General features: G+C 36.4%; 8 protein-coding genes and 1 pseudogene across 11 annotated transcripts; 7 read left to right on the forward strand and 2 right to left on the reverse strand.

Annotated features, from left to right (window-relative positions):
- Nucleotides 1-1,258: 1,258 nt before the first annotated feature.
- Nucleotides 1,259-23,407, forward strand: kcng4a (potassium voltage-gated channel, subfamily G, member 4a). The gene is made up of 3 exons (XM_026287289.1): nt 1,259-1,705; nt 3,212-4,131; nt 22,029-23,407. The coding sequence occupies exons 2-3, from the start codon at nt 3,382-3,384 to the stop codon at nt 22,893-22,895; spliced, it is 1,617 nt and encodes a 538-aa protein (XP_026143074.1). The 5' UTR covers nt 1,259-1,705; nt 3,212-3,381; the 3' UTR covers nt 22,896-23,407.
- Nucleotides 23,408-30,540: 7,133 nt separating this feature from the next.
- On the forward strand, nt 30,541-45,166 carry si:dkey-246g23.4 (monocarboxylate transporter 13). 2 transcript variants are annotated; one of them, XM_026287291.1, is made up of 6 exons: nt 30,541-30,633; nt 35,418-35,507; nt 36,453-36,714; nt 38,030-38,173; nt 39,172-40,002; nt 44,279-45,166. In XM_026287291.1, the coding sequence occupies exons 3-6, from the start codon at nt 36,492-36,494 to the stop codon at nt 44,476-44,478; spliced, it is 1,398 nt and encodes a 465-aa protein (XP_026143076.1). In that variant the 5' UTR covers nt 30,541-30,633; nt 35,418-35,507; nt 36,453-36,491; the 3' UTR covers nt 44,479-45,166. The 2 variants fall into 2 exon arrangements, with proteins under 2 accessions (XP_026143076.1, XP_026143075.1); XM_026287290.1 differs by lacking the exon at nt 30,541-30,633 and adding an exon at nt 35,072-35,177.
- A 5,788-nt stretch (nt 45,167-50,954) lies between these two features.
- Nucleotides 50,955-65,655, forward strand: LOC113118249 (WAP four-disulfide core domain protein 1-like). 2 transcript variants are annotated; one of them, XM_026287292.1, is made up of 7 exons: nt 50,956-51,564; nt 61,895-62,090; nt 62,293-62,376; nt 64,248-64,388; nt 64,597-64,647; nt 64,753-64,816; nt 64,895-65,655. In XM_026287292.1, exons 1-6 carry the CDS (start codon nt 51,445-51,447, stop codon nt 64,809-64,811), a joined length of 651 nt encoding a protein of 216 aa, XP_026143077.1. In that variant the 5' UTR covers nt 50,956-51,444; the 3' UTR covers nt 64,812-64,816; nt 64,895-65,655. The 2 variants fall into 2 exon arrangements, with proteins under 2 accessions (XP_026143078.1, XP_026143077.1); XM_026287293.1 differs by lacking the exon at nt 64,597-64,647 and having other exon boundaries at nt 50,955-51,564.
- A 978-nt stretch (nt 65,656-66,633) lies between these two features.
- utp4 (UTP4 small subunit processome component) lies at nt 66,634-72,421 on the forward strand. The gene is made up of 17 exons (XM_026287294.1): nt 66,634-66,743; nt 67,122-67,294; nt 67,440-67,628; nt 67,869-67,953; nt 68,043-68,132; nt 68,238-68,449; nt 68,946-69,117; nt 69,221-69,312; nt 69,397-69,493; nt 70,340-70,404; nt 70,556-70,678; nt 70,845-71,001; nt 71,232-71,338; nt 71,431-71,526; nt 71,628-71,813; nt 72,056-72,166; nt 72,254-72,421. Exons 2-17 carry the CDS (start codon nt 67,136-67,138, stop codon nt 72,368-72,370), a joined length of 2,058 nt encoding a protein of 685 aa, XP_026143079.1. The 5' UTR covers nt 66,634-66,743; nt 67,122-67,135; the 3' UTR covers nt 72,371-72,421.
- A 1,110-nt stretch (nt 72,422-73,531) lies between these two features.
- LOC113118251 (VPS9 domain-containing protein 1-like) lies at nt 73,532-90,456 on the forward strand. 2 transcript variants are annotated; one of them, XM_026287296.1, is made up of 16 exons: nt 73,532-73,681; nt 74,183-74,255; nt 74,722-74,913; nt 75,510-75,669; nt 76,481-76,592; nt 77,833-77,895; nt 78,454-78,506; nt 78,727-78,814; nt 79,210-79,295; nt 79,384-79,901; nt 80,141-80,270; nt 80,886-81,091; nt 82,726-82,810; nt 85,501-85,605; nt 88,435-88,548; nt 89,333-90,456. In XM_026287296.1, the coding sequence occupies exons 1-16, from the start codon at nt 73,583-73,585 to the stop codon at nt 89,343-89,345; spliced, it is 2,097 nt and encodes a 698-aa protein (XP_026143081.1). In that variant the 5' UTR covers nt 73,532-73,582; the 3' UTR covers nt 89,346-90,456. The 2 variants fall into 2 exon arrangements, with proteins under 2 accessions (XP_026143081.1, XP_026143082.1); XM_026287297.1 differs by having other exon boundaries at nt 73,583-73,681; nt 88,435-88,552.
- A 1,437-nt stretch (nt 90,457-91,893) lies between these two features.
- Nucleotides 91,894-95,229, reverse strand: LOC113118252 (uncharacterized; annotated as a pseudogene).
- Nucleotides 95,230-95,901: 672 nt separating this feature from the next.
- Nucleotides 95,902-99,406, forward strand: LOC113118253 (spermatogenesis-associated protein 2-like protein). The gene is made up of 3 exons (XM_026287298.1): nt 95,902-95,984; nt 96,621-96,957; nt 97,061-99,406. The coding sequence occupies exons 2-3, from the start codon at nt 96,622-96,624 to the stop codon at nt 98,405-98,407; spliced, it is 1,683 nt and encodes a 560-aa protein (XP_026143083.1). The 5' UTR covers nt 95,902-95,984; nt 96,621; the 3' UTR covers nt 98,408-99,406.
- Nucleotides 99,407-99,445: 39 nt separating this feature from the next.
- Nucleotides 99,446-100,774, reverse strand: LOC113118254 (peptide deformylase, mitochondrial-like). Its single transcript, XM_026287299.1, has 3 exons — nt 100,626-100,774; nt 99,708-100,320; nt 99,446-99,619 (listed from the first exon to the last, which is right to left on the reverse strand). The coding sequence occupies exons 2-3, from the start codon at nt 100,291-100,293 to the stop codon at nt 99,462-99,464; spliced, it is 744 nt and encodes a 247-aa protein (XP_026143084.1). The 5' UTR covers nt 100,294-100,320; nt 100,626-100,774; the 3' UTR covers nt 99,446-99,461.
- Nucleotides 100,775-101,039: 265 nt separating this feature from the next.
- Nucleotides 101,040-111,702, forward strand: LOC113118255 (unconventional prefoldin RPB5 interactor 1-like). Its single transcript, XM_026287300.1, has 11 exons — nt 101,040-101,708; nt 103,017-103,051; nt 103,395-103,473; nt 103,985-104,120; nt 104,207-104,298; nt 104,394-104,454; nt 104,541-104,727; nt 108,039-108,294; nt 108,717-108,868; nt 108,969-109,212; nt 110,426-111,702. The coding sequence occupies exons 1-11, from the start codon at nt 101,610-101,612 to the stop codon at nt 110,606-110,608; spliced, it is 1,524 nt and encodes a 507-aa protein (XP_026143085.1). The 5' UTR covers nt 101,040-101,609; the 3' UTR covers nt 110,609-111,702.
- Nucleotides 111,703-119,070: the final 7,368 nt, after the last annotated feature.

The raw sequence follows: 119,070 nt of genomic DNA on the forward strand, positions 1-119,070 counted from the left end.
AGTCTGACCCCATCTTGCTGTCCCCGGGGATTACAGTTTAATCCTCCAACTGATTTCTGTGCTTTTTCGCCTAAATCTCACTCTCAAAACAGTCTCTTTCTCTCTGAAATGTTGTAGGTCCATTGCTTCAACCACTATATCCTTGATAAAGCCACCTTTTGTGTGTATGAAGAGGGAAAACACCACAAAAGGGTGTCTGTCATCTGGGAAACATCCAGGAACTTTGTCCTATGCCCTTTAACAAGGGGAGTCCAATAAGGAATGATGGGTCTTCAGGACTGTGAATTTTACTAAATTCATAAATCAGCTATTTTATGTTACACTTCATTGATTGAAGGAAATTAGATGGAAGAAACATTTAACAATTTATTTTCAAACACACTATATATTTTTTTAAGTAAACAAAGATTATTTGAGTATGCTTTACAAGAAAATAGTATTTAAAAAATTTCAATAACAGTTTAATCTTTCTACTTTAAAATGGCATGCTTAATTCAGTGTTACTCGCTATTTCTTTTTAATTATTTATAAAATGTATTAGCAACTTCTGAGTGAAAATTGTGAAAATCCTACTTTTTTTACAGTATCTATAGAGAATAAAAAAAAATGAAAAAATATGTGGGCAAATAAATTTGTATAATTGAAGGGGTACAAATAAAATATGAGACAGTGAGGAGGGGGTTGCATTGCATATTTGTGCAATCATTCATGGGTTTTATGTCTGTGGATCTTTGGCATCCAGTGATGAAGAATGTGGGTGCACAATGCCAGCTGTCTCACTTTCCATTCACATTCCACTAGGACCAGTGCAAACTGTTTAGTTATTTTAGCATTTCCCTAGGCATGTGCAACCTTATAAGTACAGTTTGCATACTTTGTACGCGTCTGTTTGTAAGCTTTGGACACAATAATAGTGCTGCCATGTGAACAGCATGTTTGCAAATACTGAATCAAACTAATTGGGCTGTCCCGAAGTTTTTGCACTGTGTGCAATGCATAAATACGGCATTATGAATTCTGCAGTTTGTGCAGCAAACACAGATTCTAGATGCACTTACCTGTAGATGTATGAATTGTCGTAATGGAACTATTGCGGTTGAAACAACCTCACGAGACAAATTTCCTGTTGGGAATGCTGTTTTGCCTTATGCTCTTCATATTCACTTAATACATTCTTGAAAACGCTATTGTGACCACAAAAAGGTTTCAAATGGAAATGCAAGTGTCCATTGCGAGTGTAATAATTAATCACGCCTCAGTAGCGTTGACGCACAATGACGTGCACATCTCAAACTCGTTTAAAACACGAGCAGGTAATAAAATAATCTGCTGTTTATACGGTTTATTGTCGAGGTGCGAACGGTACGTGACCAGGATTCGCATGCAGAACATTCCTACTATGATTTAGACTTCGCTTTAAACTTACAGTGCCTCTCTCAATACGCGAGAGGGGCGCGCAACCGACCGGCGTTCACACACACATTCGCTCGGATCTATGCAGTGATAGTGACTCTGAGCGCGCGGGACAGTGATGACACATCAGCGGAGAATATTCGACTTCTGATCATTTTACCGCTCCTGGCGCAGGCATTCCAGCAAAAACCTTTAATGAAATCCTAAAGTGAGTTCGTTTAACCGGTTATGGAGCATTGTGGAGGGAACATGTCTCTGCTGAAGAAAGTGAGGACCGGAGTCGAATCGAGGGGTGAGTTGGGAGTTTCTACTTTGATGCTCTTGTAGATTTCATTTAATAACTTATATAATTATTAACGTATTGTTATATTTATTGCGTGTTTATCAACTTTTAGACTGTCAGTTTCGCTTAGTTCTTTCGTGGATTGACTGTACACAGTGTAATAAATGTATTCAGAGTTGCTTAATGTTATTTGTACAGTTTTGTATATCCTATTGTAGCCTACAGTAGCCTATATGTATGTTATTTGAATCTATTAGTTAAATTCAGCAGTATTCTAACCAATTCTTATTATATTTTACAGTTTTATGTTACGGTCTGTGAATGAGCCAGTTATTTTAATAAATGTTTAAGTAGCCTACATATTTGTGATACATCATGAAAGTGATTGGATAGGAATAAGGAATATAATGCTTCATTTAGTCGATTCTGATTCTTCTTAAACGATTCCGATTCATTAACGGATCCACGAACTTTTTAGCAGTGGCATAAATAATCTACAATCGTATAACATTTTTATTAATGTATTGAATAAAAATACTTGCATAACTCAATTCCTGAATGTCAATAGTTAGGTAAATTTATTAACTGCCCTGACGGAAGCGTTTCTGACTCACCAAAATGAACTGGCTCAAATGAACAGGAATAATATACTGTATAATATAATGAAACATTTGTGATTTAAAAGTTGCTTGCAAAAGGATTTTCGAAATAAACATTTTAAATGGTTGTCAGTGCTCTAAGCAATCAGATGACAGACATGAACCGAGCAGAAATGCTTTTGAACATAGTTTATTTATTTATTTATTGGAAACCCCTTTGAGTTAAAGTTACAATACAATGATCTTTTTAATTTACTTAAGTCGTTAAATTACTCAGACATGCAGCCCATTTTAAATAAGCTTTTTAAAGGCAAGAGAAGTGGCCCCTGACAGCTGTCTGTTGTTCGTAAAAGTATGCCCATTATTTCACCATTGTTTTGACACATTTGCAATTATCATGCATTGTCTACTTGGTTCACTTCCTTCCTAATTTCCACTCTATTTTAACACCTGCTTATGTGTGATTATGAAGAATCTTGCTCCCCTCACTTTCTGCTCATCAGCCTGTACTGGAGAGAATGTTCTTGATAGAGTCACTGCCACTGGGCTGCTCAACACACTTCCCTCAATTAACTTTCCACACAGTAAAGCAAGCCTCTCTCCCGACGGGAATATGCTTCTATTAATAAATAGTTTATTACTCTAGCTCCCAGCCCTAGCATAATGGAACACCTTGACAACAGTAAATTATTCAATCTCTATCAGAAGTTGTGGCATGTCTAGAGGTCTCTGCTAATACACCCAGCCACCAGAGAATGTGTCAAAAGACAGTGTCCATCTTTATTGAAATACTAAGAGCACATTATATAAATTCCATGTAATTTTAACAAAGTTGTAGTACTATTGCAAACTTTGTGGTTTTATTAAAACAACTGTTTAACCTCTTTGTCTTTTGTTGTCTTTTTGTCTCCAACAGTGTTCAAATGATGTGGGATGTTTGGGTCTTCACTGAACTGTGCATGAGATCCTATGGGATCTACCTTCGATTAAACGCCTCAATGCCCTAAACCCAAGGTATCAGGCTAACGCTGAGACGACCTGAGCTTCACCCAACCCTTATGATTAACTTTCTTCTTCAATGCCATCATGCCAATCATCAGCAATGCCAATCATGACTTCAGCAACCTCTCGGTCAGTGATGACAGCAGTTTGGACCACATTTTTACAGAGATCCCGGAAACTGAGACCATCAAGGGAGTGTATTATCAGCGTGCTCAGTTCATTCACCGTCCGGAAGATCTGCTTTCGGTGGACCACGGCCTGCACGCCCTCATCAATGTGGGGGGCAACCGCTACACCTTCCCTTGGAGTACGTTGGAGCAGTTCCCCCTGACGCGTTTAGGGCGTCTCAAACCCTGCAGCAGTCCCGAGGAGATCGCTTGTGTTTGTGACGATTACGATGAGATACACCGTGAATTTTTTTTCGATCGTAGCCCCAGTGCGTTCCGTGTAATTCTTAACTTCCTGGCAGCAGGAAAGCTACGTCTGTTACGGGAAATGTGTGCACTCTCGCTGCATGAGGAGCTCAACTATTGGGGCGTAGAGATGGCCTACATGGAACGCTGTTGCAAGCGCAAGATGTACACTCGCATTGAGGAGGTCGCTGAGCTCGAGCGGCGGGAGGAGGAGCGCCGTCAACACAGTATGCAGCTGCGCCCTCCTGCAGAAGAGACAGGTTACCGAAAGTTCATGAACAGTTTGAGGGACATGGTGGAGAACCCTCAGTCAGGTTTGCCGGGAAAGATGTTCGCCTGTTTTTCTGTGTTGATGGTGGCGTTGACCGTTATCAGCCTGTGCATCAGTACCATGCCGGACCTCAGAGAGGAGGAGAATAGGGTGAGTGCATACAAAATGTCTCAGCCTAATCAAGCGTATGGTTCACCAAAAAAATGGAAAGTCATTTTGTCATTCCAAACGAGTATGACTTTTTTATTCCACCGTAGAAGGTAAGTTATACAGCTTTGGAACAACATGAGGATGAGTAATTGGATTTTAAAGGGAAGTGTGAAGTGACGTGTGGCATCCCATAATCAGAATTTGGGCTCTGCATTTAACCTATCCAAGTGCATACAAACAGTAGTGAAGACACACAGAGAGCAGTGGGCAGCAGTTGGGGGTTAGGTGCCTTGCTCAAGGGTCTTGTGGTTTTGAAAGTGGAGAGAGTGCTGGTTATTCAATCCTCCCCACCTACAATCCCTTTTGGACCTGAGACTCGAACCCGCAACCTTCGGGTTACAAGTCCAACCCTCTATCCATTAGGCCACGACTCCCTCTTGAAGGGATAGTTCACGCCAGAACAGAAAATTATTATATAGTCTACTCACACTCATGTCATTTCAAACTCATAAGACTTCAGTTAAGCTTTAAAATGCAAACTAAGATGTTTTAATGAAAAAGAAAATCAAGATCAAAGAACCAAAACTTAAAAGAACATGCCATAATGTCATGATAAAATGAATCCTTATAAATGTTGTGGTTTAAATTTTGTGAGGAGATATGATCCTCTGTATCCCTGTTGAAAAAAAAGCCCCCAGCATATGCTGGTTAGGTATGTTTTGAAGCAAGGCTGCTGGTTTGAGATGGTTTAAGCTGGTTCTTAGCAGGGCTGTGCGATTAATCGGAATCATCATAAAATCATGTTTTTAATGTTTGCGATTTTGATCGCTTTATAGCACAATTTTCTGCGGCCCGACCTCCCGCAGTATGCTATCCGAACCAATCAGAATGCAGCTTAATGGAGCATGAGAACAGAACAGATCAGGCATACAGACGCCAAGTTCACACACTCCATCTGCGGTGTGTATTTGTTTCACTCCCATGTTAACGGATCAGAGTGTTCACACTGCACACATTGTACTCCAGGAGTGATGCGTATACGGCAGTCATGCAGCGATTGTTTCCGCACAGAGTTTATTTCTGCTGTGCTGCACATGCTGAATTAAAGTGACAGCGATTGTTTTGCAGTAAAAATTAACGTGGATTGACACGGAAATGTAGTAGTTACACAATAAATGCATATAATTAATGTCTACTGTTTATACAGTCAACACATGGCTTTTTGGCTAGATTTAAAACAAGGACAAGTGTACTTTTAGATAAACAAGACAATAACCGATGGCACTCGTAGAGTTACACAATGCTGAAAAAGCATTTTTGAAATCAAAATAATGGATAAATGTTGTGTTTGTGGTAAACAGGCAAGGATCAGGAGCGAACTGCAAATGCCTCCTATGCGAAAGCAAAATGAGCTGCTTCTGCACTGTATACACATACTATATACACACTGCAGACAGGGTATGTGTGAGACCTGAAGCACCGCTACAATGCGCTCTATGACCAATGCAAGACAAAAAAAATAATAATAATAAATGAGCTGTTCGTGGAGTTAGTTGCTTAGGACCAGCTTAGGACCAGCACATGACCAGGACCAGCTTTAACCAGCAGTCATGCTTCAAAACATACCTAACCAGCATATGCAGTTTTTATTTTATTTTTTATTTCTTTAATCTTTTCCTAATCTTAAAGGGTTAAGGCGGGCGTACACGGTGCGAATTCGGATGGTCGGAAGGTCGTATGTCAACGCACACGGCACGAGTGAGTTTATCTGAAAATCATACGGACGACATGATATACGACACGATTTTACAACCTGCGAATTCCAGGAGCAATCGCACGAAGTTGATAGACGCGTTCGACTTGAAGCAGCGCTGCACGCACAGAAGGATCACTGTATGACATTACCACGAGAGCGATATGAGAGCACACATATCCAATGCATTCGAATCGCTCTCGCGGTACTTTGATGTCATACAGGTGATCATTCTGTGCGTGCAGCGGTGCCTCAAGTGGAACGCGCCTAATATAACTGCTCTCCCTCTCTCATAACTGCAAATAAAATATTGATACGAGCCTTGACTGTTTCCTACACGTACAGGTTATTTTTCAGCAATAGGAAACCGGGACGTTTGGTTACCCTGTGTGTGTGTTCTTGTAGGCCTATATGGTTTATAAATATCTGAAATGGGTATTAAAATGTAAACATGATTTATGAGGACAATTACTGTGCTCTCGTAAACCAAATGGCTTTAAAAATACTATACGGTGTTTAATAGAAATTTTAAACATGCATTTTTCGTGATGGATATAGGTAGTGTATGGGGATATACAGTATAGAATACCGTTACGTCTATGGAGAGTCCCTGTAAACTACATATGCGTGTGTGAGCGAGAGAGGGAGAGAGAGAGAGAACTAAAAAGGCATTGGAATACGTTGCTAGAAACATCACACAGCGCTCGCTGTTCCTGTCAGACTTCAGCTGCCGTCTTCGTCTTTCTTCTTCTGTGGTTTTCCTAGTTCGTGATTGGTCAACTTCAGATAAATCAACAAATCGGCTCGTTCCACAGCACAAATGGCACGAATTCAAACCGATAGCTCACGAACTTTTTAGACATGTTTAAAAATTATCGGGAGGTCGGGACGTGCTCGTAAGCTACTCTGCTCGGCTCGTAATTCATCGCAAATGATACGAGCCGCGACCATACGAGAATACGCGATTTCCACACGATTGAAAAAAATCGCATGCAAACTCGTACGACAGCAAAAATCGCACCGTGTACGCCCGCCTTTAGTTCATCTTTCATCATACAGGGGGCCTTTTTTCACCCCCGTAGGGCTGTGTGAGGGACGTTTTATTACAGATGCATGCACTTTATTTAAAGTCTTCTGAACTGTTGACAACAAACACCCACTAACCCCATCGAAAGGTTTGGAAGAGCAAGAACAATTTGTAATATAACTCTGATTGAATTATTCTGAAAGAGGAAAGTTACATACACCTAGGATGCTTCGAGGGTGAGTAGAAGATGGACAAATTTTCATTCTTGGGTGAACTAACCCTTTAAAGATTTCTATGCTCTCAAATGCATTGAACCTCTCACATCGAGCCAGCACACTGAAAATCGAGGGATTCGTATGTAAATTCATGAGTGACAATTCTCTCTTTGTTACATTCTGACTTCTGTTCATCTTTACCTTTGAGTTCATATAAGATGTAAGCCAAAAAAGCCCAGCACGTTCAACTGTTAACATAGACCCCTTTCTCCGGTACTGTAGAATGTGATCATGTCACTTGAGGTGTGTTTCCGGTCTTCAAGCAGACCTGTGCGTGCTGTTCCTAGTGAGAAATAATGAATGCACCTCAGCAGGGCTCCCCAATGTCAGTAAATACCCAGAGAGTAATGAACTGGACCAGCAATGCCTCCACAGTTTCAGCAAACACACACACCGAGAATAATGAACCAGCTCCATAGAGACCTCTGGAATGTCAGCAGGCACACAAGGGGGTCCGCTTGAGAAGACTAGACCTTTTTGCTGTTAAATGACTATGCATTTTAATCACCCTTAGGCAGATACCTCACACCGCCCAAAGTGGAAGTGGTAGACCACTGGCTATAGCTTCATTTGCCTGAAGTTTCACTCCACAACTTTGTATTGGAATACTGTGTGTGTGCAATTGGATGTGCTTGTGTTTATGTCAAGGTAAGACTCTGGCGGTGTCTAGGCAGTTACGCCAGCATGTACCGTCCAACAGGCAGAGTCCCGCTGGAAGCAGCAGGACTGTCATATTTAATTCACACTGCCGGGCTGTTTGTCAATGTCAGCCACACGGTAGAAAAGGAATGGCCTGAGCATGGAGTCATTCATCTCTGCTCATAAATGTGTGTGTGTGTGTGTGTGTGCACAGATAAGTGTGTGTGCATGTGTACATTGAGTGATAACAAGATGACCTCCTCTATCTTTTGCAACACTTTCAATTCTTTGTGCGTAGTCGAATGTGAAGATGTACAGATTGATGTTCCACAGTTTTCTATGTTTACAAGCATAAAACTTTTCTGTGAAGTTTTATGTCGCTATAAATTATATACAACACGATTTTAGCTTAGAGCTCAATATCAGATGCGGAAAGACAAGGCTGCAAATTTCTAGTAAACAGGAAACGCTAACAAAAGTGAGAAAGACGCTGTGAGAAAACTTGCAATGAGCTGAAAAGCAGTGAATAAATTCAACAACCCACAGGCTTATCTCAACGCTTGACATCAATGTGACCTAAACAGATCCCTGTAGCGTTTTAGTTCTAAAGGAATCTATATGAAAATACGGAGGCCTCAGAAAGTGTATGGACACTTGAGCAACCCATATATATGTATGAATGGTATTCCATTAGATGACAACATATCAAACCAAGTGACAACTATTTTACAGAAAAACTTCAGAGAAGTACACTTTTCTGAATGTTTACCCCAAAAATGTTTATATACTGTATAAAATAAAGACAAAATAGGTTTAAACACTTTCTAGTAGACAAAGGTTAGCGGAAAATTGCCCAGATTTAATGTGATGAACTACACCTGTGTGAACATGAGGTGAACTGACTTCATCCATACACTAAAAATCACATTAAGGTTTAAAAATCATTGGCAAAGTAAATCAAAATTAGTTTTATATCAAGGTCTAGCCTAATTTATACAATGCCATTCAAGCATTATGTATGATTCCTTAACTCCCCGGTTTGGCATTTTAAGTCTGTTATGAATAGATATGATATAAGAAACATTTATGGAGCCCAATCTGAACTCGTCAACCTTGGGAATCAATCCAGAGAGGTTAACTATCTTGTGTGTTTGAGAGCAGGCTGTATCATCGTAATCCCAAGCAGCACCTTTTTATTTATTGTTTAGATAACAATAAATACATTCTCATGAGATGATGAGATGATTTTTATCTGGATTCATATGCCCTAATGCACGTTATCTTTGCGGAAGCTAGATAAGTTGGAAGCAGTTCTTCTAGAATAGTATTATGGTTTCGCGTTGGTGTACCTTCTGCCATTTTGTAACAATTAATTATATATTGTATATAAAAACATTTATACTAACCTTTATTCTACTGGTTCTATGGATAAAGCATCAGCCAGTCAAGATGATCTAAGCATCCATGGGATATGTCCAATGGATCTGTGTTTCACTCCTTCCTATGGATCTTTTCCTTTTTTCTCCTCTCGTCCTTCAGTAGATTCACTCCAGCCCTGCTTTCTTAAATATTAATTTCCACCTTTGCTTTTCTTCTTTTGGTTTTCTTTTTCTCTCTGCCCTCTTATCCTTTCTCTGCTTTTTCTCACCTTTACTCTTGTTTACCACTCTCTGCCCCTTCCTTCCCCCATGCTGTCTTCTGTGCTCTCTCCTTTTTTCCTCCCCTGGGCTGCAGGTGTAAATTTTGCTTTGTTTGAACTACAGCAGCAAGGGCTCTGGGTTGAAGGTGTTTGTATGCCATGAGCATCCTGCAATCTCTCACTCAAGTGCTGGTGACATACATACTAGGGCTGCACGATGTGTCATTTAAGCATCGATATCGCGATATCGCGAAATCCACGATAGTCACATCGCAGGATGTGCGATGTAGGCTGTTGTAGTTGATCTGTTATTCATTAACTGTATGGGCCAGCTGCTCCCCGGCCCTTGACGAATGTGATTTGCAGATTAATTGCCCAGCTTAACCATCATAGAGTGAAAGTTTATAATTTGCATGTGTTTTTAAGTCCTGTCAGTTTAACATGGCAGAGACAGAGAGAGAGAGAGAGAGAGCGCGAGAGAGAGATAGAGAGAGCGAGCGAGAGAGCGTGAGAGAGAGAGAGACGGAGAGAGAGAGGCCGCACGCTCACCGTCTTCAAACTACACGAGCACTGTCTTGCTCTCTCTCCCTCACGCATATTAATCAATTGACACAATGGTGTCGATGTTTAAATAATTTAAAATGAGAATGGAAGTGTGCTCACTTCCATTTTTGTTTTTAAGAAAAAATGTGATTAGATTTCATATCGCAATATATATAGCAGAAAAATTAAATATCGCAATGTCATTTTTTCCCAATATCGTGCAGCCCTAATACATACTTAGTCACAGAATCCTGTAAAAGTGAAGCTCTATCACTGATCATATTAAGGATAAAACTACACTTTTTCAAAAATGTACATAAATTAAAATTTTGGGGTAAATTCACTCAACCTCATGTCAAACCAGATGGCATAACTTTGCTTTCTTTTTTCTGTGGAATAAAAAATAAGATATATAAGTCAGTCTTTGGACCAAATTAACTTCCATTCAAAAGTATTTCAATGAAAGAAGAAATTCAAACCGGTTTGAAATGACAGGAAGGAAAGGAAATAATGATAATCTGCATTTTGGGTGAACTACCCATTTAATAAATCCCTGAATATTTAGGTTTGGTTTTGAGTTTACCTGATGTGCATTTAAATAATGTTTGTTCTTGCACTAAAAATATTCATGTTTAAATAAATACATAATGAAAATATCTAATGAACTTTTTGTAGTTGTAAGATTAACTATTGAGATGACTAGTCCATATGACTGATCTGCAAATAGGTGGTGTTGGACTCCAGAAAAGCAATGGGCCTGTTCTGCCAAGACAATTATACCATAATGCACGTTTGAATTGGCCTCAATTGAAAAATGTAGAGGAGAATAAGCGATGTCATGGATGTCATTTCATGTTTTTTTAATTTGGCTAAAAGTCTCAAACCAATCCATCATGCAAGAGTAGATTTGTGTTTGCTACAGAAAAGACAACATAATCAGTTTGATTTGATGGAACCTTCTAAAAGTACTTATCTCTACAGCAATCAAAATCTTTTATATTGCAGGTGTATTCACTTGGTTACATGCATTAAGACATAATGAACAGCTTTGATTCTAAGCCACAAATTTGAGCACATTATCTACATTTGCTAGATGAAAGTGCTGAACAAATGAACAGGTAAATTAATCAACGGTCCTGACTGAGCTCAAGCACACAGAGAGAATGAGAGAATATTTAAAGCCATTGTACAGCTCTGCATCACTTTCACGTCTGTGACATTCATGAAAAATGAAGCTGGTCTTTGAACATTTAAAAAAATTCCTGCAGTTCAAACCAAAGCTAGTTTCATTTTCCTCTTGACCGATCATAGTCTCCACACACCCATCAATGACAGACTAGCTAATGCTCTACATGTCCTGATCTGTCCTGTTCATGCTATGTTGGACAGAGTATTACAGAGGGCCAGATGGTGTTGGTACAGGTGCAGGACATGAGTGGTTTTGGTGTTGTGTTGCAGTTTTGCATTTTGGCTCTATTATTTGCCAGAAGGGGAGTTCCTGGAACAGGTGCTGATGCAGGGTTAGCAGTGATCTCAGCTACTATTCCTTGGCCTGGGTTCTTACAATAAGGCAGAAGAAGGTGAACAATCCACAGTGCAATCTGGACAATGTTCTGCCGGTTTCCTCTTGAGTGGGATGATAGCGACAAAAACCAGCATGATGAGGTCAAAGTGACAAAGTGAGAGAATGGAAAGGAAACACTAGATGAAGATTAGGTGCACTTGTTGTATTTTCCATTAATGCCATGTTTTTGAACCCATTTAAATTAAGTAATAAAGTTTACAAAAAAGCAGTTTCACCAACTAATTGGATCATATATGTTTTTTTATTGATTTTTTATTAACTTTAGATTTATTTGAAAGTTCTAATACAGACCTGCATTATTAACATTGGTTTCCAAATGTGCACAGTAGACGGTGATGATTTATTTCAGTTTTTTTTGGACTTCATGGTCCCCACCCTGTTCACAACTATATTAAAAGGCCCAATTACTTTTCCAGTTGTGATTTTTCTGGATTTTAATAAATATTTTTTACTCAAAATTATAACCCGATAAATATTTTAGAGCTTGACTTTACAAGATATATATATAAATATATAAAAATTCCAACAGATTTTTCACACTGCAAGTTTACGTTTCAGGTAAAAGGTCAATTTGTTTTGCCATTGGGCAGGAAATTCAGCAGTGGTATAATGGTTAAATGGGTTGGAGGGTCGATTACTAATTCCATAGCTTTGAGAGAGTTGTGTTTTAGTTGTTCAATTTTACAAGACTGCAGGTTGCCTTTCTCCTGCAAATGGACTGACTTTTTTGTAGTTTTCTTTTTGGTGTTCCATATTGATGCAAGAGTAACTGGGAGGTGATTGCCCTCACATGCAAGTAACAGAATAGGTTTTTATATAACACTCAACAGCAGGAGTTTCCAAGTCACAAAGTGCCAGTGTAGGTCAAAAGTGTTATTGCACCAGAATCACCTTTGTTAAAGTTGGACCTGAGGTCCTGAATGAAATGACTTGCTTGAACTCCTGAATTGAGCAGCCTGGTTTGAAAGAAAATGTTCTTATGCCTGCCTGCTGTTTCCATTTCCGAGCACCAACACCTTTTCAGTTCCAATGTTACAGAGTTCACAAAAAGATACTCTGGAGTGTCTCAAATGTGTACGTATAAATAAACACACGTGGCTGGTTGTATACAGTGTTTGTCTTTGTTGGTGATATAGTGACATGTTTACAAGCTCAGGGTAACCAGAAGGTTCCTGGTTTTAATCACATGAGTCAGATTGGCAAGTCACTCAAAAACCCAGATGTTATCATAACACAAAAAAACTTTCATTTAGAAAATGTAGTGTTTCATTTTGCTTTTCTTTTAAATAATTTAATGGACTTTAAATGTAATACAATAGAAGAGAAGCCGCAGGAAATAACAGTGAGAAGATGCATGGGATGCATGGTGTGGTGCTGTAAGCCCATTAATGTTTGTGGGCACGTCTGATCATTTTTCCTCTTGTGCTGCATACTCATTTTTGATTCAGCAGATGCAGAAATAGCAAATGGTGTAAGTACTGCCATCCATCACAAGATTTGTTCCACAAGTAGCTTCATCCCAGAGTTAAAGATGCATTTTTAATGCCCACCCGCTTGTTATCTTCCCCTATAATTTTCTTGAATTAAATTTGCAAGATGTACACAACTCATCTTGTGCAGGTCACACTTTGTTGGTTCTTCTCTCTCTCTCTTACTAGATTATTGTGCATAGAAATACAATACACACCTTTATTTTATTTTTATTTTTTTAGGCAAAACGTTTGTTATGCTTTAAATATATATATATATATATATATATATATATATATATATATATATATATATATATATATATATATATATATATATATATTGTAGAAATACTTAAATGAATTAGCAGGCCTATTTGACTTCCTTTTTTTAGAATTAATATTTAGTGGGGTCACATTTGACAACAGTTGCTGTGTCTATGAACATGAAACTGATGCCTCGGCTTCATTAAGTTTAGCCGGAACTGTAAACTGCAGTGTTTTCCTCTTAACTGGCTGATGCTTTATCCATAGAACCAGTAGAATAAAGGTTAGTATACAATTTTTATATAAAATATATAATTAATTGTTACAAAACGGCAGAAGGTACACCCACACGAAACCATAATACTATTCTAAAAGCACTGCTTCCAACTTATCTAGCTTCCGCAAAGATAACGGTTATTAGGGCATATGAATCCAACCATTTCACAGATGCTTAATTATACTGACTGGAACTCTCCAGGACATCACTGTTTTAAGTGTGTATTTTGCTGTATGCTTCAGGTATCTGTCATGTTTGAAGATGAATGACCCTTGAAGTCTCAGGGCTGTGGACGAATGTAACATGTTTTGTCCTAGGCTTTCTTGTTTTAGTTTTATCCATTGTTCTTTGTGTCTCTCTGAGTTTTCTCCCCTGCTGTGGAGAAGTATGGCATTATGCAGCCATCACTATGCTTTACTCAAAGGCCTGAATCATAGCCCATGTAAGTCTTGTAGACTTGTGCAAGTCCATGAATGCAGACTCTTCTAGCTATGTATGCACAATTTTGTGTTGATGTATATAAATGCATTCACAGAGTTGCCACAATGGGCAATATAGCAACATTAGCATGTAACTTTTTTCATTTACTGTCAGTTTTCTCTTTCAGGTCATTGCCCCATAATGTACATTTAAATTGCAAGAGGTGGTGAAATCCACCCATTTCCATTGTTGGAAAGCAGCATTTAAGCTACTTGGCAACTATAGTGCTCCAGTGAAATAACTACAACGTGGATTCGTCATTGTTTATTAGGGTTACAGCGATTGATTTTTTTAGAGACATTCAAGAGTTTTAAGGGTCTAATATTGCGGTAGCATTGGTTTCCGATTTGCATGTTCATAATCGACATCTGGGGCTGGTAAATCTGATGGTGGTTGGTAATTTTACAATTCAAATTTCCTCTCTGAATAGGTTAACTACAAATGATTTAATATTCAGTTTTTATTTCAGATTAATTCACTTAAATGTCTTGACTATTTCTCACCTTGACATTAGAAAATACTTTTTCTCTAATTCAAACAAATTCTCAGTTATATACCCAATGTAACTAAATTAAATGAGAATACAAATGAAGATATGTTGAAGAATATTGGTAATAAAACCATGCTGATGCCAACTGACTGCCATTTAATGGACAAAAACACAGACATTTTTCATGAAATATCCCTTTTAGCATTGATCATTTCCAACAAGCGCCCATTTCCATCTTGTTTCTCTTTACAGACTAGCAGGATGAATAAATCTATCCATTGACCACTGGGTTGTTTTTCCACTGAGATGTTTATCGGCTGGCTGTTAGGTATCCATGTCTGTTCAATGTCTCCTGAGTCCTGACTAAAAGCTAGAGATGCTGCTCTGAAAGGGATGGGGAGGTTGTTACATACTTGAATGCGTGGCCAACAGCGGAAGCAGACTGTCCTGTTGTAGGTACTTTCCATGCATGTTGCTGTAATAGTAACAATACATACCTCCAATAGGTAGCTAGCAATAAACATGTCACTTTGTTGTGAAAGTCAGTGTTTTATATGTTGCCAGCTGCAGTTTTTTTTTCTGCAGTCAAGCAAATTAATTGACTATCTTGAGCGCGGGAACAAGCTAAGACATTAATAACTACTAGGTCACTACACCTTTGATTTCTGTAGTCTGATGCAGAGAAGCTCTGGCAGATGGGGACCACAAAACTGCTGATGCAGGACTACAGTAGTAAACCTTGCTTGACAGGATTTCCAGTAACCTGCCATAAAGGACAGATCAAATGGACCGAGTGCAGCATCCATGTCTGGGAATGGGGGAAGGAGGACACTGAAGAGATTGAACAGAATGAGAGCAATGCAGTTATATGAAAGGTGTGGGTGGGTGAACAGTGCCTCCAAAGGTCATGTGGGTTCAGTCGTAGATAGTTGCAAGCGGATCTGTTTTTGTGTCAGATATATGTGGGTGAGGTGTTCTCTGATCTCTTTCAGCCAACCACTCTTCGCACCCTTTTTCAGGACACACAGCTTATCACAATCAAGTTAAGTGGGAACTGAGACACACTGAGTGTGATAGACACTCAAAAATCTCTCTTCCAATGCAGAATCACAGACTCCAATCATAAAAATGTAGTTTACAGTGTAATGCGGAATGTCACAGAATTTAGTAAATTTGGATGAATAAATTAAAAAAAAAGCACTGTACACTTTTTATAACAAATTGTGATATGGACTAGTGACTGGAAATATTAAATTGCAAAAAAAGTTATTATATACAAAATATCTACATTGTTCACCACAGTTTTATCTACCACACATGCTCAAGCATGCATGACTGTCATGATGTTTTCACTACACATGACCATGATGTCACAAGCATGTCACCATTACATTTGATAAAAACTTTAATATGATACACACAGAAACGGAATGGTTTTCACTGCTACTCGCTAAAATAAAAGTTTGTTTTTATTCGAAGAAATTATGATTCAAATATATGTGGTGTATTACAACTTCTCAAAGAATTAATAATAATATGTATACAGTTTGAGTTTATTAGAGCATAGTTTTTAATGAATATCACATTAAACCTCCATTGTGCAGCAATTTGTTTGCCAAAAATTATGTTAAAATATTATTACATTGTAAAATATTAATTAAATTTTTTAATTAAAAATTATATTTTGTTTATATTTTATTAAAGTATAACACAGAATCCAGAAAAATGGAAACAGTAGACAATTAACCTTCATATGACACTATTATAAAAATTTTTTTTTAAAAGTTATTATTATTATTATTATTATTATTATTAAATTAATTGATTAGACATAATTCTTCATTATTAAAGCTATTAAAACGGAATCCAGAAAAAATGTAAAATGAAAAACACAGAATTTGGGGAAAATATAACAGATTTCACAGTGCATTCCAACTCGCTCTCTCTTCTTCCATCCCTTCATTACTCTACATTATAGGAGCTTAAGGTGAGGAGAAGAGAACGAGTGTGTCTAGGTTAAAAATACGGAGTGCTTAGCAAGAGGGAGATGGAGAGGCAGGTGTTTAAGATTCTGAGACCGTCTCGCTGTGTACTTTAGCTAGTGCAGAGCTGAGGTGTACCATCCCATTCAGCACTTTATATTTCAGGTTTCTGGGCTGAGATGGATAGAGACAGAGAAAGCGGGAGAAATGTCTTGCTGTTTGACAAATTATTTTTCAAGAGGAAAAATTGAGTGGAGTGCATTTTGGAGGATTACAGAGATTAAAGCATCAGGCTAAAACTTGATGTGCTTGCGCTATTAGAAAGACTTGAGATAAAGAAAGACGTTAAAAAATTAGTTAAGATGGCGTAAGCTGGAATGCGAAGTCGTTTCAGACACAGAGCAAGCTTTGTGTTTTGATTAAAGATTATGAAGACAAACATTTTTCTTTGAAATAACATGTACTTATGCACAATAAGATCATAACAATGTATTAAGAAAATATGTCTATTTTTTATCTTCATATTGACTTCCTTATCTCAGCCTTTTCTCCCAGACACCAGTGTGATTAAATGAAGAGAAAACATTTTTTTTTATATTTGAGTATTATTTGATTATTAATTTTCTGTAGTATTACTTTTTGATTTCTACTGTTAGATATGCTGTACTTGAAAACCTTTTATTTTTCAGCTGAGCACTGTTTATTACATTGTTTGTTTTTGTATCTTTGTTCCCGTTTTTAATAAAGATTAAATAATGAATATATATGACTATCACAATATTTATTGAACATTTTTGTGTAATATCATATCGCACATAACCAAGAACTCTGTTCTGGGTTCCCACTGTCCTTCCTAGAAATAACAAGAAATTTCAAAAAGCATGAAATCTTGAAAGGTCACTGAAAAGTCATAGACATTTCTCCGGTGACTTTATTTTTTCCTAGTTACGAACTCACAAAAGACTGAGCTAGGAGAAAGTATTTTCAATCTCAAACTTGAAAAAAATCTCTTGACCTATAATTTTATTTTCTTTAGGAGTGTATATGTGTGTGTGTGTGTGTATGTGTGTTTGTATTTTCCAGGGAGTAAAATAGAGGTTGGTTGCCAGAAAGACCCAGACGCGAGTATATCTGATCATCTGTCATGTTCCTGTCTGTCTCTGCTCTGTGACTGTATTAGTGCGCAGCAGACGGGTAAGGGTTTGTGGTGCTACCGCGATGTAGCTCAAGAGTTCTTCCAATGTCCCAATCACTCCATCTCTGTCTATGCATCTCTCTCAATCCCTGGCAATGACCTCAAGGTCATTTTGACATACGCCTTCATCAGCACACACAACCTGATAAATACCCAACATGACAGATTGAGCACGCTGTTACAGATATTTTGCTTACTTTATCCTTTATGTCTTTGAAACAACGTTCAATCAGAATATTGAATAGAGAGCAGCCGGGGGATGGGAGAGTACAGCGATTTAAATAAAAGCAATATGCTGACCTCAACAATTTCCTGCCTGTGGTCTTTTTCAAGGGGCACAGATTGACGTGGCATTATTGACTCAGCGCCAGGAAATGTTTGACAACAAATATTTTGGCAAGAGAAAGTGAGAAAGAGTGAGACAGGATGAATAATGGACTTAGATGATGGAAGAGAGGTTTGGAAAGAGAGACTGGTCTGCTCTCATGTCTGATGAGTTAGAGCAGGAAGAAGCGATGAGCAGCAGCGCATAAATAACTCATACATATCAAACAATCTGTAAGAAGAGACAAAGCAATAGTGAACACATAATAAAAACAGTTACTCATACTTGTGTTGCGACATTACTGTCCGATCTAATATAGTCGGGCACAGCATCATCTTTTTGAAAATCCTGTGTCGAATTGTGCCTCCGTGGTAAAATGAAGTGAACAATGGTCCGAATTCTTAGTAACGCGGTCTGGATCTTCGTTAAAAATAAAGTTAATTCACTCTTTCTTTTCTATCTTTGGGATCTGAAGGCAATGCAAACACTGCTTTTCCAAAACTTGGCAGCAAACAGCATCTTGTTGTCTTCAGAGCCATCTTTATCGTTTGGTTTCTGCGTAAACCTGTGTGTTCACCTCTCTCAATAACACTACATGGGCAAATTGGTGGGCGTGGCTAAACAGGCAGTGACGTCCAAGCTGGCGTTGTTCTACTACAGAGGCGGCGCTTATCTACACTATTACATCATAGAGTAGAACATTCCAAAAGCTGTGGTTTTGGCAGACTGCCTTCAATAAAAGCTGTTTTTAGACAAAGTTTTGAGTTTTGAAACTTGAGTTTTTATAGTAAAAATGACGTATTAAATAACGTTTTTTGTTTTGTTAGAATAAAAAGTGGACAAATACTGTAAAGACATTTGGAAAAGAATCCCATGATGCATGTCATGGTTTGAAATTTGACGACTTTGATAAATGTGGAAGATGAGATTTGATTTAGCCAATTCGATTTTAAAAACATAACATATTCTGACAATCCGTTTTCAGTCCCTTCTCTATACCATATTCAGTCGTTCAGTTGCCCTGAGTAATACAGGACTTTGCCCAAGGCCCATTAGGGCTCTAAAATCTGAAAGTGTAGTAACCTAGTTGCAAGTGTTTTCCACAACTTAATTTGAGGCTTTCTATATAAGCTAGAATATTAGATGTTGAATGTAATATACTTTGTGGTTTTTCAGTATGCCTTCTGCTATATGGTGCTAGTTTCCTGCTGCAGTTTCATTCCTCATGAATAACATTTTTTGATAAATATCTGATGCATTTCCATGAAAATATAAAATGTCAAAATGTTTGGAGGACCGAGATCAAATTGGAATTTTAGAAAACAGATGACCCCATGGATTTGTTTACTGTGCGTTTAGCAGGATGCGCACTATTATAAGCTTTGAGTTCTGTACATGCCTGTAATCTATTTGGTGTTGTTTATCAGATCCTCTAGTAGTGTACAGTCAGATGAAAGAATCTGTGTGTGTAGCACTTTCAATTATTCAACTCTCTGTCCAACCCCTCGTCTCTTCATGACATCCCCTTTCCTGGGACCCAATATTTCATTCACTAAGCAGCTCACAGATCGGATTATCCCAACTGCATTTCATTTTCAATACATCCATTTATGCATTCTCGGACCATCCCTCTAGATTTAAACAGCCAGCCAGACCACCTAACATTCAATCAGAGACTCATACCGAAAAGATGACTGTCAGTTTGTATAACCTGTTTAGTTCTAACAAAGACTGCGATGACCTGGCAAGACTAGGACAGTAGTTCTGTGTTTGGTTGTTTTATGTCTCTGTTTTGCTCTGGGACTGTGGCAATTGAGTTGAGCCAAACCTATTCCAACCATCCTATTGATTTTAATTTGTCATTATACTCTGCTATTCACACAGAATGCATCTAAATCCCCTATGTAATTGCTGCTATTCAAGGCTGAATGGTTTGGTCACAAAATCATGCTCTGATTGTGCTTTGAATTGGTAAGGCAAGTCACTTTAGTTGAATACTTAAAAAAAACTTCACAAAACGTTCCCCTAAATATTTAACTTATCATCCTTCTCTTGCTTAGATTTTTATTTGGATTATTTGTGCAGTCCTATTGCTATGTATGCTGATCTCAGAAGCTCGGGTGGAAGTTTTCATGGTAAGCTGCTCATCAGCTCTGCAGGTGATTTCTAAATGTTTACAGGCTGTATTGATGCTGGGGCTATGGTTGATTGGTTTTGGGCACAAAGGAAAGGGGGGGTGTCATTGACATTTCTAGTGGCAGTGCAGAGATAAGGTCACCCTAAGTGCATTAGCACTTAGAAATTGACAATCAGCCTGACGAGTTGCAAATTTTTATCCTTCTTTAACATGCATAATTTCTGCAGCTGCAGTCACAAGCACTTCACCCCGCCGCAGGGAGATGAGGAGCAAAAGTCAGAGAAATGAGATGAAAAAAGGTGTTGGAGTAGAAGTAGAGAATGAGAATGACTGAGAACTGGGGAGAGTGACAGAAAGGGAGTGAGAGGGAATGGGGACAGTGTACGTGCTGAACGGAGAAGGACAAATTGTGTGCTGAGCATTTAAAATTGCTGAATTTACAGCAATGAATCACCTCAGAGCTGCTGCAGTTTGATAATAGGTCCTCTCTAACTGCAAGTCTGTTGCTCCTGTGAAAGCTTGAGAATTTACAAAGGCTTATCAAACTTTTTAGGCAAGAAAAAGCATGAATGAGTTTTGAAAGTTTTTTGAAAAATGTAAGTGTGGCAGAGCCTTCTTATGGGAAGGCAGGGTGTTTGTAGAGTGACTGTGTGCACTATTTGCTACTTACTACTTGATTTTGATTGTTTCAAGGTAACAAGTTTCTACTGCATTGCTATGTAGTAGTTCTAAATTTGCACTTGTTACTTTTACAGTAAGATAAAGACATAGATAGTACATGTGCTACACACAAAGTCCACCTTTAATTATTCCTTACATTTGTTCTCTGAGGCTGTTTCATAGATCATAGATCGTACCATACTGTTCCGAGCATTTGCTGAAATGAAATATTTTTTCTTTGACTGCTCACATTTGTGTTTATAAATGTGTTTACCTGCATCACTGTGAACAGACAGCTCACCTTAAAATACCTCTGTGTGAGCATGTACAGAAACAATAACGTCACATGTTTTACCAGCATATATGCACATAACAACAAAACCATTGTTGAACCTTCAAGTAGCTGCAAATTGAACAGCTAATTTGCTTACATGGAATGACTGTGATACAGTCCCTCGAGTTTCTTGAATAATGCATCTCACCAAATATTAATTAAATCTGCTATCTCAGCATCTTTCCACGGATTCTGCTTGCTCCTCCTTTGGTTTGCAAGATCTTAGCAAGGCACTTACTGACGCTGAATGATAACGACATTACAAAACAGTGTGACGATACTGTATGCACATGTTAACTGAATGTGTGATTTCATATCTGGATGCATCAGACGTTTGTAGTTTCAAGGATCACATCTACAGGCATGCCACATGAAGAGGAAATCTAATTTGGGTCACTTCCAGCATGATGCTTGTATAGGGGGGTTTAATTCAGACATTTCAAGGTCAAAGTGGTCTGGTTTGTCTTTTCTGTTAGCCCTCCTTTCACCACCGCCTCAATTTGACCTCTGACTCTGGCTAATTAACTGATAAAGCTTGACGTATTGGTTAGTGTGACTGGAATACTAAAAGTATTCTGGAATTTTTCTGGAAAATCTGCTCTCTCCTTAACTTATTTATTTTCCTTCCCCTTTTTGTGTATTACTGACCAACCTTTTTCTCTCTGACGTATTTTAACCCTCCCCTACACAAACATTTTTCTACTTTAACTTCTAATATGCCAAGCCTAATGCATTGATTTTAAATTTAGATGCAAAGCGTTTTACTGAAAATAATTGAATTGAGAATTAAATTAGTTTCTCACTCTTTCTCCCTCCGCAGGGTGTGTGCTCCCAGAAATGTTACCACATGTTCATCGTCGAGACGGTTTGTGTGGCCTGGTTCTCACTGGAGTTTCTGCTACGGTTCGTGCAGGCGCGCAGCAAACTGGAGTTCCTCCGTGGACCCTTGAACATCATCGATGCCTTGGCCATCCTTCCCTACTACGTGTCTCTGGTAGTGGATGAGAGCCCTGCCAATGAACATGAGCGACCCTCTGGAGGTAAGGGCTACCTGGACAAGCTCGGGTTGGTACTGCGGATCCTGCGTGCCCTTCGGATCCTGTATGTAATGCGGCTGGCCCGCCACTCTCTGGGCTTGCAGACGCTGGGGATGACAGTGCGGCGGAGCACGCGTGAGTTCGGCCTGCTGCTGCTCTTTCTTTGCGTAGCCGTGACGCTCTTTTCGCCTCTGGTGCACCTGGCGGAAAGCGAGCTGACTGGAGTGCAGGATTTCAGCAGCATTCCTGCCTCTTACTGGTGGGCGATTATCTCCATGACTACAGTGGGTTATGGGGATATGGTCCCTAGAAGCATACCTGGTCAGGTGGTGGCACTCAGCAGCATCCTGAGTGGGATCCTAATCATGGCCTTCCCAGCCACTTCCATCTTCCACATGTTTTCCCGCTCCTACCAAGAGTTGAAACAGGAGCACGACAGGCTCTTTAAAGAGGAGTGTGCGGCAGCCGCAGCGGCTACCGCAGGACCCGATGGTGAGCAGGATGGAGGATGGGTGGCCTTTCCTCCTCCCAGACTAGTTCTTACTCCAGACACAGAGACACCTTGCTCCCTTGAAGACCTTTCTCTTCTCGGGAACGGTGGGGAAACCTCCAGGAATAACAAACACCAATTACCAGCTGGAGCCTTTTAAGCGATGCACACGCATTGTACTCTTCTCTAGATCAAACCTGTTCTTCCATGGCCTCATAATGAACCCTCTTGCTGTAGACATGGTGAAGTTTCAAGGGCCTTGAAGCTATTTTGTCTTCCATCAGCCACAAGCTGATCATGTCTCATTAAAGTATTAATTCCTTCATATTAACACTGTGGACATTTAAGATTTAGCACTCCTTGAAAAACCATGCAAAAGAAGTAAAAAAATATATAAAGCTAGATAGTTTAACTCTAAAGCCTTGTTCCACACAGTTAGACATACAGCAGAGAAATGTTGGTTCCTCAAATAAACTGTCTAAATATTTGTAATAAATCCAAAGATGTGCTTTTTTCTTTCTTTTTTTTTTTTTCTTTTTTTTTTTCTTTTTTTTTTGATTGTTTTAGGTTCAAGAATTGCTCTTCCAGAGAACGTGCACTTGAAATGTCCTGCACCGGTTTGGGACAGACATACTCTTGTACAGCTCCAAATAAAAACAGCAGTAATCTCAATGTCCTGTCCTGTCCTGTTTTTTAGTGCTCATAGAAGGATTTTCTAATCCTCTTCTTTGATCTATTATTGTTTTAGTTTTTATTGGTAAAGTTAGATTCAGCCATGCTGTGACCTCAACAAGGTCAACATAGTTTTTGTCGTCATCTTGCTGATTTCCCCATAGGAGAGTCTGTTGCCCCCAGGTGAAGAGCTTCTCTGTATAAGGTCAAAAAATTGTCCCACTGCCCAATACTTGCAGGGTCCAGCTGGTCGGGGGAGAATCGTGATTAGGCTGGGGATTAACATGCAATAAGTTCATAGTGATATAAAGTCCTTCCAGAGTCAGAATCTGTGACGGACTTTGCTTTGTCAACAAATCACAAATTTGCACCTCTAATACAATTATTCAGTCATGTTGCATTGGATGTTCCATAAATGGCCTTGATGCTGCACTGAAAGTCCCAGAAGACTGAGTCATGGATCGGGAAAAGGTACAGATGAAACCAAGAGGCTTTGATGGACCAATCAAATTACATGTGTAGCTTTCACAGGATTAGCCAGCTGGTTGAATCATTAAATGGACATCAGCTTGTTCTTGATGTAAAGGTTAAACCTGTTTATCACTTGTTTTTCTTTCATGATAGACACAAGCAGTACCAGGTCGAGGTCTCAGATGGTCCAGGGGTGTCTCATTCCACTAGTAAGTAACCAGATAGTCAACAATTTCTATCAGAATTTCTATATTAGACTAGAAATGTCATCATACTCAAAAAAGGTGGATAAGAGTATACTTCATAAAGCCAACAAATGACACCATGCAATTTTCTACGGCGATGTTGTTGATAAATGCCAGCTATATTTAATGCACAACTGAAATTGTGGGTGCAGTTCATTGAGTCCTTGGCATCTTAATGTTTAGTGCTTATATTCATGTTCACTTTAAACTAATCCTAAACTGTTATGTAACATAACCGGGAAGAGAAAACCATATTCTTATCCGTTTTGATAGAACATATTCTATTGCAGTAACAATTCCTATGAACTTAATAACCATCTGCACCATTTAACAGCATTAAACGGGGATGAAGCTTCATGAGATATGCCATCAGCTCAGCTATAAAGATGCTTTTAGCCACAGTGCTTATTGAAAAATCTTGCTGGCTTGATGGATGGCTTGACTGATGTATCCTATGCCATTATTTATCAAGGAAGGCCATTTCTAGATGGCAAATGTCTTCTGCTGGAATCAGTGATTGATGTAGAAAGCATCCAGAAGGGTTTAAGAGACAATCTATCAGATCTTCTTGATGGAGAGATTGATTCCTATTCGGTAGGTAAGTTGCTTTTTAGATTTCAAAGTGTAGTAAACCTAATATTTAGTTCTCTGTTCAAGTCAACCCTTTTACAGTTCAATCTAAACAACAGGTCAGTGATGCATGTGTGTGTTTTAACATTTCAGGGTGTATAATGGTGATTGAATGCGATGGCTGTGTGTTTGTGACAAGTTCAAAGCAGTCCATGGATGGATGGATGGCCGGCCATTGCAGTCTCTCTCATTCACCCATGATTTTTAAAGCTGATCATGGTCTTCATTTATCATCCAGGCCTCAGAAGGCCAACAATCACATATTGCACAAAAAAAAGAGTCATAGTTTAGTTTTCCAGTACCATTTCCCAACCTTTTTCTGACCCTTAGAGTTAAACAGGCTTGTTTTTTGCCACGGCCCCTTTAAGATATCCATTTATATATGCCCTTTTCACGTGAAACCAGTAAAAGCACATATGCTTATCTTTCAATAACTTGGCAAAGCCTGCTTTACATTGTAACATTTTAAAAAATCACTGAAATAAAATGCATAAACTGTGAAGGTCAGGCTAGAATGATCAAAAAATCTACTTGTTTTTAATGGTAGGATATTAATTTGATCGATATTAGATGTTAGTTCGAAAGTTATCTTTTATGTTTCTTACTTTATTACTTGATCATGACTGAGCAGCCCTGTTTATGAATACTGAATTTACGTTATTGATGTGTAAATGTTGGTGGTGTCAGACATCAAGATGTTTTTTGCAGCGTTGGTGCATTAAATGGCATTTTTAACGCTTTTTGCTTCTTAAAAGATTGAGGAAAACTGTATTTCCTATTACATTAATCTTTAAACTCTCTATGATTGGCACGAGTTCTGCAGTGATGTCTGGATGCTTCTGTTAGCATATTCGTGATGTTGTCATCATACCACATCTCAGGCTCAAATGTAACTTTTTATCACTGCATTAAGCTTCCTCTTGGCAGAGATACTAGAAGTGAACAGATGTTTGAGTTCTCTATATTCAGTTCAGTTTTGATCTGATATGTCTGTCATAATTAGGCACAGGCTTGTCAGTCGGTCTGTTTCTTTGTAAATGGATTTGATCTTGTGAACTTTGGCTGGCATTATATTGATCTAGATATACAGCATAGAATACATGAAATTACCCAGAATGCACTGCCTAATCTCATCCCTTCTTGAGCTGTTTTTCTGCATTTTTTTCAAATACACAGTTGGTTGTATAGATTATAGGAAGAGTATCTTGTGATGTAACAGTCCTAACCAGGCATGATGAGATTAGGTGAAAACTTGCTATATATCATGTATTAAATATGTTTTGACTTGTCACATCCTGCAGCTTTTTTGCTTTCACTGTGGAACGACAAATAGCTTGACGTTGTAAACGTATTGCATTGCTTCTAGCTACGACACAGTGTCATTCTTTCTCTCTTCTGTCTGTCGTGATGATAAGAGCCTCAATGGGCAGTAAGCCTCCCATTAATCTTAGCTGACAGCTTGACCATCCATGTACCGCAGTGTGGCGAAATTCTGGAAAGGGTCTCGCTTGGAAAGTTAAAGCGTTCCTCTTCTCTGTATCACATGAGCATCATCATTGCAGTAGTTCTGGGTGTAGCTTTTATTGAACATTAGAGACCTTAGAGTCTTTGACAGACAGCTGTGATTGGAGCCATTCCTAGTATTCCTTTAAAGGCAAAGTTTTAAAAAATGAATCAAAGGCTGTAGGAGGAGGCGTTTTCAGCATTTTTTTTTCCAGGCTTACTTCACAGTGAGTATCCATGTATTATTTATACACCACAGAAAGCTGAGTGAAAGAGTAGGAGGGTCAGTTCAAGCACTCATTCATATGCAGAATCAGTCAGGTTCATTTAAAGAGTGCCATATGATGTGCTATCAGCTAATAAACTCAGATTAGACATTTTATCTGTTCATTTGCAGCATCTGGCTCATAAACATCTCCTCTTTCCCAGAATAAGTCGCATTCTATGTTCAAAAAAGAAAAGTACTGTAAACGTGTTTAGTTGGAACATTGTTCTATATCCCTGAGAACATAAAAGGTGGTGGAGTAAAACAATAAATATAAAAATGAGTTTTGATTACATATGCTCGATTTTTCAAAAATTAATGATTATAATACTGCAATTACAGTGGAAGTCTATGGGCCTTCAACTTTTTACTGTACACAAATAAAAAGGCTACCTGCAATGTGCTGTTTATATGCTGTTTATATAGAGGCTAATGATGCTTTTTACATTTTCTTTCTTAGTCAGGTTTCTCAGGCTCTAAGCAGGTGTTTGTGCATGATGGCTTTTATTCATGCCGTCAAATGAGCCACTTGTGTGTTCTGCTGATGTCAGCATGATGTTCTGCTCAGGTACAAAGTGTCTTTTTGTGTCCCTCAGAAACCACCAACAAACTGTGTCAGATTTGGAACTGTAACAAGCCTTCCATCTTATAGACAAACTAATATAATGTAGTTGACGTTTTTAGGATCTTGTGGTGAAAAATTTGGTTTTATCTCTAACTGTAATGAAAATGACTGCTTATACTGTGAAATGTCTGCTATTAGGTGATGGCAACCAACATCTGTTCTTCTACATTTCTCCAAAGTGGCGTAGTTTGACATTTGAGACAAACAGATTGAGAGAGTCGGTGAATAATGCTAGTAAATACTAATTTGATAAGGTAAATGAAACAAAAAGAGAATTACTGCAAAGTCATAATTTGACTGCATTGCAACATCATTAGCATGCTTTGCATTTCATCTCTGGTGCTTGAAATGCCTAAAATGGGTGTTGAATTTCTGTATATCATCCCTTTAACAGATCTGATGTCAAAGGCTATGTTCAGAGTGAAATAATAGCTTACTGCAAACTGTGCAATACCTACTCAAAGCTTTTTGTAAATATGTGAAATGTATTTTAAAATGTGAAACATTTTTTTTAAACAGTAGTACACTATTGTCACAGTTTTTCTTTCAGGATAGTTCTTAACTAGTTATTTTGTGGTTTTTAACCTAACTTTTGTGTAAAAATATAATAATTTTCTGACATCCAATTAAATAATGAGAAAGATGTTAAAAATCGTATTAATTGTACTTCTAGGTCATTTGTTAATTTGGAAATGGAGGGATAGGTGGAATCCATTGTGTTGTGTGATATATTACATTGTATTCCATGCACATATCCCTTGCATTGTGTTCTGTGCTAAACTGCACATTTTAGTAAAAGTAGTTAGTCATACATTTATTCAGTTCATGCAGGTGTATTCTATATGCATACTGCAGAAATAGTCATAAATTATGCCATTAGTAGCTGTTCAGTTTGCTAGAAGTGCTGTAATTGCTGTAATAATACAGACTTGTTCTGATGTTCTACAGAAGCTGCTATGTTGGAATCATACATGAACAAGAGAGATCAGAGTGCTGAGATGAAGCAGGTATCTAGAGATAAGAAGGCAGATACAGAGCACTGATGATTACTGTCTTTAAGGGCAGATTAAAGGCCAGCGTTAATCATCTGATTATCACGGGTAATTAGTTGCAACTTCTAACATCTTAGAACCAATCGATCAAAGCTCACTCTAAATAGCCCACAGACAGGGATGAGCCGAGCTATTCTAGAGGCCATGGTGACCAGAATGATGTCATGTCAGGGAATGTAGAAATGTAGAAATGTGAATCAGTTATGCGTCTATGACTGTAATGTATTAATGGGCTTCATCAGACCTCACGAAGGATGGTGGTGAATCCATAAAATGTCCACAGACAAATGATTTCATTTATGATTTATAATCACCTTTCCCCAGGTCTGGGTTCTTACAATCTACAGCTATCTATCTTTCTGCCTTGCCTATTCGTTTATATATATATATATATATATATATATATATATATATATATATATATATAAATAAATTTAGGTCTTTCTGTATTCAGAAGTTGAATTTTGAGTTATGTAGATACTTTCTGTATAATACTACAATGAAAAAAACTACAACACATCACAGACAAAATTTCTTTTACATTCATTTCATTCAATTTTCGTCACTAGTCTGATATCATTCTTGTAGAACTGGGTTCCATTTCCTTTCTCTCATCTCTCCTGTGCAGCTCCAGCACAGATATCATCACTATATCATCAGTCTCACTCTGGATCACTGCCAGATGTTCGCTTGGCTCAAATCAAGAAATTGAACACCAATAAAACATTCAAAAAAACTTGTCCACAGGGATCTCCATATGCCACAGAATCAGTCGAGCCACCAATTTGATTACCCCCCATCCTTCCTATATTAGATATACAGTGCAATTTGTGATCAATCCCAAGATAGGGAAAAGCGGTAGAAGAAGATTTTGTGTCCTCACAGCTGTGGCAGGGCTGGATTGAGTCTTAATCATCCAAACTATCAGCACAGACTGTGAATAAACCCCCTGATGGGCCTTTCATTTCGCTCGGTTGGAAATGCACAGAAAACCATCATCTTGCATTAGTTTTCCAGTGCATGCATATGTGCGTTTGGACACGTCCACACTGACATTTTGATTGGCTGTATAGTACGTTTTTTGTTGACTAAATCTCTCTGTGCTCGTGTAAATTAGAATGCCTTGGACTTTGAGTGCTATTCGTGATGCTGGGCAGATGGTGAAGTTGAACTCCTGAGTGATGAATGAAGGGTTCAAAATATAGATCAGTGCAACACTCTGCAGGGGCTGTGGTAAAAAGAGCATCCTTAAAATAAACTGTAGATGGGTGCTCGAACAAATATAAAACTTAAATGTAAAATATCAAATGTTTATGATCTACACTGTAAAAGTAAACAAAAACAAAAAAAATTTAATGGTAATTTTCTGTTAGGACATCATCCAGTAATTTTACAGACATTTTCATTAACCCTAAATCACAACCCAATTAGCAAAATTCACAATTCAGGTAAAACATCTGTAAAATATATATATATATATATATATATATATATATATATATATGAAAAATTCCGCCTTAATACTGTACATACTGTAAACATCTGAGAAACATTAAACAGTCAGTGTAAAGACACCCAAATGCCACTTTTCAATTACATTTGCATTTAGTCATTTAACAGATGCTTTTATCCAAAGCAACTTACAAATGAAGACAACAGAAGCAATTAAAAACAACAAAAGAGTGCTGTGACAAGGCTCGGTTAGCCGGTTAATCTAGTGTTAGAGGGACTTTTTAAAATAAAAATAAAACAAGTCAAAAGAATAGAAAAAGAAGAGATAATGCTAGTACTAGAGGCTTGTTTTTTTATAATAAATAAAAAGAAAGCAAGTACGTAGGTGGAATAAAAAAGAATAGAGAATGCTAGGCTCTTTTTAAAAAGAATACAAGAAGTTACAATAGAAAGTTCAATTGGATAAATATGTTTATATGTATTTTTTGTATCATATTAATAATGTATTTCTTCCTACTTTATTTTATTTATGTTTTTATCATAATTTTTATATATATATTATTATTATTATATTCACAGGTTTGGTTCTCAATAATTCATACAGAATAGCCTTGTCAAGCTTGTTGATTTACTGTATAATGTTTTATTCATCTATGTTTTATACTCTTCATAACGTTCTACTTTTAAATCTGATATGCAGAAACCTTGTCATTGTTTATACAGTACAAGGAAAATGTCCCAGACAAATTCAAGCCTGGAATTGAACATTTTCAGATGAAACGTAAGCAACACACATGCAAAGGAAACTCTCACACCACTCAGTATTCTAAACATACAGCCATAATAAATATAATAGCCCTTCTGTCTTCTGTCTCATTTACATAAGCTCCACCTTTTCCTCATCATCTGGTTTAACCTGTGGAGTTCTGACATCATCACCGCAGACCAGAGGCTTAGTGCTACAACACACCTGATGGCTAAAGGTAAGACTTCTTGCTTCTTTATATCACATTAGCAAACAGCTTTGCTTTGTCTTTTTGTCTTCTGTTATTTTTCCATCAGTGTGTGATGCTAAGCTGTGTAAGTATAATGGGGGAAGGGATGATTTTTGGTGCTATGACACCAAATCCTCTTGAGGAGCACAGATGGTCACTATGTACACCAAAACATAAGCATGACTATAACGGGGCACCAGTGGGATCACACCTTATATAGATGAAAACAACAGAATAGAATCAGTGTTAGTGGCATAAAAAATATGCAGTGCGTAGTAATTATTAGCAAATAAAAAAACAGATCTCTGAATGAATGTACCTCATAAAGACTTTATATTTAAGAACTGGGAATTGGGAACATGCTCAACAGAGAGATATATGAATTTCATTTGATTTCAAGTTCTCCTTAAATTTTGCTTCTGTTTACATTCAATTTGAAGTAGGAACTTAACTGACTTTCTCAGTTCATTTTGAACTCTGATATAGGCTACTAATTATACAGAAAAGATTTTGAATATGCCAATATGGTTTAAATTCACAAGTCATTTAAAGGAATAGATCAACCGAAAAGAAAAAAGAAAATGGTGTCATCATTTACTCACCTTCATGTTGTTCCAAACCTGAATGAATTTTTTTGCTTATGTTTAACCGAGCCCCAACCTCCCGCTATCTCTCGTGAGGCCAATCACCACAGCCTGGTGCAAAAAATGATTTTGGTCTAAATAGCAAATTTTGCCCTTCATGACAACTGTGAGGAGGGTGAATTTTTTTATAACTCATCAGTTTAAATTATATTAAGACTTAAAGTTCTGCATAATTAAGGGTGTGGCCACTTGAGTGACAGGTGGATTGCCACTGTTGACACTGCCGTGCTAGGTTCTGCATAATTAAGGGTGTGGCTACTTGAGTGACAGGTGGATTGCCACTGCTGACACTGCCGTGCTAGGTGGGCGTGGCCTCAGCAAGTAGCTCCCGCCTTTTTGCCCATTTTTGATTGTATGGGAGATTCACGCAGTGACACGCTGCCAAGATGGCGACGGCCCGCTCTGCACACTTTAGGCTTCAAAAGCACACTTCAGGAGTCTACGGGTGACGTCACGGACACTACGTCCATGTTTTTATACAGTCTATGTGTTCAACATAAAAGAAGATATTTTGAAGAATGCTGGTAATCAAACTGTTGATGATCCCCATTGACTTCCATTTCTTTCCCAACTCTGGAATTCAGTGGGGACCAACAACTGTTTGGTTTTCTTCAAAGTTCTTCAAAATATCTTAGTTTGTGTTCAACATGAACACTGAACAATGTGAACTATTCCTTTAAGCCCAAGTCGCATTTTATATTAAGCTTGTTCCTCTCTAGTGGGACAGCTCATCCAAAAACTAAAGAGAGAAGCATTTTATTTGAAACAACCACAGCACATTTCGATTTACTTTGATTTACCTCCAGAATTGCCCAGCAACTTTGTATCCAAGAAAGCATTATGTGCATTCTGTCTTCGTTCTGGAAAAAAATATGCTTTCTAACAGAAGCTTCAGAGATAGTAATCTAACAGAGCATTTTCGGTGGAATTGTGATTTAGATGATCTTTATATTCCAATGAGATCCTGCATGGCTGGCTTCTCATCTTTTTGTCATACCCAGGTTTTGTAATCAACAGCAAAGCCATCTGGGTAAGTGCAGAGACACCTGTGCTTTTTGGGTGAAAGCCACTGAAGTGGAAGCACTGCCAGAAGAGAATGCCCTTCTAGCAATGACAATGTAAAAACATACAGTTCAACGTCATAACATGTTATTCTACCCCCACAATATGCTTCTTATATTGCTCTCTCAACCATTTGGAGGCTTAATACTTCACTTATCGTGTCCATGTTATTTAATTAGTGTCTTTTTACATTTACATCAGAGGGATCCTGAACATAAAAGACCTTATTATGATGAATGATCCACGGCTCAGCTAATGCTAACCTTCTGTTTAACACCTTGTGGGTCACCGCACCCAAACAGAGATTAATCTGAAAGTCATTTCATCCCTGCTGGTATATCCAGTAACATGAGAATCAGTCTGATTAAGTTTTTACTTCATGAGACGTGTCGAAATTCGTGCCTGGAATATGAAATCATTAAACAAGATGCCAAGGTCTGATGACCAAGGGTAGTCTGATGCATGTCCAGAGAGTAAAAGATCACAGACAATCGGGCACTGCACAGTATTCGATAACTAACTTGCTGACGGTTGGTTATTGAAGTTCTTTTTTATTGGATTTCATCCAAGACTGGACAAGCGATTAGTCAGAGAACATTCAACCTATGAAGCTTTAAACAGGACATGCAACATTTACCTTTATACTGTACAGTAGCTGATAATGTTAGCATAATGTTATTTTAACCTTGTTGATAAGTTTTTCTAGTTAGTTAGTTAGTCATCCCTCTGCCTCTATATTTAAGAAATATCATTCACAAGTTTGGGGTCAGTAATTTTTTTTAAAGAAATTAATACTTTCTTTTGAGAAAGGGTGCATTAAATTGAAGTAACAAAAGATTTCTATTGTAAAAAATCGTGTTTTATGAACTTTCTATGTATCAAATAGTCCTAAACGTTACGGTTTTCATAGAAATATGAAGGAGTTTTTAGAATAAAAACGATCAAATCAGCATATTAGAATGATTTCTGAAGGATCAAGTGACACTGAAGACTGAAGTTATTGCTGATAAAATTTTAATATATTTTTATATATTATTTAAGTTTTAATCATTTTTTAATTAAACAAATGCAGCTTTGGTGAATATAAAATGCCGCACTAAAAAAGTATAAAATACTACTAACAATTGAATGGTATGTTTCTTGAAAGCTGCTGCTTATTTCATATTATTATGTAGTGCTTGATGATTAAGTTGATATTTATCATTCAGACAGAAGACAGTTGGACAGATGTAGTGCAGTTTATTATGACGTTTCAGTTTCAGTTATATATCTGAGAATGTCTGCATATATTTTATGACTTTCAGTGCTGAAATCAGTTTAGCTATGGCAGATAAAGGCATTCTCATCTTTTTGTCCAATGTACTGCCACTCCAGGATTTAATATACATGTATTATCATGTATGTGTTCTTCTTTTTTGGAAGCTGAACACGTCTGGTGTAGTTTTTTTTCTTACTATCCACTTCTTCTTTTTTTTAATGCAAACTTAATTTTAGCGTCTCTCTAATATTAATCACCATCTATTTCGTAATGAATAGTGTGTAAGTGCCTGTCCAGAAGGCAAAAATTACAGCTGTATGAATCTGAAGCTGACAATTTTAATGCACATTTGACAGTTTAACCTTCCTTTTAGGAAACACTTTCTACTTTACATGCATAAAGAGGGAGAGTGATAACATCAATGAAACAAGTTTTTTATTGGCCCCCGAGCTTATTTAATTTTCTTTCCTTTTAATTTGTTTTTCAAAACACTTTGGGTTTTTGCTCTAAAGCAGTGAAGATCAAACATCAGAGAAAGCTTAAATGACCTCTACTAATCAATGAACTCAAAGCAGTGGCTGAGAGATGAGATTCAGGCTATTACTGAACTGCTTTTGCTTCTCAGGGTAAAGTACTGTTTATGCATCAATTTTAGTTGAAATAGAGTGTCAGTAGTTCAAGATTACAGGTTTGCACCTAGATAAAAATGGTTTTCTGAATGTTTCTTCAAACTAGTTTCAGTGACCTATATGATGACCTTGGACGATGCTAATTTGAAACACAATTAGTCAGGATAACATTACTGAGAACTGAACTTACAAACAGCATATCAAATTCTTTGGAGGTCAAAGGTTTACCCGAAAATCCTACTATTATATAGGCACTTTGTGAGCTATTGAGTGAAAAGGAATGAGAGTGAAAAGGAATTATGTACCATATTAGAGTCAATCAGAAAAGCCGTTGTCTGTACATTTCTTTTTTCTTGGTCAGTTATAGTGCAGTTTTTACCCATTTCTTTTATATCTGATCCTTAGAAATTATTTTCATTTGTGTTGGCTAATGTATTCAGTTATAAATTATGTTTGAGTTGAATAAAACCAGTTAATTTAGATGCTATCACACGATGCACATTTCTAGCTTATCTAACAAAATGTGGTTTAAAGTGCTGAATGCACCAGAATTCTCATCAGTTTTAGCATAAGGAAAGTTTAAAATGATATAAAGAAGATGTGTTTTTCTATGCATTTGCTTCTATTGGTTAACTGTATTATAAGATATATTCAACCTAGCAGGGTACGATATAAAAGTGATTTCAGTGAAAAAGTGACAAAATTATTTTCGGCACATCTTGTTATTATGCTCTAGAGAATGATGTGCTTTGCACATTACTGTGCAGAGTAATTCATTTATAAAACAACTTATTTATGCTCAGGTCCAGAGATCATTTGAGCGTTGGACCAGCGAGGCTCGGCCAGAGTAGTTGTGCAACTCCTGCAGTATAACAAGATAAACTCTCTTACATGCTCTAATAGAGGACGGTCAGGAAATGCACCACCATTTTATCGGAAGTAAGAATTGCAATAATATATATAATATAATATAATATAATATAATATAATATAATATAATATAAAGTTGTAAATAAGGAATATTTGTTAATGAAAATACAGTAAAAATATTTTTTAAATAATAATAATACTACAATTTCTCCTTTCTTTTCCCAAATCTCTCTCTCTTATATGAAATATAAAGGTTACCTCCCACTTTCTACTTGTTCCCTGTGTTGACCTTTGTATTTATATGTACAGGGTCATGATTATGCAGTGTCACTGAAGAAAAGCCACTGAACATGGAAGTGGGAAAGAGGAGGCTTTTTTAGCCGGCAGACACCATGAGAGGTAAGATCATGTTTGGTTTTCAAACGTAATTTCCCTGAAACCCTTTCTTCTGTGATTAAATTCAGAATATAGATGCTTATTGTATGTTAAATGATTGCTTCATTCATTTAAATTTAAAATTGAAAATAGGTATTGATTAAATAGCTCTACTGTATTTTACACATAAAAACAGCCTTAAATGATGATTAATACTCTATCTATTTCAGTTATCGCCCTGATTATAACCTGTAAATAAAGAAAATGCACAAAATAATATGAAAAAAAAAATCATATAGGCTATACAATGGTTATTGAAATGGGTTTCTGTTGTCCTACATGGCATATCTAAGTTTCATGTTATGTGCTGGGGTGATATACAGGTCATCATGTGTTTACCTGTCCTAACGTCTATCCTGCATGACATGCCTTTAGCTCTTCACACCTATACATAAACACATGGGACATAAAACAGGACACAGAAACATGTCAGCAGCTCTAGAAAACACCCCTATGTGGATAATGAAAGAGACCACCTTCAGCTCCGACTATGTTCGGCTGACTGATTCAGTGCTGACTTTTAACATTTTCTTCTGGCGGTAAAAAGAACTAGTTTTCTCACTGTTTATGTGTGCTGGCCTTATGCAGATGGCCAAGTGAAAACAAGTTTACAGGGTGTCCTAAATTCTTGTAAGTGTCTTGACGTAGGTTACGCATTCATTCCCTCACAGATAAACACATGTCCACAAAGCATAAGATCAGTGTTGTATATTATCTGAATACAGCTTGTAGTAGTTAATCATTCTTCAGCTGTTTGGACACTTAAAGTTAATAAGTGATGAATTATATCACTTTCATCTCATGTGTTATTGAGCGCAGAGAACATCAGTGCTGACTAGGCAGTGTGGATTTATGCATTCCATTGATATAAAAATAGTGATGATGATGTATGCTGAATCTAATTTTTAGATTGCAGGTGATGCTTTGAACTTCTCTCCTGAGCTTCCAATGGATCTACAAAGGAAGAGCCGAACAGTTCAGCCTGCAGGTCCCCTGGATGGAGGCTATGGCTGGTTCATTGTGCTTTCCACCTTCCTTGTCTTTGGGCTGACATTCGGAGTAATCAAGTCCTTCGGTGTGTTCTTCGTAGAAATCCACTGCTACTTTGCAACCACAGCGACTGCAAGCTCATGGATCACATCCATCTCTGTGGCAACTGTACATTTTGGGGGTATGTGGCACTTGAACGTTTCAACCAGCAGGGGGTTTACTCCACTTCTGCTGTCAGCACACACATTTGCCTTTTAATGTCATATATGAGACTGATATGTTTATGAATTTCAAAATGAAAATATGACTTAGTGAAAACTCGGTCACATGTGATCATACAAGATTGTTCTTTTAATCTTTTAAAATGTTCTCTTGTAAAATCTTTTCTCTTATTTATGAATTTAATATTATAATTTATTTAATGAAATATTACATTTATATTTAGTCATTTAGCAGATGCTTTTGTCCAAAGTGACTTACAAATGAGGACAATGGAAGCAATCAAAATCAACTAAAGAGCAATGATATGCAAGTGCTATAAGTCTCAGTTAGCTTAACACAGCATACATAGCAAAGTCTATTATTATTATTATTATATAATAAATTAAAAGAAAAATAATTGAGCAAACTAGTGTTAGAGGCCTTTTTTTGCTTTTTGTTAATTTATAGAAGATAAAAAGAAAACAAATAGAATGAAAAATAATAAAAAGAAAAGAATATATTAATATTATACTTCATGTAATATCATTCAAATATTTTAAAATGTATTATTTGCACTATAAGAATTATTTGCACTAATGCTCTTTTGTTAAATGTTTGCACAAAATCTAAGCTGCAAAGACTTAAAACAATAATATACATCTTAAAATCTGAAGAAAATAAATATACTATATATATATATATATATATATATATATATATATATATATAGTATATAGTATATAATTGAAGTATTATTTGTTAATATCCCCTATTGAATTTATTTGCACTAATGTTATTTTGCACAGTTCCACAATTCAATTTTAATACAAAATAAAAGCCACAAACACTTTGCCTATAAATGAAGATGTGACTGTGTGTATTTGTTATTGCACTTATGTTCTCTCATCTTTTTAAAAAAGTTATAAATAGTTTATATTACTAATATTTTTATGTTATTGTGGTTTTCACACAAAAATCTAAGCTGCAAATGACGAAGATGTGGTTTGCGAAAAACACGTGATCTTAACTGTTGTCTGATCTTATTTGTGATTAAGATGCATGCCAACACACAAGCTCGCCTTAATCTTGTAATATTTGTTAGAGACATGATCTTGTTCTCTGGCACCATCAGACTTTAAAACATTGTGTGGCTGAAACAAATCTAACAGAGCAGGGGACTAGAAATATGGGTTTGTGTTCTACCAGTATAATTTCATTACTGGGCTGATGGAGCACTTGGCTCCTGGTGGTACAGTATGTCATGACGGTGTGCTTCGTGTTTGTCTGTGATTCAGCCCCTGTAGGCTCCGCACTGAGTGCGTACTTCGGCCATCGGCCAGTGGTGGTGGCGGGGGGTCTGCTGAGCAGCATTGGGATGGTGGCCGGGTCATATGCCCAGGATCTGCTACAGCTGTACATCACTGTGGGGTTCCTTACAGGTAAAAGTGCAGCCAGCAGTGGAGCATATGGCTGTAGTTACACACACACATTCATGTTTCCAATGTTTCAGTGAGGATTCACAACTTGAAAAGTTCATTAGCCATTTATAGTAGCTGTATAGGATCTTATTCATGAACCACTCAGATTCAAGAACACAGCAGAGCATATGATGAAATTAGAAAATGGTAGGGGCAAAGCTAAGAAAGAAACAAAGTTCACTAAAACTGTTGACACATTTAGTCCAATTATTGATTAAATTATTATTTTTTCTTAATTACTTGTTAATTAGATAATTATTTATGTAGTTTACAGTACTTCATTAACTGACACTTTCTTAGTATCTTAACTAACTTATTTTTCCTTTATTTTACTATTTAGTTGGTTTACTATTACATATTATTATCTTACTATTATCTCTTTTTGCAATGATGTTATTTTACATAAAATAAACATTTACTGATTTTGTCAGACCGATAAAGCACACTAGAAAGAAAGAAAGAAAGAAAGAAAAATATGTCACGCAGCACAACTTTTTCAACATTTAAAATAATAATAAATGTTCCTTTAGCACAGAATCAACCTATTAGAATGATTTCTGAAGGATCATGTGACACTTAAGATTGGACTAATGGTGCTAAAAATTCAGTTTTGCAACATATATTCAAATAGATAATAGTTGTTTTTGATCGTAATAATATTTCTCAATATTGCTATATTTTTAATAAAATAAATGCAGACTTGGTGAGCATAAGAGAAGTATTTTTAAAAAACACAACATTATAATCATACTGACCCCAAACTTCTGAATCGGACATTCAGTATTACTAGACGGTCATAAATGCCTATGATCTTACAATACAGTTGTCTATGTAACCAATGGCATGTCAGCATTGTTTTACCCTTGAAAAATTAATGACTTGTCAGAGGAATAAATGCTTGCTCAGGTATATCCACCTGCTTTGCTCTCTGAATGTCCTTTTTGTTTCGTCCTCTGCAGGATTTGGCTATGCGCTGACCTGGACCCCTACTGTGACCATGCTGGGCTGGTACTTTGAGAAGCGAAGGCCAGTGGCCAATGCTCTTGCCAGCACAGGAGAGTGCCTCCTCACCTTCATCCTTACCCCATCCTTCCAGTTCATGGTGGATCAGTATTCCTGGAGGGGAGCGATGCTTATCCTGGGAGCTCTGCAGCTCAACTTGTGTTTGTGTGGAGCTCTTCTGAGACCCCTCAACACACACGCTCCTCCTAAAGAGCTCGAGGAGAAAGAGCAGGAGATGCAGCTGCTATCTCAACCTCACATAGACTCTAGTTCAAATAATAGGTCAGACTCAGATCCACTGAAGGTCAAAATCATTCGTTACGTGGACTACACTCTTATCGCTAATGCTCGCTTCATGGTCTACTCAATGTTTGGTGTCTTTGCTGCTCTCGGCTTCTTCGCTCCATCTCTCTTTCTGGTTCCGTACGCCCGGAGTCAAGGAGTGGAGGAGTACCAGGCGGCCGCTCTCATGTCCATCTCTGCTGTGTTGGACCTCTTAGGCCGGGTGGTATTTGGGTGGGTGGCTAACCTGCGGCTGGTTAAGACAGTCCATCAGCTGATCGTCACAGTGATTCTGTTGGGCATTGTTCTGCTGCTCTGCCCGCTTGCAACCACATTCACCCAGCTAGCGCTGTTCAGTGCGGGTTATGGACTGGTGTTTGGAGCAACTGTGGCCATTCACATCACGGTACTCGCTGAGGTGGTGGGGGTGGAGAGGCTGGGAAGTGCTCTGGGCTTCTTCATGCTCATCCGCAGCAGCGGTGGCCTCCTTGGACCACCTTTGGCAGGTGAGATGTTTACAGAAATTTGGTCACTAGTGACTATCCTAAGCAATGACATCAAAATTTTTATATTTGTTGATATTTATTTGATGAGTGTGTAATGTAGATAAACCACCAATAATATAATATAATATAATAAATTTGAAACCCCTGGTTGGGGTTGGGGGTTCGATTCCCCGGGAACACATGATAAATAAAAAATGGTAGCCTGAATGCACTGTAAGTCGCTTTGCGTCTGCTAAATGCATAAATTTATTTTAATATATATATATATAATGTGTGTGTGTGTGTGTGTGTGTAACCATAATTACATATTTTGGTTATAATCATGAAGTTACTCTATAGTCTGCCATTGTACAGTAGCTATGTAAAGCTCTTTATCAGTAATCCTAATGCATACCCTTTCTTCGTCATATTTCTTTGATGAGGTTTCTCATTAATGCCAGACAGGACTCAGGAATACTATGTTATCGTCCCATAAAACATTGCCTATCAGAGAAATGCACTGGGCTATTGTGTTAATTTCATGGATTATTGGTCATTGCATAAATGGCTTTTCCTGCTTCAATACCAGGGCACGCTTTGACTGCCCTCACCAAATTTAAACCATTTATTTGGTTTCATTGGCTGTGATTTTTCTGTGCCCACTGCTCAGTACGTAGCACATCACAAATGGTAGTGTGATAATATTGTACATCAGTGGAGCTCTGCAAAAGTGTCCAATAAATCAACAAACAAACAACCAGCAAATAACAACAATGTATATACAAACCGATTCCAAAAAGGTTGGGACACTGTACAAATTGTAAGTAAAAAAGGAATGGAATAATTTACAAATCTCATAAACTTATATGTTATTCACAATAGAATATAGAACATATCAAATGTTGAAAGTGAGACATTTTGAAATGTCATGCCAAATTTTTGCTCATTTTGGATTTCATGAGAGTTACACATTCCAAAAAAAGTAGGGACAGGTAGCAATAAGAGGCCGGAAAAGTTAAATGTACATATAAGTAACAGTTGGAGGACCAATTTGCAACTTATTAGGTCAATTGGCAACATGATTGGGTCTAAAAAGAGCCTCTCAGAGAGGCAATATCTCTCAGAAGTCAAGATGGGCAGAGGATCACCAATTCCCCCAATACTGCGGCAAAAAATAGTGGAGCAATATCAGAAAGGAGTTTCTCAGAGACAAATTGCAAAGAGTTTGAAGTGCATAATCATCATCTAAAGTGCATAATATCATCCAAAGATTCAGAGAATCTGGAACAATCTCTGTGCGTAAGGGTCAAGGCTGGAAAACCATACTGTATGCCAGTGATATTTGGGCCCTTAGATGGCACTGCATCACATAGAGGAATGCTACTGTAATGGAAATCACAACATGGGCTCAGGCATACTTCCAGAAAACATTGTCGGTGAACACAATCCGTTGCCGGTTAAAACTTTATATGTCAAAAAAGAAACCATATATAAAAATGATCCAGAAGTGCAGGCGTTTTCTCTGAGCCAAGGCTAATTTAAAATGGACTGTGCAAAGTGGAAAACTGTTCTATGGTCAGACGAATCAAAATTTGAAGTTCTTTTTAGAAAACTGGGATACCATGTCATCCAGACTAAAGAGAAAAAGTACAACCCAAGTTGTTATCAGCGCTCAGTTCAGAAGCCTGCCTCTGATAGTATGGGGTTGCATGAGTGTGTGTGGCATGGTCAGCTTACACATCTGGAAAGGCACCATAAATTCTGAAAGGTATATCCAAGTTCTAGATCAACATATGCTCCCATCCAGACGTCGTCTCTTTCAGGGAAGACCTTGCATTTTCCATCATGAATCAATCATCAATTACAACATCATGGCTGCGTAGAAGAAGGATCCGTGTACTGAAATGGCCAGACTGCAGTCCAGATCTTTCACCCATAGAAAACATTTGGTGCATCATAAAGAGGAAGATGTGTCAAAGAAGACCTAAGACAGTTGAGCAACTAGAAGCCAGTATTAGACAAGAATGGGGCAAAATTCAGCAACTTGAGCAACTTGTCTACTCAGTCCCCAGACGTTTGCAGACTGTTATTAAAAGAAGAGGGGATGCCACACAGTGGTAAACATGGCCTTGTCCCAACTTATTTGAGATGTGTTGATGCCATGAAATGTAATTATTATTTTTCCCTTAAAATTATACATTTTCTCAGTTTAAACATTTTATATATCATCTGTGTTGTACTCTGAATAAAATATTGAAATTTGGATCTTTTTAGTGAAAGTGACGTGACATTCAGCCAAGTATGGTGACCCATACTCAGAATTTGTGCTCTGCATTTAACCCATCCGAAGTGCACACACAGAGCAGTGAACACACACACACACACTGTGAACACACACCCGGAGCAGTGGGCAGTCATTTATGCTGCGGCGCCCGGGGAGCAGTTGGGGGTTCGATGCCTTGCTCAAGGGCACCTAAGTCGTGGTATTGAAGGTGGAGAGAGCACTGTACATGCACTCCCCCCACCCACAATTCCTGCCGGCCCGAGACTCGAACTCACAACCTTCCACATCATTGCATTCTGTTTTTATTCACAATTTGTACAGTGTCCCAACTTTTTTGGAATCGGGTTTGTAATAGCTGTAATTGATTGCTAGACAATAAGGCTCTGATAGGGAAACTTCAAATCGATAGTTATGTAATGTTGAAATAATGACATTTTGCTCTTACCTAACACCTTTTCTCTCAAAAACATCTGCCAAAACATGGCACAAGCTGGAAGAGTTTTCATTCCAAGCAGCCAAAAACCTCTCCCACACCAGAAGCAGTTCAACACTAAATCATCCAGAAAAATCTCATCCGTCCGTTTAAAGGCATTGACTGCCAAAACTACATCTATATCTGTATTCTGAAAGACTAATGTACTTAATATGAATCTCTTGGGGTTTTAGTCCATTAAATAGAGCACAGATTGATGTTTGGGAGGAGAGGAGCGCCTTTATTTTAGGCACTGCAGGTTAAGAGTGTAGTCTGCTGGGCTTCATAACCGGCGGTGTAATTACACCATAAATTAACTCTGCAGCAGTTTTAATCAGGTTGGAAAACTCCTTTACTGTGGCATTATAAAAGACATCTCAAATTATCACTGCATCACTGACTTCGCAGGCGCTCTATTCCTTTGCGCTTTAATTGATTGATCATTTAAAATAAATGTAAAGGGAAATGTTCAGCTTGGCCTGAAAACATGAGGCAGGAAGATGCACGAACAACTGCGGGCTAATAAGTGGTCTTTGGGCAAGCGTCACTGTTATGCACGCGCAACCATCCAGAACATCCTATTGCAACTGCATACAAATGCCCTTGCAACCATCTACAACACCCTAGAATTGTTTCAACAAGTTTTGGATGCAATCAGCACACTCTCATTTTGCTCAGATAATGTCAATATTAAAATTTTAACTGCAAGCTAATGACATTTTCATAATATTAAATACTACTTACGATATTTTATAACTCTATAGAAATTCGACCATTTAAGAGATTTGTGGTTTGTGGTTTTATTTTACAGATATGTCAATTGATAGTTTACCTAAAAATTTAATTTTTAGTTAATGTTATTAAAGTTAATGGATGTCGTCAGAATAAAAGTTAAAACAGCTGATAATAACATTGCAATAATCCACAAGTAATCCACATAATGCCTGTCCATCAATTAATGTATTGTACAGTTAAAATATGCATGTTTGTAAGAAGCAAATCCATCATTAGGGCATTTTAACTTTAAACCATCACATCTGACCAAAACATAATGCTTCCTCCAGTGAAAAAGTATTTTGCCCTCTCACATCAAAATCTACCAACATACTTGTTTAATACTGTCTAGGGCTGTTTTTGCTTGTAAACAGTTCTTGATATGTGCATATTTCTCTCCAGATTCAGACACAATGGGGGAAGCAATATTATGAATAAAGCAACATTTTGAAGTTAAAAATGTCTTGATGGATGTTTATTACAAACACTTGGCTTTTCATTTCACAAGACATTAACTAATGGACTAGAGTTGTGTGGATTACTTGTGATGTTTTTATCAGCTGTTTGAACTTTCATTCTGACGGCACCCATTCACTGCAGAGGATCCACTGGTGAGCAACTGATGTGATGCTGAATTTCTCCAAATCTAATCTACATCTTGGATGAGAGTCAGTAAATATTCTGCAAATGTTGAACTATTGTTTTAAGAGAAAATTCCGTTTCAGACTTAACTGACTGTTATTAAATATTTTCTACTGTTTCTACAGGAATCTTCATAGACAAAATGAGTGACTATGGAGCTGGTTTTCTGATGGCGGGTGTGGCTATTCTTGTCTCCGCCCTCTTTTTGCTTGTGCTACAGCAGATGAACAAAAAAGGGACGGGAAAGGGTAAAGACGTCAACTTGGAGAACGGAAAAAGACATGAGGATCTGAAACCAATAAATTTCAATTTCAGAAAAAGTTAGTAAGAGGAGGCTCTAACATAATGTGTAGTGTTTCGCCACAAATGCAGTCAGGTAAGCAGAGATTATAATTAGAGATGACTGTCAAAAGTGAAAGGTGTTAAACTGAAAACATGTTCTCAATGCTGACATGCACTGTCTGTCCATTCACTCTCTCACTCTTAATGACACTAAGTGAACAGACATTTCCCACCTAAGTGAAGGATTCAATGGATTCTGGGAAGTCCTAGAGTGTAGTGTAGTGTAGTCCTACAGTGATGACATTACAAGCAGTGTTTCATCAGATCTATTGATCTGGAAAATGGGGAGTGTCTTAATGGACTGATGGAGCACCTAGCTATAGCCAAAGATGATCACATGCAGTCAAGAACAACATATTCTGCAATTTCTTGTATGAAATTAAGAATGCATTTTAGTCTGTCTGTCCAAAATTACACAAATTTAGGTTTGAAACTTGATTTTTATTTATCTATTCATTTGGGGGGTTCAACGTGCAGTCCCGAGGTCTGGATGCCATCTAAATTCCACATTTCAGAAAATGTTCTCATTTATTGCCCTCTAAAGGTCAGGAAAGGGAAATGCAGGATGGATGGTTACAGTGAAAGTTATACCTAAATGCACTTTTTCCTCTATTTATTTTATGCATGCTATAAATAAGCTATGTTTTTTATGTATAAAATCATATTTGATTTGAAGTGCCTAATGAACACTGTTTATTTTTCAAGGAGCAACTGTCACATCAGTCAGTACAACATAAAAGTTACTGAGTGCACATTTAAAGGGTTAGTTCGCCCAAAAATGAAAATTATGTCATTAATAACTCACCCTTATGCTGTTCCAAACATGTAAGGCCTCCTTTTTTCTTCAGAACACAGTTTAAGATATTTTAGATTTAGTCTGAGGGCTCTCAGTCCCTCCATTGAAGCTGTGTGTACGGTCTACTGTCCATGTCCAGAAAGGTAAGAAAAACATCATCAAAGTAGTCCATGTGACATCAGAGGGTCCGTTGGAATTTTTTGCACATGAATTACATGAATTACTCCGGGACATTGGTTTGTTTGAACTCAGAGGGAGTGTCAGCCACATTAAAAAAGTTAACAGCTTAAGTCATTTGTGGATTAATGCGTATTAGAGATGCGAACCGTTTAAAACGATTCAGTTCGATTTGGTGAACTGAATGATTCGTTCACGAACCGGAAATCCAGCTGCTTTGATTTGAACTCTCTCTCACACAGACACGGAATAGAAAAGACAATGCTGAATAAAGTCGTCGTTTTTGCCATTTTTGGACCAAAATGTATTTTCGATGCTTCAAAAAATTCCATTCTGATGTCACATGGACTACTTTGATGATGTTTTTCTTACCTTTCTGGACATGGACAGTATACCGTACACACAGCTTCAATGGAGGGACTGAGAGCTCTCGGACTAAATCTAAAATATCTTAAACTGTGTTCCGAAGATAAAAGGAGGCCTTACATGTTTGGAACAGCATATGGGTGAGTTATTAATGACATAATTTTCATTTTTGGGCGAACTAACCCTTTAAGAGAGCTTAAATCGAGAAAAAGGTATTAAAATATAAAAATAAATTAAAAATCCTCGTACATTAGCTTGATCTTGGATCTGTGGGAGATAAATGTCTTTCTGAAGGCATAGACTAGAAACACAGCCACATCCTGCTGAAGAAAACCACACAACAGATAGTAGTGTCTAGATCTTTCCTGTTTACACTGTGTGACGAAATGTTAACCGTTCAAAGCCAAACCATCTTTATAAGATATCAAAGCATATTTCTCATCTCCCGTCTTCACAATAATCTTTTCCCAGCATCTGCACTTTGATGTGTTTTATGCATGCTGGTCTGTGTGTATCACAGATAAATGGCTTTTCAAACTAAAAAAAAAAAAAATGAAAATAACAGCAATAGAATTCTATATGCTTGTTAGTTCCAAAGAACCTGAGAAAGCAAACATTATGCTTGACAATAAGAGCCTTCAATGACATACAAATAAAAAATTCTTCACATTTTAGCACAGTTTTGACTTTCCCTGATATTTTCTTTTAACTTGTAATGCGCTTTTGCCATTTTTTTTTTTTTTTTTCGTTTTAGGTTTTCATATTTTTACTTGGCTTCAATTTATTTTTATTTCGATTTTAGACATTTTAGTATTTCAAATTCACTTTATTCTTATTTAGTTTCATTTCTAGTTTTCTATATATAAATAAATATTTTTTCCAGATTTCTTTTCTTTTTTCTTTTTTTGTGGTTTAATTTTAGTTAACAGATCTTATCATTTTATATTTTATACGTTTTATTTTATATTTGTCTATGTAATTTTATTATAATTGACATTTTACTGTAAAATAAGTTATAATTTCAAGCAGAAACTCATACGCCATTACATATATAGTTTTTGACACTTGATCCCGTCAGTAAATCCCAAAGAGAAAAGAAATAATGCTGTAAGGAAAGAAAATGGGACCCATGCTGTTTTCTTCTGACCTGAGCCATCCTTTCTTTTAAACACGGTTGAGGCGATGAGTCCTTTGAAGTCAGTAATTGGAAACAGTTGATGGAGTTAAGTGAAATAACGGATCCCAGATCCGCTTTTCCAGCCATATCTCCTCCATAAAACCAGGCCTCTTAACTTTGACCTTGGTGCGGTCCAGGTTAGGCAGTAAGCCCAGAAACAGACAGCCAGAATGATGCACGATGGCAACATTCAGTGAAGCCTCAAGATGAAAACTAAATTAGACTCAATCTAATAATAAAGATAAAAGGAAAACGACCTAAGAAACTGAACAGAAATGACAACAAAATGGAAATGTTTCCCTCTAAACAGAAAATACAAAGTGGCAGAACACCTGATTAATGTTACCAGCTCTTTGAAAATTAGGAAACTACAATAGGCACAGACTGTATGTACAGACTCAGCAAACATAACGTTTCAGTAGTGATAGGCAAACACAGACAGACCCAAGCTGTGTTTCCCAAAAGCATCGTAAGCAATGTTTTCTACAATTTACTAACAATACTTTAAGGAAATGTAGCCCTGGATATTATTGCACCAGAAAGGACAGGCTGTGCTCTGTCTACGCAGAAAATGAGGTAAAAACTCATAAACCCTATTGGATAACAAAAAATTTAACCAAATGGCTCCTACAAACCAATAAAACCAAAATTTCATATTCATTTTTGGGCAAAATATTCCTTGAAATGTAGCTTTTGAGGCCACCATGTCTATTATTAATCCTTATGGTCATTCATAAAAAGTTATATCAGTGGGATATGTATTATGAATGAAAAGGATGCACTATGCAGTGAGGCCAGACAAAGGAGACATACTGCTTACAGAGAGAGTGAACTTCAAAGCAGCGACGAATCAAAGTCGGAGACGAAAAATCTGGAAAGCTGGAGGGATTACTGGATAAATCCCAAGAGGTGTAGTTCTTCTCCTTTACCTCTCGCTTACTCTCTCTTTCTCTCATTTTCTGCATGGTTTTGGGTGGGCCTAATGGGGTCGAATGAGAGGGGCTGTCCTGAACAGGATTGATAGGAACAGCTGTGGAGAGGTTTGTATGAGCCTATAAGAACTGAAACAGACTGTTGTGGCTACACATACAGGTTTAAAAGGTTCTTCACAGTGATACCATGCAAGAACCACACAAAAACATCCAGTCAAAGATTCTTTAAAGAAACTTCTCTTTCTTAACTTTATTATGGTCTGAAAATTATAAAAAGAACATTTTGTAAACCAGAAAGTTTCTTCAGATGTTAAAGTTTCTTTATAAAACCATTTAGACAAAAAAGTTATTCTATGGCATCGTGAAGCACCTTTATTTTGAGAATTATATTGAGAAAATATTTACCTGCAGGAAAAATTTGTATAATTCTGCTACAGTAGAATGGCTTAAAAGTTTCAGCCAGTTGTGTAACATTGAAGTGCTTGACAACACACACACACACTCAAGCCCACATCACATACATGCACCCACATGCAAGAATCAAAGGTATTTTTTTCAAAGAAAGAGACATAAAAAGAGAGAATGGAACTTTATGCACATCATAGCATTTTTTTTTTCTTGCGTATTTATTGTCTGTCTTTACAGAGCTCAGAAATGTCAGCCCCCTGTATTCTTTTGTCCACACATAAATCAAAAAAGCTTATTTCCACAATACACAAATCATGTTGTCCAGATAATAAAAGGCAACAACCTCACAAACACTGTCAATTTTCAGGACGAGCAACAACAGAGCACAGAAACATGTTCAGGTTTTTCTCACACATCTGATTGAATTTTACCGTCACATCATTCATGCTTACTCAACAGATGCATCATTATAAAAAGTGTTTCATTTTCATTGTGAGGCTGTGTTCCTGGTCTGATCTTTGCAGATCATAGCTTCAGCAGGTTGCTGATTATTTCCGAGCTCAACAAAAATCCTAAAAATCATAGATCAAAGGAATCAGAGCATCTGCACATCAGATGAGACGTGCATTCACTTCATTTATTGCAGTCCTGCCATACAAGTGTTTTTGGGGAAGTCGTGGCCTAATGGTTAGAGGGTTGGACTCCCAATCGAAGGGTTGTGAGTTCTAGTCTCGGGCCGGCAGGAATTGTGGGTGGGGGGAGTGCATGAACAGTTCTCTCTCCACCTTCAGTACCACGACTTAGGTGCCCTTGAGCAAGGCATCGAACCCCCAACTGCTCCCCGGGCGCCGCAGCATAAATGGCTGCCCACTGCTCTGGGTGTGTGTTCACAGTGTGTGTGTGTGTGTTCACTGCTCTGTGTGTGTGCATTTCGGATGGGTTAAATGCAGAGCACAAATTCTGAGTATGGGTCACCATACTTGGCTGAATGTCACTTCACTTTTTTTTTATGCAGATATTTCACTAGCCATTCTTTCTTACATTTGTTATTAATTTGCCCTTAAGTTGTATGGATTTGAGTGGAAAAAAAACGGTACCGTATATATAGGACGAGTAACTGCAAATCCTATTTTTCAAAACACTTCTAATAATAAATATTTGCCTTAGTGTTTAGCTTTTAGTGTTTATGTAGGCTATTTGATTGTTACATGATATTAATTTATTTAAAATGGAAGTTAAAATGAAGAAATTCAGTAGCAGTATAGTTATTTAAAATTAGCTAGTTACTATGACCAATTTGAATGTGACAAGAAACTGATGTCTGAAAATATATATACAGTATATGGGCCAATAGGGATTTTGCCTAGGTCGTCAAATTGGCTAGAAACTGCCCTGCTTGAACATGTCAACTGCTTTGCTGGCGGGGTTAGAAAGCTCTCGGATTTCATCAAAATTATCTTAATCTGTGTGGTAAATGAATGGGGGTCATGCAAGTTTGGAATGACATGAGGGTAAATAATGACAGAATTTTTGGGTTAACTAACTTTTTTTTTAACTAACAAATATTGTTAGAAAGAATTAATACATGGGGCAGAAAATTAACTTTTCCCCATTAAACGCTAAAAAGACTGTTCATACAAAGTGCAGTGTTTCTGTGACTTTCCAAAGCACGTGAATATGAGGATCATGATTGACTGTATGTTAGCAGCAGCAATCTCACACCGCAAACTTAAAAATCACAAGAAATAATTCAAATTGTGAGATTACAGGCTGCAATTACCTCTTTTAAGAGCTTCCAGTAGACCAAACTTACCCGGGGTGACATTTAGAACAACTATAGGCTTATGCACAGTGTGAAAAGCCCTAAACACTGCACATTTCTGTTAAACCTTCCAGAACATTGCCTCATTAACTTCCAATGCAAATCTGTACACAACATTTTGGATATTTTTTACAAATTACTGCTCTGTAATAAATGTACACACTGTAAATTGCATAAATTCCTGACTATATTAACATCACTTAACTAACTGTTGCATTAATTTTAATAGAAAGCATAAATCTGAAATATGAGATAAACAGACACATGTTTTGATATTATTATTATTATTATTTTTTAATAAACAGATACATTTACCTGTGGGATATAATGAAATTCCCTAAATATTATTCTTTTTTTCTCCAGTTAATATATAGTCTATTTAGTCTAAACCCTGAAATCTTCACAGGTGTCTTCATCCAGTAAAAGTAATGGTGTTAAAGGTTAAAATGGACTTGGCATTCCTACGTTTTTTTCAGCCCCTGCAGCAGGGGTACAGAAGGGTACAGAGAGTGTGGGGCTGGAGGCGGGATGTCCTACTTTAGGAGGGAACGTGAATTTTCAAAGACTAGTGGCCCCTTCCTCAGATTCACCACATGCTTTCATTCTTTCTGCTTGTTCACCCAGTTTGTTTTATCCCTTGCAAATGAGCACACAAACTCACAGATTGCAGGGAAACCTCAGGATAATTGTACTATGAATTACTTTTTTCTTAAGACACAAGCAAATATGTGAAATACGAGATTTTCTACTGTTCTTTTTTTTTTTGCTTTTTTTTTTTAGTCCTACTTCACAGATGTATTTCCCAGATGAAGACACAAGTTTGTCATAAAATTACTTGATAAATATTGCTGGCCAAAGGAAGTGTAAGAAAATCTAATCTAATCCCCTAACTTTGTCTTTTTGTCCTCTTCTTTCCCTCCCTCTCTTCTCATTCCCTCCCTCCCTCTCTCAGAGTAACCATGTGCTTTTCGTGTCAGTAGACACATTTAACCCTCTCCTCAGAATAACCGATGCATAGACAGCTGTCTCTTTTTCTCTTTCCTTTTCTCTTTCTTTTTCTTCTCCTCTCACGTCTCCTTTCGTAGTGTTCTTTATGTGTCTAGAAACTCTCCCATAGAGGAATTAATTTAACTGCAACAGGACAGAGACACCTTAAGTACATACATGCTGGAGGAAACCACAACATAATCACCTCCAACGGGAACAGCTTCAAAAGTTTGAGGATTGCTGGGAGAGAAGAAGAAGGACACTCAGGCTGAAAAAGCGGGACCATGCTGGGCTGTCAGATCCGGAATGGGTTTGTGCCGGTTCTGCTGGTCAGTTTTTTTCTGCTCATGGCGTCTGTTTCAGGAAATGCACACATGATCAGGAAGAGGGGACTCAACCAGAAGGTAAGGATTTAATGCATTTGTGTTTGTGTGTGTGTGTGTGTGTTGGACACCAGAGGCTTCTAAGGCTCAGCAAGGCTGCATTTATATGATAAGCAGTCACTTTCGTGAAATTAAAATCTATTTCTGTGAGTGGAAGAAATCTAGTCTACTGTTCAAAAGTTTGTACCATTTTAAAATATTTTTGAAAGAAGCCCTTTATGATCACCAAGGCTGCATTTATTTGATCAAATAAATCATCTTCAGCATCATTTGTCCAGTCTTCAGTCTCACTTAATTCTTCTGAAATCATTTTAATATGCTGATTTGCTGCTCAAGAAACATTAATTGTTATTATCAGTCTAGTTTTGCTGCTTAAAAATGTTGATAAAATATTATATACTTTTTTTTAGGGTTCCTTAATGAATTGAAAGTTCAAATTAACAGAATTTATTTAAAATGTAATCTTTTTTGTAATATTATAAATGTCACTTTTGATAAATTTAATGCATATTTTCTTAATATAAGTATTCATTTCTTTAAAAAAAACACACGCAAATATTGAATTGTAGTGAAGTATTATTTTTGGATATACCATGCAATGCCATATTTATGTACAATAACATTTTGATCATGGTACTTCAAAGATTACCATTTTATTACCATGGTGCCATTGTACTGTTTATATATATATATATATATATATACATTTTCAAGATTTTATTTTCAGATCACCATATAGCCTACTGCAAATATGCTATAAAAAGAATGTAGCATGCAGAAATGCACTCTATGACATCTGAAGTATACTTGAGCAAGAAAATGGTCATACCATATAATACATGGCACTCTTTAGCCTTTTGTTGTTAGTGAAGGCAGTGTTGGCAGAGGTTGGCATCATCTGTGAGCCTTTAAGAGTTTTTAGGTCCATTATACAATGAAAAAAAAAACGTAATGAATACACTGTGTTTCTGTGACTCCAGTGGAGTTGCTGTGGTTACGGTTGAATGCTCAAATGTATGTAGTGTGTGTGTGTGTGTGTGTGTGTGTGCACGCACACAACAAAGGCATTTCAGGCGGGAAGTTTCTAGGCCTCTGCTCATTAGTCCTGATAAGCATAGGTTTGATTGATAACAATTAACAAGGGATGGCAAGATGGAATTTGCACCAGATGGATATCCCTTCCCAACTTACTGAATTCCAGCGTCATTCTGATTACGGCTCTACAGCGGAATTTGAGATTGACAAGATTTAAAAACAAATCCATTCACATGCCACAGGAAATGGACCGTGCCCAAAGTAACCTCTCGGTTACATTATCATACGTACATCTATCCGGTTTTGTCCTTAAAAGGCCTCTCACACTAATTTCCAATTGATTCATTTATCATTCCGTTTGACATTATGACAAGTAACATCTGCTTCCTTCCCTAGCTGTCCTCTCTTTTTCACTCTCTCTTTCTGCAGATTCATTGGTGTGAACTGATGATGCATGGATAGACACAGTACAGTGCGGTTATAACAATCAATCATAATTAGGTTCACATTGAGGGTAATTGAGATCATTCCACTGATGTGACTTCTCTCAGAAAAAAACAGTAATAACAGGGTCAGAGAAGTAGGTGAGCTGTGCCTCACTTTCAGGGTTTTGTAACAGAATTGTTATGGGAGAGAGAAAGTGGGTTTGAGCCAGCATTCTGCTGAGTTGGAATTTCTGGGTGGGCCTGAAGCGGTCCAAAAGCCATCCTGGTCCAACTGGCTCCCAGCTCGCTCGTGACTGCAAACCAAGGACTGTTTATCCTGTGTTGGTAAAAATGCTTGTGGCTGAGCATTTCAGGCTTTCATGAATACCTCAGAATGAATGAATATCACAGTGCTATCCATCCATGAGGGTTTGCGTTGCTAAAGTACAAAGGTATGGTTATAGAGCTAAATGTTTCTCATTGATCTTTGTAAAGATAGTCATCACAAAAAGCGTTTTTTATGCTGAACAAGTAAAGACATGTGAGGGGTCATCACAGCTCGGATGTACCCTCACAGCCCCATCAATCTCTGAGCACAGTGTTGACTAACAGGCCAAGGGAGAACGTTTTAAAAGCTGACAGAGGTGATGACAGATGTTTTAGAGCTACTTGTCAACAACCTCCTGAGGTGATGTGAAGTGTCTGTCATCCTCTTTCAGGTTGTATTTGCTCATAGACTCTAAATCAAGACTGCAGATCTACTTTAATGGAAGGTTATTTCAATCTGGATAGTGTTAATGTTTTGGACCATAAAGATCTTTTGTAAGATATTAAACATTAACTTGCAGCTTAAATTAATCAGTTAACGCCCTGGAACTTATGGAAAACGTCTCATCATTCAGTTAAAAAAGCTCATTTCAAACTGTAGTTTACCAAGCTACAAGCTACTAACAAAAATATGCTACATAGAGTATTTGGAAGCCATTTAGGGAGTCGATATCTTTATTATTTGATATTACTCTTTTATATATTTTTATGTGGTAGAAGAATAATGTAAATTATGGTGACATTAAATAGAACAAAAATGGATTAAATGTTTAACATAAATAGAACAGATAAGAATAGCACACATTTATTCAATAAAAAAATAGTTATTTTAAATTATAATAATATTTCTCAAACAAATAAATGCTGCCTTGGTGAACAAGTGACTTCTTTCAAAAACATAGAATGATTTGAATGATAATAAATAATTGATAAAACTACAAAAACCAATCAATCAACCAATGATTGATTGAATAAAAACTACAAAACACAGTTGTGTTTATTATTGTGTTGCATTAACTATTTTGTTACTAAAAGACACAGAGGTTTTAAATTAATCTGTGAATCATTAATTTGGTCAACAAATTGTTTATTTAAATGAGCCATACAAACTGATTTACCTTATGGGACAGACATGGCAGATAGGGAGAGTGTAATCTCAGGTGTGATAAAATATGACCAAAAGTACAATTTGTCTCTGAAGTTACAGTATAAGTTATTAGGGAAGCATTTGACTGTTGTTGTGTTTCAACTAGCTAATTTCCAACATAGGATCAGGCTAAAGCAGTTGAACAGCAGTCATGTGTTCTGTAGCAGAGAGAGTTCAACAGTAATCCCAGTCAGCTGAGAAGACCATGTTTAACCACACCTAGAAATAGGAGAAATTTTTTTTTTATTTTGTAATGATTAGATAAAACACATGAACATTTCATTAAGGACTTATATCTGAAGTCTACCAGGTCTATTATGGTATGATCAAAAAAATCGAAAATCTACACCCATCCGATTGACACTACACGATGCATATTATAATTAATTTAAGGGGAAGGAAAGTAATGTTTCTAACAAGTACATGGAAGCTAATCACATGGCATGTCAATATTAAGCTATTCAAAATCAAAGGGGCTGCTACATTTCCTCAAAGCCTTTAGGGATTACCGTAATTTATCAGGGTTTATCAGGAAAAGAGGTGAAACACTGAAATGAGTGACCTTCACCTTGCCCCTCTTCAACATTTCTAGTCCCATCTTCAGATCTGTCAATCATCTACAGGTCCCGTCCTACTCACTCCACTCAGTTCAGACTGAGCCAAGCTACCAAAGCACATAAGAAGAAGTAAAATACCCAGAACTCAGCAGGAAATGAACGTGCAGACGTCTAGACTTAAATCACAGCTCACTGGAGGAACTTGGGAAGAGAGAGGAAAAGGGCCTATTTAGTTTTCCTCTCATAATTATCTTAATGATTGCTTGGAAGACCACACTACAGAGTGCTAACCATGTCAACATGTATTTAGCTCAAATCTTATTGTCAATACTAATAGGGGCCTCAAGTCAGTGAACCTGAAGGATGTAGAGCAGTAACAGGGTGGAGCATTTTGATGGTAAATGAAGGATATTTTGTGGCTCCTTTTTCACCAAACATGCAAGAAAAAAATGAGTTATAAGATTTGGGTCCACACTCTGTATCTCATACATGTTGCTTAGATGTGTGTTAAAACCCAGTAAAAGCAGCATCAAACAAAGTTCCTGTGTTGTTAATAAAAGTATCAGTATTGTTGCCTGATCAAATCAGAGGACTGGAACAAACTGTTATGTAAGCTACTGATATCTTCTATGCAGGAACAGAGGATCTAGGGGAGATAAGCAGAAAGATTTATACAGCACAGGATCAGGGGACCTATTCCAGACAGGAAGACTACACTACCACTTCCTCTTTGCCTCATCCAGGAGACACTTGGGAAAATACAATCTGTTCGTTAGATAAGCAAAGGCAGACTGATTTTAACGGTCACTGATACTTTTATTGTCAGCACTGGTAAAACAGCATGCTGAATTACTGTCATGTTGATGGCAGTCATAAATCATAAAATATTGATCTAAACTTCATGAATTGCAGACCCACGTCTTACAGGCCATTGCTGTTATGCAACAGATACATTCATAAAGGTATCAAAGAAAGACAGGTTTGTGTGTGTGTGTGTGTGTGTGTGTGTGTGTGTGTGTGTGTGTGTGTGTGTGTGTGTGTGTGTGTGTGTGCGTGCGTGCGTGTGTGTGTGACCAAAGACCACAAAACCAGTCATAAGGGTCACCTGAATATGTCACCTGAAAGCTGAATGAATAAGCTTTCCATTCATTTAAATCTATTGATTTCCATTGATTATATTGGCTATTGCTACAAATATACCCATGCTACTTATGACTGGTTTTGTGATCCAGGGTCACACACACACACATATATATATATATATATATATATATATATATATATATATATATATATATATATATATATAAAGTATATTTAATTGCACATAAACCTTTATTTCAAGTAAATCACTGTTTAAATGTTTGGGGTCAGTAAGATTTTTTTGAAAGAAATGTATTCATTTCTGTTATTGATCAAAACTGAAATTAATAATTATATAACAAAATTTATAATAAATGGCTAAATGCATTAATGCGAATGTAAGCTGATGATAATAAATGTTTCTCGAGCAGCAAATCAGCATATTAAAGTGATTTCTGAAGGATCATGTGACATAATAGACTGAAGTAATGAAGCTTTTCCATCACAGAAGTAAATTACATTTTAAAATATATTAAACTAGATTATTTAAAATTGTAATAATATTTAACAATATTACTGTACTTTCTGTATTTTTGTTCAAATAAATGCAGCGTTTTGTGAGCAAAAGAGACTTATTTCAAAAATCTTTCTAACTTCACTTTTGGTAAGACTTTTGGTATAGTAACTTTTTAGTATAGTGAAAATATTAAATGAATACTGAATTAAAATTTTCTTGTACTCTTAAAAAGACAATAACATTTTATCTAACCTAATTCCTAATTGCAACAACCACAATGGGCTTATGCCAGACATTTTCTTTTATTTTAACAGTTTGTTTGAAAGCAAAGCTCCAGCCAAGTGAACATGCAGAGTTTTTAAGATGCATGCATGCAGTTAGTTCTCAAACCCATAATTTAATTAGTAAACAAAATCACAGCCACATTTCGACTTGGGCCCCAATAAAAGACTCTGTAGAGAAGAATGAAGTGCTGAATTCCAGCTGCTGCATGTCTGCATCCTAAACAGCTCTGGTCTGGAGTTTCACCAGCAGTTTAGTATACACTTGGCCAGGGTAGCAAGAGAACTGATGAGCTTAAGTAGTTTTGAACTGTAAAAAGAAAAGCAAGAGCGAGAGAATGAAGGAGGTTTCTCAGAACAAAATGCACCCCTAAACAGTACCTCTAGTGCAAACTGAATCCTGGCTCAGACAGATCTATGACTCCATTGCAGAACCCATGGGAGGAAGAAAACTCGAGTAGAAAGGCCCAGACTTGGATGAAAAGCCTTTTTTTTCTTCAAACCCAGCCTCTCTGTGAAAGGCATTATGTTCCTGAACAGTGTACCCATTATATTAACAGTGCTAAATCAGAGAGAAAACAGTGTCACAGGCTTTTATAGATGCACTGTAAAAAATTGCTGTAGTTTCTACAGCTAAATTTTACAGAATTGTACTGTATAAACATTTTACAAGATGCAGCTGTAATTCGCAATGCATTATGGGTCAAATAAGGTTTTACAGTTGTTAACAGTATATTTCCACGTCAAATGTAATTCATTTACAAGAAGCAGGTGTTTCCTACACTAACTTACTGTAGTGTGGCATTATGGGATTGCGCGCGCATCATTCAAATTCAGAAACCCAGCCGACTGGAGCAGCCCGAGAACCATTGAAGATTAGAGGCTTTATTCATGATTCCTGGTAAGTACACTTAATTATACTTAAGAAATATATAATTTTCTATTTATTTAAGTTACTATATAAGAGATTTCATGTCACAATAGCCTCCTATCCTGACATTTAGAGAAGTGGCCTTGGTAACTTCTGTGCAGTAAACTGGGAATTGCTATCATAGCATAGTTACGCCAAATGTTCGATTTTTGTAAGTAAAATTTTCTTATTGAGAGCATTTAAAGTAGTGTTTACCTAACGTTTATCATAAAGCCCAATGCGAACGATCGTCATAGTAACTACTATCTATCGAAATAACTGACGAACAGCAAAATGTGATATTTCATTCGTTTATATGTGTTCAACTGTCCCATATTGACTTGACACCAAACGCGAGACTGATTCTGATTATATTAACGTTTCATTCAACATCAAAACAAGCTTAACGGCACACATAAACTCACAGAAAATGAGGTAAATGTTCAACTGTTGAGTTTATTTATAACGTATGATATAAGAAGCATCACAAGTGAGCTGTTTTGCTGAGTATCACGATTGCAAATACATAGTTCAGTAAGCAATTAATTAAGTTACTTACTTTTTAGACACAATATTAACTGTTGTTGTATTTCACCAACGAATATAGTTCCAAAAAAAGACCAAAGCAAAACTATTTTGCTCATTCTCAAATCAAAACTCTCCAAACTTGAGCTAAATGATTCGTCTTTTTGAACGGATCGGTTCACTGAATGACTCAGTTGATTCCCTCAGTAAGTTATTTACTGCCACCTAATGGCGGATTAGTTTCAGGTTTAATAAGTAGCATTGCTTTTTTTCCAACATTTATTAATTGTATTTTCAAATTTCATGTCATTACACAGTTGTAATTTTGCACTGTTAATTATTTAATTTGATTGGTGGTACAGTTCTACAATGTAATATTACAATTTATAATTATAAATTATATAATTTATAATAGTTTGTTTATTCTAAAATATATGCCTTTTTGGGTGTTAATTTTGGTCTCATTTACAGTATATAATGCTTTAAAGAAATCACAAGAATATTTTCTTTGTCTTGTAGGTGCAAAGAATATCAGCTGATGTGAAGAAATGTTTGATGCTTCAAGACTTTGAAGCTGATTCTATTAGGTAATGTATTTATTATTTAAATAATTTGATAAACTTGTAATTTAGATTACATTTTTTATTGAAATACTGCATTTTAGGTTACATTATTGCTTATATTTATTAATTTCAGGTCCAACCATTGGCTTTTGACTATTTGAGGGTCAGATGGTTGTGAATTCATACCTCAACATTGTAGCTGGATTTGCAGTCTTATTACTTCAGTCTGGCGTCCTGGGAGCAGGCATCTTTTGTACACTTGAATATTTTCAAAGGTAACAAGTTTTACTTAAGTAATTTCATTTGCGAAAAAGGTTACTTATTTAAAGGGTTGCTCCACCCCATAATGACAATGTAGTCATTCATCACTGTTAACTGTCGTTCCAAACCCATAAAAGCTTTGTTCGTCGTCGGAACACAATTTAAGATATTTCAGATGAGAACCGGGAGGCTTGCGTCTGTCCCAATGACTGCCAAACAATTAACAATGTCTAAGCCCAGAAAAGTATGAAAAGCTTCATCAGAATACTCCATCTGCCATCAGTGGCTCAACTGTAATTTTACGAAGATACGAGAATACTTTTTGTATGCAAAGAAAAAAAAAGAACAACTTTATTCAACAAAGTCGTTATTTTTTATTATGTCAGCCGCACCACACAGATACGCTGTTTTCGTTCAGATCAAAGCGTAAATAAACATAGAAAGCGTGTCCATGTGACCCAGCTGACACAGAACAGGCTATGTAGTGTGTGTCCAGCAGATACTCTCCAAAAATGGCACTACACTGACACAGAGGAGACTAATTGTTGAATAAATCCTTATTTTAGTTTTCTTTGCATACAAAAAGTACTGTTGTCGCTTCATAACGTTACGGCTGAACCACTGATGGACTATTCTGATGATGTCTTTCATACTTTTCTGGGCCTTGACAGTGGTATTTACTGGAGAGTCTATGGGACAGTCACAATCTTCCCAGTTGCATTCAGAATATCTTAAATTGTGTTCCGAAGACGAACGAAGCTTTTACGGGTTTGGATCGACATGAGGGTAAGATTTATATTTTGGGGTGGAGTAACCTTTTAAGTACTGGTAAATGCTGATTGTATTGTATAAGTGTTATTTTGACATTTATTTTATTGAGCTAGTTTCATTTGATACATAACTTTATCCTGATGCTTTTGCTTGTTTTTATGTGCAGATGTTTTCTTGGAATCACAACACTGGATACAAGACGGACACATAGAGGCAAAACAAGTGGAAAAGTCTCAGAAGAGGGACAACCCTCATGTGTGTGCTCATCTCAGAAAGTTGATGGACTTTCAGTATGTATTTATTAAATTGTCTTTTGCAGGAATATGCTTAATTTAATAGAACATAAGCTCACACAACAGATTTAATGTTGATTCCAGCATTTTCTTTTAATCCTTTTCTTTAAAACATATTTGTTTTACCAAAATTATACAAATTCTGTTGATTGACCTTAATTTTGATAGAAAACTCTGAATATGGCTTTTTTTTTAAACAGTTATTTGTGATGCTACGCTATTTTTATGATAAAATTTAACTGTTGAAAGACTGAAAATTTGTATTTTACCAGTAAAAGCCTTGCAATGTCTTTCTGCCAGTTTTAATAAATACTTATTTGCAGCATAATTGACTTGTTTTTTATTCATTTGTAAATGTATTAAGAGCTCATGATAATGCATTTATATCAGTATTTTATAGTTTACTGTTAAAATGATTCTTTAAAGCAGTTTCATTGTTAAATTATTACAACATCATATTGTATTTAGGGGTATTTACATGATTTTATTGGCAACTTTTGTTGCCAGTTAAATACTGTAATTTAATGACATTACAAAAAAATGCTGTAAAATATATTTACAGGACTTTATTGGCAACTTTTTTGCCAGGTAAATACTGTACTTTAGTGAATTTACAAAATATTGCTGTAAAATAAACTACTTGTAAAATTCAATGTTATTGTAAAAAATACTACAAACTACTGTATTCCACATACAGCAATTAACTGTAATTTGGTTTGCAGTAATTTCCTGTAATCCATTTTACAGCAATTAACATCATTTTTACAGGATTTTATTGGCAACTTTTTTGCCAGTAAAATCCTGTAAATTCTACAGTACATTTTTTATCATCCATAGGAACAGAAATCTTCTGATTTGAAACCAATGTACTTGATTAGGCTTATTGTTTTGTGCAAGTTTTTTTGTTTGTTTTTGTTTTCTTAGTGGAAGCTTTAAAATAATACATACACATACCAGTGGACATATTTTGGAATTTTTGGATTTTTAAATGTCTTCTCTTATGCTAACCAAGGCACAATAAAATAGTAATATTGTGAAATATTGTTGTAATTTAAAATTGTTTTATTTCTGTTTGAATATATTTAAAATGACATTTATTCCTGTGATGGCAAAGTTACATTTTCAGCAGCCATTACTCTAGGCTTCAGGATCATATGATCCTTTAGAAATCATACTAATATAGCTGATTTGGTGCTTAATTATTTAAAATTTTCCTAGAATGTTAAAGTGAAAACCATGATCTGGATAAAAAGAAAGTTAATTAAACCGCATTTATATATTATATATATATATATATATAAATGTGCTTTCTGTCCCTTTTGATACATTTAATGCATCCTTGCGAAATAAAATAATAATAATAAAAAATTATTCTTACCCTAAACTATAGTATATAATGTGTCCCGCGAATATATTGAGCAGAAAAATATGAAATTTCTTGAGCACCAAGCCAGCATATGATTTCTGAAGCATTATGTGACACTGAAGACTGGAGTGATAAAAATTCACTTTTGACATCAATAAGTATAATTTTTAATGTATGTTTAGAAAGTAAGTTATTTTCAATTGTAATAATTTGTCACAATACTCTTCTTTCAAAAACACAAGAAATTCATGATAATTTATCCTTACATATATTGTCTATCAATCTCTCAGGACTATGAGTACCCCAACCATCCTCAGGCCGCTCAGCACCAAAAGAACGACCGCTGTCCTCCTCCACCGCAGATGCTGCCTGAGCGAGCCTGTGAGGTCCCGGGCTGTCGGTCCGATTCTGAGTGTGAGAGACACAAACGGTGCTGTTACAACGGCTGCATCTACGCCTGCCTGGAGTCAGTGCAACCTCCACCCGGTGAGAAAACATACCATGATCTGCTCCGAAATCAATATAACCAACAGACACACATATCCGCTTTAGCATTATTACAAGGCATAGTGCTAATGGATTTTAAATGAATAGATCCTCTCGTGAGTTACTGAGCTGGATGTGTATACAGTGGATCATGAGTACATTTAGCCATACTGATATTGTGTATTGATGTCTTATTGCTCAGTGCTGGACTGGTTGGTGCAGCCCAAGCCACGTTGGTTAGGAGGGAATGGCTGGCTTTTAGATGGACCAGAAGAAGTTCTGCAGGGTGGGTATCGATTAATCAGTGATTGAATACTGACTCATCATCACATTTTGTTTTGAGCAATATTAATAACCCAGAGCTTAGTCACTGTAGACGCCATATTGACTTTTCCACAAATGAAAACAAGGCTTTGAGAGATAGACTTACAGTATTTATGATGGCATGTGCTGTATAAAGGTCCTAGATCCCATGAACGGTTTTCAAATCTGTTTTCTGTAGTTTTGTGTACTGAAAGTCTTCAATTCAGTTAATAGAATTGGTATGTTCAATCCATTGAACAGAATGTACTTCTATCCCGTACAGTGTTGTGTTCATTCCCATCAAAAATTCTACATAGAGCTACCCCAACTACCTTGAGGCTTATTCATATCCACAAATCTATAAAAAATAAGTAATTATCTTGGAATTATAATACATTTAATCTCTGCAGTCAGCAGTCTTAGTTGGCACTGAGGATGTATATAGTAGGAAGCATTGGCACGCTGACTCTTCATGGCCATGGCTGATGATGCCACAAGAAGGCACACATCCCAGGCTCTTCATTGGCAACTATGCTCCCAGGTTTGCCTGGTTAGCATTATCCATTTGGCTCCTTCTAGTAGAGGTTGGAACTACACCTACATCTGGCAAAATTTATCTTTCTTCTTATGAAGCAGGTTAAAAGTAACCACATATTCTGAAAAATCGCAAATAGTTCATTATATTATAATGTATTAAACTGGGGTTTGTGAAATCCTGGGTGTTTGTGAGGGAACTACAGGAGGTTTCATGAGAAGCTATAGTAAAATCATAGAAATATTGTTTTTTTTTATATTTTATAAACATGTATGTAAATATCTTTATATTATATAAAATAATAAAACATTAAGTATTTAATAAAATCGAAATATTTTATTTGCTTAACTGAACGTTATGTGACCATTAACCTCCATTAGAAAAATCTGAACTGCTCTTCAGAAACAGACTGTTAATTATTTAAATGTTGTTAAATTATTTAAATATTCATTTTAAATCTGAGGGGTCAGGGGGGGTTCAGAGGGGTCAGGGGGGGTTCAGCTGACTCCTCTCTTTCTTTACAAACATATACAGTCAAACCGAAAATTATTCAGACACCAGATATATTTTTTTTACTAGGGGGTACAGGGCAGTGTTCATTTATGTGACATTTACATTTACAATTGAACCCACAACCTTTTGCGCTGCTAATGCAATGCTTTTCCACTGAGCCACAGGAATTTATATAAGCACGGAGAGAAAAATAAACTGTAATTATACTCAAAAATTTTAAAAACAGTGGACTACCAGTAAAACTGATAAACATTTGAGAGCAAAAATTATTCAGACACTTTGACCTGAACATGTTTTGCTTAAGTGTTTTTCTTTAATTGTTAATGCGATCATTTTACACACCAGACTGAACTAAATTAAGCATTGCTTGGTAATTGATTGACTTAAATTGCTATTATCTAATAGTCTAGAAAATTCTGTCACTAATTAATTACTCGCACTCATGTCATCCCAAACCCCTAAGGGTTTCATTAATCTGCAAAACATAAATAAAGATATCTTGATGAAATCCGAGAGCTTTCTGACCCTGCATAGACAGCAAGGCAACCACCACGTTCAAGGCCCTGAAAGGTAGCAAGGACTTTGTTAAAATAGTCTAACACTGCCATCTGTAGTTGGTTTACTATTATTACTAAATCAAGTATGAAAAGACAAGGATTATGTGAACACTTTTCCTGCAATAAAACATTCTGGTGCTCCAACCAATAAATGATATTGTGTGTCAGAACACACTGGTAACTTGCTTGAACACAGATATGCACATAGTGGGAGACACCAGTAACTTGCTTGACTGTTTTTATGTGTAGCTGAGGCCTGTAGCACCACAGAGGATGGAGATGAGCCTTTGCTCTGCCCAACTGGTTACGAGTGCCACATTATCAACCCAGGAAACCCCTCAGCTGGGATCCCAAACCGAGGCCAGTGCATCAAACAGCGTGGAAACTCAGGTCTGAAGGGGCTCCTTCATCCTAACTTTCATTCATACATCCATCACTCCGTCCACTCACATAGTGTGTAGGTTATATAGTATGGTGGTTATAAACATTGTTTTAGAAAAATATCTATGCAGGATTACATTCACACATTCTACAGTAGATTGCATAATTAATATATTTAAACAAAAATATTAAAGACATTTAACTGTTCTTCCTCTAGATGGACGTAGCCTGAGACACAAGTCCTTCAAAGATTACAAGGATTATTTAGGTTAGTACGACCACCAATTTATTTTGTGTTTCAGCTGTAGGAAAGGGAAGAATAAAAGCAGCCATTGTTAATAAAATGACAATGAATTTAATCGTTATTCTTCAGGAAGTAACTCCAACAATGCAGTGAGTTATGAGAAACCTCAGCACAAGCATGTGGGCTGAGACAGGTGAGTTGAGTTTCACCACTGAATCCCAACTTTCTTTGTGATTTAATGTATTAAAAGAGGCACTTTTGTCTCATTTAGGTTCCTGTTCAGGAATCAGGACTGAAGTAACCACTAACCGCTGACTTCTGAACCCCAACCATCAAATCCAACAGAACTACACAAGCCTTTCTCTTCAGTTTAAACCAGAGATCGGTTCAAATCTGGTGCTCTTTTTCTTAGGTGCTTAATGTGGAGTGACAGAAATACAAAGCTAAAATGTCCTACCTCGTATAAAAGCCAAAAACAGACCACAGAAAGTATCAAAGAACTTATACAATAATATGTCTTCTACATCTACAAGCTGAATTAACTATATGTGAGTTGTGTCAAAGGAGGATATTCTGTGTGGTTTTTATGCTGCTGAGTCTGAACTTTTTTTCCACTGTAAACACCAAAAACAGCTAGTTAATGTATGCTAACTGCTTGGTTATTGTGAGGATTTAAATTTTGGTACAGAGATGCTCCATAAAGACTTAAATTCCATACCACACAATTATATTTCGCCTTTAAAGTTTTTTATTTTTATTTTTTCAAAAATAATGTACGTACTGTAGGTGCTTGCCTCAGCTATAGTTTATCATAACCAGGCAACAGTTAGATCCCGTCTACCACTCCAAACTATTTGTTTTTCATATGGTGCTCCAATCATTAACTATGGTTGTGCAGGTCTATGTTTTACTCTTCTGCTCTCTGATAAGCTATACAAATCTGACGAGTGGGACAAACCACAATACAGCTTTCAGTAAATCAAAACATTTGAAACTGGTGCTGCATATACTGCCTTGTAATTCCAAATAAAACATTTGATAAAATACATCTGTGTCATGACTCATGCTCATGTGTATCAGAACGTCATGGGCTGTGCTTGATCTTAGCTGAAGAAAGAACTCATCAGATTTTATCCAGCAATCATTATACACATCAATTTAAAAAGGTAAAAATATGAAAAGGGATCTTCTGTAATAACTCTCATGAAACCTTTATTCAGTTATTTTCTTATCATTCATGTATTAATTACAATATTTAGGGTTTGTAAGACCTTTTTATCTTTTATGGGAAGTAAGTTTAAACTGATTATCATGAAGAAGATTTACTTTTATTTTAACACTCATAAAAGTTTGTTTAAAAAAAATAAGGTTTTGTTCAGTCAAAATCCCTTTAACCTTTTCACACATAGTGGTCACTACAGTGGACAGCTATTAAAAAAGCATTTTATTTAATATAGTATATCTTCAGTTTAAACCATAACCACATGCTGTCCACTTAAGTAAACATCTGAAGATCTCTTTGAAAATTTGTAAAAAATAAATAAATAATAAAAAAAAAAAAATACTTGTTTTTCATGCCCTAAGTTTCATACCTTTAATGCTGAGACGTATTTGCCATAAAGACTATATGGGGATATAAGGGATTTTTTAATATGTGTATATGTATATATATATATATATACTATACGGTTTGTTTATCTTTTTTTTTTATTTTTATTCTTTCTATTTTTTCCACCCTTTTTTACTGTTTGTAAGCTGACTCGTTTAAATGCATTATAATGTGTAATATTTGCAATTGAACAAGAAGTTAAAGTTAACGTTTCTAGTTCTTAATATCTTTATATCTTACACATGTAACTTTGATTCTAAAGTTTATGTAATTAAATCTTAGCTTATTATAGTTTTAACTGCCATAATGCACCAATACAACAATATAGAAACAATATATATTATAATGTTTGTTTTATTTATGTATTTATTTATTTGGACTTTTATTTTGAAATTCATGACGCTTCCCTTCCGGGTCAGGGGTAACCAACGTGGTGTGTCTTGCAGCCCAACGTGTGCGCTTCTTCTTAGTGGTAAAACATCTAAAAGAGAATAATAAATAAGAAAAGAAGGTAAGGAAAGAGATTGTACTTTTTTTTATTTGCATTATGTTCTTCTCGGACCGTACGGTATGATGTATGTGCCACCTAAATCAGTAGTTAACCTAACTTAAGTTAACTAACGTTAACGTTACTTCAGAAAGACATTTTCAGAGACAAACTTAAACACGAGGCGCTTAGTCGAACTGTCTAAAAAAATAGCAAATTATGATATAAATACACTGTTACATTTGCAGTTATATAAACATTTAGGGTCCTAATGTCGGTCGCGTCTCTGTAACGTTAGTGAACAGTAACGTTTCGCACTGATTCAACTAACTTTATTATTGTTATTTGATCAAAATAGCAGACTCTTCTTTGACTAAAACAATGTTCTCGTGATGTCTACAGATCTCGGATTAGCGATGGGGGAGTTTAAAGTTCACCGTGTTCGGTTCTTTGATTATATGCCGTCGGGAATCAGAGCCTTGGCTTATAATCGAGATACTGAAAGGATGGCAGTGGCGAGGATTGACGGATCAGTGGAGGTTTTCCACTCTTCAGACAGATTTTTCCAAGAAAAGGTACCTTCAGTCATATTTATCAAATAGATGGTCATAAGACAACTCTGTCTTAGTATTGGGGACCAGAGCTACATTGATAAAATGGTTTTTGACCAGCAATCACTTTGTTAAATATGCGTAATAATTACATTTCCTTTGTCCACAGATCATCCCTGGCAGAGAGCAGTGTGGGATTGAAGGTCTGTCCTGGGTTGGGCAGCGTCTGTTCAGTGCAGGACTCAACGGTGGAATAACGGAGTATGACTTGACAAACCAGAAAGTGAAATACACCGTAGATGCCTATGGAGGGCCAATCTGGACTATAACAGGCAATCAGCAAGGAACACACTTAGCGGTATGTTTACTATGTGTACAATAACAAAAATCAGCCACGGGTAATGTATAAATGTCATTGCATTAGATAATAAAATAAAATTCTAATTTTAACAAATGATTTGTTCAATTGTAAATAAACAATACATTCAGTTGTCATGTAAGTACGTTCTTGTTAATTATATTCCAGTCATATGTTCTGTTTAAATGTATGCTGAAGTGTACTTCAGAAAAATAAGGTTTTTTTTTTTGGCATCTGTAGGTTGGTTGTGAAGACGGAACTGTGAAACTGTTTGAGGTGAATGAAGACAAAATACAGTTTGAGAGAAATCTGGATAGACAAAAAAGTAAGACTGTGGTTCTATTTTAAACTTTCAGATGAATATAATTTGTTATTGAATTAAAAAAAAATAATACCTGATTACCTATTCCATAGGCCGCATCATCTCTCTGTCCTGGCACCCATCAGGCTCCAAAATAGCAGCTGGAATGATGGATATGATCCAGATATTTAATGTAGAGACAGGTAAATGGCGTCATTCCTCTAGAATGGATTACTGTATTTAGTTAAGTAGAGTTAGTAGAAGAACTGGAAATATGAATGTAATCAAGTGTTTAATGTGTTTTCTAGGACACTCTGTTCACAGGATGCTGGCTGACAGAGGGGTCGGGACATCCCGCAGTAAGGAATGCGTGGTGTGGAGTGTGGTCTACCTCTCGGATGGGACAATCATCAGTGGAGACTCTGTGGGAATGGTCAAATTGTGGGATGATCAAACCGGTACACTAATCAAAAGCCATAATGTCACAAAATGTGATGTGCTGGCATTATCAATCTCTCAGGTGAGAAAAATGACATTTATGACTTTATTCACTACTGCTCAAAACTTTGGGGTCATTGATATCTTTTAAGGTTTTCGAAAGAATGGCTGCATTTATTTGATCAAAAATACTGTAAAAACAGTATAGCTGTGAAATGCTATTACAGTTTATAAAGTTTAATATTCTTTCGAATGTAATGTATTTTCTGTGATGGCAAAGCTGAATTCTCAGCAGCCATTACTTCAGTTTTTAGTGTCACATGATCCTTCAGAAATCATTCTAAAATTCAGATTTAGTGCTCGAGAAACATTTCTTATTATCAGTGTTAAAAAAAAAAAAGTTATGTTTTTGTGGAACCTGGTTAAAAAAAATTTCCCATGAATTTTTGTTTGAAAAAAGTGTTTAAAAACAGCATTTATTAGAAATAGGAATGCTTAATAACATTAAAAATATTTACTGCCAACTGTACTGTAAGAATTGGACAGGATAACATCTTATCATACCTCTTGAATGGCAGAATGAGGACAGCCTTGTTGCCGGGACTTCAGAAGGAACTGTGGTACAGTTTCAGTTCGTCTCTGTGGTTTTGGGAAAGGATGACAAAGAATGGGTCCGAACCAGAACATTTAAGAACCACACACATGACATCAGAGCAGTGGCAGAGATCACGACAGCTGTGGTTTCAGGAGGTGAGTTTATTCTTAGACTATTCAAACAGAGCTGCCAAATCATCATACCATACGACTGAAGTATTTTTGTTTAAAATAGTTTAATAGAGCATTCTCGTCTCAGGTATGGATGCACAGCTGGTCGTGAGACCTTTATTAGACAAGATTGAAGTGAGATCAGCGGCCTCGGCTTTAAGGAAGATTCACTTTCCACATGTGAGTATTGTGACTTTTACATAGACAGCATGATTGTATTTGATTCTTAATAGGAGGAACTTGTTGTGCTCTGTTGCATTGCAGAGGAAACTGGTGTCCTGTGCGAGGAAGTCAGGCCTGATGCTTTTCCAGTATTCTGGTCATCTGGAGCTCTGGAGACTGGGAGAGAGTGAAGGAAAAGGTGAGGATAATATTCAGTGTGAACTTTGATATAGAATACCAGTTAAAGGAAACTCCTAATCATTTTGTACAATTAGTATTTTAGAAAAATAGTAAAGTATTTAAAAGCTACGAAATGGCATAAGTGGAAATAAGGAAATTAAACTACCATTTAAACGTTTTGGGTTAGTAAGATTTTCTTTTTTGAGAGAGAAGTTATAGTTTTATTCAGCAATGTCACAATAAATTGATAAAAATTGACAGTTATTTATTATTATTATTACAAGACAATTGTAATGAAACTAAATATTTTTTATTTAGGAAAAAATTGCTGATCTTTTGAACATTTAATTAAAGAATCCAAAAAAAATTTTTTATTATGTTTTATACAAAAACAAATTTTTTTTTTTTTTTTTTTTTTTAAACACCAATTCAGGATCTTAGAATGATTTCTGAAGGGTCATATGACATTGAAGATTGGAGTCACTCAGCTTTGCTATCAGAGGAACAAATGGCATTTTAAAATATAAATTTTAATTTTAAAAATATTTAATCAAATGAAAGCAGCCTTTGTTCTTTTTTAGCTTTGTCTTATTTCTTCATGACATTCGTTCTGGAATGCTTTTATACAACATTCCCATACAGAACATTGTTATTTCTGGTCGAGCTCATGATGGAATGTTTTATAAAACTAATGTCAAGCAGAAAAGCGATACTTAAAATAATGAGAAACAAGTTTAGTCAAGTGCCTTTTTCAAACTCTCAAACTTTTGACTGATCACACATGAAATAATTTCTAGTGTTTATTTTTAGTATGAAATGTTCAAAATTTCTTTTGTGATGTTAACTATCGGTCTTCTGTTGTCAGCCACACCAGGAAGCAGTTTATTTGTAAAAAGAAATCCAGAGAAGCTGCTTCATTTGAAAGTGAAGGTACAAGTGCTTGTTGTGAAAATTGTCATTTGATTAAAATAATTTCACAGAATACCTATTGAAAAGTCATCTGTAAAACTTTAAGCAGAGTGTGGTGAGAGTTGTGACACTCAAATGAATGAAGTGATTGAGCTGTGATGTTTATCTGCAGGGTGAGGATCACATCGGCTGCAGTGCCGTGTCTCCCTGTGGAGAGTGGATTGTGTACTCCACAGCCAGCAGTCTACGGCTCTACAGGCTACACTTTGACAATAACAACGTCAGCATCACCAAGGTACTATAGATTTCCACAGAGCTGCATGAAAACACATTACATGGTTTTGCATGCTAAAGAAATGCATAGATTTTCATTGAATTTAGAAGAATCTGATGACCTCAGATAAGGCCCCATGAAAACAGTTAAACAGTAGACCAACAGTTTTTTTTTTCTCTTCTTTTAGATATCAAAACTTCCAAAGGTACTCAGCTCAGCCAATCAGCTTTGCTTCTCCTCAGACTCCTCCTATTTGTTTTCCGCCTCCACACAGTCATCAGTGCACTTAGTTTCTCTCAGCCAATCAGGATGCAAGTTTGTGGGAACCCTTAAACCTAAGTCAGGTGAGAGGACTATAGGGTTTGGTGTGAAAAGCGTTAGTTTTGTCATTAATACTTAATTTTTTAAGTTGATCGAAATGCATTTTCATATAATGTTACAAAATATTTATATTTCAAATAAATGCTGTTCTTTTGAACTTTCATTCATTCACAAATCCTGAAAAATAAAAATCACAGTTTCCAAAAATATTTAGCAACACGACTGTTTTCATAAAATCATTCATCGTCCTCAGGTTCCCATCAGGCCATTCACTTATTAGCTGCCAGTGAGGATGGCAAATGGCTGGCCTCTGCAAACAGTGACCACGAGGTTCACATCTACAACCTGCAGACACGGAAGGTGTGTTGTGTTCAATGACCAGAATGTTTATGTAACCTTATAGAAACATTAGACCGAAGATGGATGTTTAACAACGACCTTATACGTTTCAGGTTCATTGCACGGTTCCTGTCTACAGCTCTGCCGTCACCGCCATGGGTATTCACCCAACTACAAACTGTCTGTTCATCATGTATGCAGATCAACAGGTAATCACTGAGCGCTCATGACAACTTGCATTGAATAGCGTAAGGGTGAAGTAGTAGGTTTGATTGTATTTCTTGGTCTCATGTGTTCTTGTTCACCACAGATGTGTGAGTATTCCATAGAGCAGAACGAGTACACGGATTGGAGCAGAACAGTGCAGAGGAAGGGCCTTCATCGCTTCTGGTTGGAAAGAGACACACCGTGTCTCAATGTGATGTTCAATCCACAAAATCCATCCCATGTGATCCTGCATGATATGTACATGCTCTGCATCATTGACAAAAGCCTGGTGAGAAAGAATCAAGTTCAGAAAGCATTTGCCAATCTTATTTAAAGGATGCAATAGGTGATTTTCTTCAGAAACTTTTTTTTTGTTATACTGGTTGAAAGTATCTTCACAACCCAATAGCAATCATTAAGTTAAGTAGTTTAAATAGATTTACCTGTATTTATATATAATATTTCCAATGGTAGTTAGATTTTTGTAATGTATTTAATCAATTTATGTACTTTAATGTGTTTCTTTTGTAGCCACTTCCTGATGACAAAACTCAATTTTACAATCAGCTGACTCTGAAGAGCCTCCCGGAAGAACAGAGGAAATCTCACAGCCATGCTTTTAAAATCTCCAAGACCTTCAAGGTGTGTGTGTGTGTGAGCCACATATACTTTTCTTCCCCAGAAATGTGGATAAAAATTGTATTACTTAACTCTGTGTCTGTTTTTTAGGATATCCTGTTTGTTGAGCTGATGTCGGATCAGTCTCTGGTGGTGGTTGAGCGCCCACTAGAGGATGTCGCCACTCAGTTGCCTGCACCCATCAAACAAAAGAAATTTGCCACATAAGGAGGAACCACTCGATCTGTATGTGTGTGGCCCCAATGAGGAAGTGTTTTTTTTTTTTTAAAGAGACTGCAAATGGTTCCCTGTTTCCCCCAATGTAAAAACTGCTGTGACAGTATTAAAAAGAAATATTTACTGTACCTGCTGTGTTGGTCTTTTGTCTAAAAAAAAGTTAAGTTTGGTATCTTCAGGTATGTTATGATTATGTTATTGTTAACAGTAAGAAGTTTTCAGTAATTAAAATAAAGCAGAAATGTAAATATTATGTAGGGGAAAAAAGAAAAGAAAAACTTAAGCTCAACTCAAAATGTTTAAATGCTTTAGCAACTAACTGAAAGTTCAGGCTGAAGTATTAAAATGACTTAGGGAAAAAACTAGTAAGCGTTAAAGTTATATAGTAATTAATATTTCAAAACAATTGAAACTGACCAAAGTACATGACAAAAATTAATAAAACAAACTAAAATAAAAATGTTTATAATGTACAGTATAAATAATACTGAAATTTACACGGCATGACATTGTGGCATCTCAGGTTTTCTATAACTCCAGCACTTCACTCATTCATCACTTTGAAAAAGATAGAAATATGGTAGTACTAAATTATTACCTTGTTCGTATGTCATTGCATTTATTGCTTTGTAACAACGCGAAATATAAAGCATTCCAAAGAGTCCGTTTAAGGTATAACAAATAAAAATAAATTATTATGAACACTATAACATTTTTTCTTTCTATTTCCAGTTATATAATACGTAACTTACGCACATTATTTCATTTTTTATCTAAGGTTTTGATTTTTTATTATTGTTTGTTTTTAATTCATACAATCATACCTCAAGTGTCAGTTCAAAAGCAATAATTCAGAAATGTCAAACAACTATTATAAGTGTGCTGTATTTTCTTTGTTTATTTAAACGTATGCCAGGAATAAGCATAGACAGTAAAAGAAAGGGTATAAGCCAAGGGCGTAACTTTGGGTCTACCATTGGGGGGGTTAAACTTGCGGCATATTTGAAATTAATAAAGAAAATTGAGGGGGTTATATTAGTTGGATCTGATTTTTGGGGGGGTCATGACCCCCCTAACCCCCCTGCAAATTACGCGCATGGTATAAGCTATGAGTTCATCTCCTTTTATTTTGAAAACGCCGTAATTACGTCACTAGGTGGTTGTTGCGGATTGTCGACAGACTCGCGCGATTGTTTTGGCAGGATGGCCGCTCCTGTCAGTGACAGCAGTCAGAGACCGCTGCAGAACGCCATGAGACTTGTAAAAGTTGCCATTCAGCTGGATACCGGCAACAGACACAAGGTACGGATGTTTAAATATTTTAACCTGTCCTGTTTAGTCCATATATGGTCATATTTAGCCAATAAATGCATGTGAGCGTGACGTCATTTATCAGCGTAAACACTGATCGAAGTCGAGAACCCCAATGATTTCCCGTTTTTATACAGTATATGGATTTTCCCTACAAAAATGTAAACTTTATTCAATAATAATCCTGATAATGTCTTTGGATAAAATCATATCAATGCTCATATGAAGAGTTTCTTCTGGTTTTAGATTGTTTAAAGATTCATCATGGCTAGTCTGACATTTCGTTGATAAATCATGTTGTGTTTCTCTTTTTTTTTTTCTCTTTTTTTTTTTTTTTTTCTTTTTTTTTTTGTGGATGGTTATGGCAATTCAAGATACACCAGAACCGGACACCTAGCAAAGACTTCAACATAACTCTATGGCACTATGTTACAGAACACATCCCATTAAATCTTCCTGCCACCCACTGTGATTATTTATTTTCTTTTATAGGAGGCGTACTGTGAATATTTGAGAAGTATCAACTACATCTCTCATGCTCTGCTTGAAGATGCCACATCTAAACGTAAGTTAGTCATCATACTTAATTAAGAAATCTCTTCAACCTTTCTATTCAAATTAAATGTGTGCTTCCTTTCAGGCTTCAAAGGTTGTTTCGCAATGCAATTTATTTCCTCTGCTTTAGTCATTGTCATGTGGTGTAAACTGGCTTTCTATTTCAAGAGAGAACTTTTAAGGAAGAGATTGTATGTGTTAATGTGTCACACATTTGTGTGCTTCATCATGACATCAAAGTTAATTTAATTAACAAGACACACCGGGTCAAATTTATCTTACTTTTTGTAGATTGCATTAAATGATTATTAAAGCCCTATTAAGATAAGGCTATATATCACCTTTGTTCAATTTCTCAGGCTTATGTTAAGCTTGCCTGGTTGATTAGTGACTCCACTGTCCTACTCTACATTTAAAGTTCTGTTTTTATGGACAGAATGTGACATATGACTTTTATGCGCTTCTTCTTCTTGCAGAGGAGGGAGAGATGGAGTCGGTGGAATTGGAGAAGATGGTGAAACTAGTAGATCAATGTTTAGAGAGGGTTAAATCATGCATCATGAGGAAGCACGAGTCCCCAACAGCTGTCATTTCCTCCTCTTCTCTTTCCAGTTCCCAACAGACCGCCTTTCCAGCTATTACTGCAGCAAATAATTCCAAACCGACAGGTGAGCCTTTATTTACTTTATTCTGGGCTTTTAATAAGGGTGTATATGAAGGTGCTACTTGTATGTATTAAACATAATGACAATTCTTTAAAAAATATTATTTATACACTACCATTCAGACGTTTGGAATAATGAAGTTTTTTAATGGTTTGAACGAAGTCAGGCTGCATTTATTTTATCAAATACAGTAAAAGAAAGAAAAAAAAACAGTAGTTTTGTGAAATATTGTTTACATCTAAAATGTAATTTACTGTTGTGATGACAAAGCTGAAACTTCAGCAGTGTTCAGTTTCACATAATTAATCAGAAATCATTCCAATATGCTTAAATATTAATAATTGGTGCTTAATGTTGGAAAACATTTTTATTGCTTAATATTTTTGTGGAAACCATGATACATTTTCTTTGGTTTCAGGATTCTTTAATGAACATCATTTATTTGAAGTAGAAATCTTTTGTAACATTATAAATGTCTTACTGTCAGTTTTAAACAATTTAATGAATTCCTTTAGGATAAATTACAAATTTAACTTTTCACGTCTTAAACTTTTGAATGGTATTGTATCTCAGTTTACACAAAACTCCTCTTCCTGTAGACACACCTAATGCATCTTCATTGGTTTCTGAGACCAAAAGTAAAGAGCAGCCCACCAGACATCGCAGAGTCCTCTCTGAGGGAGGGGAGACTGACTCCCCCTTCCTGCCACCTGAAGTCTTCCAGAAGCTTCAGACAATGGATTTACAAGACAACCGAAAGTAAGTCAGTGAAATATTGAGTTTCATAACCTCTGTATACATAACAGCAGAATGTGGGAGTACCTACATAATGATGGGTACGGAGCTCAATATCATTAATCGTTCACATCTTTTTGCCAAAATATAGTATGATATACAAAGACATACGAGATAACAAACAAACACATGAGTAAATAACATTGAAAACTATACATTACTGTTATATAATTATATAGGCTAATAAATGTTTCATAAGTCATGTCTCATGATCTCAGAGCTCTACATTAAATAAAAGTGTTATAATTAACTTTAACTTGCTCCATAATGAATGCCCCTGTTTTGTTAAATTAGATTCGGAAAGAATAATATGCTTGTTTGAATAAGATACAAGATAGCCTCTGTCAAATACTTGAAAACTGAATATGATGTTTCAATTTTAATGGATGTTATTCAAATAAAGTTATTTAAGAAAGCAAAAAGCAATAATGTCAACAAGTTTCTGGATGCTGCCTCCGCAGGAAAAAGAGACCTTCAAAATTTGAAGATTTTGCTTTAAAATTGCAAAAAAAACTATTGTAAATAATTTATTATATATATCACACATTTTTTTAATGGTTCACATGATGCTTCACGTTGCACATAATTAGTTACATGCACTTCCACTGAACGTTGACCCAGTCAGTTGATCTTTCAAGGCTATCAGTTTTGTGATAGAGAACAAATCTATTCTGCATCCATATGAAGAATGTTAATAGCACATCATGTTTTTCTAGTCTCTCTGTCCCTAATGCACAGTATGTACACAATAAGAAGTTCTGTATGTGTGTGACAGGGAATTGACGCCTATTGAGGAAGCGTCACGTCTCAACCAGAAACTTAAGGCTAATTATGAGGCTCGGCTGGCAAGACTTACCCCTGGTCAGGCCACGCAAAAAACCTCATTGGTAAGTCTGGAATAAAATCATTTGCTTATGTATGCTCACTGCAGGAAAATAATACAAAAAAAATTATAATAAAAAGAAAATTTCAAAAAAAAAAAATTTCACATTGTTATTTATACCTTGTGTTCAAGAGCTTTCATAATATGTATAAAATTGTATATGTGTGTGGAAAATCCGTAAACAATGAACTCATTATTCGACCCAATTTCAGATGTTTACGCACGTGATCTGTTACCTTAATGCGCGCATGCGCAGAACACGTCAGACGCCACACCTTCTGTTTTAAATGGCTTTGCGCGAGTCACTAAACTCACGTCCATGTGTAGCGACCGCTGCGACGCCTGCTGTGGTTTTGGGAGCCAGTCCGGTGATTAGAGCCGTGAACGCAGACAAAGGCAATTCATATGTAATAATTTGAGGTCGCTATCGCAGTACTGTCGTAGTTTTAAAGAGCAATATCGCATTTACTTCTACGGTAAGTTCGTTTAAACGCACAAACAGTGCGTGGTTTCCAGTTCTCAAGAATGATCCGGAGACACAGAGAAACGCCAGTGGATATCCGTTTATACTGGAAAAAAATCAAGACATTCTGGAAGGTTCGTTTTGGTATTATATTATATATGTATTCGCGTGGTGACAAAGCAAGATACCTAATGCCTCTCAAACGAGTTACGTATTAAGTCCTTTTATGGTTTGGGTTAAAACTGCACTTTTTTGGTATGTTAAATTTTCTTCCGTTAATTACAATGAATCATTTCCGTTTAAAAATCCATTGCGTAAAATGATACAATATATGAAAATATTTTAAGTTTGAAAATAATTTCATTCTGCCATATGGCCCATCTTATCTGCTTTTACTAATTTGGCATTATGCATGCTGCTTTTTAACTTTAATAATAATTAATACAATACTTTTTGGATGTTTGACTTTTAGCTCATTTGAGATTACTTGATTATTTTAAATCCGTTTATGTGCAAATGTGTGATTTACATTTAGGGAACAACTGGTGGCCAGTTGAAGTCATTTCGTTTTTGTGGATATGGTGGAGGTTTTCTGAATATTTAGTGTTCTGTCAGTTTGTTTAATTGTGTGTTTAAAACTATATGCACTATCATGTAACTAAGTAACTTTTTAAGTAACTTTTTTTTTTAACTTTTTTTCTTCTTCCAATGAGTAAATGTTAATAAAGTTGAAACTGAAGTAATTATTTGTATAACACTGGTCTGTTTTTTTTTATCATAGACCCTCTCACTCCAGAGGCAGATGATGGAGAATCTAAAAATAGCTAAAGCCAGGCAAGATGCAGTATCCTTAAGAATTTCTGTAGGTGTGGCTTTGCATTAAGGTTCTGTTGTTAAATCAGCCTGGAATTAGGCAGGTGTTAAAATGTAGTCGTTTGTGAATCTGGTGGCCGTACTTGGATTGTTTTTCCAATCGTATCTGTTTCATTATTTTCTTTCCATCAGTAATTTCTGCCAATTAAATACACTGTTGTTGAGGTTATTACATAAGATTACCAATGGGTTTTTGATGTATATTTTAAGTTCATCAATGTTTGAACTTTGAGATGCTTTTGATGAATGAGTGACGAGTCAACACCTCTGTGACCTCCTGAAGAATTTAATGTAGCTTAAGTGAAATCGGATTCATTCTTAATTCATTCATTCATTCTTAAACATACACCCAACACATTTAAAGTTTAGTTTTTGGTTTTTCACATGTCTGCATGTGAAAAACCAAATGTTAAGTGTGTTGGTTGAATGTTTAATCAATGTGCTGTGAGCAAGGTTTGCCTTCTGCTGATAGCTTCTTCTGAGTGTGGTAATTGTTCAAATGTTTGGGAATTTTCCTGAGTTCATGCAGCTTCAAAGAAAAATGGAGGAAAGGAGACTCAGGTTGCAGGAAGAAGCCAACAGGTGAGCCTTTCTGGTCCATAGGGCATATGAAGATATTTAGCTGGCTATTTATTTGCAAATGTTGTATGAGTTTTGCCTGTTTCAAATTTGTTGTGTGTTGTGCATGACATAATACCTTGTAATAGCAAAGGCATTATCTAAACACATTTAAGATGCCTGTTTAATGCATAAATGAATACTGTGTGTTAATTTGGGCTCATGCAATTGTGTGTTTTTGCAGGAGGTTTGCAAACTGTGGGACCATGACACCTGAGGAACAAGAGCAGCGGGTTCTGTATGCAAGTGTGCTTGAATATGAGCAAGATCATGTAAGTTTATTTATATTGTAGCTTTTTAAATTATATCTTTTGTGTATTTTTGCAACTGCATATTTAACTATTTTTTTCTGTAATGGCAAAGCTGAATTTTCTTCAGTTTCACATGATCATTCAGAAATCATTCTAACATGCAGATTTGGTGCTTAAGAAACAATTTTTATTATCACAGTTGTGATGCTTTTTTCTCCAAGATTCTTTGATGAATAGAACAGCATTTATTTAAAATGGAAATCATTTGTATCACAATAAATGTCTTTACTTTTGATCAGTGTAATGCATCCTTGCTGAATTAGTGTTTATTTATTATTATTTTTTTTTAATCATGCTGACTGAACATTAGTGTATGTACACATGTATAAATAAAGATTTTATTGGTTTAATCATAGGAATGGCCAAAAGTTTGGAAAGCTAATCTGAAAAAGAATCCGAATGATCCAGTGCTGGTTTCAGGTCTCATCTCATGTCTTCTCAGGTAGGTTCATGCTGTCAGATCATCTGTAAGCATAACAGGGTTTCTTCCATATCTTGTGTCATCTGGTTCTTTTCTTTTCCAATCCCAGCTACCCAGACCATCCAGTCATGAAGTTGCTGAAGAAGCTTCAGTATCGGGTGTATAACAGACTGTATCCTATAGTGAGCCAGGGTGTTCCTCCGAACACAGCACCTGGTCGCTCACTGCCCTTAAAGCCCTCGCACAGCGCCCAAAGCCTGCTCCTGTCTGACAGTTTTATCTCTCCGCAGCAGAGCCCGCTCAAATCTGCTATGACACACAGCTTATCTGATGCCTCCATCTCCCTTTCCCCATCCCACGACCTCAACGCCAACGACACGCAGTCCGAGACCGACCCAGACGAATCCTCAACTCTGGTCTCCACAGATAGGGAGAACTCTTTTGAGGATCTAGAGAAGTTTCTTACTCAGCTGGACTGGGTTTCTTCTCACAGTGGTGATGATATGGACTCTGATGTGACCTTTGACACAACACGCGTAGACCTCAAATATCATATTAATCATCTTGAGGAGCGGGCTTTGAAGGAACATTTGAAGGCCATCGTCAAAGACATCCACAATGCTATTGGTAAGTATGTGTTTTTTCTTTTGTGATTGAGTGCAACATGTGAGTTCAGCATTTTTAGAAATCCCCTGTTATAGCCAGTGGGATCTGTATGGATGTATCATGTGTTTATACTGCGTCAGGGTGTAACCAACGCCTGAGCATCATAATCCACCATAAATGTGTTTGTAAAAAGTCCTTTTATGAATCTGACCAGTTGCCTGATTGTCTATGGTAAATGGATTTATCTTTGTGTGAAACAGATCGCCTGCTGTCTCTGTGTCTTCTCTCTTTTGAATGTCTCAACACTGCAAATTCTAAGGACCAATGTGTGGCGAGTATAGAGGAAGTCTTCTTCACGCCTATTTGGTGCCCTCTTTTGGCACTTTTTAGGTAAGTCACAAAGTAATTGTTGGAGATTTGAGTTTTTTTTGTCTTTAGGTAAATGTATGTTTATTTTTGAAAAGTCTCACGAAATCTGATGTAATTGATTAAATACAAATACATAATTAATAAAAAAAAATATTCATTTTCAACTTAATGACTAGTGTACAAAAAGAATTAGGTACTTAATCCCCTGTTGCACAGATCTCAATTTAAAATATTTTTTCTTATGTGAAGTAAATACAATATTTTAAATTTATTAATATTTAATTAATTAATATTTATTAATGTTAAATAATACAAATATATGTAATTTTGTTTTTCCTTATTCAAAAATAGAATATTCAAATAACTTGCTTTTCATGGCAGAGTTAGCCCAGTCATGTTGAATCATTATTTGAATTATCAAGACTGAGCAGTAGATGGCACTGTTAATCTAAAATTCAGTAGTCCCATCTTAATTTGTCAATTTGTATCATAGGGATTATTCTTTGGTTAGAGCATGGCTGCAAATAACCATAGTTCCTTACAACTGCTCACAAAGTCATCAGAGCACTTTCTTAGATGCTGTATGTTTTAGCAAATTGCATATAAATGATTTGGGGTTTTTTTGTGATGCTTTAGGAAGGTGCATCGAGAACGGGAGCTGGCTGTTGAGAGCAGCATGCGTCTTCATCGTAATGTTTCACCTGGTGATGTTGGTGTTCCATCTAAATTGTTCCCAAGAGACCCAGCTGTGCTGCATGGTTCCTATCCATACGAGTCAGCGGTGCAGGAGCTGAAGCTTCTGTGTAGAGACTATTGTCCTCAGAAGAAACTGGAGTGTATTGGTAAGAGCATAAATTTAAACCACAAACCCTTTGTGTCTGTCACTTTAGGGCATGTTTATACCTGGTCACTTCAAGCATTTTCTATTTCTGGATAACAATGCCCTACAAAACGCTTTCGAGAGATTCAGATTTAAATCTGATCGTTCAAAACACTTCAGGAGATGTTTTGGGATGCATTCCAGACGAACCTGGACAAGTGTAAATGCATCTGGTTGTTGAAATCCTGTGTAAATGTTACTCCTCTCCCAAACGTATAAAAAAAAAAAAAAACGTGTGTAAGCGTGTTATAGGCTATATGACGTCAGAGCAAGATATAACAGTGCTAATGCAACATGCATCGCCACAGATGAGTAGTTGAATATTTCTTCAAGTCGGCTTGCAAGGCTACAAATTAAGATGAAAGTACATTGCAGAAGCTCAACACACAATAAAATTTGAGACTAAATTGTTACGAGTGCTGATGCCGTGCTCTCCCCTTTTGTAGTCTTTGATCTTGAAATTATCTGATGATGAATACAGTGTAAGCAAATATGTATTCGTTGACGTGAAACGTTAATTTAGCAGAGTTTTTTTTGCAGATCTTAAAATTAAAGATTTATATTCTTTTTGCAGAGACACATTTGTAGCCACAAGTGTAAATGGGACTGTTTGAATAAATCGGATAGATATTCAATCACTGAAAACACATTAAGTTTTAAACGGGACCTCGGTGTCCAAATGGAATTGCAAAAATAAGATGTTTTCAATCAGGTTTACCAAACACTCATAAAAAAAAAAAAAAAATCAGCTTACAAATGGCTCGCTTCTAGCTATCTCTGTATTAAACTGGGATAGTAGAAAGTATTGTAACATTTTAGAAAACTATTCCTGCAACCTAAAAATCATGCTTTAATAATGATAATTATGAATTTAGAAGCCGTAATTGTGACTAGTAAGGTTTTTTTTTTTTTTTACACAAAAAATGGTACAAAGATCTGATAGTCTTAAATAGACATACTAAGCTGCATAGCTTAAAGACAGTAATAATTGCTCAGAAGAAAAGTAAAAATTCTGACATTGAACATTTGAGATTTGTAATAATTGATGAATGCAAAGTTGAGATGAAGAAAAATCATAGTTTTGACAGTTGAAATTAAGATGACTTGATATTATAATTTTGACATGTCATGTTTATTCCTTCACAAAATAATGCTTTGGTAAATCTTTTTTTGTTTGTGAAAGAAATCTGGTTCCATATTTTTGCCTTTTAAGCAAGGTTTTCATAAATGTAATCTTTTGGACATTGTTTGAAAACATATTCTTTTTTTCTACCCCTAAAGGGTGCATATATTTTAAATGGATAGTTCACCCAAAAATGACAATTCTTTCATCAATTATTCGCCCTCATGTCCTTTCAAATCCATAAGGCCTTCATTCATCTTTGAAACACAAATTAAGGTATTTTTGATAAAATCCGAGAGCTTTCATATCCTCCCTAGACAATAATAAGTAATGACAGAATCTTAAAATTTTGCATGAACTATCCCTCTGAAAGTGCTTACCAATGCTTATATGTACCCTTATAGTTTAAATATACACCTATGTCCTGTCACACCTTTTAATTGTTTTTTGATTTCAGTTGTTTTTCGTTGCAGTGAGAACTCTACGAATCATCTGTGGCTGTGCTGAAGAGTACTGCCTCCTGCAAGAAAATGATCCTCAGACCAAATCAGCAGCAATGTGAGTATGCACAAGTCTAAACATAACAACTATTATGTTCCTGTGAAGCTCCATCCTTTCAGAAAAGTACAACGAGTCATGAAGGAACTTTGTCAGAGTTCAGAGTCCTGAGAGCAATCTCATGCTTGTCCGCTGGCCTTGTGTCAGACTTCATCAGACCTCACGGAGGCCAAAGCTCAGCAGGGGTTCTGTCTTGACCCTCTGGCCCCCGCGGGGCGCTCGGAGCTGACTTCCTCTCTAAGTGGGTCACCCTGTCTGGAGCAGACTTTGGCCTTGATGCACTTTGAGAGAGGGTCTGAGTGTCAAATTGATCCAGTAATGCAAAGCAAAAGTGAGCCTTATCTATTGCATATAGAGACTTGCGGCTCTGCTTATGTTCTAGTTGAAGCTCATCTAATTTGCAAAACTCTTGAATTCCGGATTTACAGCATGAACGGGTGTGTTCCACCAGAGTAAAATCCAGAGACTGTGTGGGTTTGTTCAGGTTTATCAGAGTGAATGCACTTGGCTCAGATTCCCGTGTGGTAATTCTCCCACAGACCTCAGCATCTGCTCCACTCTTTTGGAAAACATCTTAAATTTCCTCCCATCTCTGCTGCGATCTTGATGGTTAAAGTGCGAGCTCACGCTAGCGTTCTGCGCTGGGAGATTATGTGGGCTGTTCTGATGTCTGAAACCTTTTGGCCCTGCTACACCCATCAACACAAGCTGCCTGTTCATCTTTCTCTCTTGATTTTGTGCTTCATTCTAGGAAGCAAGGGTAGAATGAACACTTCAGTGTCATATCTACATGTCTCTTTGCATCACAGTTTGCAGAGCGTTGGCTCGCTGGTGACGCACACGCTCAGCGTTTTTGTGCCCCATATCTGATGTAGATGCTTGTTGTTGTTTAAGCACTTGTACAATGACTCACATTTGTGTTTTTTCCTTTAAGAAAGAACATTTAGCCGATGTGAAATGTATGGAAATGTATCAACTGGTCCAGACAGTTATACATACCGTACTATTCAGTATGTCTGTGGTGATGTAATTTAAAAACCAGGGGCAAAGCAGTCTGTGTTGCAGGCAGAAGTGTAGAGTGCAGACCGTCTTGTCACAAGTATCTAATTTGCATTAATCATATTTGTATATAGGACTGCTCAACTATTTTTACATTAAATCATTTAGCAGACTCTTTTATCCAAATGAGGACAAAAGCAGTCAAAACGGAGCAATAAAATGTAAATGGGCACATAGTTTGGCTATCTAATTACACATAACATGGGTTTTTAGTTTGTCCGTTAATTTTTTTATAATAAATAGGACAACAAAAAGATGGAAAAGAGAATGCAATTGTTAGAGGGTAGTTTTTTTTATTTTTATTATTTAACACTATTTTGATATTAAGTTTGGGCTTTTAAAGAGGAAAAAAAATTGCATCGCTGTGAAGAAAGGTGTCTAAGAAAAAAAATCTATTAATTGCAAATCCCTAAATTTGTTTAAAAGCTAATTTTAATATTTATTGTTAAATATTTCTGCAGTTAAATTTTATATATTTTTTTATTAATTTAATTTATTAATAATTAAATGATAGTTATTTAATTATCAATAAACTTTAAAGCTTCCTTTTATTTTTTGGAAAGCCGTATTGTTATACTATTTATGATTTTGCTATTAGATGGTTTGGTTATACTGCCCATCCCTAATTTTCATATGTTTGTTTATTCTTACCAGAACAATGTACAGTTGCTTTCCAACGGTTTTGGTTCGTTAGCATTATTTGGGTGTATTCAGTCCCGTGCTTGAACTTTGGTTTAAAAATGATTATGCTATAAAGGCATCAGCGATCCGAAAGGAAATGTGTCATTGTGAGACTTGTCCTGATTTTGCCCTGGTAGCACAGCCAAGGCGCATTCGGGCTTTGTTTTGCTTTTAAGTTTGTGTTTGGTTGTGAGGGAGAATGAATGTCCTCATGCATGCATGAACATGAACAATTTAGCCATTCTCACCCTTTTTTCGGTTGTTCTGTTCCATTGTCTCTCCTCTTTCTCACTCGCACACTTTCTTCTCCTCCTTTCTGGATTACATTCAGTCGCACTTAAATTTATATTGATGTTTCCTTCTGCACAGCAGTCATTTCCTCTGTCTGTCCATCTTTGTATTAATCTTTTGTCTTTTCTCTAGAGGGGGTGTATTGGTCTATAATCTTTGTTTTTTCGTTTCTTACAAAGCTCATGCATTTGCTCTTTTTGTTTTTTTGCAACAAATTTCATTACCATCATCACCCTTCAAGTTCACATTGTTAAATTCAGTCCAATTTTGCCCTCGCTGAAAAAGCTTTTCAACATATGCTCAGATTTTGCCATCATTTGACATACTGTACAGGCTTGAACAAGCTAACTGCCACGTCATGCCAGCACGCCTTGAATGAGCGTTATTTTGATCGCAGCAGAAACTGTGTTGGAACAGAGATGATGATGGTATTCAGAGCTATTCTCACCTGTATGAAACATATCAGGTGTCCTGCAGTCCGTCAGGAAAGGGGACACCAAGCTATTTTCTCACGCAAATGTCCCTCCGACGCACGAATCATGGGGTTTGTCTGTTCTTCCTGAGAACAGCTTATTCTGCCAATAAATTTAATTGGATTTGTTTGTTTACTTCATCTAATCAAATTTTTTTTGTGTGTTTTTCCATGTTGTCTTTCTCAGTGGTGCCGATGACCTGTTGCCCATTCTGGCGTTCGTGGCTTTACGAAGTGAAACGCCTCAGCTGGTGTCTGAATGTGCTGCATTGGAAGAGTTCATTCACGAGGGGTGCGTCTTCAATATAAAGTGCTGTTGAACTCTATTCTCTGTTCTATTCTCTGCTGTTATGAACTGAAAATGAGACGTGGAAAGTTGTGTAGAATAGTGAGAGAAGGCCCAAACTCTACTCTACTGTGCATGTGCCTCCCATCAGGCCATGTCTCTTAACGTTCTTTTGTAAAGTCAATCTCTTTTTACATTTAGATGTTATAATGAATGACGTGACTATTAGCATGTGATATCAGTTGCAAGTAACCACAGAAGGGTCAATGAGAAAATATTTTTGTAATGCTTTTAAAGAAGTCTCTTGTGAAATATTATAATTTAAAAGTAACTTTATTTTACTATGTACCAAAAGGTCATTTAGTCTAAATGTTCAGCAGCCATTACTGTAGTCTCTAATATACTGATATGGAATTCAAAAAATATTGCTTCTCAATGCTGTGCTGTTTATGATACTTTTGAATAGTATCCAGTTCTTAGCTTTAGACTTGGCATGAAACTATCAGATCAAAAAGCAAACACAAAATTTGTAAAAGATTGTCCAGTTGATACATATATGGCTAAATGATATATATATATATACTGTATTTTTCGGACTATAAGTCGCACAGGAGTATAATTCGCATCAGTCCAAAAATACTTCATGAGGAAAAAGAACATAAGTCGCACTGGACTATAGGTCGCATTTATTTAGAACCAAGAACCAAGAGAAAACATTACCGTCTCCAGCTGCGAGAGGGCGCTCTGTTTTCAGTGTAGACTACAGGAGCACTGAGCAGTGTAGAGCGCCCTCTCGCAGGTGTAGACGGTAATGTTTTTACTTGATTGTTTTCTCTCGGTTCATGTCAAATTAATTTTGATAAGTCGCACCTGACTATAAGTCACAGGATCACATAAAACAATGAAAAAAAGTGTGACTTATAGTCCGGAAAATACGAAATATATGTATATGTGTGTATGTATGTTGTTTATGAGTTAAATTATATTGTTATAATGGGTTAAAGATCTGCAATTCCAGCCTGACTAAATATAATGCAATAGAAAATGGCAAATCTCAGACAGCCTATAAAACCCATCGACAGTCTGTCAAATCTTTGGCATCAGTTGTTGAAATTGTTGGGGTAGGTGATGCTGTTTGGAAATTTGGCTCGTCATATCCTTTTAAGTGCCAGTCTCGCTGTCATTTGGGCACGTATCAAGTATCGACAGAACACGAGCTCACTTGTTTCCAATAATCGAAATGTCTCAGATTTTGTGCATAAATATGTCAGCTAGAAAAATACCCTCCAGTCTAAACATGTTGGAATAAACCCATAAGCAAATATTACAGTTCTTGGTGATATGAGTTCAACCTTGGTGCCATCTTTTATGTTTGTTTTTTTTAGCAGAGGATATCACAACAGTGAGTGACTGTTTGACCTGTTTCCTGAGCAGCGTTATGGGTATTCATTGTCACCCCTCCTGCGCTGTACTCTTGCGTGTCTACTCAGACCACAGCCCTGAGCTCTGTTTATCAGTATAAAACTGGACATTTTTACAGGCTGGTTAGATTGGCACTTAACAAGGAATTGTGGGGATATTCTGGTTTGGGTTTTTCTCTCCCTATGAAAATACAAATAAAACCTCTTTAGATGTTTGTGCTGCTCGGTGGTTTGGATCTGAGGGTGGAACTCTTTGCAGCGTGTGAGGAAAGCTCTGATAGGAAGTGTACTCATTCTCAGGCACAGTTAACAGGTTTCCTTTCATTTGGACTATATGCATGTGTCTTAGACTGATTTAAAGGAATAGCTCATCAAATTCATTTTTTATAATTTTTTTTCTGTTCACCAACTGTTCATAATAGCAGGATTAAAAATTATCAAAAGGTACTGTGGTCCATCTCTCAGGCCATCTGAGATATAATGCAAAAATGTAAAAAAAAATTGCATTGCATCTCTTGCTCACCAATGGATCTTCTGCAGTGAATGGGTGCCTTCAGAATGAGATTTCAAACAGCTGATTAAAAACATCACAGTAATCCACCGGTTTTGTGAAGCGAAAAGCTGCATATCCAAGACATTTTCAACTTCAAACCATTGCTGATGGCTAAAATATGAGTTCTTTATCCAAAATATTGCTTTCTCCAGTGAAAAAGTATTCTTGTCTGAATCAGGAGAAAGATATCAGATCTAACATGCAGCAGAAGCAACGGTTTTAAGTTAAAACACCTTGATGTATGTGTTTCTTTCAAACGTACAGCTTCCCAAGATGTTAATTGATGGACTGGATTCTTGTGGGTTATTGTAATTTTGTTTTTACTCTGACGGCATTATTTATGTCACTGCACTGGTGAGCAAATGAGGTAATGCTCAATTTCTCCAAATCTGTTCTGATAAGGAAACAAACTTATCCACATCTTGGATGACCTGAGCATGAGTAAAGTTTCAGCAAATGTTGATTTCTAGGTGAACTATTGCTTTAAATCATATGAGAGATTTGTTTTTTATACAAATTTAAGCTTTTTATTGATCATCTGCCCCTCAAGCAAGTCTCAAATGAAATATGACTTTATGGCACAGGTTTAAAATGACTTGAGGGCACAAAATGATTGTGTTTGAGCAAACTTAGTTTAATGAACCGAATGATCTGTCTCATACTGTCTTTTTCATTTCTCCCTTCCTTTCTCTTCTCTCATCACATTCCCTAACATGTTACACACTGGCTCTTGGCTTCAGCTTGATCTCGTGTCTTAGTCTCATTAGCAGATGGGTTCACTTGAAGTTGACCCTCAGTGGAAGAGATCTTGTTTTCCCTTGTGAGCCGAAGCGTTAATGAAGTGTTTATTTATGTCTACAGGTATCTGATCGGAGAGGAAGGGTACTGCCTGACGTCAATGCAGAGCGCGCTGACCTACGTTGAGTCATTGCTCTCGGGTGGGGCTCCACCCCCCGGCTGCCAAAGCCACCTGGCGTAGGTAAAGCAAGTCATAAGTTTATACTCTGTGATACACACCGACTCGAAACCAAGTCAGCTACCTACATGTAGGCTACATAGATTACCATCCCAATTCATAATTAGATGAAAATCTTTGTCATTTTTTTTTCTTCCTTTTTCACATTACCAAAAAAAAAAAAAAAAGATCTATTTCAAAGGACGTTCTTTTTTTTTTAACTTTCTATTTATTTGAAAATAACAACAAAAAAATCCCTGTTACTGTCGGACAATGTGACAGTTATCCATGTTTATCCAAAGGTTTTACTTTGCAGAGTGTGGCGTCTTTACAGCTGTCACTTACGCTATCGCGTCTCATGTTGAAATGTGTTCCTCTTTCATCATCCATCACTGAACAGCTTAAATGAAACCAATAGAATAGGAGGGGCTGGGCGGTACCCTTGGATCACAGCCAGATGTGTTGCTCTTACCTTGATGGATAAATTACATTGACCTTGCTGAACTTTGAACTTCACTTCTTGAAGTGAAATGTTGCTGTTTGTTTTTGCCCACAGGGTGAAGTTTCTATTCAAGGTCACGTTACTGATATAATAATAGTCTACGGTGGTTTAAGTTCTAATTAGATTAGCCAACGGAGACTGCTAAATGTGCCAAAACGTCAAACAAGCTCCCAGCCAGAGTGGTGCAGAACACTTTCATTTGCTTTTGCTTCTCTAACAGTCTCTAATCTTAGAGTAGCTGGCTGGCTTGCATGGTTCTTGTTCATCCAGTTTAATTAGAGCCGTTTGTGTTTTGGTTCTAGGTGCCTTAGCTGACGGAAAGATCTCATCGTGTTTGACAGTCCTCAGGAGTTGGTCTATCTCCTCTGCTCGGCCTTTTCAAGTCCCAAATCAGGCCAGACTTCAGTTCTGTTCAAATCTTCCCCACCTACTGCTTTTGAAGGGACTGGAGAAGGTTATTCGCTGTGTTTGGGCACTACAAGGGAGGTTCATCCGCATGTTGTTAGAATTATGATTAGTATTTTAGCCCAAGCAAAAAAAAAAAATGTATTTATGAGACTGAATGGGATTAAATGAGCCAGATGTTAGGAAAGGATTTGTGGAAAGGTTAGTTGAAATGTGATTATATTTTTTTTATATATCTATACAAATGTCAATGTATCCCATTGATTTCTTTCTTTTGTTTTTTTTTTGGTCATATATATTTCTCAGATCATTTTATCAATGCAAATGAAAGACAAAAGCACTACTAGCATTTATCATCATGTAACACCCTATTTATTAAACCATATAAAAAGAGACACTAGTTGAGTTTTTGTATTATTTTAGCTCAGAGTTTTAGCCATTTTGAGCTTTTTGTACTGTTGTAACATAATGGAGAAAAATTGTTAAAGGATCTGTTAAACGTTTATACTCCGAGCTCTGCATTTCTCTTGCAAGTAAATATACCACTAAGCGGACAGGCATCATGTTCTTAAGCAGTATAGGTTTTATCTATTTCTTTTAAAATATCTTAATTTGTTATTTAATTGCTTTTCACTCTAATAGTCAAAGTAGTGAAATCAATGTGAAAAAAAAAAGTTTGGATGTGCAAGAAACATTAATGCTGCTGAACCGTCTGTCTTCAGTTACTGAGGTTGAATAGGAAATGGGAATAATAAAATCATTTGTATGAGCAAATGCATTAATGTATATATTTCTATGTTTTGTCTGAGCAGAATGTGTGTGTTTGTTGCTCAAGATTTGTAATGTGAATGTAGCCTGAATGTCTTTGTTTCAGAGACAGCGGCCGTGTATTTTGTTTTGTTTTTACAAAACCTTCCCAAATTCTTCGTACCCGATCATTAGGATTGGATAATGCACATGGGCATGGTTTAAAAGTGCACAGCATGTGAATTTTCTAACAATAAAGACATATGTAACCCTTTTGGGTGGTTTTGTTTTCCTCTTCTTAAATCTTCCATGATTTATAATACCTTTCGATCGATTGTTTAAAATTCAAAAGGCGGGGAAATCGTTGGGAGAAGCGATTGCTCAGAGGGAGGCCGAGTTCCCTGATGGGCAGATGGCTGGATTGTTCCGAAAGTTTCCGGGCCTAAGGAGAAAACATGCCACTCTGAATCAGGAGGCTTAACCTCTGTCCTAGAATACCCTCTGTGTGGATGACGATTACTCTAATGGCTTCACTGTGTGACTTTGTCTATGGGCGGCCTTTTAAATCTCTTCCAGTCCACTTGTCTTGTCCCTCTACATAAATGCCCCAATTCCTGTCTGTGTTTTGGAGCTGGCACCCAAAATAACCTGTGACAAGCCTCGGGGTTAAACACCAAAACACAGCAAGAGTGGTTAGGGAAAGTTTGCAAACCCTTATCTGTATGCATTCAATTTGATCTATAAAAATGGACGATTAAATTGTGCAAAATTGCATATAAAACATTAACTATTCAGTCTCCCTTTTTGTGAGATTTTGCATCCCTGACAGTTTCTCTTTTTAACTGTTTGTAAAATTTCAATGAATTCACCCAAAACTGAAACCTGTTATTCACTCAACCTCATGTCATTGAGAATATCAGTTTTTTGTGCTCCAATGAAGAAAACCAAATCCGTTTGGAATGACATTAGAGTGAATAAATAATGACCGTTTTCATTTCGTGGTGAACTCACGTCAAGTATGAGTTCGGAGTTTGAAAATAATTGATGAGAAACAATGTCTTTCTGGCGCTCAAAGTGTACCGTCTCACGAAAAGGGACATCATTGGTTGCCAAAGTGGATACTTTGTTTTCCGTTGTTTTCAATTTTTCAATTCCCAAACTATTTTTGAAATTAGAACTCCAAGCCAGATTTTAATGAAATCCAGGCGACTGAAGTCATATCACACCCTAGGCTTTGTGGCTCAGGTCACGTTGTTTGCTACTTCAAAGAAACTAGGAGTCTGGGAGATTTTCTATTTTTTTTATTGTTATTTTAATTTCCTCAGACACTCAATATAAATGTGCCCATGAATTGTTTTCATTTAGACATTTCAAGTACTAAACGGAGTAACAGAGACTATGTTTTGGTGGTGTGAACAGAATTTTTTGGTCTATACTTCAGATTTAAAGGGATAGTTTACCCACCCTCCTGTCCTTGCCAACCTATAAGGTTTTCCTTCTTCAAGAATATTCTTTTTTTGTTCCACAGAAGAATGTAAGTCATACATGTTTGGAATGACATGAAGGTTAAAAAAGTTTCAATTTTAAGCAATCTATCTCTTTAAGAAGCTGATGCAAAGCAAAACCACAGCCTTCTCACCTCCATTCCTTTCTTCACTGATTCTTTTAATAGCAAATTTACATTCATATCACTAAAGCGTTTATGCAAATATCATGATAACAAACAAACAAAGTCATCCAGTTTTAAGGCCAGCCATTTCTAAAGCCCTTGCCCCCTTCACACACTTATTATGGACCACACGGCTGGGAATAATTGGAGCCATGGAAGCAACAGCCAGATAAGTTTTGAGTGAACAAGGGCAGGGAGTCACGCTACGGGGATGCAAGTGTGCCAACAACCTGCCATGTTTTTTTACTTTCTCTAACCGTGGAAAAGACCAAGTTTGTTTTTACATCCGTTCTCACACGTGTCTCTCTTCTTCCATGTCAAGCTTACATATCTGGGGCTGCGTTTACGCTCCGCCGCACTCCAAAGCATCTGTGCCATTCCACTGCTTGTTATATTGATTCGTTCTGAGCACAATGAGTATTTCAAGGCTATGACTGTACTATGACAAAGCTGGGGATTTGCAATACAGAAATGTTTTGTTGACATGCAATTAAACAATACACGCATACTAACAGGATGAAGTTAATACAGAGGAAAATCTGATGGGCCTTGCTTACAGACTGCCCTCCAAGATAACAGTTTTTAGATCGGCGGGACAGCTAACGGGGAAGACAGTGTGGGACGTTTTGCGGCGCTCTATCAGCGTAGCCATGGCTTCCCCTAAATCCAAGTGGTTCAGGTATCCAGGGGCCATTCGGTCTGGGGCCGCCACACCCGTATTGATTTTCACCTGTTGGAGGATATGTTAAAGATGAAAGGCATCATAGAGGAACAAATACGAGGAAATACTTTCATGACATTTAATTAAGCACGTCTTAAGCGAGTGTGCATGTCATGGTCGGAATATAACCCCATGAGCTTGTCGTTGTGTTGAGGAGAGTTTGCTGAGACACACCTGGTTGAGTTTGCATGGCACGTCTGGATACTCCTCACGCAGAACCTGACAGAACGCCAGAGCGCTGGCTGCCCCCACGGTCAGGAACCCTGTGCCCGGCATGAGCAACTTCTCTCCAGCACCTCCTGGATAAGCAGGGGGAGTCATTCACTTTTTTTTGCCACATCTGCCTGCTTAATGGTCAATGGATTGAGAAAATTCACTGACCATTAAATTCTATTTAGATTTTTTTATGTTTTTTCATCTTATAGAAATCTCTCTCTGAAAATATGTGTATATCCGTATGTATATGTGAACCTGGAGCACAAAAGTCTAACGTCGCTGGGATATTTTGTAGCAATAGCCAACAATACACTGTCGGTCGAAATCAGCGTTTTTTTCGTTTATGCCAAAATCATAAGAATATTAAGCAAAGATCATGTTCCATGAAGATAATTTTTTGATTAGTAATATGCAATGCTTTTTTTACTTTTCTGGTCAACTTTTAAGGCTATTTCTTTTTTTTTTTTTTTGCACCCTCAGATTCCAGGATTTTCAAATAGTTGTATCTCAACCAAATATTGTCCTATCCTAACAAACCATGCATCAATGGAAGGTTTATTTATTTAGATGTCATATGATAAATGACAATTGACCCTTATGAATGGTGTTGTGGTCCAGGGTCACATGAATGTTCCATTTTCTTCTATTTATTTCCACTGGTCTTGACCAGACAAAACCAGACGTTTCTACTAAATAAAAAATGTCAATTGGAAAGGTTCCACCATGGAGGATAAATGTTCTTCAGGTTGCAAATGTTTTTACTCTTTCTGTCTTTCATTTTTATTTTATTTATTTTAATTATTATTATTTTATTTTTATTTTTTTGCAGCGATGGCAAACAGCTCTCAAAAGAACTGTAGTGTAAAGATCATTTTAATAACCTGACTTAATTTTTTCCTAACGAACCTGTTGTGCAATAAAAGGAGTACCATGAATGCTAAATGTTCTTCATGGAACCATAAAGAACCTTTAATTTGAAAAATATATGCATTGTTGCCGTTCCTAAAAATGTAAACACCTATCTGACCATTGATTTTGTTTTATTGATTTGTGTCTTGAATTTGCTGAGCGATGAATGTGAACTCAATTAGATTTTTTAATGGTCATTTATATACACACACAATTATTTTCCACATATTACTACATAATTTTAACCAAATTTATGTTTTGGATGGCAAAGAATGATGTACCTGTGATGAACGTGTAGGTGCAGTTAGGATCATCTCTCACCAGGGGAAAGAACGCTTTCCAAGACACAAAGGTGCTGAAAAGCAGAGTCTCAATAACCTGTTTATCAAAAACAAAGAGTTTTGAGCAATCAAGTGATGAGGGATCATTTGGAGAAGCAGACCCAAGGATGAAAGCTGCATTATAACTCAAAATGGGATGGCGAAATGTTGTGTGTCATATAAGCAAGTGTAAAGAATCGCTGAAAGGGATCAATACTGAGTTTACTATTGTAGTGGGGTTGCAAGGGTATAAGCTGCTCTCTCACCCAGTGCAGTTCTTTGAGGGGTTGGGTGTGAGGTGGACCTCCCTGCCACCAGCTGAAGCCAGAGAGGACACCACATCTGTGATCTTACCCACAGACTTGAGCAAGGCCTGTTTCACCTCCTCTACTCCTTCTTCTGAGCCTGAGAGATTAGCAGAGTATTTCATCAGTCACAGTCAATCCAAAATCAATGAGACCTAGAGTTGCAAAGATAAAAAAATAAAAACATGCAAAAAAATACTAACCAACGTTCCCCACTAAAGTGGTCAGGTTACTTTTTGTGCTAGGTGAAACAAAGTCCTTGAGTTTTTCCAACTTGCTGCTGTCTCTGGAGATCACTGCAACCTTGAAACCTAAATGAGTGTTTGCATAGTTACCACACATGCAATGCAGAACTTTCAAAAATACATTTATGCAAAGAATTTTATTTTTTCAGTTTTTTAAGTTAAAGAAAGAAATAGTTCAATCAGTTTAGAATCAAATTACTGAATCAAATTTGAGATCTGAATTTAAACTCAAAACATCTAATAGTGGTGGATATATAGTTTTCCTAATCATAACTGCACTGAAATACAATACTTATAAATACAATTTTAAGGAATATGTTTTGAAAAATCAGAGCTGGCCAGTTGAGGGCGTTTTCTTATTTGCTTATTATTAATAATAATAATAATAATAATAATAAATAGTTACTGTTGCTATAATTAATTATAAATAATATTTCTGATTTTTAAAAATAAAAATAAATGCTTACTATTATATATATTTAGTGTAAATACTTAATATGCTCTTACCTCTGTCCAGGAGAGCTTTCACTATCCCGGAGCCGACAGTTCCAGCTCCACCGAGCGCTAAAACCACCCTGTCCCCGTTTGACATCGCGCACACAACCGCTGCAGCAGTACACACGTCTGAGATTGATTATGCTTTATGGGCTTCATGTCTCATGCTGCTCAAGATCTTTAAATCAAACCGCAGCAGGAACGCCACGCCCCTTTCATAATTACACGCCCACCTAATTATGCATTCCTTTATTCTTTATCACAAATAAATTACAGTTCCAAATAAATAATTTTACAGGACAATTATAAATGTTGAACTGAAAAAAATCCTTATAATGTTATTAATAACAGTAATATCATATTTCCAGTAGAAATGGTTCTAATAATTAAGTTTGATATCAGGGTCAGAACCGTTTTTATACAGTCTATGGTCAGAACTGATGTGACCAACAGTGTCTATCATATATTACAGCGCCCTCTTGTGAACAGTAACTGTCACACACACTAAATTGTGTAATCATTGCAAAGTGCACATTGAGAATTGTATAAACTTCGAGCAAATTTGTATAAATTATTTTATTCACAAAATGAGAGGAATCTCTGTTTATTAAACTTGGGATAAGAAATAGTGATCTCAAGATTGATATGGAATACGTTTAATATATATAAATATATATATTTTGTTACCGATTTTATTTCATAATTTTTTTACTTTATTTATTTTTTTATAATCTTATATTTACTTAATTAATTTTTTATGTATTTGTTAGTTGATACAAATTTGACGACATTGCAGCCCTAAAACAATTCACGTGAGGCGAACACGGAAGTGATGTCAAAAAAAAGTTTCTTCACTAGGAAACAACGACGTTCTTCAAAGCAGTGTTTTGTGTGTGTTTGTTGGGCGTTGAACGTTGATCAGGTAACACATTTAGTTTATTTAATTCGTACTGTCTAAAGTGAACGGCGTTAGTGTGTCGAGAGCTTTGTTGTTTTAATTTGAACGAGTTAGTTTAGAAAAATATAGGTGGCGGTGGTTTTGTTTGGCACAAGATACACAGTGTTTAAAATGTAGCGTAGTTTATGTTATTTATTGTCCAACAATGTGATATACATTAAATATTCATTTAAAAATCTATATTTTATAACTACAGAATTCTTTAAAACGGTGGTTGTAGATAATCTGACGAAACTGTAATTTCGATCTTGGAAAGTGATCTTGGATCACTTTCACTTTGTTGTTTTATAAGTAGCATTAGAGATGGTTTTTAATAGTCTAAGTTTCCACTTATATATTCAATTACTAGTCATGTTGAACGCAATTTATATATATATATATATATATATATATATATATATATATATATATATATATATATCATCTCTAGATGACATTTTCATATAGTAGTTTTTAGTTCTCTTTACCCGACTGTGCACGTTAATAAAGTAATGCAAAATAGAAACGTGATTGTTTGTTTAGATCTCTTGTGATTATTGGCATGTTTAATGATTATAAGTTGGTTGTCAGTAAATAAACGTACAATATTGTTTCTTCTAGGATGAATTCTGCTCATAAAAAGACAGCGGATGGTCTCATCAATAGGTACCAGACTAACTTGGAGAGAAGAATTGAGAAGGGGGATCAAAGTTTGGTATGCAAGGATGAGGATTTTTGTAAGGAAGTTGAGATGCTGCTTCACAATGGCAATGCCCAGAAGATGCACAATCTACATGGATTAGATTCACTGGCAGTGATGGAAAAGTCTCTCCATACATTTCTCTCTAAAACTGGCCAAATGAGGCTTGAGAAACTTTCCAAGGCGTTTGAAGTGTTGGAGCTCGCGGCATTAAATCTCTACGCCTACCCCTGGAGAAGAGAGTATAGAGTGGTAAAGGTATGTATGTGGAAATACTGGTGCCCCACCTTCAGATTTCTATTAGTTTCAATGACATTTTGTTAGTTTTCACTACCTTAAATAGTCTCTTTCTCCTCACCAGATGTTCTCAGGTATGTTCACCCATTTGATCAAACCTGCACTGACACTTCAGCAGGCTAAAGAGCTGTTTTGTTTGCTTGGATACCAAGCTTCAAGTCCTAATGAAGAAGAAGAGCTGGTGCTGAACTCCAAACTAGTTCCTGCTGATGTTTTACTCAGTCTTGCATGTGGTTTCTTCATTGCTCGGATGGAATGCCAGCTGCTACTTTCGGCCTTGGGCTCTGTGGACAGAGATGTGGAGTGGGTTCTACGGCTAGTCAAGGAGAGGCAGGCAGGCCACAGTCTTCAGATAGCATTAGAGAACACCAAGAGAAAGTCAAATGCTATTAGTATTTCAGACACCATCCTGACTGGTGGCATAGACGCTGAGCTGGATCTGTACACAGAGCAGGCAGATGCTTCTCACTTGATGTCCATTTCTGATTTGCCACCTGACTCTTCTTATATGCAACCAAAAAAGAAGCCTTTAAGCAAGACTTTACAGAGAGAGCCCTCACAGTCAAACATGGGGAATAATGAGGATTCAAAGCAGGGAAACTCACTCATCAGTCCAGGTTTACTGGAAAGATTTGCTGAAGATCAACTTGAAGGTGATGCCGAGAGACAAGCAGCAGCAAAACTGTTGTGTGAGTGTATCACTCCAGATCAGTTATATATTTACGAGTGTGAAAATTGCAAAGACATGCACAGTTCACAGTGTTCTCATTACAGAGAGTGCAAAATTAAAGGACATACTTTAGCACTATGCTCAGACAAAGTTGAAGAGCTTTATTCAACACAAGACCAGATTAGATTAGCAAAGGAAAAATCAAAAGATTCCCTGAAAAAACATTTTTGTATGGATGGTTCTACTTCTGATTCATTTTTGGTGTGCTATGAGTGCCAGCTGATCCATGACCACAACTGTAATATTATTCAAAAGTGCAATTTAACACAACACAACGTGCAACCAACAGGAAAAATACAACCCCCTCAAGGAGAAAAAGCGAATAGCCAAAAGAGGCACAAAAGTATTTCTGCTGCACATCATCAGCAGTTCTCCCAGGAAGTGGGTGATTTAGAAAGTCTAATACTGTATCACGATTATTGCTGGAAGGGTGAACAAACTTTGCCTGAAACTGTATGCCTCACTTGTAAAGTCTTTCATTTCTCTGGGTGTCCTGGTGGAGTACACTGCTCTCAAAAACACAACATTCAAAATGTTAAAAAATTCTGTGTCTCTTGTTGGGACCATAGCAACTTGCAGGTATGCAGGTATTGTGGTGATGTGTATTGCAATCTGTGTTGCTATAAATATACCATGATGTGTAAGTGTGGAAAGTCTTTCTTCAGACCTTCCTCTGTTTAAAAACAACTGTCAGCGTTGACCATGTCTGGTTGAAGACACTGTTTTTAATCTCCAAATTAAGCCTGTTATTATTTTGCTAGTTGCACAACAAGTCTGAAATACTTGGAAATAGAAACATGACAATCTATTACACTTTTGCTTTTTGAAATCAGCAATGTCTTTATATGGTATTAAGAGACAAATATTACAAGAAAGTAACAAAGTTCACTGTAGACTTGACTATCTCTTTCTAATCTATATGTCATACAGTAACATGGCTTGTAACTTTTATTGGTGAGCTTGTGTGATGGCCACTCCAATATTTGATGGGTTCAGACAGTTATTGGTATTAATGTGTTTTGGAAAATTATGGCTTTCTGTCTTAGCAACAACTCAAACCAATAACTGTGGTTTAGAGTGATATACTGCCATATAATCAATAAATAAAATGTACATGTCTGGTATTATGATTGTTTAATGGAATTCATGCTTGTTTATTTCAAATTAAATTCTAAATATTACTATTACACATATGTACTCTCATATTTATATGTCCTTTTAAACTGCCTAAAATGTCCAGGTTTTGGCTTTCTTCTTTAACCGATGTGTTCTCTATAGTACATATGTACATGTATTTGCATTGCTTTGACTGTACTCTGTAGATCCCACCTTCTTGCGTGCCATGATTGGTCGATTATGTACAATGCCTGCACACAAATGGTTGAAATACTTTCATTCATTATCATCAGAAAGTATGAAAACTATAGGAAAACAAAACTTAAACCTGAACAGTTTAAACAATTTTGAAACAGTTTAGAAATAAAAGGACATAAAAGGTCACCCTATATTACAAAAAAATGTCATACTATTACAGATGTTGTTGTGGTTATTTCCAAATGCTATCTGCATAGCCAAAGTCTAATCTAGTTTGCTTTTAAATGCTCAATGAGAAAAATAATTTCTTGGTTTGACTGTCACATGTGATTAAATGTTTGTTTTTGATAACACAGGAGTGACAAGAACATCTATTTTCTCTGAATCCAAAAGGTTAGGTTGCAATGAAGTTCCCAAAGCTTTATTCATTATACTCTTCCCATTTTACATTGATGAAGGTTTTACTGTCCATGCGATCGATATATAACACTCCACTAAGGTGATCCATTTCATGCTGCAGTATTCTGGCTGGCCATCCACTCGCTTGCCAGCTGACAGGCTCTGCTTTCTCATTAAGACCTTTCCAAAGAAGAAAAACATCTGTTTTGATTTGATACTTTCAGAGAATAATACATGTTTTTTAGATGGCATTTTATTTCACTTTTACCTGAGACTTCCACAGACACGTAGCGTGGAACAGATGCTGAAAACCCACAGATGCTTTCACAGGCCTCTTGGAAGATGACGGTGCGTCCATCTAGTACACGTAACTGTGGGTTTACAAAAATCATAAGAGGCACTGCCACCAGACCCCGAGCTTCAACAGAAGCGATTGAGCTATCCTCCAGCATTTTCTTTGGATACTCCAAGGCTAGTATTTGTAGAGGAACACCAATCTGGGGTGCGCTCAGGCCGACACACTCAAGCTTCCTCATCACCTTGACTAGGGTCTTTATGACTTTCTGCACTTCTGGGCTCTGAATGGCTCCGGGTTCCACCACCGCAGCCTGTGAACGTAACACAGGATCTCCAACCTGACACACATGATCATATGGAGGAGCTGGTGCACCTTTGACTTTCCTTTTCATGTACTGTAAGTATGAGCGCATCTTGATGTTGGTAGAATGAGCACGTGGAGAAGTGGTACATGTCAATGGTGACCAGGGCAAAAGAATCCTAACTGGTTTGGAAAGAACATGATTTGTCTGACTTTTAAAGACACAGTGTGAAAATGTCCTGCAGTGCCTCAACATGACTGACCGAAAAGCTTCTCTCGTCACCTGGGGGAAAAAATTTAACCAAATACAAAATAATTAATAATGCAATGAACATGCATTTGGCAACTATTGAATAAGTTTTGACTTATCAAACTGAATCCACACTTAAATTTACAAATATATAAATAAGCATTAATGCATTTTTTAAAAGCAGCTATATTAAATAGGAGTTAAATAAATGATCAAATGTTATCTCTAAGTTATATATTTATTGATATTAAAATTTTTCCAATGACATGACCAAACTATGATTTTAACAAACAAAAAAAAGGATTCAGTCACTTTTATGAGCAAGTGTCAGTACTCACCAGCACTCTAATAATTCCTTATGTTAATAAATAATTCGAATTTCACATGGAAATATATTTAAGCAGTTAGAAGCATTTCAATGTGAGGATCATAAGGTGAAGACAGACCATTCCGGAAAACGTTGCTGACACCGAGGACGGTTTGTCTTTTCTTCAAAATAAAAGTAACCGGGTGAAAATAAAATAGTAGAATTATTTATTTATAATGGGGTTTATTTTAAAGCAGCTGAGATGAGACATTTTTGAAAAGTTTCAAACTGAAACAACACTGACAAGAAAAGAAAAATTATTTATTTATGTTACATTTTTCCTTAACGTTTACAACTTCCTGTCACATGATATAGTCAGCTGTTTACACGACCCTCCTCCGGTCATATAAAGGCATTAATCAGCGATCTACGTTTTTGATCAAACAAATATTGCCATTAACAGAACCTTTTATGGTTACTATATGAAAATATTTTTTTCCTCGTAAGTAATTAACTTACCTGTTTTTATACAGTCTATTGTAATTACTCATGGCAGGAGAATAACGTTGTCTTATACAATTTTATGCTGACAGTTATTTTTAGTCTGAGTTTGGATAAGGAAATTTATTTTCTCTTAAAATTTGGATTTGTTATTCATAAATGAAAGTGAAATTAATTAGGAGGCAATCACGTGTTTGTATCGTTGTAGTAGGAGGACAGATATCCAGAGTACGTACTACATCCGTGATTCGATGAACATGGCGCTGGGCAAACAGGCCATCGGTGGACTTTAAACAAGAGGAAATTTCGGGATAACTTCGACATCGTAGCATGCACGTGTGAAATGATCTCAATCTCGATATACTGGACCACTTGTTCTGCTTCATTGATGACTACGAGGCGACAGATTGAGTGCAACACATCCAATTGCATTCATAAACATTTCTATAGGACTTCAAACCCCTGAGCATTCAGTGTTTGGATATTTAAACAAAAAAGCATTGTTTTATTGTGGATGGCATCCTTGCACGACCAAATGGCTGCAACTGGAAAAGTCAAACCGAGTAAAGATCTGTCCCAAGGCGTTGAGAGGTTAAAAGAGGAGCACAAAAAGGTCAGGAGTAAAGTTTATTTCATTTAACGTTAAGTTACCACCAGTGCATTCCTGCAGATATCACAGTTTAATGTCCATGCACGTGATCAATCTTCAGCATTTATGCATTTGTCGTATGTTTATGTTGGTTTTGCAGGAACGCGTTTCCTTCTCTGGAAAGTTCTGTGTGTGTCACGTGTTGCTGTTTTCTAGATTGTTACAAACTGTTATTTTGCATTAGTGTATGTGTTTCTTATACTTTGTAATTAAATGCACGTGCATATTTATAAGCAATGTATCTCAGTGGTTATAACAGTAAATTATTAATGTATAGTAGCTACAAAACAACCTTTGTTCCAGCACGTTTTCCACGCTGCAAAAGCTTATAGTACTGTTGTAACAGTAACGTTAGGTAGTTTACATGCTGTGAAATGACTCCATGTGAAGGTAAGGGTTAACTGACCTATTTATGTTTGCATGGTATTTTGAGTGACATTAGTAGGTGAAAGGCAAACAAACAGCGTCTTTTACCTGTGTGTTGACATTGGAGGATAAACCTCAGCTAGCCACATATGAAAGCTACATTTGTGCTGCTACATTTAAAATCAACAAGACTGAAAGATTTTTATTTAGAAGATCTGGAAAGTTCTGTGTTGCACTGCCCTCAGCAACACGTCTTTTAGGTAGAGAGAGAAAAAGAAAAGAAAAAACATAATGCATGTCTGCTCATGCTTTCAGACATGCCTTCTATTGTTGTATTGGTGGGTGAATCTCTTAAAGGACATATCCTGTTGGACCTCAATAAGAAAGAAATTCTCTTTCTGTATTTAGATATCTTGTATGTTTTAGTAGATCATTAAAAAAAAAATTGACATACAAGTACATTAACCTTTAAATGTTGGTTGTCATAATGCCGAAAACGATATCCTTCTTATTGCTGTAAATAAATAAAAAAATCATTTTTAATGATGGTTGAGAGAGTGAGAGAGATCAAAGTGAGTTCCAATAATAATAATAAAAAAAACTCTAGGGTATGCAATGTATAATGTAAAATATATGGCAAATAATGCTAATGTACTTAAAAAGAGTTTAATTTTGTGCAATGGGACTTATTAGCTTAGTCTACAGACTCTTATTGACATAGACATTGCCATAAACATGCATTACAGGGTACCTTGTCCTCAATATCTCATTCATTCTCTCTATAATGTCCAATTCACATTACTAGAATAATGCAGATAGTTTAGCAGTGATTGTCACTGGTTGTCTGTGGCATTTTGGGAATCTCAGCTGTTATGAAATGACAAATTGTGTCTGTTTCCACAACAGGTGGTGAAAGATTGCAGAAGTCAAATTGAGCACTGGTGGGTGTCCTCGTGCAATTTAACATGTCTCGTTTCAGACATGCATTACGTTATTATCAATGTATCATTTCAGTGTTTCTCAGGCTGGGACTATTCATTGAGGCATGTAAGCTAGTCATTTGTTATACATTGGTTCCTGAAGGTTTACATGTGGAATGGAAATGCTATTTATATTGTGAATCACTGTATAAATGTTGATGGTTATGAAAGATTCCATAGGCTTTTGTTATATTCCTTTTTCTATTTTAAAAAGATTGTCAGTAGGTGGAACAAAAATAGCACTTGTATATCAACAAACCAACAATTTCCTTTTAAGCGATTCATTTTTCTCTCTGACTGTCAGGAAAAAAGTGGAAAATGACTATGAATCTCTTCAAGACCGCCTCAGGACTTTGCCTGACAAGTTGTCTTATGATATTATGGTATGGTGGCACTTTTCAATTAAAGACGCACCCAAATTAATCTTCACACAAACATTTTTTATGCCTGAGCAACAAAATATTAAATTATCATCAGCGTATTATTCACACCGTTTTAGCTTGTTTTAAGACCTGTTTACATCAAGGATGATAGGTATAACTATAAAGTTTTAATAATCATTGTTATTCTACGAGAATAGGAAAGTTCACACACGACTATTATGATAGTGACATAAAGAAGCAATATAGTTGGAATCACTTTGAGCAATTGTTTCTAGCTGATGTACAACAAAAACATTAACAGCCAATCAGAGCTTGAGCATTTAAAGTGACAGGCAGCATAATTTCAGTGTGCGCTTTAATGCATGTGGCAATTGATTTGGTGCTATTATAGTTATCATTCTTGGTGTGAGCAGGCCTTTATTTGTCAGATTTGAAAATGAAGAAAGTAATGTCACTGTGTCACTGTTACTTTAAGCCCTGATTGTTTCAATGTTTTTTTTTAACATGATAGGTACCATTTGGACCCTTGGCTTTCATGCCGGGAAAGCTAGTTCACACTAATGAGTTAACGGTGCTCCTCGGGGATAACTGGTTTGCAAAGTGTTCTGCCAAACAAGCTGATGCTCTTGTGGAACACAGAAAGAAACGTGAGCTCATTTTTATTCTAATAAGATTTTCCACTGACCAATTTTGAATAATCCATACAGCTTGACCTGATGTGTTATTTTTCCAGATGTCAACAATACACTAGATGACTTACAGAAAGTGATGAAGAACTTTCAGAACAGAGCCGACTTTACAGATGATCTTGAAAAATTGACTGGTGTAAGTGTCCTAACCATGTGTGACCTCATATTGAGGTTTTCTCCTCTGGAAGAAACAATCAAGTCTACCATTTTTTTTTTTTTTTTAAATAACAGGATACTGGAGATTTTGCAGACATTAGAGAAGAAGTTATAAATGAGGAAGTAGTCACCAAAGGTAATTCTAGTTTTCATGTTAACTTCTGTGTTTTAGGGTTGTTTTATCTTCTGTTGATCATTTACCCCCCTATTGTGCTTTTACAGGAAAACATCGTCTGGCCCACAAACCCAACTCTAAACCTAAACAGGAGTATTTGTTGAAGCTGGAGGAGGAAAAGGAGAAGAATGAAAGTGAAGAAGAGAGAGCGACAGGGGTGCTATCAGAGGAGGAGCTGTGGGCTCGACTTGATGAACTAGAACGTCAGGAGGAGCTTCAAGATAAGAGATACCGGTAAAATATAGAATTTCCACTAAAATATTAAGCTGCACAATGATTTTTGACATTTGTAATCATAAGAAATTGATCTTGATCAATAAATGATTTGTGAAGGATCATTTGACACTGAAGACTGAAGTAATGGCTGCTGATGATTCATCTTTACCATGACAGAAATAAATTACATTTGAAAATGTCAAAATAGAAAACTGTTATTGGTTTTACTGTATTTTTAAATCAAGTAATTGCAGCCTAGGTGAGCATACAAGGCTTCTTTCTAAAACAGTAAAAATAACTAGAATTAAAAGTTAGTGAACTAACTTTGATGTTGGCTTGGCCATCTTGGCCATGGAGCAAAAGAGCCAAAGTACTTGTGTGTCCAACATTGAGTTACCCCGCTGCAAAATTAATACAAATAATAATGCCATAAAAAAATACACCTGCAACAGTCTTTTTCCATGCTCCCTTGCTGTTTTCTTTTTTTAATAAAAAGCCTGGGCTATGATAACAGCTATGACAGGGTTGTCTAGCTGGATGTGAAATAAGTCGTCCCTATTTTTCTCGTGTATGTATTTCACAGTCCTGCCACCGTCGCATTGTGGGCAACGACACACAAGATAACTGAAACAATGCATTTTAAATCAAGGAGATCATAAGGGGTCCAAGCACAATTTGTATAGATGATGCAGTTACACACTGTTTAAAATTGTTTAATTTGTACTGTATGTTCATTCTATTTATTTATTTGTGCTATTTACATAATGTTTACATTTTTTTAAGTTTGTTTTTGTTAATTTTAAATAGCACTGCATAGTCTTCACTGTAAGATAAAATACACAATCAAACCAAAATGTATTCAGACACCTTCAACATTTCTCACATAATCACAGTTTATTTGCTGTAGTTTAGAAACTGGTAATAATATATGACAATAACTCAGAACAAATTCATCTTGATAATTTCGGATAACTTTGATAAAAAGATATGTAATGGAATCAACCAAAACTTCAGACAGCTGTCAGTATGACAATATTTACACAACTATCAATACTTTGTTGAACAGTTACCAAGCAAGAAATGCTTAATTTGGTTCAGTCTGTGGTGTGAAAAGGTTGCATTAATAATTAAAGAAAGAAACACTTAAGCAAAACATGGGCAGGTCCTTAATTATTATTTTTTTAAATCAATTTCACTGGTAGCCTACAGTATGAAGAATTAGTGGGTATAATATTTCACAGATCACTATTTTGCCATACTCACTTACATAAATGAACTAGTGGCCTGCACCCACTAGTAAAACAATTCTATCTGATTTTTGGATTGACTTTGGATAAATTCTTGTACTACAAGGTAATTCAGTCAAGAGCAGTGAGTGATTTACTTTCATTTTCATACATTAAAGACACTGACAGCAGTGCTAGTAAATTAGGCGCGGTCCCTTTAAGAGACAAACGCATCCATTATGATGATACACATCCGATTTTTTTTTGCAACTCTTTACTTGCACTTAAGACATAACCACATACTTATTCGAACACACTTTCCAACACGGGTATTTCGACATATTTTGTATGTATTTGTTGTCAGTACAAAAGCAAGAAGACTTTGAGACGCGTCTCTGCTTGCTCCCTGAACACCAGAACACCGCGCTGCTGAATTGAGCTCTTTCGCTTTTCGCTCTTTTTTCTGTTTATTTAAACTGCGATTTGAATTTGTTCGTTCAGGTCCAGGAGGAAGTGAACGTCCTGAACGACAGCTCGGTTCATTGTTGATGTCCCTGTCCGCGATACGCACGGCTCTCTCTCGTGCACACGCGTCATCAGCTGCTCAGTTCAGTTTCCCGCAGCGCGGGGCTGAAGCCAACTTGATGTGTTGAATGCTCGGAGCACGTTATAAAACGTATTCTTAAAATACACATTTCTGTTTTAATAAATGGTCATATTAAATCATAGCATAACACATAAGTAGGTACAAAAATAATCAGTGATGCATGCGACCCTTTTGGTCTCAGTGTAGCTCCCTGCTTTACCATGTTATGCAACGCTGAGCAATCGCTGCGACGTGAAAGGCTGTAAATTCTCTGTGGACTTCAAGTGTTCAGAGAAATACATCGCCAGCTCGCGAGCAGTTGGCTGCCGCGAATATATCATGTTATTACTTTAAACAGTTCAGAAACATCTGAATTTAGCTCTTGGTGTGTTCTAACGTGTGGATTGCGTGCAATCGCCTTTTTAAAAGGTCTTAAATAAGAATGAATTCGCTCGTTCAGAGCTCCGTGTTGACAGCCTGAGCTGAGCAGCAGCGATTCTTCTCTCGTCTGACTGCTCTTTGCCCAGAAATAAATTATTAATGAGCCCTAACCCCTGTACTAATCAGATATGTTGGTTTAGCTTGTCAGTTTGAAGGAAATTTGTATTTTTAACCGGTTTAAAAGTGAAACGAAACTCTCCCTTAAATCTCATTGCAACTGTAGGGGCGCAATTTTTTCTCAGACAATGTAAGTCTATGGGTAATGAATTTTTACATGTAAAAATTAATTTAAAAAAAACTTTAAGTCTGATCACTCTGAAAAGATATAGCAACCACCACCCCTCTATCCCGCAGGTGTCTGCCGAGTTTGGGGCTTGTGGCTTTAAAGCCCTAGGAGGAGTAGCGTTTAGAATTTTTTTTATCAGAAGAATAATAAAGAAGATAAAAATAAGTTTAAATAGCATAACAGTATGTTGGCTTGTTGCCAAGCCAACATAAAAATAAAAACTTCCTCCAGTGTTTACAATAAAGTATTGGTGCAACTTGTTAACAATAAATCTGTTGTCCTGATGTCACTAAAGGGGTTGACCTTTTTTTAAAGGGGCAGATTCCCCAATACAACAGGTTGGACAACCATTCAAGAGACATTGACAAACTCTTCTTTTTTTTATTAAATTAAAATATAGTTTTTATTACCAAATTATCAATACACTTTTAAGTAATATATTAAGTAATCTCTTATTTAACAAAATATTAATAGGAGAACAATATTTTTTACATTTTATGATTTGACAATATCCTACTATCATTCAAATTTAATGAGAAGTGCATGGGACATAGCAAAACAATTTGCATCCTCTTACACAAAACTAAACAAATATCTTCAAAATGTATCTAAAGAGCCAAGTAATGCTTATGTTATGACTATAAAAACAGCCTAATATAACACCCTTTCATAGTCATCTTTATGTTAAGTTATCATGGCAAATTAGTTATGTACAGGGCACCAAAAGGCACCCTACATTGATAATGACCTTAATAGTATGCTCATAGATTTGGTCTATTTTCTCCCTTAGATTGGACAGCACAGACACTAATGGAGAAGACACCACTTCCTCCTCAGAGGAAGAGAAGGAGGCAGACGGAGGCAGTGATGTCCAGGTTAATGGCCATCAGAAGGAAAATGGCTGGGTTCCATCATCTATCACAAGTCAGATGAACGGCACTAATGGCTCGCACCCTGAGGATGATGAGGAGGAGGAAGATTGTGATGAAGAAGCAGGCAATGGTCTTCCAACTATCTACTTTTCTCATACTGCAGAATTCAAAAAGGTTTGAGTGCTGCATAATGCTTTAAAATAATTTTACAAAAGACGTCTATTTCAAATAAATGCTGCTTTTTTATTTTTATTTTATTCATTAAAGTATCTTAAAAAATGTAGTGTTTTACACAAACATATTAAGCAGCACAACTGTTTTCAACATTAATATGAGAAATGTTTTTTGGGCAGCAAATCAGTATAGAATGATTTCTGATGGGCATTGTGACGTTGATGATTGATGAAAAACAAATGAAATCAGCCTCGGTAAACCTAAGATGCTTGTTTCAGAAACACACACACACAAAATATTACAGACCCCAGACTTTTGAACGGTAGTATATATTTTTGCATTGAATTACTTTGTCCTGTTTGTCTAGAAAATAAAAAGTTTTGCATTGTTCTTTCTTCCCATCTTCTATTTTCCCTGTGAAGGTCAGGATAAATACAGGCAAGAACACCACTCTAAAATTCAGTGAAAGAAAAGAACAAAAGGTGCAAGCTAAGAGAAAAAAGCAAAGTGGCAAAAGCAATGGCCATTCTCCTCATGAAAGTTACAAGATCAAAAGCCCAGCGGACATTTATAGGTGACAGCTTAATGGGAAACATCATTCATCTACTTTTATTGATTTATTTCACTGTTTGTTTGTTTTTATCGGTTACATTTTGACATGTGTTTGTTTGTAGGGTGTTTGTGGACTTGGTGAATGGAGAGCCAATACCACGCAAGTCCATTTTGAAGTCCCGCAGCCGTGAGAACAGCGTGTGCAGTGACACCAGCGAGAGCAGCACAGCTGACTTCGAAGAGCGCCGTGCTGCTTTTGGACGCTCGTGGAGCCATGATGACGCCACACACAGTGATACCAGCGATGGCATCACAGAGGAGGAAAGCCCCACTGGAACGAGCCCCCGCACTAATGGACGCTTTGAGGTACAGAAGACTAACTGCTGTTGGTTAAAGTCTACATAACATGGAAATTCACCCAGTCCATATTCAAATTGCATGATATTGATCTTATTGTGAATTATGTGTTCAACCCATAGTGCAGTGTGATTAAAAAAAAAAAAAAAAAGATTTTCATTCACTTTCATTGTTTAAATCTTGTACCCGAGAAAGTACTTTATATTAGGTGGAGTTAAAAATTAGGTGGAGTTCACCGAAAAATGAAAATTATGTCATTAATAACTCACCCTAATGTCGTTCCAAACCCGTGAGACCTCTGTTCATCTTTGGGACACAGTTTAAAATATTTTAGATTTAGTCTGAGAGCTCTCAGTCCCTCCATTGAAGCTGTGTGTACGGTCTACTGTCCATGTCCAGAAAGTAAGAAAAACATCATCAAAGTAGTCCATGTGACATCAGAGGGTCAGTTAGAATTTTTTGAAGCATCGAAAATACATTTTGGTCCAAAAATAGCAAAAACTACGACTTTATTCAGCATTGTCTTCTCTTCCGTGTCTGTTGTGAGAGAGTTCAAAACAAAGCAGTTATTAATGACATAATTTTCATTTTTCGGTGAACTAACCCTTAAAGTTAGATTTTAAATTTGATGCAATGCACTAATGTACGTAATTTTTTTTGGTTGCACTTTATTTTACAGTACGTGTACTTATAGTGTACTTACAGTGTATTTATCTAAGTAAGTTCTGGTAACACAAGGTAACTACATGGGGTAGGGTTAGGTTTAGGGGTAGGTTCAGGATTAGTACCTAGTTATTACGTAGTTATTGTATTTACTATAATAAGTACATAGTATGTACATGAGGAACAGGACTGTAAAATAAAGTGCTACCTTTTTTTTTTTTTTTACATTGGACTTACACTTATAAAAAATACCTGCATGTAATTACATCTGTAATTGCATTTATAATTACACTGTTGACCCATACCACCAAACCTGTCCTAAACCTTACCGGTATCCCTCCTCAGTAGCACCAAATGTGTTTTGCAATACAATATGAACATAGTAAGTACATTGTACTTATTTTTTGTTGTAAGTACATAGTAGTTAAGGCCACCTAATATAAAGTTGGACCAAAAGTATTTTTTATTTTCTACTCAGTCCAGAATTTGGAATCATTTTGAGCAGTCTTTCTAGGATAACAGTATTCTCATTAAATATTTAAATGTTTTTGTGTTTTAGGCTTTTACAGGCACAGTGATTGAAAAGGATCCCCTGCCTTGCTCCATCCCACACCTGACCATCGCTCCTCCTGCCTTACCCACAATCCCTGAGAGAAAGCTGGAGGAGGTGGGCCCCGAAGCCCCTCAGGAGCCACCCAAGAGGATGTCCAAGTTTAAAGCTACACGGTTGCATCAAAAATGAGAGATCATCTTATCAGCACACGGCTTCTGAATTCGGTTTTGTACAACAATAACACTTATAGACTAACTTTCTCAATGGCTGTCTTATTCCTCTGTCCCCCATGCTATACTGTCATGTTTTTTTTTTGTGACATGCCGTTCACCCTGGAAATGTTATTTGCTCTATAAGTCTATAAGCTCATAATTTATGGAGATGATCAATGATTTCCTTGATGTTTGCTGCTTTTTTTTTTATGCCAGATGATTTATTTAAAGAGATAGTTCACCAGAAAATGAGAACTGTCATCATCAACTTCCCTCTTTTCTTCTGTGCAACACAAAGTTATTTTGAATGAAGTCGTTGTTCCACAGAATAAAGTCATACAGGTTTGGATTGTCATGAGGTTAATTAAATGATGACACAATTTTCTTTTTTGTGTGAGCTAGCCCTTTAAGTTCTGAAATAGTTGCACGTGTTGGTATCTTTTGTGTGTTATAGTTTAGATAAATAATAGTTCAAATCTATTTAAAATAAATAAAATGCTAAAATGTTTTCAGAACAAACAAAACGGTAGTGCTAGTGACATTAAGACTACTGTGATTGTTGTCCAAGGTCTATGATGTGATTTATTTTGGAAAATGCTTCATCAAAATTTATTGTCATTTTGTTAATTCCTGACTTTTATGTGCAACTTTGACCTATGGTGGCCATGAAATAGCTGCCAGTTCTGTCAGCTTAAAAAAAAATCTGTCCCTTCTTAACTTTTGTCTCTGACTGTCCCTTATCTCGTTTTATATCTTGCTTTTCTATTGTTTACAGAGTTTTGGGCTTTGTACCTTAGCTTTTTTTGTGATATCCAGACAATTTTGATGTAACTTAAAAGGGGAAAAAAATATTTTGACTGTGCAAGTGTTTAGGCTGGTTATTGGAAAATTATTCTATTGGGATCAGTTCTACACAGGAGATAAATTAGTGCATTCACTTCTGGCCAGGAAACACTTCTGGCCAAGAAAAAGTCGCTGTTCTAGTGATTGAGCTATTACTATTTTCTTTGTCATCATGGTGTTGTTCATTTAGAACCATTAGAGGGCGCTAAAGCCTTTAACCTTTTATCTTAAAAAAATAAATCAAAGGCAAAACAAGCTGATCCTGAATCTAGGGCTCCTAATGTGAAGTAAATGTTACCAGCCAAATTTTTTTGGCTTGTCAGATTTAGTGTTTTTATATAAGCATTTTTTTGCATGTTATAAAATGTAATAAAATAGATTTTTAAAATAATTAGTATTATTTATTTTTAATATACATTTTGGGCAAATACACCCACGCATAAATGTGTATATATATATATATATATATATATATATATATGACGGGGTGTCTTTAACTTAATTGTTAGATTATATATTTGTGTTGTGATGCGATAAGTCACAATAAATCAATCACAAGCACATATCTACATATCTAAAATTAGTTCAGCCTTCTTGGAAACAAGTGTGTCAGAATAACCCAAAAACAAGATGACTCAGAGTGCTCCATTATTACGTCTGGCATTTAAAGGCTCTAACTGGGTACTTCTGAGGAGGACTGCCTCCATCAATGCCTTTGTTTGCACCGGTATCAGTCACTTGTGTTTGACTGCAGACTTATCCATCAGCACATTGACATTTGGATGTGGACAGGTTCTGAGTCAGCAGCTGGGCTGAATGCAGTGTACTCCATTCAATTAATTTCTGTCCAGAAAGACTGAATGATCAACTCAAATCAAATTTTTTTCAAGCATGATCTTCATGCTTCAAATGGCTAGGAGATATTTCACAGAGAAACAGTGGGTATTAAAGAAACAGTACAATGAAAAGATGATAATCTCTCACCATAGACCTTAATCAGGTTAAACACCATATAGATTTTTTTAAGTTACTGTTTAATGCAATAGGACACCAGGTGACAGGAAAGCATTGGGCAGAGATAGAGGGTAACGGGATCTGTAAAGTGCCACGAGATGAGAATCGAGCTTGGGTTGCCGTGAGCACATTCCCTATTAATTTAGTTCACTTAAAGGGTTAGTTCACCCCAAAAAAATAATTAAGAGTGTGTTTTCCCTACCCACGAAGCATCCTAGGTATATGTGATTTTCAGACGAATCCAGTTGGAGTTATATAAATTGTCCTGGCTATTCCAAGCTCTATCATTGCAGTTAGCAGGTTTTGCTGTTGAACAGTCCATAAGTCGTCAAATAAAGCACGCACATTCCTAATCAAACATGGCTCACACGGCTCCGGGTGGTGAATGCATGCTTTAATATATATATATATATATATATATATATATATATATATATATATATATATATATATTCTTTATTCAAAGAATTTTCAAATTTGGGTGAGCTATCCCTTTAAGCATGAGTCTATCAGTGCCGACGCCATATTGAATTTGAACAAGTATGAAAAGGAGGCTGCAGGACAGACAGTCTTTATTATGGCACTCACTGTATAACGGTCCTATTTTAAGGTCAGATGATAAGGTTATCAGTTTTTCTCAGAAAGCCTTTTTATCTACTGCAGTTGCCCTACAGTATTTCTATCCCTCATTTATTTACAGTCACAAATTAAATATTGTGCTATTCTTGAACAAGATCTATTTACTCACCATCATGATGTTCCAAGCCTGTATGTATGTTTTTCTTCTGTCGAACACATTGCTTGTCAATTTGTAATTTTTAACTGCTGTTCTCCATTAAGATCCATTTTACTGAAATTATAAGCATTAACTTTAAACTAAACGTCTCATTTTGTGTTCCACAGAAGACATACAGTCAAACACGTTTGGTTCAACTTTAGAATGAGTAAATGATGACAAAATGTTCATTTTAGTAAGAACTATTACTTTAATTCTCATTCATGAGTGTTTTCATTTATTTTGTGTGTCAGTAATAAATGTAGAGCTACCGTGGTTCCTTCTAGTTTATGCCACCGTGTCAAGAGCTTGTGGCATCTGTGTTACTGAAACTGTCACTGATAAGAATGGCACTAATAATCACTTCTAGGCCCAGAGGCTCTATAATGTCCAGCTGGTCTCTCACGCTGATCCACTGTTGTAGGGGTCAGAGTCTATATCCAAAGCGACTGAGTTCAGTCTGGATGTGTCATCATTAGACTCAGCTATACCAAACCATAGTGCCTCAGAGTTGCTATTTCACCCCATTATTGAAACATCTGATACTCATCTCAAAGCAACAGTTATTAAAGGCAATTACACACCAATTAGTTGTGTAGTTAACACATCTAATGGTGCCAGATGGGGAGTATCAATTTAAACTTGAATGACAAACCTGCCCTGGATTTTGCTCTGGTGGAATTAGCAGCAGTATGCATGAAGAATATTTCATGCTTGCGATGGATCCTTGTTCCCTAATATTACCGTGCATGTAATGCATCTTGGTCTCAATGTATAGCCTATATTAAATCGTTGTGATAAAATTGTTAAGCAATTACATTCGTTTTGGAGATATGCAATGAAAAGTGATCCACTATGCATGTGTTTGGCTGGTAAAACAATAGATCACCACGGGCAGCTGTGTTACCTCCCTTGTTTCCATGGCAATATTGTTGATTGACAGTTGCCCTGACAACTCCATTCAGCCACCACCTGCTAGCTGTCAATCAGACCTGCCATCCTGGGGCTATTGACAGAGCTGTCAGCCTGTGTGATATGTGCCTGTCAAAGCTCCCAAACACTTTTGGTGGCAGGGAAACATCTTTTTCCTCCATTCACATTGTCTTCTCTTGGCACCTTCTTAAAAGTCTGATTTGGGTAGAGCCATATCCTATTAGATTTACATTTACATTCACATATATATGCTTGGCACACAGGGTTTTTTTTTTTTGTTAGCAAAGTGAGAAATTATATTTAATAATGGAGAACATTCTACTCATGCTACTTGTATTTGTTTCAGCAATGTTAGAATGGAGAGGCATGGGTTAATAGCTGACTTAAAGATGTAGTTATTTTATTTACATAGATTATTTGTTATGGTCTTAAGCTAGCACTGTAGAAATGTACATTTACTGGTGTTGTCACTAAAGTAATAACAGTCAAAGTCAGCAACATCTTTGACCGTAACAATTTATTTCAAACCACTTCACAACAACAACAACAAAAAAGCTAAGTCTGAAAGATTAGTTTGTGTAATGCACTGAAAGTCCGATGGTTTTTCGAACAGGTTGTACACACAATATTAAAATATGTATATAAATGTATACTCTATAGTGCATAAAAAAATAAATCGTATATTGTAATTTCTATGGCTTAAATTTGTTTAGTTGTTAAAAAATAACTCTATAAAATTACATGATAGTAACAATTTTAAACATATGATTTAGGGAATAATTTAGTCCATTATGAATTTGACTAGTGAATACTTTATACTTGATTACTTTCTAGGGAATACTTTCAATTGACTGATTGATCAGCCAATCAAATGTTTTATTTGTTACCTGGTAGGCGTTGTTCTGTTGAGGTCTTTAAAGGGTTACTTCACCCACAAATTTCGAGTTCAGAAGACGTGAAATAAAGTGTGCGCATCTGTAATAAAACGTCCCTCACACAGCTCCGGGGGGTGAATAATGGCCCCCTGTAGTGAATCCGTGCATTTTTGTAAATACACGCACAATTTAAGTGTCTTCTGAACTGTTGACAACAAACATCCGCTTACCCCATGCAAAGTCTTGGAAGAGCAAGCACAATTTAATATAACTCCGATTGGATTATTCTAAGGAAGAAATTCAGATTCATCTAGGATGCTTCGAGGATGAGTAGAAGATGGACCGATTTTCATTCTCGAGTGAACTAACCCTTTAAACAATCATACATTCAAAAACGTGCATGAGAAGATTGCGAGGAAATTTTAAAGAGTTAATTAAGCAGACAATAAGTCATTTTTATTTATTTTTACTTCAAATAATAGTTGGTAAGTGATTTCTTGCATTTGAATAATTTGTTGGTTGCCTAGAACGGGTTTACTGAAGTTTGTAGGCTGTGTCAAGTTCATTAAGGTTTTTGAAATCTCAGTAGCATCTTTGGTGTATGGATGAAACTCAAATATAGGATGTCCATACAGGACCAACAGTTAAGGCATTATCTAGGTGTTTTAAAACATTCCCTCTTTCTTGTAAGTGTCATCAGCCCAACAGAGCTTTGCTCACACCTGACAGATGACAAGCCCCAGCTCGGAGGCTGACGCTGCAATCAAAGTTCTGTCACACCTGTCAATATCCCGCTGTCATAGCAACACTTCTTGTGAATGATGATGTGAGAGGTGGTGGTGGGTTGGGGGCTAGCTTTGCATAAACAGATGAAACGTGGGTTACTCTATGTTCTGAAGGTTTCATAACTTCATAGTTAACAACCTACATTTTATAAGACTTTTCTTCATTTAGATCAGTGATAGACGTTTTGTGTATTCACACTGTTCTGATAATACAGAGGATAATAATGTTCTTTTTGTAATTCGTTTAAAAAGAAGCTTAAACTTTAAGTGGATATTTGTATCCACACAGCATATTACTTAACCCCTCATGTTTTGTTTGGGGTTTTTCAATAGTTCATAAAAATAAAGCCAGCCTCAAAATTTCAGCCTACTCCAGATTTTTAGACAAAACAAAAAAATTATAATGCTTGCGTTCTTCACTGACTATAAATGCAATGAGTTTTCACATGCTAAAATTTTCAGACCTAAAATGTACAGCAGTGGTTCTTAACCATTTTGACTCTAGGGCCCCCCACTGGCTACAGCAATATTAAAAGCTTTTTACTTTTTTCATGCTACTTAAAAAAGAATTAAAGGCCTGTTGACACCAAGGTTGATAACTGTATAAATGATAACAATTTCGACTGAATAATCATTCCAATTCTAAGACAATAGGGAAGTCTAAACCACAACTATAATAATGAATTAGAGGAATGATATTGTTGGATTCAGAATGATTTATTTTTTCTAGTTAATGAACAAAAAGAACATTGAACAGCCAATCAGAATCCATCCTGCTTTGAAGAGCTTGAGCATTTAAAGTGGCAGATGACAAAACTGCATTTGTTGCATATTATAAGCAGAATGTTATGCACTGGTGTGGATGCTAATATAATTAACAAATAGTTATCTTTATACTTGGCAATCCTGGTGTGAGCGAGCCTTAAAAATAACATTAAATATATATATAAATGTATTTATCTATTTAGTTTCCACCTGATAAAATACTTTACAGCTTGACATAATTAGAAAAAGTATATTCATTATAGAAATTGAGATTTTTAATCAATTTACATAACCCAGTCAAATTTATCTCAAACAGAAGCAAGGTTACTTTAATGAATGCCAATCCCATTTCTAAAAAATGCATGTCTGTTCATTTAAAATTGACATGAAGCTTCAATAATGTCACCCAATGCTGGCTTTTTGCGCAACTTGATTGGAAAATAATAAATTGTTAAATTAAAAATATATATTATTATTTGTACACTTGTACTCTAAACATGACAGTAACGTTCATCTCAACAGAACACGAGGATGGAATCAAACAACCTAATAAAGTATGCTCAGAAAATTGACATACGCAATCTTCCGTTTTGTAATATATCACAGTTGAAATCCCATGATTGGGTCAGTGCATGGGAGGGAGGTTCTATTAAATCTGTCTGGGTGAGGCATTTGCAGTTTTAAAGAGTTTACAATATCCTGGCCATTTTTCAAAGCCTTTCATCGCCTTCAGATTAAAGCTGACGCTGATGTCTGCCAGCTCACATTAATCAGAAGAGTGTCACAATGGGTTTTGCAACAGTTGGAGTCAATGTTAATGATGTCTGCATTTCATGTTTCCTCTGCAGTGGATTATTAATCATGATCTATGATATTTGCTGTTGAATTGTTGTCTAATCATCAAAAGAGTTTATGTTTACACCCCCCCCCCCCCCCCCATATATTTAGACAGGTTTGACTTAAAAAAAGATTTTGATTCCTGCCACGCAAAAGTCCAGTAAATAGAAATGCCTCTTGTACATTTACATGACATGAAATCAGAAGGGACAGGCTCGTCCTTGACAAGTACACCTGTCACAGGGTCAAGTCAGATCACATTGGCAGAGTCAAGCATGTTGCGCTTGCTGCTTGAGTTTGTTTATTTCAGGATACATTTGTTGTAGGAACTAGCTGGCTTGTAAAGCATCAACAGAGGTAAAATGCATTTAGATAGTTACACTATACAATATACTTCATAATAAACAGAAAATGTAAAATGATGAGACGAATTTTACTATGTTCATTTACATGGCAACATTAAATCTTACTTTCTATATATTCTGTAATTTACACTAGCAACAATCAGAATTTTCTGCAATTATGTTGTCCTTTTAGTTTGTTTTTTTTTACAACCCTATATTTCTCTCTCTACATTTTTTGTATTTTTGCCACAAATCAAATGAAAAATATATTGTTTTTGAGTTTATGTTTTTATATATAGGTAAGTGAATACATGCATTCTGTGGAAAGCAGACAATAATAGAAAATGGTAGGACTATTCATATTGAATATTTCTATTGGTCATATTATTATCTAAATTATTTCCCCCCAATAGTTTTTAATAAGATTTTACTATATTTTAAGGCAAGTTTAAGTTGAAATAAACGGGTCTGCTATATTATGGTACCATAAGACAAAGGCCAGGTGGGATTATTCTTTTGCATTTTTATGAAAGGTAACACATTTCATGCATTTTCAAAGCATTTGGAATACTGTTTTATTCATATAGAAGTAAATGAAATTTAATCAAACTAATGTTGTGTTATGGTAATTATGACCAAGAGAGGATTTTATTTTTCTAGAAAATGTGAATGATATCACGCTGGACTAAAATGTACTGACTTTGCTCACATAGGGTCTAACAACTTTCCCCCAAAACATGGATATTCTCAGTCAGAAATAGTGTTTGGTAATGCGATCACATTGCCAAAATTATCACAAGACCTACGACCAGTCATTTCCAAAAAGAAATCCAAAGCTTGTGCTAAATAAAGGAAAGCAAGTTGACAAAAATAATATATCTAAGATTTGGTGATAATGACTGGGAACACCAAGATTTTCAGAACAGTATACAAAGGGTTCATTTGTTCAGGATTCTAGCCTTTTATAAATGCACAATTAGTTAGGCTATTATCTATAAAAAAAATAATTACAGATGTTTTCCTTTGTGAATTCTTTCTTAGGTAAAACATAATATCCTGATGGACAGAGTTGACACCTCTTTCTTACAGCTCACGTTATTATTGGGGCATTTCTTCACGAGGGAAGGACTCACCCTGCCAAGCACACAGGCTGATGTTCACAGCTTTGACAAGATTCTGCACCTCTTTGATGTCTGCATGCGAAGATGTAGTGTGTGTGTTCTCCAACATGTTATCACGTCTCTCTGTCATTCTTCTGTGCTCAGCTG

This window comes from Carassius auratus, chromosome 18 (assembly GCF_003368295.1).
Source record: "Carassius auratus strain Wakin chromosome 18, ASM336829v1, whole genome shotgun sequence".
NCBI classification, from domain to species: Eukaryota; Metazoa; Chordata; class Actinopteri; order Cypriniformes; family Cyprinidae; genus Carassius; species Carassius auratus.

What these genes read in the sequence shown, in the direction of transcription:
- kcng4a (XM_026287289.1), top strand. Translation starts at nt 3,382, where the DNA reads ATGCCAATCATCAGCAATGCCAATCATGACTTCAGCAACCTCTCGGTC. An exon ending in TCAGAGAGGAGGAGAATAGG is followed by an intron (nt 4,132 to 22,028) that starts GTGAGTGCATAC and finishes CTCCCTCCGCAG; the next exon opens with GGTGTGTGCTCCCAGAAATG.
- si:dkey-246g23.4 (XM_026287291.1), top strand. Translation starts at nt 36,492, where the DNA reads ATGGATCTACAAAGGAAGAGCCGAACAGTTCAGCCTGCAGGTCCCCTG. An exon ending in GGCAACTGTACATTTTGGGG is followed by an intron (nt 36,715 to 38,029) that starts GTATGTGGCACT and finishes TCTGTGATTCAG; the next exon opens with CCCCTGTAGGCTCCGCACTG. An exon ending in CACTGTGGGGTTCCTTACAG is followed by an intron (nt 38,174 to 39,171) that starts GTAAAAGTGCAG and finishes CGTCCTCTGCAG; the next exon opens with GATTTGGCTATGCGCTGACC.
- LOC113118249 (XM_026287292.1), top strand. Translation starts at nt 51,445, where the DNA reads ATGCTGGGCTGTCAGATCCGGAATGGGTTTGTGCCGGTTCTGCTGGTC. An exon ending in GTCAGTGCAACCTCCACCCG is followed by an intron (nt 62,091 to 62,292) that starts GTGAGAAAACAT and finishes CTTATTGCTCAG; the next exon opens with TGCTGGACTGGTTGGTGCAG. An exon ending in CAAACAGCGTGGAAACTCAG is followed by an intron (nt 64,389 to 64,596) that starts GTCTGAAGGGGC and finishes TTCTTCCTCTAG; the next exon opens with ATGGACGTAGCCTGAGACAC.
- utp4 (XM_026287294.1), top strand. Translation starts at nt 67,136, where the DNA reads ATGGGGGAGTTTAAAGTTCACCGTGTTCGGTTCTTTGATTATATGCCG. An exon ending in AAATCTGGATAGACAAAAAA is followed by an intron (nt 67,954 to 68,042) that starts GTAAGACTGTGG and finishes CCTATTCCATAG; the next exon opens with GCCGCATCATCTCTCTGTCC. An exon ending in ACAACGTCAGCATCACCAAG is followed by an intron (nt 70,679 to 70,844) that starts GTACTATAGATT and finishes CTCTTCTTTTAG; the next exon opens with ATATCAAAACTTCCAAAGGT.
- LOC113118251 (XM_026287296.1), top strand. Translation starts at nt 73,583, where the DNA reads ATGGCCGCTCCTGTCAGTGACAGCAGTCAGAGACCGCTGCAGAACGCC. An exon ending in TTGAATATGAGCAAGATCAT is followed by an intron (nt 78,815 to 79,209) that starts GTAAGTTTATTT and finishes GTTTAATCATAG; the next exon opens with GAATGGCCAAAAGTTTGGAA. An exon ending in GAAGAGTTCATTCACGAGGG is followed by an intron (nt 85,606 to 88,434) that starts GTGCGTCTTCAA and finishes TTATGTCTACAG; the next exon opens with GTATCTGATCGGAGAGGAAG.
- LOC113118253 (XM_026287298.1), top strand. Translation starts at nt 96,622, where the DNA reads ATGAATTCTGCTCATAAAAAGACAGCGGATGGTCTCATCAATAGGTAC. An exon ending in GAGAGTATAGAGTGGTAAAG is followed by an intron (nt 96,958 to 97,060) that starts GTATGTATGTGG and finishes TCTCCTCACCAG; the next exon opens with ATGTTCTCAGGTATGTTCAC.
- LOC113118254 (XM_026287299.1), bottom strand. Translation starts at nt 100,293, where the DNA reads ATGTTGAGGCACTGCAGGACATTTTCACACTGTGTCTTTAAAAGTCAG. An exon ending in CGTGTCTGTGGAAGTCTCAG is followed by an intron (nt 99,620 to 99,707) that starts GTAAAAGTGAAA and finishes TTCTTTGGAAAG; the next exon opens with GTCTTAATGAGAAAGCAGAG.
- LOC113118255 (XM_026287300.1), top strand. Translation starts at nt 101,610, where the DNA reads ATGGCATCCTTGCACGACCAAATGGCTGCAACTGGAAAAGTCAAACCG. An exon ending in TAAAAGAGGAGCACAAAAAG is followed by an intron (nt 101,709 to 103,016) that starts GTCAGGAGTAAA and finishes TTTCCACAACAG; the next exon opens with GTGGTGAAAGATTGCAGAAG. An exon ending in TGAGGAAGTAGTCACCAAAG is followed by an intron (nt 104,455 to 104,540) that starts GTAATTCTAGTT and finishes GTGCTTTTACAG; the next exon opens with GAAAACATCGTCTGGCCCAC.